This window comes from Oncorhynchus gorbuscha, linkage group LG25 (genome assembly GCF_021184085.1).
Source record: "Oncorhynchus gorbuscha isolate QuinsamMale2020 ecotype Even-year linkage group LG25, OgorEven_v1.0, whole genome shotgun sequence".
In the NCBI taxonomy this organism is placed as follows: Eukaryota; Metazoa; Chordata; class Actinopteri; order Salmoniformes; family Salmonidae; genus Oncorhynchus; species Oncorhynchus gorbuscha.
This window is the reverse complement of record NC_060197.1, coordinates 44,993,649-45,137,827: the sequence shown is the minus strand read 5'-3', so window position 1 is coordinate 45,137,827 and position 144,179 is coordinate 44,993,649. Positions and strand designations below refer to the sequence as shown.

At 44.0% G+C, this 144,179-nt stretch overlaps 1 protein-coding gene across 6 annotated transcripts; it reads right to left on the bottom strand.

The window, feature by feature from the left end:
- Window positions 1-36,592: 36,592 nt before the first annotated feature.
- On the bottom strand, window positions 36,593-118,675 carry elavl2 (ELAV like neuron-specific RNA binding protein 2). Of its 6 annotated transcripts, XM_046329179.1 has the most exons (9): window positions 118,483-118,675; window positions 103,757-103,914; window positions 70,577-70,667; window positions 60,180-60,423; window positions 53,592-53,695; window positions 48,188-48,341; window positions 47,000-47,225; window positions 45,188-45,226; window positions 36,593-39,305 (listed from the first exon to the last, which is right to left on the bottom strand). In XM_046329179.1, the coding sequence occupies exons 3-9, from the start codon at window positions 70,646-70,648 to the stop codon at window positions 38,975-38,977; spliced, it is 1,170 nt and encodes a 389-aa protein (XP_046185135.1). In that variant the 5' UTR covers window positions 70,649-70,667; window positions 103,757-103,914; window positions 118,483-118,675; the 3' UTR covers window positions 36,593-38,974. The 6 variants fall into 6 exon arrangements, with proteins under 6 accessions (XP_046185135.1, XP_046185136.1, XP_046185134.1 ...); XM_046329180.1 differs by lacking the exon at window positions 103,757-103,914 and having other exon boundaries at window positions 118,483-118,520; XM_046329178.1 differs by lacking the exons at window positions 103,757-103,914; window positions 118,483-118,675 and adding an exon at window positions 89,282-89,652.
- Between the last annotated feature and the right edge of the window lie 25,504 nt (window positions 118,676-144,179).

The following is a 144,179-nucleotide window of genomic DNA, read 5'->3' as shown; positions in this document are numbered from 1 at the left end:
GATGGCCCATGCACTGTATTAAGCAATTGAGCAGGTTAATACAGGGACAGCATGTTAATACAGGGACAGTATGTTAATACAGCAGGTTAATACAACATGTTAATACAGGGACAGCATGTTAATACAGCAGGTTAATACAACATGTTAATACAGGGACAGCATGTTAATACAGCAGGTTAATACAGGGACAGCATGTTAATACAGGGACAGCAGGTTAATACAGCAGGTTAATACAGGGACAGCATGTTAATACAGTAGGTTAATACAGGGACAGCATGTTAATACAGCAGGTTAATACAGGGACAGCATGTTAATACAGCAGGTTAATACAGGGGCAGCATGTTAATACAGCAGGTTAATACAGGGGCAGCATGTTAATACAGCAGGTTAATACAGCAGGTTAATACAGGGACAACATGTTAATACAGCAGGTTAATACAGCAGGTTAATACAGCAGGTTAATACAGGGACAGCATGTTAATACAGCAGGTTAATACAGGGGCAGCATGTTAATACAGCAGGTTAATACAGCAGGTTAATACAGGGACAACATGTTAATACAGCAGGTTAATACAGCAGGTTAATACAGCAGGATAATACAGGGACAGCATGTTAATACAGGGACAGCATGTTAATACAGGGACAGCATGTTAATACAGGGACAGCATGTTAATACAGCATGTTAATACAGGGACAGCATGTTAATACAGGGACAGCATGTTAATACAGCAGGTTAATACAGCAGGTGAATACAGTAGACCATCTGCTCCATGTCCTAGTCATGTTTTATCTTAACGAGAGGGCTGCTTCCACAGCTTAGTGCCTCTGCACAGAAACAGACACAGAGAGAAAGAAATAGAAAGAGAGAGCAGGAGCAGGAGAGAGAGAGGTAACACAGACAGAATGACATGGGGGAGGAGAGGTAATACAGACAGAATGACATGGGGGAGGAGAGGTAATACAGACAGAATGACATGGGGGAGGAGACGTAATACAGACAGAATGACATGGGGGAGGAGAGGTAATACAGACAGAATGACATTGGGGAGGAGAGGTAACACAGACAGAATGACATGGGGAGGAGAGGTAACACAGACAGAATGACATTGGGGAGGAGAGGTAACACAGACAGAATGACATGGGGAGGAGAGGTAACACAGACAGAATGACATGGGGGAGGAGAGGTAATACAGACAGAATGACATGGGGGAGGAGAGGTAACATAGACAGAATGACATTGGGGAGGAGAGGTAACACAGACAGAATGACATGGGGGAGGAGAGGTAATACAGACAGAATGACATGGGGGAGGAGAGGTAATACAGACAGAATGACATGGGGAGGAGAGGTAACACAGACAGAATGACATGGGGAGGAGAGGTAACACAGACAGAATGACATGGGGAGGAGAGGTAACATAGACAGAATGACATGGGGGAGGAGAGGTAACATAGACAGAATGACATGGGGGAGGAGACGTAATATAGACAGAATGACATGGGGGAGGAGACGTAACACAGACAGAATGACATGGGGGAGGAGAGGTAACATAGACAGAATGACATGGGGGAGGAGACGTAATATAGACAGAATGACATGGGGGAGGAGACGTAACACAGACAGAATGACATGGGGGAGAGAGAAAGAAGGTACGTTTAAGGAAGAAGAGAGTGTAATAATGTTGTATATTATACAATAGGGCTGTTTGTCACGTCAGGGGGGAATGAGGTCCAACACTTCCCCTGCTGGGTGGAAGAGTGTGTGAGGTGAGTGCGAGGGCCTTGCTGTGATAGGTCGGAGGGCCTTGCTGTGATAGGTCGGAGGGCCTAGCTGTGATAGCATACGGGCCCCAGGGTGGCAGGGACTCCCATAGATGACACATCCTGCCTGGGAGAGCTCTCTGCTCCAGACTGGGGCCAGCAGGCCTTTCTCTTGGATAACACTCTCAACTAGAGGGACTTCCTTGACCTAGATCTATAGTCTAGTACTAATATTATTGTCTGTACATCTGCCCATCCATCCATGAGGCTGTCTGCCCCTCCAAATCTATATGCTTACAATCCTCCACATAACTATCTGTTTTTGCACAATTTAAAGGTACAGTTTATCCACAGTTATGTGTAACTTTGTCCATGTGATGGTTGCATCTTACTAATAACCACAGCACCTGGACGACAGAGTTCACAACACCAGGCCGCTGTGCTCGTGGACCGAACAGATTCAAATTCTGACTGGAACACATCAATTCCAGCTTGTCCTTCCCTGGCTGAGGAGGGGAGGCTAGCCTTGCAGATGACAAATTCAGCCCTGGGGGGGGGGGGATCTCAGTGGCTCAATGTAAATAATGCTCGGGACACTGGCTAGAGCTCCGGGACAATCAGTTGAAGCCCTTCCCTCATCACTTCTCAGGCTGTCTCACCTGGTATAAATACATTAAGATGATAGATGAGAGGATGGTTCATCTTTCAGATAGATTAAAGAGATGAGGAGAGAGTGGAGGGAGGAGAGGAAGCATGAGAAGCACAGAAATACACAGTGGAGATGAAGCGAGAGAAAGGGAGGAGTGGAGAGAGAATAGGCATTAGGGCACTGATATGAAAAGAGAGAGAGAGAGACAGAGACACAGCAGTAGAATCCCAGGGAGAGAAAGAGAGAGAGCAGTAGAATCCCATGGAGAGAGAGCAGTAGAATTCCAGGGAGAGAGAGCAGCAGAATCCCAGGGAGGGAGGGAGAGCAGTAGAATCCCAGGGAGAGAGAGAGAGCAGCAGAATCCTATGGAGAGAGAGAGAGAGCAGCAGAATCCCAGGGAGAGAGGGAGAGCAGTAGAATCCCAGGGAGGGAGGGAGCAGCAGAATCCCAGGGAGAGAGAGAGAGAGAGAGCAGCAGAATCCTAGGGAGAGAGGGAGAGAGAGCAGCAGAATCCCAGGGAGGGAGGGAGCAGCAGAATCCCAGGGAGAGAGAGAGAGAGAGCAGTAGAATCCTAGGGAGAGAGGGAGAGAGCAGCAGAATCCCAGGGAGGGAGGGAGCAGCAGAATCCCAGGGAGAGAGAGGGAGCAGTAGAATCCCAGGGAGGGAGGGAGCAGCAGAATCCCAGGGAGGGAGGGAGCAGCAGAATCCCAGGGAGGGAGGGAGCAGCAGAATCCCAGGGAGGGAGGGAGCAGCAGAATCCCAGGGAGGGAGAGAGAGCAGTAGAATCCCAGGGAGAGAGAGCAGTATAATCTCAGGGAGAGAGAGAGAGAGCAGTAGAATCCCAGGGAGGGAGGGAGCAGCAGAATCCCAGGGAGGGAGGGAGCAGCAGAATCCCAGGGAGGGAGGGAGAGCAGTAGAATCACAGGGAGAGAGAGAGCAGTAGAATCCCAGGGAGAGAGAGAACAGCAGAATCCCGGGGAGGGAGAGAGAGAGAGAGAGAGAGCAGTAGAATCCCAGGGAGAGAGAGAGAGAGCAGCAGAATCCCAGGGAGGGAGAGAGAGCAGCAGAATTCCCAGGGAGGGAGAGAGAGCAGCAGAATCCCAGGGAGGGAGAGAGAGCAGTAGAATCCCAGGGAGAGAGAGAGCAGTAGAATCTCAGGGAGAGAGAGAGCAGTAGAATCTCAGGGAGAGAGAGAGAGAGAGAGAGAGCAGTAGAATCCCAGGGAGAGAGCAGTAGAATCTCAGGGAGAGAGAGAGAGAGAGCAGTAGAATCCCAGGGAGAGAGAGAGCAGTAGAATCTCAGGGAGAGAGAGAGAGAGCAGTAGAATCCCAGGGAGAGAGAGAGCAGTAGAATCCCAGGGAGAGAGAGAGAGAGAGAGCAGTAGAATCCCAGGGAGAGAGAGAGAGAGAGAGCAGTAGAATCCCAGGGAGAGAGAGAGAGAGAGAGAGAGAGAGCAGTAGAATCCCAGGGAGAGAGAGAGAGAGAGAGCAGTAGAATCCCAGGGAGAGAGAGAGAGAGAGAGAGAGAGAGCAGTAGAATCCCAGGGTGAGATGGCTACTGTATATTCAGCTTGGTCTCTGTCTCTCCACAGGAGCCTGTTTAATGACCGACGAGTTTGGAAGTAATTATTGGTTATCAGCCTGATAATAGTCATTGCTCCATTTTACATTGCAGTTTCCACATACTTATACAATTATGGCAAATTATTACCGGAGCAGTAGTTTGGGGCTCTCAATTGCACACTTTAAATTTCAAACGTGCCATACAACTGTGGCTGTCGTTATTAGAATATTATATAATGTATAATATTTAAGGGGAAATACAAAAATATTGGTATGCAGAAATATCAAAACCTCACGGAACTAAAAAATACCATCATAGCTTCAGAGATATTTGTATCGCTTAGAATCCTGAAAATTTCCTGATATGTAACGAACAAAACACCAACTGGGATTCAATCAGAGACACATTGTGAACAAGACTGACATGCTTTATTATAGTTTATAAGCAGGTGATGGGGACTACAACCTTGGTTGAATGTTTACTCTGGTCTGGCACGACTATTATCTCTAACAAATAAAGGACAAATAAACAAAGTGCTTCCTGCAGAGCTACCGTGAATCCTAAATGTGTGTATGTGTGCTGGAGAGCGAGAGAGGAGATGATGATAGCAAGAGAGAAACAGAGAGTGTGTGTGTGTGTGTGTGTGTGTGTGTGTGTGTGTGTGTGTGTGTGTGTGTGTGTGTGTGTGTGTGTGTGTGTGTGTGTGTGTGTGTGTGTGTGTGTGTGTGTGTGTGTGTGTGTGTGTGTGTGTGTGTGTGTGTGTGTGTGTGTGTGTGTGTGTGTGTGTGTGTGTGAGAACCACCCTCGGGCATGTGTGTTAGCTCCCTCTGAGGAGGCAAGTCATCCATTTTACAGGACTGGGCTGTGCAGAGGACTTCTTGGGCCTTCATTAGCAGGTGAGACTGTCCCAAAAGACCACCTATTCCCTGTAGTTCACTACTAAATAGAGAATATGATACCATTTGGTCTTAATCTGAGGAGACAGCCAGCCGGCCAGACTACAGCAGTCTGATAGAAAACCAATTGATAATGCCACAGTGGGAAAGCCTATCATTCAGCTTGATTGATACACACAAACACCAACGCATAAGCACATCTATACATAACGTACCGTATACACATACACACAGGTAACCTCACATTCACAACTGCAAATAACTAACCATCTCAAAAGCCTTGTACTATCCAGGACATATCCGTATGAACCCACTTCAGCTATCTCTACCCGGTGTGTTTAGATATGGTATCAAAAAGACCTTACAAACATGGACGTTGCCCTTCGAATGAACAAACATTCATCCCTGTGAATAGCCGGTGCTTTTCTCTTTTTTGAGGCGATACAGAGTCTTCAGAAAGTGTTCAGTCCCCTGGATATTTCCCCACATTTTGTTGTGTTACAGCCTGAATTTGAAATTGAATTCAATTAAGATGTTTGTCCTCACTGGCCTATCTACACACAATACCCCATAATGTCAAAGTGGAATTATGTTTGTTTTTTAAAACTTTTTATAAATTAATTAAAAATGAAAATCTGAAATGTCTTGAATCATTTAATGTTCATCCCCTTCGTTATGTCTAAATATGTTCAGAAGGAAAAATGTGTTTAACAAGTCATATAGTAAGTTGCATGGACTCCCTCTGTGTTTAACATGATTTTTGAATGACTACCTCATCTCTGTAACCCACACATATAATTATCTGTAAGGTTCCTCCGTCGAGCAGTGAATTTCAACCACCGATTCAACCACAAAGACCAGGGAGGTTTTCCAATGCCTCGCAAAGAACGGCACCTATTGGTAGATGGTTAAAAAAGAGCAGACATTGAATATCCCTTTAAGCATGGTTAAGTTATTAATTAAATTTTGGATGGTGTATCAAGACACCGTCACTACAAAGATACAGGCGTCTTTCCTAACTCAGTTGCCGGAGAGGAAGGAAACCATTTAGGGATTTCACCATGAAGCCAATGGTGTCTTTAAAACAGCTGCAGAGTTTAATTGCTGTGATAGGCGAAAACTGAGGATGGATCAACAACATTGTAGTTACTCCACAATATTAACCTAATTGACAGAGTGACAAGAAGGAAGCCTGTAAAGAATACAAATATTACAAAACATACTTCCTGTTTGCAAAAGGCAGTAAAGTAATTCTGCAAAAAATGTGGCAAAGCAATTCACTTTTTGTCCTGAATGCAAGGTTTGGGTCAAATCCAACACATTACTGAGTACCACTCTCCATATTTTCAAGCATAGTGGTGGCTGCATCATGTTATGGGTATGCTTGTAATCGTTAAGAAATTGGGAATTTTTCAGGATAAAAAAGAAACATAATAGAGCTAAGCACAGGCAGAATCCTAGAGGAAAACGTGGTTCAGTCTGCTATCCATGAATTCACCTTTCAGCAGGACAATAAACTAAAACATAAGGCCAAATCTACACTGGAGTTGCTTACCAAGAAGACAGTGGAATGTTCCTGAGTGGCAGAGTTAACCGTTTTTACTTAAATCTGCTTGAAACCACCACCCTCATCTGTCCATAGAACATTCTTCCAAGATTCTTGATGATAATTTTTGGCAAAGTTGAGACAACCATTTGGATTAGATGGGTCCCATTGTGTCTGGAGAAAACATAACACTGCATTCCACAGTAAGAACCTGGTGGTGGTACAGTAGCATGGTGGTGGTAGTGTGATGGTTTGAGGATGCTTTGCTGCCTCAGGACCTGGACGACTTGCCTTAATAGAAGGAACCATGAATTCTGCTCTGTATCAGAGAATTCTACAGGAGAATGTCAGGCCATCAGTCTGTGAGCTGATGCTGAAACACAGCTGAGTCATGCAGCAAGACATTGATCCTAAACACACAATCAGGTCTACATCAAAATGGCTAAAAATCAACACATTTGACATTTTGGCCTCATCAAGGTCCAGACCTAATCCCAATTGAGATGTTGTGGCAGGACTTGAAACCAGCAGTTCATGCTTGAAAACCCACAAATGTCGCTGAGTGAAAGCAGTTCTGCATGTAAGAATGGTCCAAAATTCCTCCATGCGATGTGAGAGACTGATAAAGCTACAGGAAGGGTTTGGTTGCAGTCATTGTAGCAAAAGGTGTCACAACCAGTTATTGAGTGTAAGGGGACAAATACTTTTTCACACAGGGGCATTGGGTGTTGAATAACTTTTTTTAAATTAAATAAATAATAAATAAATAAACTTTAATCAAATAAAGTATAATTTGGGGGTGGGGGGGTTATTTGTAAACTCAGGTTCACTTTATCTAATTGTAGGTTTTGGTTGAAGATCTGATAACATTCCGTATAAAAAATAGAGAAAATTAGAAAGAGAGCAAATTTCACAGCACTGTAGCTCTGACTGAAATATGTACAATTCACAAGACATTGAATTAAACGCTTACAAACCAATACAGCAACACAGATTGAAATTGTATTTTGTTTGCATTAAAAGCACAATTTATGCATATATTAGTACTGAAGTATGAGACGTTTGTTTCATGAATGCACCCATTGTGTCATAGATTGTGCTTTCCCAATCAATCCTAAATGGGGAGTAACAGAGGGAGCCACAGAGGGCTACACTGCTGCTAGTCTCTCTGCTAACATGAAACCATAAGGATTAACACAGGAAGAGGTTCAAAATAATTGCCTCCTCTCACAACTGTATTAAAGGCGGGGAGAGGGAGGGGGGGATTAAATATTGCGTTATTTCTAGATATTATTGTGGGGTGCTGTGGCATTGGTTAACGCTCAACGTTACAATCAAATCTCCCTACCGTCATATCTAAGCCAATTTGACATTGTTGATGAAAATTCGCAAATCAACTTGATTGGCGGTACGCAACACACTCCCCCGCCTCTCATCGTGAGCCGTACTGCCGTTACCGAGAACCACCCGCCGGATGTTTAACGTGGTTATTAGCATTAGCATTAAGCCTAGATAACAAAAGCATATATAAAAGTGACTGTTAGACTTGACACCGTTTTGACTGTTTTGATGACATTTATAATTTAAAATCGCTTCTCATGTCCTAATTTCTGTTCATTAAGAACCAATAATGTTCTACCTTTTTTTGTAGCCTCTCTGACAATGCTAACATATTTTCAGACAAAATCTCAAGAGAGTTTTAAAACCGGACCAAAGTACTTGGGTTGCACAGCAACAGCGCTAGTAGCTAGCTTATAACACCAGTCGAATGAGAGGCAAGCTACAAGCAAAGGAAGCTATATTATCCTATGGAAGGTTTTTACACGTCTGAAGTTATCTATGTAAACAGTTGGCCTTGACACTTGTGTGTAATAAGAGCATCAACTAATAAGCACACGTTAGCCAGTAAACATTAGCTAGCTAGCTACAAGCCAACACGGATGTAACATTAGATGTATGGACAGATCTCTATGTTGACAATATTTTCACAAAGCACAGTTAGCTAGCTAAGTAAAGTTCATGGACAACACCAAACGTTAGGAAACCGCCACGCTGCTCATCTATAATACATGTAGTGGGCATGACTCATCTAACGTTAACGTTAGCTAATGTTACTCCATATACTAGTCAACCTGGCTTGCTTAGCAATGTAGCTAGCTAATGTTACAGCCTTTACCTTATGCATTGATTCAGTACGCTCCCTCCTCTGTCAATAAATGTCCTTCTTGTCATTAGGGTTAGGAGGAATAATGGTCTGGGACTGTTTTTCATGGTTTGGGCCCCTTAGTTCCAGTGAAGGGAACACTACAGCATACAATGACATTCTAAACAATTCTGTGCTTTCAACTATGTGGCAACAGTTTGGGGAAGCCCCTTTTCTGCTTCAGCATGACAATGCCCCCGTGCACAAAGCGATGTCCATACAGAAATGGTTTGTCGAGATCAGTGTGGAAGAACTTAACTGGCCTGCACAGAGCCCGGACCTCACTAATGCTGTTGTGGCTCAATGGAGGCAAGTCCCCACAGCAATGCTCCAACATATAGTGGAAAGCCTTCCCAGTAGATTGGAGGCTGTTATAGCAGCAAAGGGGGGACAAAACGGAAAATGCTGAATTGTTTCAATGAGCACTTTGTATCATCTGGTAGGCTGTTTGATTCAGTGTCCTCTGTCTCTGTACTACAACCCTGTGTGGATGAACCAGTGAGAGCTGGTCAAACTTTTAGCTTTTTGCCATTCTCAGTGCAGAGGTGGTACATAAAGCCCTGAAATCCTTAGATCAGAGAAAGCCTGCAGGTCCTGATCATTCTCAGTGCAGGTGGTACATAAAGCCCTGAAATCCTTAGATCAGAGAAAGCCTGCAGGTCCTGATCATTCTCAGTGCAGGTGGTGGAAATCCTTAGATCAGAGAAAGCCTGCAGGTCCTGATCATTCTCAGTGCAGGTGGTACATAAAGCCCTGAAACATCAGAGAAAGCCTGCAGGTCCTGATCATTCTCAGTGCAGGTGGTACATAAAGCCCTGAAATCCTTAGATCAGAGAAAGCCTGCAGGTCCTGATCATTCTCAGATCAGGTGGTACATAAAGCCCTGAAATCCTTAGATCAGAGAAAGCCTGCCTGATCATTCTCAGTGCAGGTGGTACATAAAGCCCTGAAATCCTTAGATCAGAGAAAGCCTGCAGGTCCTGATCATTCTCAGTGCAGGTGGTACATAAAGCCCTGAAATCCTTAGATCAGAGAAATCCTTAGATCAGAGAAAGCCTGCAGGTCCTGATCATTCTCAGTGCAGGTGGTACATAAAGCCCTGAAATCCTTAGATCAGAGAAAAGGTCCTGATCATTCTCAGTGCAGGTGGTACATAAAGCCCTGAAATCCTTAGATCAGAGAAAGCCTGCAGGTCCTGATCATTCTCAGTGCAGGTGGTACATAAAGAAAGCCTGCAGGTCCTGATCATTCTCAGTGCAGGTGGTACATAAAGCCCTGAAATCCTTAGATCAGAGAAAACCTGCAGGTCCTGATCATTCTCAGTGCAGGTGGTACATAAAGCCCTGAAATCCTTAGATCAGAGAAAGCCTGCAGGTCCTGATCATTCTCAGTGCAGGTGGTACATAAAGCCCTGAAATCCTTAGATCAGAGAAAGCCTGCAGGTCCTGATCATTCTCAGTGCAGGTGGTACATAAAGCCCTGAAATCCTTAGATCAGAGAAAGACTGCAGGTCCTGATCTTTTGGATCCCTGCTTTTTAAATCTGGCAGCCGATTTCATAGCTGAACCACTTACATCTCTGTTCAATCTAACCCTGGAATGTAATGAAATTCCAAAGATCTGGAAATCAGCATTTGTCCTACAACTTTTAAAAGGGGGAGATCCAAAACTATTAAATAATTTTAGGCCAATCTCAAAGCTGTCACACCTGTCGAAGTACTTGAAACCGTTGTTAGTGAACAGCTAAAATATTTTTTATATACTAACTCTATTTTATCAATGTACCAATCGAGCTTCAGAAAGAAGCATAGAACAATTACAGCATCCATGAAGGTTTTAAATGATATCACTGAAGCCCTTGACAAAAAAAACAGCACTGTGTCTCACTTTTATTGATCTCTCTAAGGCTTTTGATACAGTTGATCACGCTATACTGATGCAGATATTGTCGAACGTGGGTCTTTAGGAGCATGCAGTTAAATGGTTTGCTAACTATCTGTCTGATCAAACTCAATTTGATGGGCTCATGTTTGTTAAATTGTCTGTACTGGTGTGCAAGTGTGAACCAGAGCAATAGTTGTGATCAGTAGTTCTTTGGTTGTGGTCAGTAGTTTGTTGGTTGTGGTCAGTAGTTATTTGCTTGTGGTCAGTAGTTGTGGTCAGTAGTTATTTGCTTGTGGTCAGTAGTTGTGGTCAGTAGTTCTTTAGTTGTGGTCAGTAGTTATTGGGTTGTGGTCAGTAGTTGTGATCAGTAGTTATTTGCTTGTGGTCAGTAGTTGTGGTCAGTAGTTCTTTAGTTGTGGTCAGTAGTTATTGGGTTGTGGTCAGTAGTTGTGATCAGTAGTTATTTGCTTGTGGTCAGTAGTTGTGGTCAGTAGTTCTTTAGCTGTGGTCAGTAGTTATTGGGTTGTGGTCAGTAGTTGTGGTCAGTAGATCTTTGCTTGTGGTTAGTATTTGTGGTCAGATGTTTTTAGGTTGTGGTCTGTAGTTGTGGTCAGTAGTTGTGTGGTTCATTAGTTGTGGTCAGTAGTTGTGTGGTTCAGTAGTTGTGGTCAGTAGTTTTTAGGTTGATGTCTATAGTTGTGGTCATTAGCTGTGTGATTGTGGTTGTGGTTGTGGTCATTAGCTGTGTGGTTGTGGTCAGAGGTTGTGTGGTCATTAGCTGTGTGGTTATGGTCATTAGCTGTGTGGTTGTGGTCAGTAGTTGTGGTCAGATTGATTGATTGATAAAAAGGATAGGATACTCTGAACATGTGAAATTTGGTTTGCTGTGTCTAGCTTGAACAGTTCAACAGTTACGGTTGGCAAGTCATTTATGCACGTGTATATAGGTATAGTTATTAAGTTGGGATGGCCTGATTTTTAAAAAAAATTATTCTTGTAGGTTAATTGGCCAAGAAGCAGGACCATTTTGGTCCTTCTGTAGCTCAGTTGGTAGAGCATGGTGCTTGTAACGCCAGGGTAGTGGGTTCGATCCCCGGGACCACCCATACGTAGAATGTATGCACACATGACTGTAAGTCGCTTTGGATAAAAGCGTCTGCTAAATGGCATATTTTTTTTTTTTTTTGAACAGCTAACACAGTATTCCTATGGTTCTCATTCAAACCCATGTTCGTTTATGATAATTGAAAAATGTATAGTTAAAAAAGTATACACAGCATCCTTTGACAAGCAATCGTAGTTCAAGTCTATGGCCCCTTTTTTTAAACCACTGAAATGCATCGAGAGCTCATTTAAATATTGTTATAGTTTAAAAGAAAAAAGTGTAAATACTAAAATCTAAAATATTTTCTTAAGCAATCTAAGTTGGGGAAGTCTGGACATTTGCGAAGTTAGTTTTGTGTTAATAGCTTCAATTGTTTAATCTCTAGTGGGTGGAATAAATAGAATAATAAACAATAACAGTATGTACTGTAAAAAATAAATAATAAATCTAGAGTTGTGCTTTGCCTTCAGCAAGCACACCTAATTATTGAGTGCATTCTAAAATATATTCTTAGGGACAGCCAGCTACAGCCTTTAAAAGGATTCGGCTTCTGTGCTAGCAGAATGCATATTTCTTTTACATTGGGAATCTTTATGGTGTATTTATAGCTATATATTTTTTGGTGTGTAGACAGATGAGCCAATTATTTTGTTCTGCTCATTTGGTCGGTTTGTAAACGATAAGCTCAATCCAAAACGTCCTCTTTTAACAAGAATGCTGAATAAGAAACGGTCTAGTATATCAGAGGACAGTTTGTAACCAATGTATTCTCTTTTGTCCAGTCCTTCCCTGGGTTTACAGCACTACTATGTGTTTACATTATAATACAAGTTCTCTCTTGAAAAGCAGTGTGCCTCTGCAGAATGTTATTTGCTCTTCGCTTCAGCACAGCAGAATGTGCAAACCTCAGTTGAAAAGTGAAATTTGACATCCCGGTCTCCAAAGGGATACATATTGTGGGAGAGGCAGGTACTCCTCATGGACTCTCCTATCTCCTCATGGAATCTCCTATCTCCTCATGGACTCTCCTATCTCCCCATGGACTCTCCTATCTCCCCATGGACTCTCCTATCTCCTCATGGACTCTCCTATCTCCCCATGGACTCTCCTATCTCCCCATGGACTCTCCTATCTCCCCATGGACTCTCCTATCTCCCCATGGACTCTCCTATCTCCCCATGGACTCTCCTATCTCCCCTCATGGACTCTCCTATCTCCTCATGGACTCTCCTATCTCCTCATGGACTCTCCTATCTCCTCATGGACTCTCCTATCTCCCCATGGAGTCTCCTATCTCCTCATGGACTCTCCTATCTCCTCATGGACTCTCCTATCTCCTCATGGACTCTCCTATCTCCCCATGGACTCTCCTATCTCCCCATGGACTCTCCTATCTCCCCATGGACTCTCCTATCTCCTCATGGACTCTCCTATCTCCTCATGGACTCTCCTATCTCTTCATGGACTCTCATGGACTCTCCTATCTCCTCATGGACCCTCATGGACTCTCCTATATCCCCATGGACTCTCCTATCTCCTCATGGACTCTGCTATCTCCTCATGGACTCTCCTATCTCCCCATGGACTCTCCTATCTCCCCATGGACTCTCCTATCTCCCCATGGACTCTCCTATCTCCCCATGGACTCTCCTATCTCCCCATGGACTCTCCTATCTCCCCATGGACTCTCCTATCTCCCCATGGACTCTCCTATCTCCCCATGGACTCTCCTATCTCCCCATGGACTCTCCTATCTCCCCATGGACTCTCCTATCTCCTCATGGACTCTCCTATCTCCTCATGGACTCTCCTATCTCCTCGTGGACTCTCCTATCTCCCCGTGGACTCTCCTATCTCCTCGTGGACTCTCCTATCTCCTCGTGGACTCTCCTATCTCCTCGTGGACTCTCCTATCTCCTCATGGACTCTCCTATCTCCTCATGGACCCTCATGGACTCTCCTATCTCCCCATGGACTCTCCTATCTCCTCATGGACTCTCCTATCTCCCCATGGACTCTCCTATCTCCCCATGGACTCTCCTATCTCCCCATGGACTCTCCTATCTCCCCATGGACTCTCCTATCTCCTCATGGACTCTCCTATCTCCTCATGGACTCTCCTATCTCCTCATGGACTCTCCTATCTCCTCATGGACTCTCCTATCTCCTCATGGACTCTCCTATCTCCTCATGGACTCTCCTATCTCCTCATGGACTCTCCTATCTCCCCATGGACTCTCCTATCTCCTCATGGACTCTCCTATCTCTTCATGGACTCTCATGGACTCTCCTATCTCCTCATGGACTCTCCTATCTCTTCATGGACTCTCATGGACTCTCCTATCTCCTCATGGACCCTCATGGACTCTCCTATCTCCCCATGGACTCTCCTATCTCCTCATGGACTCTCCTATCTCTTCATGGACTCTCATGGACTCTCCTATCTCCTCATGGACCCTCATGGACTCTCCTATCTCCTCGTGGACTCTCCTATCTCCCCGTGGACTCTCCTATCTCCTCATGGACTCTCCTATCTCTTCATGGACTCTCATGGACTCTCCTATCTCCTCATGGACCCTCATGGACTCTCCTATCTCCCCATGGACTCTCCTATCTCCTCATGGACTCTCCTATCTCCTCATGGACTCTCCTATCTCCTCATGGACCCTCATGGACTCTCCTATCTCCCCATGGACTCTCCTATCTCCTCATGGACTCTCCTATCTCTTCATGGACTCTCATGGACTCTCCTATCTCCTCATGGACTCTCCTATCTCTTCATGGACTCTCATGGACTCTCCTATCTCCTCATGGACCCTCATGGACTCTCCTATCTCCCCATGGACTCTCCTATCTCCTCATGGACTCTCCTATCTCTTCATGGACTCTCATGGACTCTCCTATCTCCTCATGGACCCTCATGGACTCTCCTATCTCCTCGTGGACTCTCCTATCTCCCCGTGGACTCTCCTATCTCCTCATGGACTCTCCTATCTCTTCATGGACTCTCATGGACTCTCCTATCTCCTCATGGACCCTCATGGACTCTCCTATCTCCCCATGGACTCTCCTATCTCCCCATGGACTCTCCTATCTCCCCGTGGACTCTCCTATCTCCCCGTGGACTCTCCTATCTCCCCGTGGACTCTCCTATCTCCCCGTGGACTCTCCTATCTCCCCGTGGACTCTCCTATCTCCCCGTGGACTCTCCTATCTCCTCGTGGACTCTCCTATCTCCTCGTGGACTCTCCTATCTCCTCGTGGACTCTCCTATCTCCTCATGGACTCTCCTATCTCCTCATGGACTCTCCTATCTCCTCATGGACTCTCCTATCTCCCCATGGACTCTCCTATCTCCCCATGGACTCTCCTATCTCCCCATGGACTCGCCTATCTCCCCATGGACTCTCCTATCTCCTCATGGACTCTCCTATCTCCTCATGGACTCTCCTATCTCCAGGCAAGATTTCTGTTGTTTGATGGAGCTCAACAGACTGAGGTAACGTGAAGGGGGAAACGACAATTATGCCCCCAGGGGTAAAACATCTGCAGTTTGCCAAATCTGTTATAGTAGAAGAAAATCAAAGTCGTTCAGCATCTATGCATTAATAAATATCACAACACAATATCACAAACATGGTGTGCTTAATAGCTTGTGAAGGATGGATTGATAGGATAGACTGAAGATGTGAAAGTTGGTTTGGTGTCTCAAGCTTGAACGGTTCAATAATTATTTTCTGCACATCTAAAATACAGAGGTAGCCATTACTCCGATCAGTCCTACTGAAAAACGAATTGTCCCGATGGATATATTATCGAATAGATATTAGAAAAACACCTTGAGGATTGATTATAAACAACATTTGCCATGTTTCTGTCGATATTATGGAGCTAATTTGGAATATTTTTCGGCGTTGTCGTGACCGCAATTTCCGGGCAATTTCTCACCGTTGATAAAGATTTTCAGGAATTTGGAGTTCCAATAGTCTGAACATGTGAAAGTTGGATTGGTGTCTCTAGCTTGAACAGTTCAAGCATTACTGTTATTGACTCTCTGAGGTCATTAAAGATCCCATGGCACGTAAGAGTAGGGGTGTTAACCCTGGTGTCCTGGCTAAATTCCCAATCTGGCCCTCAAACCATCACGGTCACCTAATAATCCCCAGTTTACAATTGGCTCATTCACCCCCCCCTCCTCTCCCCTGTAACTATTCCCCAGGTCGTTGCTGCAAATGAGAACGTGTTCTCAGTCAACTTACCTGGTAAAATAACGGATAAATAAATCAATAGATTGAGTTATTATATGCAAATGTCTGGCATCCTGATCTCTCAAATCTATTCGTGTAGCGAAATAGAGTTTAAGCTCACAGGATCAGGATGGTTCGTATGAGGCTAGTATTCCCACGGTTCACATTTGAACCCATGTTCATTTTAAATCGTAATAGTTCAGAAAGTATACCTAGTGCCAAAAATTATTTTTACAATCATTCTAAGTAGGAGTAGTCTGAACATCTCAACATTGGTTTTGAGTTGATCGCTGAAAAGATTAAAGAGGAAGATAGCATTTAACTATAACAATATATTGTAGACCTATCAAAAATATTTTCTCAAGCTATTTAAAAGTTGGGGCAGTCTGGACATTTGGAAGTTGGTTTCATTTTAATATCTTAAATCGTTTTAGCTAGATCGGGTGGAATAAATGTAATAATAATTAGAAGACTATGTAAGAAATCTAGAGTGGTGCTTTGCCTTAAGCAAGGACACATAATAAACACATTTTGATAACTAAAGCAACCAAAACAGTGGTGGATATAAAATCAAACCAATAACCTAACAACTCCAAACCGTCAACTCGGTTTTAAATCGATCGATACAATCCATTTTAGACCAAGTTCAAGACTCTCATAGATCTCGAGGATGAGTCATCACTGTGGTCTCTCTTTTTTCTGTCTGCCCTTTTTTCTGTCTGCCCTATAGTGTTTCCTAAACCCACAGGTTTCCCCCATCCCGCTGGCCTAGCTGTCCCTCAGTTTGCAGCCTTGCCTCCGGGCTGGGGATGTTGTATTAATTAACTTGCCTCACTGCACTCTCATCAAGCTGCTGGTAAATGGCTCTGGTCCAAGTTTCCCTCCTGAAGCGTGTCAAGATGGCAGGGTTGTAAAACAACTTCCAAAATGTATGGTACCACAGTCACAGCGTTCCATACACATTGAAATAAGCCTTCGCTTCTCTGTGTACGTTCAACATGTTTGTTTAAGTTTAGTGCTGCAGTGTTTTAATTTGTAAATGCATTTGCGCTACTGTAGCCTACACTCAAGACTTTAACTGTACAAAAATACATTTGTGATTTGCAATTACATTTCAGGGGAAACAAAAGACAATCCATTTGCTGTTCACTCCGGTATCAGGAATGCCTATTGCTTTCTGATTGTGAAGTCATAAACAATGTTACAATACCTTGTGGTATTGCCATTGTGATTAAAAAGTCAAGAGAGAAGTATTGTCTCAATATTAGCTTGAATTTGACAGGCTACGCTAATGCTAATGTCTAGCAGTCAGACAGAGGTACATACATATTATGAGGTAAATAGTACCACTGTGTTTCACCTTTTTAGGGTGTCAGAAGAATTTGAGCCGGGCTGCTGAGAGAGAAAACTCCCAGGAGGCCTCTGGACTCCAGTTTAACTTTGATTAGCTGCAATAAATTACAGTCAGATTGAAAATTGTAATAAAGTGTGTTGTCAGCAAAACCAAACTAATTAATACCCAGGAACAAATTACTGCTGTTTTTTTTCACTCCCATCTCTCTGTAAGCCCCTGCGAGAGCAGTTTACCCCAATAGAGGTAATCCTTTCTGATTGTTCAATGAAGCTTTGACAGCAGACACTAACTAGGCCCCACTTTTAATTTCCGGCAGTGGCAAAGACAGAAGAAGAAGAAAAAAAACGCAGCTGGGTTTTAGAGTTGAACATCTCTGTATGTTACAGTGAATAATTAGCAGATAATAGTGCTGGGGTTCATTATCCATAGTCCCTGTGTTTCTCTGGCACCAAATTTTTAAAAAAGGTACCGACTTCCAGATTATGGTATTTTCTTTTCAGAATGCATCCATATATTTGGCTACCGTTTGACTCATAGCAATAGATTGAGGACTCTAGTGCCCAGAACTCAGTTTTACCATGAGCAGCGCCACTGAGGACTTCCACCATTTTGAAGTAAGTCAACTGGGTGGGCCTTCCTATGGGTTAAGGATCATATGATTCCATCCGGGTCGTCGGGGGAAATCAGCCAATGAATGCTTGTGAGCAAACATTCCATAACTGCAGGTGGTACTAAAAATCGCCAACCTTGCCGAAAATGGAGACGGCCTCAATAGCGATACCCACGCTCTCACAGAAGCCACGATTGTACAGATACAATGATGCGATGTCTAATGTCTGACTTGAACTGCTGAGTTTATCAGAATAGGAAGTAAAAATTCAGCTCATGTGATGCTTATAGACTAGGTAGCTCAGAGCTTAACTCGCACTAACCTAATTACGATTCTACTGCATAGGCCCACAGCTCTCTCTCTCTCTGCAGTGTATTGGCCTAGTGGTGCACTGCATGGATCCATCCTTCAGCTGGTAACCACTAGTGGGATGTACTCTCCTGGTGTTTCTGTGCTACTGGTAACAAGGGGGGCAGTGAGAGTAAATAGCCCTTAGAGGCACACCTCGCTGTGAGTCAAATCAAACATCATTATTTCCTGACCAAATATTTGGAGAAGATGATATCTTGGTTCAACGCTGAGTAAAGGATGGTGATGTTTGGGCATCCTTAATTCAGCTCTTATTAGGAGATGAAAGCAGGAGCGACTAGCAGCCTCAATACTCGACACACAGGGCCGGCTCCAGGCATAAGTGACATTAGCAGCCGCTAGGGGGCCCCACTGACCCCCCCCCCCCAAGAAAACAAAACAATACATGCTTTGCCTTAAGCAAGGACACACAGTACCAGTCAAAGTTTTAGAACACCTACTGATTCAAGGGTTTTTCTTTATTTGTACTTTTTTCCACATTGTAGAATAATAGTGAAGACATCAAAACTATGAAATAACATATGGAATCATGTAGAGTAACCCAACAATGTTAAACAAATCAAAATATATTTTACATTTGAGATTCTTCAAAGTAGCCACCCTTTGCCTTGATGACAGCTTTGCACACTCTTGGCATTCTCTCAACCAGCTTCATGAGGTAGACACCTATAATAGCTCAGTTGGTAGAGCATGGCGCTTGTAACGCCAGGGTAGTGGGTTCGATCCCCGGGACCACCCATACGTAGAATGTATGCACACATGACTGTAAGTCGCTTTGGATAAAAGCGTCTGCTAAATGGCATATATTATTATTATTATTATTATAATGCATTTAAATTAACAGATGTTAATTTGTGGAATTTCTTTCCTTCTGCGTTTGAGCCAATCGGTCGTTGTCATGACAAGGTAGGGGTGGTATACAGAAGATAGATACAGAAGCCCTATTTGATAAAATAAGGAAAGACAAACGACAGTACTTCATTACTTTAAGACATGAAGGTCAGTCAATCCGGAACATGTCAAGAACTTTGAGTTTCTTCGAGTGCAGTCGCAAAAACCTTGAAGCATTATGATGAAACTGGCTCTCATGAGGACCGCCACAGGAAAAAGAAGACCCAGAGTTTCCTCTACTGCAGAGGATAAGTTCATTAGAGTTACAAGCCTCAGAAATGGCAGCCCAAATAAAGGCTTCACAGGGTTCAAGTAACAGGCACATCTTAACATCAACTGTTCAGAGACTACGTGAATCAGGCCTTCATGGTCGAATTGCTGCAAAGAAACCACTGCGAAAGGACACCAATAATAAGAAGAAACTTGTTGTGCCAAGAAACACAAGCAATGGACATTAGACCGGTGGAAATCTGTCCTTTGGTCTGATGAGTCCAAATTTGAGATTTATGGTTCCAACTGCCGTGTCGTTGTGAGACGCAGAGTAGGTGAACGGATGATCTCCGCATGTGTGGTTCCCACTGTGAAGCATGGAGGAGGAGGTGTGATAGTGTGGGGGTGGTTTGCTGGTGACACTGTCTGATTTATTTAGAATTCAATGCACACTTAACCAGCATGGCTACCACAGCATTCTACAGTAATATCCCATCCTATCTAAGTTTGTGCTTAGTGGGACTATCATTTGTTTTTATACGGGACAACGACCCAACACACCTCCAGCCCGTGTAAGGGCTATTTGACCAGAAGGAGAGTGATGGAGTGCTGCATAAGATGACCTGGCCTCCACAATCACCTGACCTCAACCTAATTGAGAAGGTTTGGGATGATTTGGACCGCAGAGTGAAGGAAAAGCAGCCAACAAGTGCTAAGCAATGTGGGAAATCCTTCAAGAATACAAGACTATTGGAAAATATTCCAGGTGAAGCTGGTTGAGAGAATGCCAAGACTGTGCAAAGCTGTCATCAAGACAAAGGGTGGCTACTTTGAAGAATCTAAAAAAAAATATATATATATATTTTTTTTGGTTGAAGTCTTCACTATTATTCTACAATGTAGAAAATATTAAAAGAAAAATCCTTGAATATATACATACATACATGCATGCATACATACACACACAGATGCAAAAAAGTATTTAGTCAGCCACCAATTGTGCAAGTTCTCCCACTTAAAAAGATGAGGCCTGTAATTTTCCCAAACCTTCTAGAATGAATGGAGCCATGTATCGTGAGATTTTGAGTGAAAACCTCCTTCCATCAGCAAGGGCATTGAAGATGAAACGTGGCTGGGTCTTTCAGCATGGCAATGATCCCAAACACACTGCCCGAGTGGCTTCGTAAGATGCATTTCAAGGTCCTGCAGTGGCCAAGCCAGTCTCCAGATCACAACCCCATAGAACATCTTTGGAGGGAGTTGAAAGTCCGTGTTTCCCAGCAACAGCCCCAAAACATCACTGCTCTAGAGGAGATCTGCATGGAGGAATGGGACAAAATACCAGCAGTGTGTGAAAACCTTGTGAAGACTTACAGAAAACGTTTGACCTCTGTCATTGCCAACAAAGGGTATATAACAAAGTATTGAGATACACTTTTGTTATTGACCAAATACAAATTTTCCACCATCATTTGCAAATAAATTCATTAAAAACCTACAATGTGATTTTCTGGATTTTTTTTCTCATTTTGTCTGTCATTGTTGATGTGTACCTATGATGAAAATGACAGGCCTCTCATATTTCTAAGTGGCAGAACTTGCACAATTGGTGGCTGACTAAATACTTTTTTGCCCCACAGTATATATACACACACACACTACATGACCAAAAGTATGTGAACACCTGCTCGTCGTACATCTCATTCCAAAATCATGGACATTAATGTAGAGTTGGTCCCCCCTTTGCTGCTACAACAGCCTCCACCCTTCTGGGAAGGCTTTCCACTAGATGTTGGAACATTGTGGCAGGGAAATTCTTCCATTTAGCCACAAGAGCTTTAGTTAGGTCGGGCACTGATGTTGGGCGATTAGGCCTGGCTCGCAGTCGATGTTCCAATTTATCCCGAAAGTGTTCGATAGGGTTGAGGTCAGGGCTCTGTGCAGGCCAGTCGAGTTCTTCCACACCATTCTTGACAAACCATTTCTTTATGGACCTTGCTTTGTGCACTGGGGCATTGTCATGCTGAAACAGGATATCCCTTGCTTGGAACTAAGGGGCCATGGAAAAACAGTCCCTGACTATTATACCCCATTCACGAAACTTTATAGTTGGCACTATGCATTGGGGCAGGTAGCGTTCTCCTAGACATCCGCCAAACCCAGATTCATCCCTAGGACTGAAAGATGGGAAAGCGTGATGCATCACTCCAGAGAACACGTTTCCACTGTTCCAGGGTCCAATGGCGGTGAGCTTTTACACCTCTCCAACCGACACTTGGGCTTGTGTGCAGCTGCTCGGACATGGAGACCCATTTCATGAAGCTCCCAACTAACAGTTCTTGTGCTGATGTTGCATCCAGATACAGTCTGGAACTCCGTAGTGATTGCTGCAACCAACCGAGCTTCAGCACTCGTTGGTCCCGTTCTGTGACCTTGTTGCTCCTAGACATTTCCACTTCGCAATAACAGCAATTACAGTTGATTACAGTAGCAGGGCAGAAATTTTACAAATTTGACTTGTTGGAAAGGTGGCATCCTATGACGGTACCACGTTGAATGTCACTGAGCTCTTCAGTAAGGTCCTTCTACTGCCAATGTTCGTCTATGGAGATTACACACCTGTCAGCAACAGGTGTGGCTGAAATAGCCAAATCCACTAATTTATCCACGTAGTTTTGTACATATAGTGTATCAACACACCGTGGGAGGGTTATGGCCCCAGCTAGTACAATCTATAAGAGTGTCCGGTCTGTCTGCCATGGAGGGATGAAAAAACTGTCAGCTTCGCCTCCCCAACTCTCTCTCTCTCTAGTCTCCTCGGGCCCTCAATTACCTTTTACAGGGGCCCGGCGAGTGGCTGTGTGTGCCGAGGAAATGGAATGGGCATCGGCGGCAGGTACTCACGGGGCTCCCGGTGTGTGACTCTTTCTCTGTCAGGGGCCAATGCACAGTGGGACAAAAACAAGGACTTTGGCTTCTTTTTTTTATTTTCTTATTTTTTTAAATCGGTGGCAGACAGGGACCCGCACTGCACAATGCCCCACGGATACGCCTACAGTACTTGTACAGTAGCTGTGAAACGGACATTCTATTATGCGTTTGTTATTATGCGATTGTTCCACTAGGCTGTATGAGAGAATGGCTGGTGTGTCAGCTGTTGTCGTGTGTGGTCACAGTGCGAGTCCTCGGAAGAAGTGGTGTATTGAATTAATATATAATAAACCTGACATGCTCGTACTGTAGAGGTCAGAGTGACGCTGCCTCGTACTGTACAGGTCAGAGTGACGCTGCCTCGTACTGTACAGGTCAGAGTGACGCTGCCTCGTACTGTAGAGGTCAGAGTGACGCTGCCTCGTACTGTAGAGGTCAGAGTGACGCTGCCTCGTACTGTAGAGGTCAGAGTGACGCTGCCTCGTACTGTAGAGGTCAGAGTGACGCTGCCTCGTACTGTAGAGGTCAGAGTGACGCTGCCTCGTACTGTAGAGGTCAGAGTGACGCTGCCTCGTACTGTAGAGGTCAGAGTGACGCTGCCTCGTACTGTAGAGGTCAGAGTGACGCTGCCTCGTACTGTAGAGGTCAGAGTGACGCTGCCTCGTACTGTAGAGGTCAGAGTGACGCTGCCTCGTACTGTAGAGGTCAGAGTGACGCTGCCTCGTACTGTAGAGGTCAGAGTGACGCTGCCTCGTACTGTAGAGGTCAGAGTGACGCTGCCTCGTACTGTAGAGGTCTGCCTCGTACTGTGAGGTCAGAGTGACGCTGCCTCGTACTGTAGAGGTCAGAGTGACGCTGCCTCGTACTGTAGAGGTCAGAGTGACGCTGCCTCGTACTGTAGAGGTCAGAGTGACGCTGCCTCGTACTGTAGAGGTCAGAGTGACGCTGCCTCGTACTGTAGAGGTCCGAGTGACGCTGCCTCGTACTGTAGAGGTCCGAGTGACGCTGCCTCGTACTGTAGAGGTCCGAGTGACGCTGCCTCGTACTGTAGAGGTCCGAGTGACGCTGCCTCGTACTGTAGAGGTCCGAGTGACGCTGCCTCGTACTGTAGAGGTCCGAGTGACGCTGCCTCGTACTGTAGAGGTCAGAGTGGCGCTGCCTCGTACTGTAGAGGTCAGAGTGACGCTGCCTCGTACTGTAGAGGTCAGAGTGACGCTGCCTCGTACTGTAGAGGTCAGAGTGACGCTGCCTCGTACTGTAGAGGTCAGAGTGACGCTGCCTCGTACTGTAGAGGTCCGAGTGACGCTGCCTCGTACTGTAGAGGTCAGAGTAATGCTGCCTCCATTGTCATTCAGGTCAGTGTTTGCATCCCGGAAGGAAATGAGCAGCGGCCTCCTCCACCATTCAGTAGATCTTGACATGTAGGTATGATGATTTCATAGACTTGATTACTGTAAGGCTGCTACTCTACTTCCTAAGTTAAACACACTAGTTACACCAAGTGTCATTATTCTATGCCATCTATGGAAGCATTGGAAGTTATAGGCCGTCTAATAGTACAATGAAAAATGGTTGCTTTTCTTGACATGCTTGCCGATCCCAAAAGCAGAAGAGTAATGAATAGGAGACCACAGAATCATCCCGGCCATCCCTTCACCACGAAGACTGTGAACGACAGTCGCCATGACCCCTGTTCTTCCTTGAGAACACCAGCTGAATGAACCCTTGAGGAAGACTTGTTGATAATGAGCATTGGAATAGCCCTCACAGTAGACCCCCCTTGCTTAAAACATCTGGGATGATTACTGATGGGCAGCAGTCAGAGGAATGTATTTCTTCTCCATTTCCTAACAACCGATATTGCGAGAGAGGAGGAGAGGAAAGGGCTGTTTTGTTGATGCTGTCCTTGCGCCAGCGGTCTTCCACCACAGAATGTTTCTTCTCTGGGCTTGTTTTTTTTGCGTGGGGGGAGGGGAGGATTTTTCAGTCACACTGCGAAATGGGAAATGACATGCTTTCCCCCCACACGCGCCGCCTCATCGGCCTGATATGGATTAGTTAAGGATGTTATTCTAATCTTCCCCTCTTTTCTTCATAGCCTCATTATGAAATGGAGGTGCCAAGACCTCAGAGAGTTACAGTACAGAGCACAGCTCGAGTGCTTTCTAAAAACACATGCTTCTTCCTCACTGAAGGTGATCGCTACATCCGAAGGCCGGTCGCTACATCAGAAGGCCGGGGCGCTACATTCCATGCCGGGCGCTACATCCGATGGCCGGTCGCTACACCCGATGGCCGGGGCGCTACATTCCATGCCGGGCGCTACATCCAATGGCCGGGGCTCTACAGCCGATGGCCGGGGCGCTACATCCGATGGCCGGGGCGCTACACCCGATGGCCGGGGCGCTACATTCCATGCCGGGCGCTACATCCAATGGCCGGGGCGCTACATCCGAAGGGCGGGGCGCTACATCCGAAGGGCGGGGCGCTACATTCCATGCCGGGCTCTACAGCCGATGGCCGGGGCGCTACATTCCATGCCGGGCTCTACAGCCGATGCCCGGGGCTCTACATCCGATGGCCGGGGCGCTACATCCGATGGCCGGGGCGCTACATCCGATGGCCGGGGCGCTACATCCGATGGCCGGGGCGCTACATCCGATGGCCGGGGCGCTACGTTCCGATGGCCGGGGCGCTACGTTCCGATGGCCGGGGCGCTACGTTCCGATGGCCGGGGCGCTACGTTCCGATGGCCGGGGCGCTACGTCCGATGGCCGGGGCTCTACGTCCGATGGCCGGGGCTCTACGTCCGATGGCCGGGGCTCTACGTCCGATGGCCGGGGCTCTACGTCCGATGGCCGGGGCGCTACATTCCGATGGCCGGGGCGCTACATTCCGATGGCCGGGGCTCTACATCCGATGGCCGGGGCTCTACATCCGATGGCCGGGGCTCTACATCCGATGGCCGGGGCTCTACATCCGATGGCCGGGGCTCTACATCCGATGGCCGGGCTCTTACATCCAATGGCCGGGGCTCTACATCCGATGGCCGGGCTCTACATCCGATGGCCGGGGCTCTACATCCGATGGCCGGGGCTCTACATCCGATGGCCGGGGCTCTACATCCGATGGCCGGGGCTCTACATCCGATGGCCGGGCTCTACATCCGATGGCCGGGCTCTACATCCGATGGCCGGGGCTCTACATCCGATGGCCGGGGCTCTACATCCGATGGCCGGGGCTCTACATCCGATGGCCGGGGCTCTACATCCGATGGCCGGGGCTCTACATCCGATGGCCGGGGCTCTACATCCGATGGCCGGGGCTCTACATCCGATGGCCGGGGCTCTACATCCGATGGCCGGGGCTCTACATCCAATGGCCGGGGCTCTACATCAGATGGCCGGGGCGCTACATCTCCGCACCATATTACTCCAACTGTTGGCCAGTCGGATTCTTGATCACTTTGACTACGGAGGGCTATAGGACGGAGACAGTGCCACTGACTGGCATGAATACAGTATGTGCCTTGTGAATGTGAATTCTGTAGTTCTGTATGGAACAAATTAATAATTTCAGTCACTAGAGCAAAAAGGTTGTTCCACAGAACTGTGACCATCCTATCCATCATTTTACTATGGCCTGCATGGTGTACACGTTTTACCTCTATGCTACGTTTTAAACGGTCACCTCTCATTTTGATTGGCCTAAAATTGACAACAGCCATAGAGTGTGAACCCAAAGTATTAGGCAATTATCCTTTTTAAACCTGCATGAAAATGTCTAAACCTCGGTCGTTAATTACTTCAAAAAGGATGTTTCAGAAGGTGCTTGTTGAAAAATCACTGCAGAGAGGGCCCTTGTGAATGTATCGTTGAAGTATCTGTGATACTTTGCCATTAGAAAGGACCACTCAATGTCATCCACTTAAGGTCTTTTCATTTAATACGTTCAAGTGTTAAACCGGCAGATGAAAGACATTCGTATTAGGCCACATTTTTTTAATGAACAGCCGTTTCGTGAGCGACCTTTTTTTGTTGTTGTAGAGCTCTGGTCAACAGTAGGGCACTACAGTATATAGTGAATAGTGTTCCATTTGTGACACGCCCATTGAGACCCTCTGGAAATAGGGTTTCATCCTCTGCTTTTTTAAAAATGTATTTATTTAACTAGGCAAGTCTGTTAAGAATTTTGTTCTTATTTACAATGATGGCCTACCGGGGAACAGTGGGTTAACTGCCTTTATTCAGGTGCATAATGACAGGGATTCGATCCAGCAACCTTTCGGTTACTGGCCCAAAGCTCTAACCACTAGGCTACCCGCCGCCCCTACGCTCTAACCACTAGGCTACCCGCCGCCCCTACGCTCTAACCACTAGGCTACCTGCCGCCCCTACGCTCTAACCACTAGGCTACCTGCCGCCCCTAAGCTCTAACCACTAGGCTACCTGCCGCCCCTACGCTCTAACCACTAGGCTACCTGCCGCCCCTACGCTCTAACCACTAGGCTACCTGCCGCCCTACGCTCTAACCACTAGGCTACCTGCCGCCCCTACGCTCTAACCACTAGGCTACCTGCCGCCCCTACGCTCTAACCACTAGGCTACCTGCCGCCCCTACGCTCTAACCACTAGGCTACCTGCCGCCCCTACGCTCTAACCTCTAGGCTACCTGCCGCCCCTACGCTCTAACCACTAGGCTACCTGCCGCCCCTAAGCTCTAACCACTAGGCTACCTGCCGCCCCTACGCTCTAACCACTAGGCTACCTGCCGCCCCTACGCTCTAACCACTAGGCTACCTGCCGCCCCTACGCTCTAACCACTAGGCTACCTGCCGCCCCTACGCTCTAACCACTAGGCTACCTGCCGCCCCTACGCTCTAACCACTAGGCTACCTGCCGCCCCTACGCTCTAACCACTAGGCTACCTGCCGCCCCTACGCTCTAACCACTAGGCTACCTGCCGCCCCTACGCTCTAACCACTAGGCTACCTGCCGCCCCTACGCTCTAACCACTAGGCTACCTGCCGCCCCTACGCTCTAACCACTAGGCTACCTGCCGCCCCTACGCTCTAACCACTAGGCTACCTGCCGCCCCTACGCTCTAACCTCTAGTCTACCTGCCGCCCCTACACTCCAACCACTAGTCTACCTGCCGCCCCTACACTCTGCCAATGCAGCCGATTATGTATTCAAGCATGAACCCTTTCAACGAAAGGAATTACGTTTTGTTTAGCTCCTGAAACTACCACTTATTTTTTATTTTTCATTATTGAATAACGGGCCCCTTGCTTTTGGGATTCCATGCCAAAATATCTCTTGTTCGCCGGACAAAATAAGATAGTCAAGCTTTGTGGTAGCTGTATCCATGGGGTACGATGTGACACCTTTAAAAATGTTACAAGTGTATTGATAACTTCAGGATGAACCTGAGGGAGGGAGAGCAATAAACCAGAGGGAGTCAAGGAAATAGATTGGCCCATTCTTTCCCCACTGTATGAGTTTATACAAATATAGTTTTGGACATGGTGGTGGCCGGTAATCATGCATATTTTTTGTTGTTATACTGGGCTGTGTAACAATGTTTACATTTGATCCTGTTTCCTATATCCAAATAGGATACATACATTTTATGGAATTTGAATTACTCATTAATGCATACACTCTCACCTAATCATTAGACCTTTTATTGTATTGTAGGAGGATGCTCTTTATGCACGAAATATAGCTTTTCCAAACCCCATTCAATTTGTTTTAATATGTGCCTTCAGACTGTATTCATACCCTTGACTAATTCCAGATTTTGTTGTGTTACAGCCTGAATTCAAAATTGATTACCGTTTTTAATTCTCACCCATCTACACACAGTAACCCATAATGACCAAGTGAAAAGATGTTTTTAGACATGTTTGTAATTTTATGAAAAATGAAATACAGAAATGTCTAATTTAAGCAAGTTCAAACCCCTGCGTCAATACTTTGCAGAAGTCTTTCGGGGTAAGTCTACACCTGGATTGTTCAACATTTGCCAATTATTTTTTTCAAAATTCTTCAAGCTCTGTCAATCGGTCGATGAACTTTATTCTTCTTTTCACTCTGTCATTTAGTTTAGTATTGTGGAGCAACTATAATGTTGTTGATCAATCCTCACTTTTCTCCTGTCACAGCCATTAAACTTTGTAACTGTTTTAAGGTCACCATTGAACTCATGGTGAAATCCCTGAGCGATTTCCTTACTCACCAGCAACTGAGATAGATACAGGCGTCCTTCCTTTGTAGTGACTGGGTGTATTGATACACCATCCAAAGTGTAATTAATAACTTCACCATGCTCAAAGGGATATTCAATGTCTGCTTTAAAAATAAAAACCATTTTTAAACCATCTACCAATAGGTGTCCTTTGCGAGGCATTGGAAGAACCTCACTGGTCTTTATGGTCGAATCTGTGTTTGAAATGTACTGTATGTGTTGGGCACAGAGACGAGGTAGTCATTAAAACTAATGTTAAACACTATTAATTATACGTACTGAGTTCATGCAACTTATGTGACTTGTTAAGCAGATTTTTACTCCTAAACTTATTGATTACCATAACAAATAGGAGTTGAATACAGCTCTTTTTCTTTCAGCTTTTCATTTTTAATTAATTAGTCGAAATTTCAGAAACAAATTCCACTTCGACATTACGGGGTATTGTGTGTAAAGCCAGTGAAAAAAAGGGGCCATGGGATGGGACTACTTTCTGAAGGCACTGTAGTAACACCCACCCGTAGAGAAAAGAGGAGACGAAAATGGCTTCATTGTCGTTCGTCTGCCGAGCAGTGTTGTTGACAGGAAGATAGGTGCTATAAATGAGTGTAATAGAAAATCCGGCGAACCATATATCACGTCGACAGACAGCCGCATGTAAATGTGTTTACGGCGTCTTGCTGACAGCGGCGCCAGACCGAATTTACTGACATGTCCCTTTCCACCCCCCGACTGTGATTTGAGCTAGGGGGGGGGGGGATGAGGGGTAAAAAAAAAGGATGGGAGAGGAGCTAGGGTAAAGTAAGAGATGGGAGGACAGCTAGGGGAGGGGGAGGAGGGTTAGTAAGGGATGGGAGGGGAGCTAGGAGGAGGGGTAGAAGGGAGGGAGCTAGAAGGAGGGGTAGAAGGGAGGGAGCTAGGAGGAGGGGTAGAAGGGAGGGGAGCTAGGAGGAGGGGGTAGAAGGGAGGGAGCTAGGAGGAGGGGTAGAAGGGATGGGAGCTAGAAGGAGGGGTAGAAGGGAGGGAGGGGAGCTAGGAGGAGGGGTAGAAGGGAGGGGAGCTAGAAGGAGGGGTAGAAGGGAGGGGAGCTAGGAGGAGGGGTAGAAGGGAGGGGAGCTAGGAGGAGGGGTAGAAGGGAGGGAGCTAGGAGGAGGGGTAGAAGGGAGGGGAGCTAGGAGGAGGGGTAGTAGGGAGGGGAGCTAGGAGGAGGGGTAGAAGGGAGGGGTAGAAGGGGGGAGCTAGGAGGAGGGGTAGAAGGGAGGGGTAGAAGGGATGGGAGGGGAGCTAGGAGGGGTAGAAGGGATGGGAGGGGTTGACAATGGATAAAACATCTGTGACCCTTATCGTCCTCCATTATCACTGAATCTTAAATATGGCTATGAGGAGAGACAGAGACACAGAGTGAACGAGAGAGAGAACCACATGCCTCACCCATATGGGTGCAGTGATCTAGAGACAAGCTTAATGTTAGTAGCCTAGCTGCATTTATAAACTTCAACGTGGGTAAACTATGTACTGTATTTCTAGTCCACTCTACATGACCCTGATGATTAATCAAAATGCTTCAGAACCACAGATACAGTAGATGCACATTCTAATAAAACATTTGTCCCATGAAGATAGTGCCTTCAGAATCTATTGATACCCCCTTCAGAAAGTATTGATACCCCCTTCATAAAGTATTGATACCCCCTTCAGAAAGTATTGATACCCCCTTCAGAAAGTATTGATACCCCCTTCAGAAAGTATTGATACCCCCTTCAGAAAGTATTGATACCCCCTTAACTAATTTAGCATTTTGTTGCGTTACAGCCTGAATACAACATTAAAAGATTATTTCATCACCCATCTACACACAGTACCTCATAATGAGAAAGTGAAAACATGTTTTTAGAAATGTTTGCAAATGTATTGAAAATTAAATACAGAATTATATAATTTACATAAGTATTCACACCCCTGTACATTAACCTGTATTTACCCCCCCCAAAAAAAATGAAATGCTAATTAGCTGCCAAAGTGGCTATCATAAAGAACTACAAATACCATGATGATCTGGACGAGACTGCCGAATCGAGGCAAAGGTAAGAATCTCTGGCTTAACTACAGCAGCTAACGTTACCTAAATGTAGTAATGAATACATCCTTAAAAAAATGGACAAGTCTGAACTGTCTTGCGCAAGTTTTAAATTTACACAATATCTGTTAGCAAAGGTCAGTCAGCAAGAGATGACATGTAGGAGGTTGCAGGGATTTGTAGATTTGCATGATGTCTACTTTGACAATTAGCAAATTTTATAATCTGAGAGGAAATAGAGCCAAATACATTGATAAAAGTCACCTTGTCCGAGAGATTTACACGGTTATCAAAACATCACTCCAGCGTAAAGCCGACACGAAACACAGCCCTTATTTTTAGTTTTTCTAAAATCCCCTATGGAAAAAAAATGAATGGTGGAAAAACTGTTTAGAACCATTTCCTTGTTTAACAACTAGGTATTTATGGGTATTATGACACGCCCACAGTGGGGCTCTATACTTTCTAGAGAAGCATCTTTTGACAGCGATTACAGCTGTGAGTCTTTCTGGTTAAGTCTAAGAGCTTTTCCACACCTAGATTGTGCAACATTTTCCCATTATTATTTTCAAAAATGTTCCAGCGCTGTCATAATTGGTTGATGATCATTGCTAGACAACCATTATGTCTTGCCGTAGAGTTAAGTCAAAACAGTAACTCGGCCACTCAGGAACGTTCACTGCCTTCTTGATACGCAACTCGTGTCGATTTGGCCTCATTGTACTGCTGAACGGTGAATTCATATCCCAGTGTCCGGTGGAAAGCAGACAACCAGGTTTTCCTCTAGGGTTTTGCCTGTTCTTAGAGCCATTCAGTTTCTTTCTTCATCCTGAAAAACTTCCCGGTCCTTAACGATTACAGGCATACCTGTAACATGACGCAGCCACCAATATGCTTAAAAATGGAGCGATACTCAGTAATGTGTTGTATTGGATTTTACTTCAGTGCCTTGTTGCGAACAGGATAAAAAAATATTTATATTCTGTTAAGGTTTCCTTTTCACGCTGTCAATTAGGTTAGTATTGTGGAGTAACTACAACATTGATTAACCCTCACTTTTCTCCCATCACAGCCATTAAACTCTGATTTAAAGTCACCATTGGCCTCATGGTGAAATCCCAGAGCGGTGTCCTTCCTCTCTGGCAACTGAGTTAGGATGGACGGCTGTATCTTTGTAGTGACTGCGTGTGTTGATACACCATCCGAAGTGTAAATAGTAACATCATCATGCTCAAAGGGATATTCAATATCACCTTTATTATTTTATTTTACCCATCTCCCCCATAGGTTCCCTTTTTTGTGACTCGACTGAGGGACCTTACAGCTAGATACTTGTGTGGGGTAGAGAGATGAGGTAGTCATTCAAAAATAAATGTTAAAAAATATTGCACAGAGTCCATGCAATTTGTGACTTAAGTACATTTTTACTCCTGAACTTATTTAAAGCCCTAACAAAAAGGGGTTGAATACTTAATGACAAGACATTTCAGCTTTTTATTTTAAATTAATTTACAAAAAATGTCTAAAAACATTTCAACTTTGACATTGGGTTTTGGGGTGTAATTACTATTATTTTTAATTATTCAGGCTGTGTCACAACAAAATGTGGGAAAAAGTCAAGGTGCACGAATTGTTTCTGGAAGGCACATGTAGTAGAAAATAAATAAGATGATGAATGCAGTTTAGCCCAATGGTCTTGGCTAGTTTTAAACCATGGCTTTCAATCCAAATGCAATGTCATATTTTGGCCCTTGCTGCGTGCGCTTAAAGAAGGGTCACAGAAAGTAAATTGGCGAGCTCTTACATTTTTAAAACCCATTCTAGCCCTTACACTTACTCATCATTCACTTGTGGCTAGCAACACCATCTGAATGTCTACTCCCTGAAAGAAAACTATATTTTTTTTTAAAGTCTTTAGAGTACAGGTAGAGAAATCACTCACAATATATTACCATACGTCAAAAGGATATCACCTTAAAACTAACCCTGTGAGCTGCTGTTTAGCCTCTGTAGTGGTATTCGCAAAATCCTGTCACCGTGTAAATCAAGACATAGCTATCCTGTAGTACCTCAATCACGTTGAATTCCGCCAGTAAGGAGAGTCTACAGCTGGGAACAACGGTCACAAGCGCGCATTGGAATAAGGGTACACACGGAGTCAGTCAAAGACCTCAGATATGATCACTTCTGTTGCCACAAGCAGACTTCAAATGGACCAGTGTGTTTGAGGATGCTTTAAAAAGGCCCTAAAAGCACACAGATTAGATCCCGTATCCTTTGCCAGCCATGCAGAAACACTAAGATGACTTCATGATTGAGCACAAGGTAAATATTGTCTTCATTAAACTAAAGTGGTTTGGCTCTTTTAAACCCTTTTGCTTAAGGGGCGATCTGGGTTTCAGAACACAAAAGAATTCACCCCAACTTGTTTTATTGAACAGCTGAAGGAGGTTCTATTCTTCAAAGAATCAATGACTATATTTAAACAAGTCGCCCCCCCCCCCAAAAAAAATGTTTAAATAAAAAGAACTGTTTACGACAGCTGTTGTATCCCTGCATCCGTCCAATGCCACTTAAATGACAGGCGGGCAGCGGGGAAGCGCACTTCAAAGCAGGTCATTTCATTGCAGAAGCGGTTGGCCCTCAAGTGGAGCGTGAGGTACAGAAAATCAATGCTCTATATCAAGCTTTCCTACAGCCCTTTTTTTTGTTGCCTGGCTCGGTGACAGCAGCAGTGCATTCTGGTGCCTGAACTATACTTCAATTAACCGTTGGGGGGCAGCTCGTAAAAACAGTTGGGAGTTTTCTAGGACTACGTTCCAAATGGAACCTCACTCCATGTATAGTCCACTACTTTTGACCATGACCCATAGGGTGCCGTCTCAGGATGGTAAGTTGGTGGTTGAAGATATCCCTCTAGTCGTGTGGGGGCTGTCCTTTGCACAGTGGGTGGGGTTATATCCTGCCCGTTTGGCCCTGTCCGGGGGTATCATCAGATGGGGCCACAGTGTCTCCTGACCCCTCCGGTCTCAGCCTCCAGTATTTATGCTGCAGTAGTTTGTGTCGGGGGGCTAGAGTCAGTCTGTTATATCTGGTGTACTTCTCCTGTCTTATCCGGTGTCCTGTGTGAATTTAAGTATGCTCTCTCTAATTCTCTTTCGGAGGACCTGAGCCCTAAGACCATGCCTCAGGACTACCTGGCATGATGACTCCTTGCTGTCTCCAGTCCACCTGGCCATGCAGCTGCTCCAGTTTCAACTGTCCTGCCACCGGACGTACTACCTGTCCCAGACCTGCTGTTTTCAACTCTCTAGAGACAGCAGGAGCGGTAGAGATACTCTTAATGATCGGCTATGAAAAGCCAACTGACATTTACTCCTGAGGTGCTGACTTGTTGCACCCTCCACAACTACTGTGATTATTATTATTTGACCATGCTGGGCATTTATGAACATTTGAACATCTTGGCCATGTTCTGTAATAATCTCGACTCGGCACAGACAGTAGAGGTTTCTTCCTAGGTTCCGGCCTTAGGAGGTTTTTCTTAGCCACCGTGCTTCTACACCTGCATTGCTTTCTGTTTTGGGGTTTTAGGCTGGGTTTCTGTACAGCACTTTGAGATATCAGCTGATGTAAAGAAGGGCTATAAAAATAAATTTGGGATGTTCACAGACATCCAAGTTGAAGTCAAAGCAGCCCTCCAATCAAAGCAGAGCAATGATTGGCATTCTCTAATGTCCACCAGTCACGCTGCTTCTTTGGATAAAATCTTTGCCAGACAAAATCAAGTGTTCACAAGATAAAACATTCCACTATGGGAGATTACATTTCTAAAAATTGTTGCAAATGTCCATCATGCACCTCCTCCAGTCAGAGTGGAACTTAGCGGTTTTAAGTGATTACCTCACCACAATGACCACCAGTGAAAAAGACCCGTCATAAGAGCGGAGCCTCGATAGGTGAATGACCGGAGAAACTTAAAGCTACAGTCTGCCATTTGAAAAGCAACAAAATAAAAACTGTGTTCCCCACTTGTTTTGGTATACAGCTGGGTATTAAGAGGGTAGTGGAAATGTGAACCCGCTCAAATTCAGACAGCGCTCTAGATGCGAGGATTGACAACTCATCACATCTGAGAGATCGTTTTAACCCTATTTTGAAACTATACCGTTTACATTTTTTTTTTTGGGGGGGGGGCGTTGTGTTCTGCTCATGATTCATGTATTCGGTTTTTTCATCAAGAATCAAACAATATCAAGGACAGACATGACCAACGGACAGCTTTCCAAACCTTTCCAAAAGACTGTCGCTCTAAACACAGCACATGGGAGTGATCACCATTAAGTTTTTTAAAGTGTCACAGGACCTACAGTTGTCCGGCGCTATAGGGGGGACCTACAGTAAACTGCTGATACGAGGGGGGGGCCTACAGTAACCTGCTGATACGGGGGGGCCTACAGTAACCTGCTGATAGGGGGGGCCTACAGTAACCTGCTACGGGGGGGGCCTACAGTAACCTGCTGATAGGGGGGCCTACAGTAACCCCCTGATACAGGGGGGAGGGACCTACAGTAACCTGCTAATACAGGGGGGAGGACCTACAGTGACATGGTAATTTCTCAAGTTGCCTGAACACACACTTCCATATGAGTTGTGGTCCGACACCTGCAACCTTGTGATATGGTTCACACTCAGGGCCAGGGACACTAAGAGTAGGAAGGACACGAAGACAGTCATCTTTAGAACTGTACCTACCAACAAAAAGTAGTGAAACAAAACATCTATATTATTAGCAACAACAAAAATACCTCAAACTAATGACCTCCAAGAAGGTTCAGTGCATTTAGCTGTGGCCAGGGATCGTTGAGTCGAACTATCAACCTTGTATCTACCACGGCGGTCTTCCTACCTGCTCTGCCATGTCTACTGTCTGGTGGCCAGGCACCAGCGGTTCCCTTTGGGGTAAAAAGCATTATAAAACAGAGTAATAAAGGGATGGAGATCAATCACAACCAACAATAAAGTCAAATCCACATGGACATGCTTTGCAACGCATGGATTGAGTCGAGATGGTATTTTCCACTCAATACACACTAAAGTAATTAGTAGTCGGCCATTTTAGCTACACCTGCTACTGATAGGGGTACAAAATTGAGCACACAACCATGCAATCTCCATAGACAAACATTGGTAGTAGAATGGCCTTACTGGGTAGAGCTCAGTGACATTCCAATGTGGCAACGTCATAGGAACGCCATCTTTCCAACAAGTCCCGTTTGTCAAATTCCTGCCCTGGTCAACAGTTAAGTACTGTTATTGCGGAAAATTGGCAACATCGGCGCAACGGCTCATCCGTGAAGAATTAGGCCACACGAGCTCACAGAACGGGGACAACCCGAAGTGCTGAAGCGTGTAATTTTTTTTGGGGGGTCCAACTCACTGTAGGAGTTCCGAACTGCCTTGAAGCAACAACATTACATTACATTTAAGTCATTTAGCAGACGCTCTTATCCAGAGCGACTTAACAACCCGAAACCAGAACTGTTCGTCGGGAGCTTCAATGAAATGAGTTTCCGTAGCCAAGCAGTAGTCAGCCATTTCAGCTACACCTGCTACCGATAGGGATTTCCACTCAATGACGAAGTGAGGTCCATACAGAAATGGTTTGTCGAGATCGGTGTGGAATAACTTTACTGCCCTGCACAGAGCCCTGACTTCAACCCCCTTTGAACACCTTCGTGGAGGAATTTGAATGCTGATTTTTAGCCAGTCGTAAATCGCCCCAACATCAATCCCCGACGTCACTAACGCTCTTGTTGCTGTCCACAACAGCAATGTTCAAGCACCTAGTGGAAAACCTTCCCAGAGGAGTAGAGGATGTTATAGCTGCCATGGGGGAGGGACCAACGCCATATTAATGCCCGTGGTTTTGGAAGGAGACCTTTTTTGACGAGCAGTTGTCAACACACTGTTGGTGGTGTAGTGTAATATGAGACGTGTGTGTGTGTGGGGGGGGGGTTGTGCTGAACACAGGGTCCTTCCACAGGGCTGCATTTCCCTTCAATGTATTTATTGATGTACTGAACATGAAAAAAAAATGTACAAAGTATTCCAAACAAAGAAAATAACATGTACATCCTCTTAAATACTCAAGATATATTCTATCCCCCCCCCAAAAAAACGCTGTGGAACCAAGTAATACTGTACAACTTCAAATAAATAGTAATTCTCACATTTAGAATTTAAATAAAGTGGGGGGGGGGGGCTCATTTTGCCATGCCTAGATCGCCAGAGAGCCCCCGCGGGTCTGTTAAGTTATCCTCAATCAAGACCCGTGAGAGGCCGGGCAAGAACAAAATGGGCGGGGGCCCCCCCTCCCCCACAGCAGCAATGTCACAGCTAATCTATAATCAAAACTGAACTTTTACAAGTAACCAAAAAATAAATAAAAAGAACCAAAAAGAAGTCTAAGAAAAGCAGTTGGTAAATATATAAATGTATATATATAAATAATGCACAGCACACTGCTCGATAAGGAGACGCATGACTAGTAATGAGCTCAAGACAAAGCAGGATGCAGGTGCAGTACTCAGTGCATCTAAGGGCTTGATCAGCCTCTGTTTCGAGAGAAGCAAGATGTTGTTCGGCAATCTGTTGCAACCCTTTCTGATTTGGTCACGGAACCGCTTCAAGTGAATAGAGCAATATATACACACACACACACCTTTTACGATTTTTAAAGACATGTTATTATGCATTACGTATATATGAATGAAAGAAAGTAAATCAGAAAGCTAAAAAAAACGGGTTTATATCCTTCTTTACCACATAAATATATATCTATAATGTTTATATATATATATATATATAAATAAAACAAACCAACTTAAATGTCTATAGTTTTCTTAATAACAGAAGCAAGACCATCTAAAGACCAAATCACCAACAAATCTGACACTAATGCTAGTCCATAGGACAACAAATCAAGTATTTTAACTGAATGTGAACTTTCAAAGTCGAACTGAAATCAAAGTAAGGCAATATCTCCCCTGGAAAAAAAAAGAAAAAAAATCAATAAATCACACTGTAGTTAATCAAATAAAAAAAGCACTTTGCCATAAAGTCCCCCCCAAAAAAGGAGCAAATATGCTAGCTAAATAGTCAACATAAAAAAGGACTTATTTACACTAAAGTCCAGGAGTAATCTTCCCCATCGTTCATTCAAACTAGTTTACTTAATCAGCTGCCTTCATCAGCATGTCCTCTCCCTCCTTTCATACAAAGTAAGGTAAAACCTTTGTTTAATATAAAGACAAGATGGAGTAAATTATATAGTAAGTACACCACAAACCACCATGAGCTCTGTCTGAAGGGAATTCTTTAGGAAGAACTGATTTTTTTTTATCCCTCACCCCCCTTTACCTTTGAAGATATTTCCAGTATAATTTTGCATGCACTTTTGCAAATAAACCTTCGTATATTTTTTCTGTCTGAATTTCCAAATCAAAAAGTGAAATGGGAGTTGCTCGTCATAATAGCCAGGATGATAGGACAACCCACAGATGATTATACAAATGAAACCATCACTGCCATTGATTCTAGAATCTAAAGATAATACAAAGATCTCAAAAAGGTATCTTTTTACATCAGAAATCTCTCCAGAAATGTCAACCACTGCAAACTTCCTGGTAAGGTGTCATATGAAGATATTTCTCAAAGTATCCAAGTCAAAATATTTTTTTTCCAGGTCCAGTAAAAAGTTTCTCCAAATTTGTCTTTTTATAAAAATAGATGCTTTTTAAACCCACATCAAAGAGGTTCTTAGCTCTTTGGCAAGGTACTGCTTTAAGACATTTTTTTGTGTGTTTTTCTCCATTAACTTTACAATAAGCAATATTATGCAGCCAACCAATAACTAACTAACTCATATTACAATAAACATATTAACTTTTTTTAATATATTTTTTTTAAACAGAATAATCAAAAATAAATACTTTGTTAACCACTTAAGACGCAAAAAGCACCAAGGCAAATAAAGACACAGAAAAAAAATACAAAAAATAAAAATATCACTACACAAAGCCTTTACAAAACTTCCTGTTTTTTTTTTTACAGCAAGATATGCAACAAAACAAAAACAAAAAAACAACCCTTTAGTAAACATTTTAAAAGGTCCAGCTTTAAAGACAGGCGTGAAAACCTGCAGTATTTTTTTCTGGTTTCTTACCACAAAGTATTTTAAGACGTTTTAAAGCCTAGCAATGAAGGAAAAGAAAGAAACACACTTTCGGACGCTAAGTATAGTTTCCCTTCGTAACACTGATTTACAAAGATGTTTTTACTAATGTAGAAAGTTTTACGGTCGGGTAGGTTTCCATTTTAGGTTTTTCCATTTTCTGTAGAGTTTTCTATAAACAATCCTATTTGGAGATTAGGCTTTGTGCGTTTTGTTGGTTTTGAACGAGACTTGCAGAACTCTGTCCCCGAGGCGGTATCCATTCAAGCTGGCGATGGCCATGGCTGCCTCGTCGTAGTTAGTCATGGTGACAAATCCGAACCCTTTGCACTTGTTTGTGTTGAAGTCCCGGATGACCTTGACGTTTGTGACGGCTCCAAACGGCCCAAACATCTGCCACAGAATGCTTTCGTCTGCATCCGGAGCCAGGTTATAGACGAAGATGCACCAGCCGGTGCCCGCGTGCCCTGGGATGTTGATGCCAGCCAGGCTGGTCACCCCATCGATGGCCATAGGGGAGAACCGGCTGTAAAAAAAAAAAACAAAAAACAAAGACAAGCACGGGTCAGTACAAAACCCAGACAAGCATCATTGAAGGTGGTGACAGTAATATTTGTCATGAAATACAGTACTGCATTTCAGTGACTTTTCATTGAACTCATTAAATAGCTTTCAGGTTTATATAACTGCACAAAAAACTAATATGTTCACTCGACACAAATCACTTTTAACCAAACCACATTTAAGGTTGAGCCAAAACATACCTCATTTAGGGATGACCATTTGTCAATTTCGCTGCCGACAAAACTGACCCTCATTAAAACCAGTCAACAGTAAAATGAAGTGACCAACAGAAAATACTAAATCAGAGACCTGTATATAAATGACACGATGCTTAATGTTTCCCGACCCAAGGAGGAAGGCAGGTGACAAGCTTAGGCCCCAAATAAGCCTATAGAAACGCAAATGAGCTTATTTCTGGACAGATTTAGGTGAGCATGAAAACCTCTCGCTTCGCCCTCTCTGATACTATGCGTGTAGACAAACATCTTAATAGAAACCAGCAACAATAGCAAGCCTATCGGTCTTAGTTAAAAGGCTATATTGCCTAGTATTAAGCATGTCAAAACGCAACGTAGAGGAAGACCACGTTCTAAAAACAACACAACACGAGTAATTTCACGTCGCATGAAAATCGCAGTTAGAAATATTAGAGGAATCTAATACCAACGACTACGATGGGTTGCTAAGACGACCAGGATTGTGCCTTTGGCTTCTGGACAATGAAAGAACGTTGATCTGAAAACCAATAGAACAGGAGAGAAATGCCGGTTAAAACGGCATAGTAAAATAATAATAATTGCCTCCACGTTTCTGTTGGATGGACTTTCACTAGGCTACTTATTTCAAGTAAAACGGTGAGGTTTCAAAACAATTACACTGCCTCAAGCTCCCAGTGCAAAGCGGTCAAGCAGTGGGTGATGCGCTGAGAGTCAACGGTAGGCAGGCTATGGTTGCAACCCTATTCAGTCGAATGGGAGGCGTGGTTTAATTACAAGTTGAGACTGAAAAATAATAACTCCTTTAAAAATATAAAAAAATCAAAGTTAACACTCGATTGCATCTAGAAATGGTTATTTGTTGTGCAATGACTGGGCTGACCAATGACTGGGCTGACCAATGACTGGGCTGACCAATGACTGGGCATACAAAAGCAGACTTCACTACAGTAGCCTACAGACCTTTTGAAGATCTACTCTGGTGCGGTCTGACAGTTGGTAGACTATTCCTCTACTGTAACTAGTCTCTGTATGCGGTCTGACAGTTGGTAGACTATTCCTCTACTATAACTAGTCTGTGACATTTGGTAGACTATTCCTCTACTATAACTAGTCTGTGACAGTTGGTAGACTATTCCTCTACTGTAACTAGTCTCTGTATGCGGTCTGACAGTTGGTAGACTATTCCTCTACTATAACTAGTCAGTGACATTTGGTAGACTATTCCTCTACTATAACTAGTCTGTGACAGTTGGTAGACTATTCCTCTACTATAACTAGTCTGACAGTTGGTAGACTATTCCTCTACTATAACTAGTCTGACAGTTGGTAGACTATTCCTCTACTATAACTAGTCTGACAGTTGGTAGACTATTCCTCTACTATAACTAGTCTGACAGTTGGTAGACTATTCCTCTACTATAACTAGTCTGACAGTTGGTAGACTATTCCTCTACTATAACTAGTCTGACAGTTGGTAGACTATTCCTCTACTATAACTAGTCTCTGTATGCGGTCTGACAGTTGGTAAACTATTCCTCTACTATAACTAGTCTGTCTGACAGTTGGTAGACTATTCCTCTACTATAACTAGTCTGTCTGACAGTTGGTAGACTATTCCTCTACTATAACTAGTGTGACAGTTGGTAGACTATTCCTCTACTGTAACTAGTCTGACAGTTGGTAGACTATTCCTCTACTATAACTAGTCTGTCTGACAGTTGGTAGACTATTCCTCTACTATAACTAGTCTCTGTCTGACAGTTGGTAGACTATTCCTCTCAACTCAAAGAAACATCCCCTTTTCAGGACCCTGTCTTTCAAAGATAATTAGTAAAAATCCAAATAACTTCACATAACTTCATTGTAAAGGGTTTAAACACTGTTTCCCATGCTTGTTCAATGAACCATAAACCATTAATGAACATGCACCTGTGGAACGGTCGTTAAGACACTAACAGTTTACAGAGGGTAGGCAATTAAGCTCACAGTTATGAACACTTAGGACACTAGAGGCCTTCCTACTGACTCTGAAAATCACCAACCAGAAAGGTTCCCTGCTCATCTGCGTGAACATGCCTTAGGCATGCTGCAAGAAGGCATGAGGACTGCAGATGTGGCCAGGGCAATAAATTGCCATGTCCGTACTGTGAGACACCCAAGATAGCACTACAGGGAGAGAGGACAGACAGCTGATCGTCCTCGCAGTGGCAGGCCACGTGTAACACCTGCACAGGATAGGTACATCACACCTGCGGGACAGATACAGGATGGCAACAACAACTGTCCAAGTTACACCAGGAACACACAATCCCTCCATCAGTGCTCAGCATGTCCGTGATAGGCTGAGAGAGGCTGTACTGAGGGCTTAGAGGCCGGTTGTAAGGTAGGTCTTCACCAGACTTCACCGGCAACGTCGTCTAGGGGCACAAAACCACAGTTGCTGGACCAGACAGGATTGGCAAAGGGTGCTCTTCTCTGACGAGTCGTGGTTTTGTTTCACCAGGGGTGATGGTCAGATTTGCGTTCATCGTCAAAGGAATGAGCGTTACACCGTGGCCTGTACTCTGAAGCAGGATCGATTTGGAAGTGGAGGGTCCGTCATGGTGTGTCACAGCATCATCGGACTGAGCTTGTCGTCATTGCAGGCAATCAACGCTGTGCGTTACAGGGAAGACATCCTCCTCCCTCATGTGGTACCCTTCCTGCAGGCTCATCCTGACATGACCCACCAGCATGACAATGCCACCAGCCATGCTGCTCGTTCTGTGTGTGATTTCCTGAAAGACAGGAATGTCAGTGTTCTGCCATGGCCAGCGAGGAGCCCGGATCTCAATCCCATTGAGCACATCTGGGACGTGTTGGATCGGAGGGTGAGGGCTAGGGCCATTCCCCCCAGAAATATCAGCAAACTTGCAGGTGCCTTGGTAGAAGAGTGTGGTAACATCTCACAGCAAGAACTGGCAAATCTGGTGCAGTCCATGAGGAGATGCACTGCAGTACTTAATGCAGCTGGTGGCCACACCAGATACGGACTGTTACTTTTGATTTTGACCCCCACATTGTTCAGGGACACGTTATTCCATTTCTGTTACTCACATGTCTGTGGAACTTTTTGAGTATCTTATGTTCATACAAATATTTACGTTAAGTTTGCTGAAAATTAACAGTTGACAGTGAGAGGATATTTATTTTTTTGCTGAGTTTATAACTAGGCTCTGACAGGTAATAATCCTCTCAAATTAGGCTCTGTATGCTGTGCGCGTGATAGATAAAAATGCATGACGATTAGCAAAAATACAGACGTCAATTTAACTTGCCTAAATGATGCATATTAACCCAAAAGCAAATGTATTTTCGGTGACTAACCGATTAAACCACCATAACCCTACTTTCTCATTGCCACTTGACCACCTTAAGGGGGGAGAAGAAAAAAAATGGGATACTTCCTAAAGAGCACAGTGGAAGAATTTCCTGAAAAACCAGGAAGGAAATCCCACCATAAGAAATTAGATTTCAGGTTACAAAGACAATAAATGAAGTCCCCTGAAATCTCAGCTCGTAGGTAATCGTGGTTTTGCAGTTTGAGAGGGAGAGAGAGAGAGAAAAAAAAAAAGCAAAGTGCACAGGAGAGCATGAATTATTTCCGCAGTTGTCAGATGAGATGAGCTGCTTCAGTTGTCCTCTCTGGGAACATGCATCATGACAGGTGTGCTCAGAGCATCACGGAACCAAGACACCAGCCCACGAGCAGTAAGAAATCACAAGTCTACCAGTGAAGGAAAGGAGAGCCTTCAGAAGGGTTGAACTTCAATCAGACTTCAGGAAGAAATGAAGCGGAAACAAAATGCCAGATTGGAGTCAAGTTCCTGAGAGGCGGCAGTCTCGGTTGTTTAAAAACGGGACACGATTGTCAATAATGGATCAAGGTAAGAGAGCGAGAGGTAGAGCGCGCGCACAAGAGAGAAAGGCGGAGTGAGAGCGAGAGAGAAAGGAGGAGTGGGAGAGGCAGAAAGAGTGCCCAGGCTTATAGGATCAGGTAGGCCACTCACTGTCTGACATGTGACCCCTTCACTGGCATCTCTCCTGCCAGCGTGAATCACCCTCAGAACCCAGCAGCGTGTTCGCCCCTGACCGGCTCTCCTTCACACACACACACACACACGCGCTGACCCGCAGTTCCCACGGTGATAGTGGGGCGAGTCGAATCCCGGGAAAAAAATAACTAATAACGAAAAACATCACGTTCTTGTGTAATTTCTATCTATAGGCTACATTGACGTTTTTGTTTTCATTAGTGAAGTCTATCTGGTATTAGTGAGTGAGTCTGAGCTTTAGAGAATAACTGTACATGGGGCCCAGTAACCTACACACCAAATACTTTTGGGAACGAGGAAGAAAAGGTTCATGTCCATCCACTGAGGTAAAACAAAAGGACAACGTTTAATTCAATAAGAGAAAGCCTGTGGAATGGAGAGTTGAAGAGAAGGGAGTGTCAGAACAGTAATGTTTGGGAAGGATTTTAAGGGGTAAAAGAGGATGATGGCAGTGCCTATTTTTATGTGTGATGATTGTGAGGCGCTATACGAATTTAACAATCAAGATGGGGGACTTCAAATAGGCCTACGGCACCTTAAGGGAACTGTAGCCTACTGTTCAGATGGGTTAAAATGGAAACTGATATCTGACTGTAGGTCTATAAACTCTCACAGCCTTAATATTAACTCCTGCAGAATTTAACATTTTACACCAAATGTTGACTCTGGAACAGGAGTGGGAGAAAAAGGTTTACTTTATTCAACATTTTGAATGTTTAGTTCCTAAACATCTGTGTTGACGTGCAACTTTTATCAGCATCATAAAATCTGATTGAAAAATACTAAAACACATAAAATATGTATCCAAGCCAAACTGAAACCTTATCAGAAACATGTTGGGTCATTTTCAAAGCTTTCCATGACCTTACAACCGGTCAAACTGATGTCATTTTGGGCATTTTGCAACATTTATTCTTTATTTTTTTGCATTTTCTCCCCGGTCCCTAAACGTCTTTGTTCCGCAAAAGAAGCAGAGATCACAGAACTTTAGATGTGAACTAGATAGAATGGATGCTTCAATCATTCTGGTGAGCAAGGGTTTATTTAGTCTTGCAGGGCAACATAATGACAAAAGAGAAGCTGCATGTATATCTAAATTATAGACAAGTTGACTAAATGGCTTTCCCCCAGAAAATACTGGAAGTTATACGCAGAAACATATGTAAAATCAGGCCAACAAAATCCTGCATCCCCCTGTCAAAATCCGACTATAGCCTACAGAACATGTTCTATATTAGAGGGTTAGGGGTCGGGTGCAGTCCTCGGATTGTCACATCTAGTCGGGTGGTTGAGGAACAAACAGCTGATCCACACTCCACTAACAACCCCCCCCAAAGCCCTCACACGGGGTTTACACAAAATGCCAGAATATTTGACCAACAACCTCAAAATTCTAGTCAGTATGGGGTTCAGGGAACAGCTGAAAACAGGTCATGGAAAATGATCTAGGCCTCACTTCAAATGGAAAACACCCAATGTGTCCCAAAGAATTTCCTAATGCAAAACTGCAACTGTAGTAATAGATTAATTACCTCTTGACTCCATATGCCATGTTTAGCAGATTGTCCAACCTGAAATGAAAGGTGAGTTCAGTTGTAGCAAATACTACACAGTCCGCAGAACATTGATGAAGAGCAACACATTCATAAAACAGATACCCAATGAGCATATATTGTTTTCAGAGATCGTCTCTCATAATTGACTGGCTAACGCGAGCTAAGCAATTTAACTCGCTGGGAATCCCCAGGGAAATTACATCCAAATTGCCTTGTTTACATTGTGTGGTATAGATGCACTAATGTTGATGTAAAAATGGACAAGCTCATGCCATTATATGGTTTAACAAGAATAATGAAAATACAAAACCATTGTGCACTACAAAAGTGCAACACATGAAATTTAAAAAATATACAATTTAAAAAGAAAAAGAAAAAAATGAGTCACTAGGGAAGATAAGTATTGTTAAAAAGTCCCAGTGCAGTCAAATGTGATTTTCCTGTGTTTTATATACACAATTCCACACTATGAAGGACAAAATAATACTGTGGAAATTATCACAATGCCATTTTTGTGTTTGAAAAGACCGCCTGGATTCTCTGCCCGTTTTGGTGGGACGGAGTTCTGGCTTTGCATAGTGACCACCAATCACCATGCAGTAAATGAGCTAAATGACCAATAAGAGAGAGAGTTCCAAAACTCGACCAATAACAAATATTCTCTCTTGTCATGCCCACCCAGTCCTGGCTAAAGGCTTTTTATTTTTTTAAACATTTTTTATATCACTTTAATTGAAAACAAAAATGACAGTAAGGTACTTAAATAATTCCCCAGAAGTGGTTTGATATTGAGATTATTTTATTTTTATTTATTTATTTTTTAAGGCTGCATTGTCCCTTTAAATAAATATTCAGCTTTCATGATAGTTAGAATACACTACATTTCTTATACCAAGACTGACACAAATGTGCATTTGGACAGCTCAATAAGAAGTCATTTAGCAGCAATAGGAAGGGTGGCAATACAAAACATAAGCCAATTAGGTTTTTTCCTTGAGGTGGGGGGTTCAAATAGTTAAGTGTTTTAATGACCAGAATACTAAAATCCCTCAGACCCACATTCAACAAGATTAGATATTTGCAACAGGAGGAGTGGAGTACAAAGTAAAAATGTGAATAGCGTAATTATTTTTGATTAACTCTGGGATGTTTTGAAAGTAAGTAAAAACAGAACGTTATAGCATCATGCAGTCTAGAGTATTTCAATGTAAAATGAGACAATTCAAATTAGGTTTTTAAAATGTTTTCCCCCAGAGGAATAAATGGATTTCATGTCATTGTAGGTAGGCTATGACTTGGCTCTAATCATAAACGCAGTAGGAGGGTTTGTTTTTGTTATACTCCTTTACCTGACGCGCTGTGCCTGCGGTGGTAGGTGGGTTTGTTTTTGGTATTCCCCTTTACCTGACGCGCTGTGCCTGCGGTGGTAGGTGGGTTTGTTTTTGGTATTCCCCTTTACCTGACGCGCTGTGCCTGCGGTGGTAGGAGGGTTTGTTTTTGTTATACTCCTTTACCTGACGCGCTGTGCCTGCGGTGGTAGGTGGGTTTGTTTTTGTTATACTCCTTTACCTGACGCGCTGTGCCTGCGGTGGTAGGTGGGTTTGTTTTTGGTATTCCCCTTTACCTGACGCGCTGTGCCTGCGGTGGTAGGTGGGTCTTTTTGGTATTCCCCTTTACCTGACGCGCTGTGCCTGCAGTGGTAGGTGGGTTTGTTTTTGGTATTCCCCTTTACCTGACGCGCTGTGCCTGCGGTGGTAGGTGGGTCTGTTTTTGGTATACCCCTTTTACCTGAAGCGCTGTGCCTGCTGTGCGAGGGGTCCGGGGTACCTTCGATTGGGTGACTGGTACAGCTGGGAGAGCAGAGCCTGGCTCGTCTTCTGGCTGGGGTTGTTGGCGAACTTCACGGTGATGGGCTCTGTGGCGCCCGGTGGCTTCTGGCCATTCAGGCCCTTGATGGCTTCTTCTGCTTCGATTCGCCGGTCAAACCGGATAAAACCCACCCCTCTGGAGACACCTGGGAAACACAATCATCATGTTTAGACAGGTGGCAATATTGTGGCGCTCTTGACTTGGTTAGCTACACGTCATATTAGTAAGTGAGACTAGTCTGAGCCAGAACTGTGGAGAAAGTGAGACATCCTGACGTACAAGTACACCACCTGGACAGGACACGAGTGAAGACGCTAGTTGCCAGGACCGTGAATAAGAAACACTGCTAGTTTATTGCAAGGGCAATGTCAATATACTTGGGGGGGGGGGGGGGGGAAAAAAAAGCTGTATAACAGACATTTGTGGTCGACCTGGGTCATCAAAACATCAAGCCTACAACTGCTATTAGAAAACGTCGTTATTTTTCAAAAATCAGCACAACAAATCCCATAAGGCAACGATATCATTTAGTCAATAAGCTAACTGATTGACCCATCCGCAGACGAAGAAGCATGAATAAGATTCCTTCTCCAAAACCTGCTGTTGGCACACATCCTTACAACAAAAAAATATAAATTGTATTGGCAACAAATTACATTTGGAAGCCTTGTCCCTAACCCTTGACTGAATATTATACATTTCTACAGCAGAGAGGTTCTGTTTATTAGTATTTCATAAGGAGCGTACAGATTCCATTTCCACATGGCAGTTTGGAAACGGAGACGATTATAATATTTATATGATTTCAAGCCATGAAACGGGCAGAGAGCGAGGGGAGGGGCAGAGAGCGAGGGGAGGGGCAGAAGGAAGTTGTAGAGATAGAGGGAAGACGTACATACTATTAAATTACTACACTTCAATCTTTCTACTCTACAATCAATTTCGTATTTTATCCAGCTATGTACATTCATGAAAGGCTGCAGCAGTACCATGGGATGTTGGGACCCAGTGGTTCCTCAGATTCATTCCTGAGGCCTGGCTGGGGAGGGGGGGGGGGGTACTGGGACAAAAACACAAACAGAGAGCGAGTGGTGGCTTCCTACTCACCAGTCACTTGGTCCACCAGAATGCGTGAGGTAATGATTCGTCCGTACTGAGAGAAGAGCTGCTCTAGTTCTTTCTGAGTCATGGTTTTTGGTAAGCCACTGACGTACAAATTTGCATCTCTAATGGAGGCCGAGCTTGGACGAGCGTAGGACACCTAGAGCGGGAGCAATTACAAGAGACTGGCTAAGTGTTCTCTTCAATACACCAACCACAGACTGATGTACTGAAGAGGACACTAACCAATGACAGTTCACAGTGAAGAATACCACTAGTGCCCTTACAGAAAACAGTGACGACAGCCTTGAGAAACTAGCTGCAGTGGAGAAACACGAGAACCCCGTCCCCATGTCTAACGAGTGCAGGGCCAATCAAAAGCATTGAATTCAATGCTAAAGAACTATTTATTCAGAACACTGAATGTTTATTTGAACAGAAGAAAAAAAATCTAAATCTGACACAACTATGGGGAAATTCATATTCACGAGTCTCAATCTCCATGACGGTTTCTGGAATGTTCCAAACCCAAGGGAACAGAACCAGGATGGGAGTGACATCAAGTGTTTTCTGCACTGATGAAAAATTTCCGGTTCCAGGCCTTTTTGATATAAAAAGTATTGTAGGAGAATATTAATGTTAAGTGGGCTTTTTCGTGAGGTTGTTTGTATTAGGGATGGGCACGATTATTCAAATGTCCAAAAAGGGATGTTAGTATTTGATCACTTGATTGAGTTTATTTGTTAGACTCATTTAACAAAAACAAAAACAAAAAAATATATTAAATTGTATTATCCTTGTGACATCGTCTGTCACACACATATTACACCACAATAGTGTATTGAAAGCAGGTGGTTCCCGAGTTCATTAAGCAATTAACATCCCATAATGCTTAGAGTCACTTATTCAAATGCTCTGTGGGGACATTATTTTGACTAATATGGGTATGCCCCCATAGTGACAAAGCACCCCATCCACAGGGCACGAGTAGTCTCTGAATGGTTTCCATGAGCATGAAAACCACGTAAACCACATGACCATCTCAGTCACCAGATCTTAAACCAATTGAACATGTATGGGAGTTCCTGGAGCGACGCCTGAGACAGCGTTTTCCAACTTGGTTGTGTATGTTAGGGGTGAAGCCTCACACAGGGACCCTCTGGTCCAGAATCTGAAGGGGCGTAGGACCTAGGGGGGCAGGGAAGGGGCGTAGGACCTAGGGGGGCCAGGGAAGGGGCGTAGGACCTAGGGGGCCAGGGAAGGGGCGTAGGACCTAGGGGGCCAGGGAAGGGGCGTAGGACCTAGGGGGGCAGGGAAGGGCGTAGGACCTAGGGGGCCAGGGAAGGGGCGTAGGACTAGGGGGCCAGGGAAGGGGGGCCAGGGGGGCCAGGGAAGGGGCGTAGGACCTAGGGGGCCAGGGAAGGGGCGTAGGACCTAGGGGGCCAGGGAAGGGGCTAGGGGGGCCAGGAACCTAGGACCTAGGGGGCCAGGGAAGGGGCGTAGGACCTAGGGGGGGGGCCAGGGAAGGGGCGTAGGACCTAGGGGGCCAGGGAAAGGACCTAGGGGGCCAGGGAAGGGGCGTAGGACCTAGGGGGCCAGGGAAGGGGCGTAGGACCTAGGGGGCCAGGGAAGGGGCGTAGGACCTAGGGGGGCCAGGGAAGGGGCGTAGGACCTAGGGGGGCCAGGGAAGGGGCGTAGGACCTAGGGGGCCAGGGAAGGGGGGCCTAGGGGGAGGGGGCGTAGGACCTAGGGGGCCAGGGAAGGGGCGTAGGACCTAGGGGGCCAGGGAAGGGGCGTAGGACCTAGGGGGCCAGGGAAGGGGCGTAGGACCTAGGGGGCCAGGGAAGGGGCGTAGGACCTAGGGGGCCAGGGAAGGGGCGTAGGACCTAGGGGGCCAGGGAGAATCTGAAGGGGCGTAGGACCTAGGGGGCCAGGGAGAATCTGAAGGGGCGTAGGACCTAGGGGGCCAGGGAGAATCTGAAGGGGGGCGTAGGACCTAGGGGGGCCAGGGAGAATCTGAAGGCGCGTAGGACCTAGGGGGGCCAGGGAGAATCTGAAGGGGCGTAGGACCTAGGGGGGCCAGGGAGAAGCTGAAGGGGCGCCTGAAGAATAGAGTTCCTGACAGTTGCAGAATATGTCAACTTGCATTTCGGCTGTTCTGGTGGCACAAACGCCCAATTTTAAAAAAAAAGACAGCATGTTGGGTGTTTCCTTATTTATGGCGGTTACCCGGTTACCTGGGGGGGCAGCGATGCACTAACTTCAAAATAGCAATTATAGGCTCGCACTCCATCCACGTTCTTCTGTACACAACCTGTAGGTGTGTTTCGCCTGAACACTGGGACCAAAACTAACTGCTCCGGGTTAGCCAGAAGAATGTGTGTGTGTGTGTGTGTGTTAGATTGTGTTTTTGAAAAACACATCCATGTAATAGAAAACACAAGGATACCAGATGGTCCACTAGACATGAAGATCAATAGAAAACACAAGGATACCAGATGGTCCACTAGACATGAAGTCCACTAGAAAACACAAGGGTCCCAGATAGTCCACTAGACATGAAGATCAATAGAAAACACAAGGATACCAGATGGTCCACTAGACATGAAGATCAATAGAAAACAAGGATACCAGATGGTCCACTAGACATGAAGATCAATAGAAAACACAAGGGTCCCAGATAGTCCACTAGAAAACACAAGGATACCAGATGGTCCACTAGACATGAAGATCAATAGAAAACACAAGGATACCAGATGGTCCACTAGACATCAATAGAATACACACCTCAAGTCACCTCATTATCTGAGGATACCAATCCCCTTCTACGCAGGGCACATACACACACAGAGTGAGAGTTTAAGCGTGGGGACAGTGTTGAGCAGTGTGGGTTGCTACCTCGTGGCTGCCCACAGGTCTGTGTGATCTGGACAGTTTACCACGGCCCTACTTCATTAGGTGTCAAACCTGCTAAACGGTCCTCTGCCAAAACCAGCTTCACAATCTGGCCCAATGGATTTGATCAATAAAAGTCACTCACTCCAATTAAACTCCAAATAGGAATCCCCCCCATCCTCACCTTCACACTGCATTTGATGCCAATACAAAGTACCTTCTACTGGCTCATGTTTTTTGCACTTCTGAAAGAGCAGCTGGAGAATTGTGAGATACACCAAAAGTGAGAGAGAGAGCGATATAGAGATGTATGTGGACAACCCTTCCAAATAGTAGATTCTGCTGTTTTCAGCCACACCCCGTTACTGACCGATGTATAGAATCAAGCACAGCCACGCAATCTCCATAGACAAACACTGGCAGTAGAATGGGCCTTACTGAAAAGGACTTGTTGGAAAGGATGCCACCTTTCCAACAAGTCAGTTCGTCAAATTTCTGCCCTGCTAGAGCTGCTGTTATTGTGAAGTAAAAACTACCTCTGGAAGCAACATCAGCACAAGAATGTGCAATGCCAAGCATCGGCTGGAGTGGTGTAAAACTCGCCGCCATTGAACTTTGGATCAGTGGAAACACATTCTCTGGAATGATAATCACGCCTCACCATCTGGCAGTCCGACAGACGAATCTGGGTTTGGCAGAGGCCAGGAGAACGCAACGTGCCCCAATGCATAGTAATAATATAATAATAATAATACCAACTGTAAAGTTAGGTGGAGGAGGAATTATGGTCTGGGGCTGTTTTTCATGGTTCGGGGCCTCTTTATTTACAGTGAAGGGAAATCTTAACGCTACAGCATACAATGACATTCTAGACGATTCTGTGCTTTGTGGCAACAGTTTGGGGAAGGCCCTTTCCTGTTTCAGCATGACAATGCCCCAGTGCACAAAGAGGAAGACCATATAGAAATGGTTTGTCAAGACCTGTGTAGAAGAACTTGACTGGCCTGCAGAGAGCCCTGACCTCAACCCCTTCGAACACCTTTGGGATGAATTGGAACGCCGACTGCGAGCCAGGACTAATCACCACCAACATCAGTGCTCTACCTCACTAATGCTCGTTGCTGAATAGAAGCAAGTCCCCGCAGCAAATGATCCCAACATCTATTGGAAAGCCTTCCCAGCAGAGTAGAGGCTGTTATTGCAGCAAAGGGGGGCAACTCCATATTAATGCCAGTGTGCTAATTTCAGAGTAGGGACAAGTATTCAAAATAATTTCACTATTCAAACAATAAAAATATGAATATCGAGATAGCATCAACTTACAAAAAAGACTTTCTGCGCAGCCTGGGCAACTCGGGAGAGAAGGTGCAGAGGGAGATGAGCAGGGACTGGCATGTGACATGGGGCATAGGAGAGATACAGTAGCCAGAGCCAGGCTAGATCAATACTTGTAGCTGCCATAGGTGGTCTATGAATGGACCTGTAAGAGGCAGTCTTTAGCGCTACGTTAGCTAGCCAGCTAAGCTAACTGGAGGAAGGTTTTGCTTTGCTACACTCCTCATCTACAACAAAAACGCCATTCAGATTAAAACATGCTACCCTGTTGGTTACTTGTTGTAGCCTACTCCCAATTTAGCTAACTTAACTCCGCTCATTTATTTAATTCTATTTTTGCATCTGCGATCTCCCACTTCACGTTGCTACACATGGAACCTCTGACTAACGCGCGCAACTAGCCTAGTGGTTAGAGCATTGGACGAGTAACCGGAAGGTTGCAAGATCGAATCCCAGAGCCGACAAGGTAAAAACAAAATCTGTTGTTCAGAGGGCTGTCATTGAAAATAAGAATCTGTTAACTTACTTACTTAACGTCCCTTTGTACATTTGAATAAATGTGCCCGTTCCTATTTAAGAGGTGTGGGGGGGTTTAGAGACGCAGAACACGTTTTCACAAGCAGCCATTTTCTCCCTCTCTTGGATCAGTGTATGTACCGTGGAAAATCACATACAATAAAAATCAGCCCCAGCATTCACAGGTCCTGACGCACTGCATGAAGCAAATGAGTTTCTCCAGCACGTCAATACCGGCTCTGCCACACGAATACCAATAAGCGAGCCACCTCCCTGTACCGGCATCATACACAGGCGCTCGGGCACACTAAAGCAGCACATGCAACCATAGAAACAGCTCTGCTCTACATATTACAGGCTCACTCTCCTTGCTTCACAATGACTACTTAATACCAAACAGGAAGTTAGAACATTTGGACAGCACACAATTACCGTGCAATGGTCCTTTTTATGCAACTGGATACTAAGCATATGGAAATGGCTTAGAATAACAGAATAGAGTAACATAATAGAACATTAGAATATAACAGATTAACATAATAGAACATTAGGATAACAGAATAGAACAATAAGAATAAAGTTACCAGGTTAAAATTCCATCATAGCGGACAATTGGATGAAGAATCCCATGTGATACTTGAGGGATCGGTGGGTGTTTGCTTACCTTAATGGTTTTGGTCTGTAGTCTCAGGCCATTTAATGTGTTAATGGCTTTCTCTGCATCTTTCGGGTCCACGTAATTCACAAATCCATAACCTAGGCTCTGCCCTGCAATCAGAAAACAAAACCAATTAGAATTACTAAAGTTAAAACTGTGGGCAGATCAGGCATGTTTTTTATTTAACTAGGCAAGTCAGTTAAGAACAAAATTGTTATTTACAATGACGGCCTCCCAGGGAAAAGTGGGTTAACTGCCTTGTTCAGAATGACAGATTTTGACCTTGTCAGCTAGGGGATTAGATCCAGCAACCTTTCGGTTACTGTGCCAACGCTCTAACCACCAGGCTACCTGCCAACGCTCTAACCACGAGGCTACCTGCCACCCCACCCACACCAATGCATAAAGACTGGAACTGTTGTACATCTATCTACTTTAAAGAGCCTATGATGAACTTGAAGCCTCAAAATGGTTGAGATTAAAGTCACAAAAAAAAAACTCCAGATTCCAGACTTTGAATACCACAGATTTAGGTGTTTGGAAGTGGAAAATGTCACAGTCTGTTGAACAGAGGGAAAAAAAGTCCTGGAGGCCTCCCATTCTCATAACTTTACATACTGCACATCTTTGGCCTCATTTCTCTTCATGTTCTGTTTGAACTGTCTGGTGATTTAGAGTCTCCCATGGCCCAGTGTATTTAGCTTAAGCCGTATGCTGCTCGTGCTAGCTACCTCAGATGTTGGGTAAAATCACGAGACGTCCCTCCCCCTTCTAACTTACAGCCCTGTACGTCCCTCCCCCTTCTAGCGTACGTCCCTCCCCCTTCTAGCGTACGTCCCTCCCCCTTCTAGCGTACGTCCCTCCCCCTTCTAGCGTACGTCCCTCCCCCTTCTAGCGTACGTCCCTCCCCTTCTAGCTACGTCCCTCCCCTTCTAGCGTACGTCCCTCCCCCCTTCTAGCGTACGTCCCTCCCCCTTCTAGCGTACGTCCCTCCCTTCTAGCGTACGTCCCTCCCCTTCTAGCGTACGTCCCTCCCCTTCTAGCTTACAACCCTGTACCCTGGATATCTACAATAGAGGACATCCCATGTCTTTCAATAACAATGGATTCAACCACAGGATATTCTAAAAAAATAAAAAATAAATCAATCCACATGCCAACTGGCAACATTTGAAACCGCTATTAAGGGCTAGGCTCAGAATCTTGGCCCATCTTGACAAAAGGTCGTGAAGTCACCAATTGCCGGAAGATTCCTCTGCTTCGAAGTGAGTCATCTGACACAGACGAGCGCCGAGGTTCAACGTGTTCCCCTCTATCATATATTTCCAAAATCTACAATAGATTTGACACCCACTCCTTATGGGCACACTGTCAATTCAATTTCCTCCACCCACTCCATTTAGTCTGCAATTCTACCGGTGGTCAAGTTCACTAGCAACTTCAAAATATATGAATAAATATAGATATGAATAAATTAAGATATGTAAACCTAATATGAGATTAGATTTAAATATGGGGGGGGGTTCATAATCCCATGGTAGCACCCACAAATGACCCTTTAAACTAAATGCACAAAACGTACACATGTATTGCTTCAATGTGGGATGCAGATTCAACAAAAGGGTGATTTGGTCCTTCTGTAGCTCAGTTGGTAGAATATATAATATAATATTATAATTATAATATATTCAATCCCATTCATTATTAACAATAATATATGCCATTTAGCAGACGCTTTTATCCAAAGCGACTTACAGTCATGTGTGCATACATTCTACGTATGGGTGGTCCCGGGGATTGAACCCACTACCCTGGCGTTACAAGCGCCATGCTCTACCAACTGAGCTACAGAAGAGCATAGAGCATGGCGCTTGTAACGCCAGGGTAGTGGGTTCGATTCCCGGGACCACCCATACGTAGAATGTATGCGCACATGACTGTAAGTCGCTTTGGATAAAAGAGTCTGCTAAATGGCATATATTATTATTATATATATTATTATTATATATTATTTTCTACAGGCCTCTCCTCAGTCTGTCATTTTACATGCTATAAAAAAAAAAAATTCACTCCCATTCTGGCTCAATGTGGACCATCACCGTGAGTCAGTGCTTGCACGGGTTCCTCAACTGCTATAAAGAACAGTTGATAAACTTAAATTCACCTTGCATAAAAATCGGGGAACACTATAGCCAGGAGAAACACAGTGAGCCTTTGAAATGAGCTGGTGAGATGACACTTCCATTTGAGCCTGGAGGGCAAACAAATCCTGACTGGATTCTGCTATGTTGAGAAAAACTATAGTTTCTTATGGATAGTCCCTTTGTTCTGATTAGGCAGATGTTTGAGGAGCCCATACTCTAATTGGTTCCCCAGACATTGCAGGCAATCCAGTCAAAACAGGGAGATTTCACTAGAGGACATATACAGGTTAATCTCTCAGGATGTCTGGTGATTACTCAACATCTTGGAGGTAGCTAGCACGAGACACTTCCTGTTGTTCACACTCGTCTGAAGATTTTTTAAAATAATAATAATTTAAATCCATACCAAACTTGCCAACAGCTAAAAGCTTACCAACACAGGCAATCACACCTAGTCCAAACCATCATAACAGTCAGATTAACAATTCAGACGTATTCCAGACATAATAATCTTGTCTGTCAAAAGTAACGCACCACTCAGGATCGATCCGTTTGTTTAGAAGACGACCAAGAGAATAAAAGAAAAGGGCTTCAATGTAAATATCGTAACTCAAGATCCATCCTCGTCCATTATTAGAGCCGGGACAATGCCAGTATTGCAATTTGTTTCATGGCAACAAAAAAAAATGCTGCTGTATGTATAAATAGTGTGATTATAGCTTGGATAACAATGTTTCCAACATTAGGGGGCCGAATTAGGGGGCCGAAAACACTTTGTGTTTTATTTCCTTGCCACAACAAGAATGAGTATTGCGTCGCTAGTATCGTCCCGACCCCCCTTTCCATTATGCATTCATACGGCTTCCATACACATCTCTCATGGGAGAAAAGGCCTTAATCCAGACATCATCCAGCATGCCAGTCTAAATAGTATAGCCAGTTTACATGCAAATGCATCACTTTTTCTAAATGGAACGAGCCGAATATGGCACAAAGCACAGTGATTTCACAGGTTGTTATCCTCGCTGCGTATTGTGTATAATTATGGAGTGGCTCCCCCCCAGAGAGAAATAGGTATCCCTCATTAGAGACAGAGCACAGTGTAGTACCAGGGCATGCAGGGACATGGATGCATTTAGCTCAAAACACAGAGCATTATATTTTTAGACTTGGAACACACCATTACGAGGTGGAGTTACGGAGAAGCACAGGAGACCAACCAGGAGACCTGTGCTTTCTTTTGAAAGCTTCTCAGCTATATGTAAGCATGGTAAAATATTCAACACCATTCATATTTTAGAAGGGAGAGGGTTGTTCGTGTACAGGTAAGGCCTATTTAATGAAGACGGGCTACACCGGGAATAGATCCAACGTCATTGACAATCACCTACGGCTCTATTTCAATGGGACTAGTATTACTAGAGATGTTGGTTGTGTAACTCTTAACCGAGCAGGTGCCTTATTCCTAAGGACGATTGACATGGGATTCCTTTTTACAAACTACACCATGTAAAAAACAATATATACTTTTTATTTTATTTGTTTTACTTCTCTCATTCAATTGATTCATGAGCTGGAGACTTTATTCTAGGGTATGAATATCGTCAACAACCTGTCTAGACAATATAAGGCTACACTAATAACTCGTGCTACGCTTCCAAATGTATAGGTGTCCCCATAATATTTTGAGGCAGTGTGATCATTACTTTAGTGAGCCACAGTAGACGACCCCCCTCCGTGAGGTGCTGAACAGCTTGAGATGGCGTTATTAGGAAGTGAACTTGCCATTTCCAAAAAGTTTACCTCAGTGGGGAAACCTGGGATTTTTAATTTAATTCATTTAATTTAATTCAAACTGATTTGGAGATGTTTATTTTCTGTTCATTGGTATAAAACATGCCTATAAAAACACAAGTACTCAACTGTGAAACTTGATAAAATAATGTAGGTAATTCATATGAACTATATACACAGCACTTGATCAAAATCAGTTGTTTTCTTGCTCAAACTGCAGCAGCATCTGGCAAAGGAACGTCTGGTAAAACACAGGCTTGTTGCACGGGGCTAGTATTAAGCAGAGGACCTTGGGAGTTTGCCAAAATAAATAAATAAATAAAAACTACTCGCCCGCCATATTAAAAAAATAACCGACAAGGCAGGTATACACACGGGACTAAAATTCACAACCTTATGAATGTTTGCTCAAATATATGTTGCACGGAGCAAATTTGTTGAGCTGAACGAGAACTTGAATGTTGTAAAAAAAATCTGCAATTTCCAGCGCTCATTTACTGTGAACACGGAGGCTGTACCAGTTACGTTAGTAGCCTGTTTGGCCACTGTTAAAACTATGGCTATATTAATAATGTAGGCCTACCATCAAAAACAATGGAGAAAAAGCATTTTACCAGCTGTTCTGACAGTTGGCTATGTACAGTCCCAAAACAAAAAAACATGCACCCGTTTATCCACTTGTCCTTCAGTGAATTCATGTTTTTTGTGTGTGTAAATTTGACCCCTTTTCCTCCCTAATTTCATGGTATCCAATTGTTAGTAATTACTATCTTTTTAATAGCTACTATCTTGTCTCATCGCTACAACTCCCATACAGGCTGGGGAGAGACGAAGGTTGAAAGTCATGCGTCCTCCGATACACAACCCAACCAAGCCGCACTGCTTCTTAACACAGCGCCATCCAACCCGGAAGCCAGCTGCACCAATGTGTCAAGAGGAAACACCGTGCACCTGGCAACCTTTGTTAGCGTGCACTGCGCTCGGGCCCGCCACAGGAGTCCCTGGTGCGCGATGAGACAAGGATATCCCTACCGGCCAAACCCTCCAACCCGGACGACGCTAGGCCAATTGTGCGTCGCCCCACGGACCTCCCGGTCATGGCCGGCTGCGACAGAGCCTGGGCTCGAACCCAGAGTCTCTGGTGGCACAGCTAGCGCTGCGATGCAGTGCCCTAGACCACCACGACACGTGTGACTGAATGTTTGATGCAAGAAACAACTTTACCAAATAAAGACGCATAATTCCCATAATATTATTACAGAAGACAAATTACACTACCCTCTTCCTATTGGCTAATTCAAGCCCATTAAACTACAACACCCCTTATATGTATAGAAATGCACACATTTTGTGCTCTTGTAGGAAACAATCGCACCCCAATTGCTGACTATAAAATATCTATAACTGGGGAAAATAACTCACTAACTAGCACAGAATATGAACAAAAATGTGCTCACATGGCTACAGTACATGAGGGGGGGGGTCTTATGGCCCTCAGAGTCTACCAACGGTATAAGGCAACGCACTACACTGAGGCACAGTGAATGTTTCAGGTTCAAAACGCAAATGAAAAACAGATACAATTCTCACTATAGCTACAGACTCACTACCAAGTCCCCGTGTGAGAGTTATAACCAGCAGAGGTGTCTAGGTAACCTTAATACACTGAGCAGTCACGATCCAGCAACGTCGGCCTCATCTGGGGTCTCAAACTCTTTCCATGGAAGGTCTAGTGTCTAGATGTTTTTTTTTTTTTTTACCTTCAATTGAGACCTAGATAACCAGGTGAGGGGAGTTCCTAACTCATCATTGACCTTAATTCAATCAATCAAGTACAAGGGAGGATGAAAAACAGGCAGACACTCTTCCCTCAGTGGAATGAGTTGGACACGTGATCTACAGTCATGTCAATGTGTGGTTATGCCTTTGAGCTCTGCAGCGTTTCCCCTTCCTTCACACAGCCACGGATATAAAAATTGTGATATTTTAGATTTCCACCTAGAAAAGACATTCAAACAAATACAGGTGTATTGCAGTGAGAAATGTCACCTCAGGTAAAAAATTCTGGACAAAAATCCTGTGAAATGTTAAGCCTAGGAAGTCGTCGTTTTCCATTAAAAAGGCAAACTAATGTATCATGTCCTGATAGCCAAAGGGTTGCTCCCCTTTGGCATTGCTTGTGGCATAATGGATGACAGGAGCAAGCCATCTTAAAAGAACAAGTTAAACCAGTGATATTTAACAATTTTAAAAAATCTGTCCTCTCTCTCTCTCGTAAGTCAATCTGGTTTGCTGCTGGGTAAGTTTCATAATGGCTTTCACTTAGAGATGCCATCTAATTATAACATTTTGCTCAGAGACTTATCGCCTCACTAAATATAATCTTTAAAAGGCAAGATCCATGCTTTAATTGGGGATAAAAAGCACAACGTTCCATAATTCATGACACTGGAGAATAAAATGGCATCGCGTTAGCAAGGGGGGGGTGTATGCAATAGAGACAAATGCCCATGACATCATCCACCCATAAACCACCACATGGTTATTGTCTCAACTGATATCCCCCCCCCAATTTTTTTTTAAAAACATTTACAAATTTAAAAGAAAACAATTGAGCACCTGTTAACAATTCAATGGCATCATCTGCATACCTTACCTGTTATTTTGTCTCGAACTAATTTACAGGACTCAATTTCCCCGATGCTCCCAAACAAACTCTTGAGCTCTTCTTGGGTCATGTTCTGAGGCAGGTAGTTTACTATCAAGTTAGTTTTACTGTCCTCCATGCTCCCCGACTCTACCGGAGAGGAGCAGTTGTTTGAGATTGTTGAGGGACCGTTGCTCGTGTTGTTGCAAGTGGGCCCATTGGACAGCTGTGTTTCCATGGCTGCAATTACCTGCTAAAAGAGACAGAAAAATACAAACACTACTTCAATATACATTCAAGGTTTTCATATATTTTATTTGAAAATACACTTTTTTATATTAAACTAATTTGTAAAAAACTTGGAAAGCATTTTAAATTCTAAAATGCATTTACCTCTAGGGTAGGGGGCAGCATTTGGAATTTTGGATGAAAAGCATGCCCAAATTAAACAGCCTGCTACTCAGGCCCAGAAGATATGATATGCATATAACTGGTAGATTTGGATAGAAAACACTAAAAGTTTCCAAAACTGTTAAAATAGTGTCTGAGGACAACAGAACCGATTTAGCAGGCGAAAACCTGAGAACAATCCATTCAGGAAGTTTGTTTGTTTTGGTTTTGTAGTTCTCTATTCAATGCCATGACAGTATCCATTGACATAAGAGTCAATTTGCAGTTCCTAAGCCTTCCACTAGACCACTTCTTATAAATGAGGGAGTAAGACCAGTCTGAGCGAGTGGACCTTAACGTGTCGCATAGTTTTTTCAGGTGCATGTGCATTTCTTGTTTACCTTTTATATTGACAACGTTATTGTCCGGTTGAAATATTATGGATCATTTAGGCAAAAAAACAACAACCTGAGGATTGAATATAAACATCGTTTGACATGTTTCTATGAACTTTACGGATACATTTAGGATTTTTTGTCTGATTGTTTTGACTGAGTTTGAGCCTGTGGATTACTGAAGAAAACACGCTAACAAAACGGAGGTTTTTGGATATAAAGATACTTCATCGAACAAAAGGAAGATTTATTGAGTAAATGAATGTCTTCTGAGTGCAAAGGATTAATTCTCTCTATTTCTGAGTTTAGTTACCGTTTGTAATAATTTGTACATATATAATAACCTGGGCTATGCTTTCACCAAAAAGCATTTTATAAATATGACACGTTGGTTTAACAAGAAGTTCATCTTTAAACCTGTTTTGTTTTCTGAATTTTTATAAATGAGCATTTCTGTAATTTAATTTGGCACTCTGCAACCTCACTGGATATTGGCCAGATGGGACGCTAGCATCCCACATACCCTAGAGGTTAACCCCAGTATTTGAAAACTGTAAAAATACAATTTTGGTAAACTTTCACAAATAACCCTTAAAACACTCAAAATAAAAACACTTGTATATTTAAATGCGCAGAGAAACAAAATAAAAAAAGGTATATTAAATACCAGATACTCAAATACACATGTATTTGAAGCCAGCTAAGGTTAATAAATCCAATAGCAAGCTGACAAATTGGATAGTTAAAGGATGCCCTTCACATAGAGGATTGCATTCAAACTGAAGCCATAGCTTATAAGCTTCACTTTTGGGAAGAGTAAAGTTGGACCTGAACTGTAAGAAAATCAACAGAATAGAATTACATAAACACAAATTTATAAAAAGGCTATTGAACACTATGCTAGTTATCACAGAGTACTCAATGTTATTACTATTAGGCCTACATAACTTAAAAACACATCACTCCCAGATCCGTGTGTTACAGGCATAGGCTATTGTATCCCCATTATATAATTTGGTGGCTGCGGTTCCAGAATATGTGGAACTAAAGACAGATTTCTGTGCAAGATATACAAAAAAAAAAGTAGGGGAGTGGATCAGAAATTTGATCACCATTTGCAACACATTTTCATAGAGTTGATCTGGCTATTGATCATGGCCTGTGGAATACTGTCCAACTATTCAATGGCTGTGCGAAGTTGCTGGATATCGGCGGAAACCGGAACACGCTGTCGTACACGTCGATCCAGAGCATCCCAAACATGCTCAATGGGTTACATTTAGCTCACTGAAGAACAGGGACATTGTCAGCTTCCAGGAAGTGTGTACATATCCTTGCGACATGGCGGCCGTGCATCATGCTGAAACATGAGGTGATGGTGGCAGATGAAGGTCATGACAATGTGCCTCAAGATCTCGTCACGGTACCTTTTTGTGCAAAAGATGAGAAATACGTTTTGTGCATCTGGAAAGTTTCTGGGCTCTTATTTCAGCTCATGAAACCAACACTTTTACATGTTGCATTTATATTTGTTCTCACACCACACACAAAGGTTTGGCGTCACTTAGAAATGTCTTTGTTTCTGAAAGAAAAGCCCTTATGGTCCATTAAAATACCATCAAATTGATCAGAAATACAGTGTAGATATTGTTCATGTTGTAAATGACTATTGTAGATGGAAACGGCTGATTTTTAAAAATGGAATATCTACATAGGAGTACAGAGGCCCATTATCAGCAACCATCACTCCTGTGTTCCAATGGCACATTGTGTTAGCTAATCCAAGTTTATCACTTTTGCAATTACGCTAGCACAGCTGAAAACTGTTGTGCTAATTAAAGAAGCAATAACACTGGCCTTCTTCAGACTAGTTTAGTATCTGGAGCATCAGCATTTGTGGGTTCAATTGCAGGCTCTAAATGGCCAGAAACAAAGAACTTTCTTCTGAAACTCAGTCTATTCTTGTTCTGAGAAATGAAAGCTATTTCATGTGAGAAATTGCCAAGAAACTAAAGATCTCATACAACGCTGTGTACGACTCCCTTCACAAAATAGTGCAAACTGGCGCTAACATGAGTGGGAGGTCCCGGTGCACAACTGAGCAAGAGGACACGTGCATTAGAGCGTCTAGTTTGAGAAACAGGCGCCTCACAAGTCCTCAACTGGCAGCTTCATTAAATAGTACCCACAAAAAAAAAAAACAAGTCTCAACGTCAAAAGTGAAGAGGCAGCTCCGGGATGCTGGCCTCAGTTATGCACCGGGGCCTCCCACTCCTCTTTCTACTCAGGTTGGAGCCCGTTTGCTCTGTTCCGTGGAGGGAGTAGTACACAGCGTTGTACGAGATCTTTAGTTTCTTGGCAATTTCTCGCATGGAATTGCCATCATTTGTCAGAACAAGAGTAGACTGACGAGTTTCAGAAGAAATAACTTTGTTTCTGGACATTTTGAGCCTGTAATCGAACCCACAAATGCTGATGCTCCAGATACTCAACTAGTCTATTGCTTCTTTAATCAGAACAACAGTTTTCTGCTGTGCTAACATAAACGAGGACATTGCTAAGTGACATACTAACGGTAGTAAGTTTTTGTATTTATTTCTGAACAGCTGAAAAAAAACTGGTGGTGATTTGAATGAACAATCTATATATATATATATATATATATATATATATATATATATATATATATATATATATATATATATATATGATTGTTGAGGTGTGGGGTACAGTGTTAATCTGTAAAATTGTAATTATTCGCCTACTTCATGCCTTTTGCACACAATGTATATAGACTCTTTTTCTACTGTGTTATTGACTTGTTAATTGTTTACTCCATGTGTAACTTGTCTGTTCACACTACTATGCTTTATCTTGGCCAGGTCGCAATTGTAAATGAGAACTTGTTCTCAACTAGCCTACCTGGTTAAATAAAAGGTGAAATAATTTATATTTTTTATTTTAAATAGGGTACATCATGTCGATCATATGGGTTGAGGGTTCAGAAGGAGGGCGAGAACAAAGCATAGTGAAAAACTTGAATGTGTAAAATAGCATGCGCAAAAAAGTTATTTGGATCCTTAATTCTGAGAAGTAAACTTCCAGGAGGGCAAAAACTATTTGTACCCTCTGCCTCGGGCCTATATAAATTTCACTTCTAAGACTATAGCAGAGGTTATAGTCTTAGCAGCAATGTGTAATTTCCCTTCGTGTAACACGGATGGGACCTTAAAAAGGACCATGAAAAGTGGAATGTGTTACTGTAATCAAGCTATCAACTTCCTGGTTCCATAATTACAGTTAAGTTGGCCCTGGTCAAGACTTAAAATCAGAAATAAATAAATCCTTCAATTTTAACTAACCCATCGTTCAAATGGCATCTCAAATATGAGACAGTCCACTGCCTTTGAGACGTGTTAAGAGACGTGTTAAGGGAAACAAATGGTTACAGCAGGCTGCGCATTCCTCTTAGAGGCCAATATGAGAAAATCTTCATTTGTAATGTCAAGCGGATATCAAGCTGGCAGAAAAACTGTGGTAGGTGCACTGTGGTAGGTGCACTGTGGTAGGTTGTTTGCAACTAAATGTTGACCAAATATCGCTGTTGAGACTTCCAAAACAAACTTGGGTGAACTGTTAGAATCATAGCAATGAAACAAGTATATGATTGGAATAGTGTTTCCCAGGGGATCCTAGTGACATTTGAACACTGAAAATTCTCTCCCCATTCCTGTCCGATTCAGAACATGCGGCAGCACAAATATGCAGATCTAGGTATACCACCACTGTATTAGAGCTAAAGTTTCCTAACCAGAATTGCATATGTGCAGCTTCTAAGACTAACTATCATTTTGCAGATAGCAATTTGGAAACTAACAGTAATCTGCTGGAGAACTGGCACATGTGCCTGCCTGATTGAGTGACAGGGAAAAGGGGATACCTTAGTCAATTGTACAACTGAATGTCTTCAACTGAAAATTGTCGTCCGCATTTTGCCCAACCTCTGAATCAAAGAGGTGCCGATTGGCAGTAGAATGGCCTTACTGATGAAGAGCTCAGTGACTTAATGTCGCACAGTCATTGGATTCCACCTTCCCAGCAAGTCAGTGTCAGGTTTCTGCCCTGCTAGAGCTGCCACGGTCTACCGTAAGTGTTGTTATTGTGAAGTGGAAACATCTAGGACAGGGCTGCCCAACCCTCTTCCTGGAGATCTACAGTCCTGAGGGTTTTCAGTCAACCATAATTTAGCATATCTGATTCGGCTAGTTAAGGTCTTGTTGAGCAGCTAAATTAGTAGAATCAAGGTGTGTTAAATTAGGGTTGGACTGAAAACCCACAGGACAGTAGATTTCCAGGAAGGTGGTTGGGGAGCCCTGATCTAGGAGCAAAAAACGGTTTGGCCGGGAAGTGGTAAGCCACACAAGTTCTCAGAATGGGACCGCAAAGTGCTGAAGCATGTAAAAACAGTCTGTCCTTGGTTGCAACACCCACTACAGAGTCCCAAACTTCCTCTGGAAGCAACATTAACACAAGGACTGTTCGTCGGGAGCTTAATGAAATGGGTTTCCATGGCCGAGCAGCTGCACTGCACACAAGCCTAAGATCACCATGCTAAGCATTGGCTGGAGTGGTGTAAAGCTTGCCGCCATTTAACTCGAGCAGTGGAAATGAGTTCTCTGGAGTGATGAATCACACTGTACCATCTGACACTGACAGACAACTCTGGGTTTGGCGGATGCCAGAAGAACTCTACCTGCCCCAATACATAGTGCCAAATGTAAAGTTTGGTGGAGGAGGAATAATGGTCTGGGCTTGTTTTTCCATGTTTCGGGCTACGCCCCTTAGTTCCAGTGAAGGGAAATCCTAACGACAGCATAAAAATACATGTTAGATGATTCTGTGCTTCGTACTTTGAGGTAACAGTTAGGGAAGGCATTTTCCTGTTTCAGCATGACAACCAGGTCCAACCAGAAATGTAAATTAACTAAAATGATTTGACCTTTAACTAGGCAAGTCAGTTAAAAGAACAAATTCTTATCGACAATGACGGCCTACCGGGGAACAGTGGGTTAACTGCCTTGTTCAGGGGCAGAACGACAGATTTTAATCTCGTCAGCTCGGGGATTCATTAACTGGCCCAACACTAACCACTACGCTACTTGCCACCCCAAAAGTGACATACTAGATGGTTTGTCGGTGTGGAAGAACTTAACTGGCCTGCAGAGCCCTGACCTCAACCCCATGGAACACCACAGGGATGAATTGGAAAGCAGACTGCGAGCCATGCCTAATCTCCCAACATCAGTGCCCGACCTCACTAATGCTTGTGGGTAAATGGAAGCAAGTCCCCGCAGCAGTATTCCAACATCTAGTGGAAAGCCTACTCAGAAGAGTGGAGGCTGTTACAGCAGCAACGTGGGGGGACTAACTCCATATTAATGCTCATGATTTTGGAATGAGATGTTCAACAAACAGGTGTCCACATACTTTTGGTCATGTAGAGATGGATATATAGATACACGCACACCAAGAATAAACGCAACATGTAAAGTCCGATGTTGTATTAGCTGAAAGATGCTATAAAATGTTCCATACACAAAAATCTTATTTCTCTCAAATGTTGTGTATAAATGTGTGTTTGCATCCTTGTTAGTGAGCATTTCTCTTTTGCGAAGATAAACAAACCATCCACCTGATAGGTGTGGCATATCAAGAAGCTGATTAAACAGCATGATCAATACACTGGTACACCCTGTGCTGGAGACAAAAAGGTCACTAAAAAGGTGCAGTGGTCTCACAACACAATTTCACAGATGTCTCAAGTTGAGAGAGCAATTGGTACAACTGCCATGCGGACTGCAGGAATGGCCACCAGAGCAGTTGGATGATCATTTCATGTTCATGTCTCAACCTCCAACATAGTTTGTGGATTTGGCAGTACGTACAACTAAAAACGCACAACCACGTTTAACCAAGCCAAGCCCAGGTTTCTGGCTTCACCTGTGGGATCATCTGATTGGCTGGGCCTGGTGTCCCAGTGGCTGCACCCATGCACAGTTGTGAAATCCATAGATTAGGGCTTAATGAAATTTAAAATTCACAATTTATGTATATAAACTACAGCTTGAAATTGTTTCATTTATATTTTTTGTTCAGTATGTATGCATACAAACCCTGCATACGGAAAGTATTCAGACCCCTCGAGTTTTTCAACATCGTTAGGTTCCAGCCTTATTTTAAAAACAGATTAAAGAGTTTTCCCCTCAATCTACACAAACAACGACACACCAAACACAGGCCAAGAATTTTTTGCACAGTTCTATACATTTCTTATTTTATTTTTTTTAAATGAAATACTCAGTACTTTGTTGAAGCACCTTTGGCAGCCTCGAGTCTTATTAGGTATGACGCTACAAGCTTGGTATAACTGTATTTGGAGAGTTTCTCCCATTCTTCTCTGCAGATCCTTTCAAACTCTGCCAGGTTGGATGAGGAGCATCGCTGCACAGCTATTTTTCCAGGTCTCAAGAGACGTTCGGTCGGGTTCAAATCCGGCCTCTGGCTGGGCCACTCAGGGACACCCACTCCTGTGTTGTCTTGGCTGGGTGCTTAGGGTCGTTGTGAACCGTCTCCCCGTCGGTGGTCCAGAGCACCCGGGAGCCGGTTTGCAAAGAACTCTGTACTTTGCACCGTTCATCTTTCCCTCTATCCTGACAAGTCTCCCAGTCCCTGCACGCTTCACTGTAGGGATGGTTTTGGCCAGGTGATGTGCGGTGCCTGGTTTCTTCCAGATGTTACACTTGGCATTCAGGCCAATTAGTTCCAACTTGGTTTCATCAGACCACATAATCTGGTTTCTCATGGTCCGACAGTCCTTTAGGGCTCCCGAGTGGCGCAGCGGTCTGAGGCACTGCATCTCAGGGCTAGAGACATCACTACAGACATCCTGGATTTGAAATAGGGTATCACAACCGGCTGTGATTGGGAGTCCCATAGGGTGGCGCACAATTGGCCCAGCATCGTCCAGGTAAGGCAGGATGAGGCCGTCATTGTAAGTAAGAATTTGTTCTTAACTGACTTGCCCAGTATATATATTAAAGTGTTTTATTTAAGGTGCCTTTTGGCAAACTTCAAGCGGGCTGTCATGTGCTGTTTACTGAGGAGTGGCTTCCATTTGGTCATTACCATAAAAGGCCTGATTAGTAGAGTGTTGCAGAGATGGTTTTCCTTCTGGAAGGTTCTCCCATCTCCACAGAAGAACTGTCAGAGAGACTATAGTTTTTTAGGTCAATTCCCTGACCAAGGCCCTACTTCCCTGATTGCGCAGTTTGGCCGGCCAGCTCTAGGAAGAGTCTCGGTGGTTCCAAAATTCCATTTAAGAATGGAGGCCACTATGTTCTTGAGAACCTTCAAATGCTGCAGACATTTTTGGTACCCTTCCCCAGATCTGTACTGCGACACAATCCTGTCTGAGCTCTACGGACAATTCCTTTTACCTCATTGCTTGGTTTTTGCGCTGACGTGCACTGTCAACTGTGGGACCTTCCAAATCATGTCCAAAACAATTGAATTTACCACAGGTGGACTCCCAAGTTGTAGAAACATCAAGGATGATCAATGAAAACAGGATGCACCAGAGCTCAATTTCAAGTCTCATAGCAAAGGGTCTTAATACTTATGTAAATAAAAAGTTATTTATTTTTCATAAATATGTGCAAAAACTTTAAAAACCAGTTTTCGCTTTGTCATTATGGGCTAGTGTGTAGATGGAAGGGAAAAAATTATTTCATCCATTTTAGAATAAGGTTTTAACGTAAGAATGCACTGTGTGTTATACATCCAGTTGAAGTCGGAAGTTTACATAAACACGTTTTTTTTAAAGTGTTTCAACCACTCCACAAATTTCTGGTTAACAAACTATAAGTTTCGGCAAGTTGGTTAGGACATTACTTTGTGCGTGACATAATTTATCCCAGAATTGTTAAAACATATTATTTCACTGTATCACAATTCCAGTGGGTCAGAAGCTCATTCATTAAGTTGACTGTCCCTTTAAACCGCTTGGGAAAATTCCAGAAAATGTCATGGCTTTAGAAGCTTTTGATAGGCTAATTGACATCATTTGAGTCAATTGGAGGTGTCCCTGGATGTATTTCAAGGCCTACCTTTAAACGTAGTGCCTCTTTGCTTGACATCATGGGAAAAATACAAAAATATCAGCCAAGACCTCAGAAAAATAATTGTAGACCTCCACAAGACTGGTTCATCCTTTGGAGCAATTTCCAAACTCCTGGAGGAACCACGTTCATCTGTACAAACAATAGTACACAAATATAAACACCATGGGACCACGCAGCTCTCATACCGCTCAGGAAAGAGACGCGTTCTGTCTCCCAGAATAACAGCAAAGGACAGTGTGAAGATGTAGGCCTTGAAATACATCCACAGGTTTACCTTCAACTGACACAAATGTCAATTAGCCTATCAGAAGCCATGAAATTTTCTGGAATTTTCCAAGCTGTTTAAAAAGGCAGTCAACTCACTATATGTAAACTTCTGACCCACTGGAATTGTGATAATGAATTAAAATCGGTCTGTAAACAATCGTTGGAAAAATGTCCTAACCAACTTGCCAAAATTATAGTTTGTTAACCAGAAATGTGTGGAGTGGTTGAAAAACGATTTTTAATGACTAACCTAAATTGTATGTGAACTTCCGTTTTCTGATAGAAATGGGGCATTATTTGACAAAACATTGCAAGGGTGACAATATTTTTGGCCACGACTGTATATATAGTAATGATTCATTATAATTTTAAAAAGGGAGGCATACCACAATATTATTTTGGCCGAAATATCGCTACTTTGACCCCAAGGATTGATTCATTTTTTGCTAGGTTGCGTTAGCCAGCGCTAGTTGGCAGTAACTTCGCCAAAACTCAGGTATTTTTCATCCTGTAGTCCATCGTTGTAAATAGTGAGCCATCATTTTCTCATCATTTTTTCACATTTATTTCCAATATTTTACTGATCAAAATCACACGTCTCTGCAGCAGACCTAGTGAGCAATATGTTTGGAACATCAAATCGCAATATTGAATCACAATACATAAAGAAATCGCTAAATATATCCTATCGCCACCTAAGTATCGTGACGTCCCTGGCAATTCCCAGCCCTAACGGACCGTGAAAATCAGTAGGTCATCTCCATCATTCAAGTCAGTGTTGTGAATACAAATACAGTTGCTTGACTACAACCGTGAAAATACTGGGACTACAAAAACAAACAAAAAAAGTGCGAGGGGATATGATGTCATACTTCTACATCTCCCTACAAGTATTTCAAATGCTATACTACTTTAAGTGCATACATTCACAGTCATTATCAAAGTGACCGTATTAGACCATACCAAATGGACAGACTACCACAAGTTTCTCGTAACCAAAGTGGAAAAGCAACCGTAAATTAGCCTAATATTAAACACACAAGACATTTCTGGAAAAATTGGTGCGAGCTAGTCAGTCCTTGGTATGGCCTGACACGATGAGCATTAAAAAAAAAATATTTATATATATTTTTTTAAATTGGCCCAAATGAATTGAAGATGAAGTGCAACCAACCCCAGTCCAAGGCTCTGTCGCCCACGAACCACTTCTAAGCAGAGAAGCCACGTCGCACAGTCTGACTGCCATGTTAGTTTGGAGTTGCCGTCTGCAAATATGGGGACACAAGAAGCACTGCATGTTAGATTCAACGGAACAAAAGCAAGTCAGCAAGGGAGGGGGGAGAAATCACTTCATTGTTGGGAGGGGGGAGGTCATAATAAGCAAGTCATCTTTAGGAAGGAGCAGAAATTAAAATGGGAGGAAATATAAGTAGGGAGTTAGAATCAAGAAAGAAAATTTTAGGCCACGCAAAACAGGAACAACAAGCATGAGTAATGATAATTAGTTGAATGGATGGGATGCGTCAGAGTAAAAAACCCATAGAGTTGCACAGTACAGCTTACATCTGAAGCTTGCCCGATATAGAGCCACTGCTTTTTATTATGCTGACATACACTAACCAATGATCAATTAGCTCACAAAGCACTTAAAAGCCCCCCCCCCAATCTCATGTCATTCAAAATTACAATTTGCTTGATCACATGAGACACATTGGGCTACAGTCAGGTCTTTATAACCCTAAGCCAGGTTATAACCACAACAAGTCAGGTAAATCACTAATAATCAAAGTGGATACGTTTCGCCACAGTCTTAAGTCTGAGGAAGGTCCAGTTCACCCACAACAAAGCATGACAGATCTCCCTCTGGAGACTATGGTATTAAATATATATATATATATATTTTTTTTAAGCTGTAGTCAAAACGGAAACATCACGTAGTAAAAAAAAAGAAACCGAATCTTTAACTGCCATAAATGTAACCAGAAAACAAAGCTAAGCATGACTTGGAAAAAGGAAGCCTCTCAAAGGCAGTGGAAGTGTTAAATCACTGACACCCCCCCCAAAAAGAGGCCACCATTTCAAAGGCTGTTACAGTTCATAGAATAAAAAAATTAAAACATTTAAAACTTATTTTTTCAATTGGTCAATTAAAATATATCTATTCCCATGACTGGGAATAAAGATATTTTATCTTTATTTAACTAGGCATGTCAGTTAAGAACAAATTCTTATTTATATTATTATTATTATTCAATGACGGCCTGGGAACAGTGGGTTAACTGGCCTAGGAACAGTGGGTTAACTGGTCTAGGAACAGTGGGTTAACTGGCCTGGGAACAGTGGGTTAACTGGCCTGGGAACAGTGGGTTAACTGGCCTGGGAACAGTGGGTTAACTGGCCTGGGAACAGTGGGTTAACTGGCCTGGGAACAGTGGGTTAACTGGCCTGGGAACAGTGGGTTAACTGGCCTGGGAACAGTGGGTTAACTGGCCTGGGAACAGTGGGTTAACTGGTCTAGGAACAGTGGGTTAACTGGCCTGGGAACAGTGGGTTAACTGGCCTGGGAACAGTGGGTTAACTGGCCTAGGTACAGTGGGTTAACTGGCCTAGGTACAGTGGGTTAACTGGTCTAGGTACAGTGGGTTAACTGGCCTAGGTACAGTGGGTTAACTGGCCTAGGTACAGTGGGTTAACTGGCCTAGGTACAGTGGGTTAACTGGCCTAGGTACAGTGGGTTAACTGGCCTAGGTACAGTGGGTTAACTGGCCTAGGTACAGTGGGTTAACTGGCCTAGGAACAGTGGGTTAAATGGTCTAGGAACAGTGGGTTAAATGGTCTAGGAACAGTGGGTTAACTGGCCTAGGAACAGTGGGTTAACTAGCCTAGGAACAGTGGGTTAACTAGCCTAGGAACAGTGGGTTAACTGGTCTAGGAACAGTGGGTTAACTGGTCTAGGAACAGTGGGTTAACTGGTCTAGGAACAGTGGGTTAACTGGTCTAGGAACAGTGGGTTAACTGGTCTAGGAACAGTGGGTTAACTGGTCTAGGAACAGTGGGTTAACTGGTCTAGGAACAGTGGGTTAACTGGTCTAGGAACAGTGGGTTAACTGGTCTAGGAACAGTGGGTTAACTGGTCTAGGAACAGTGGGTTAACTGGTCTAGGAACAGTAGGTTAACTGGTCTAGGAACAGTGGGTTAACTGGTCTAGGAACAGTGGGTTAACTGGTCTAGGAACAGTGGGTTAAGTGCCTGTTCAGGGGCAGAACGACAGATTTGTACCTTGTCAGCTCGGGAGTTTGAACTTTCAACCTTCAGGTTACTAGTCCAACGCTCTTACCACTAAGCTACCCTGCTGCCCATATGCATTGGTTGGTCAGATACCTTAAAAAAGGAAGGGGTCAGGTGGATCAGAAAACCAGCCAGTATCTAGTGTGACCATATCTCATGCAGCGTCACACTTCCGTTGCATAGAGTTGATCAGGGTGTTTATTGTGTCCTGTGGAATGTTGTCCCCCTCCTCAATGGCGGTGCGAATTTTGCTGGATATTGGAGGGAACTGCAAAACGCCGTCATGGGCTTTGATCCAGAACATCAAAAACATGCTCAATGGGTGTATGAGTATGCAAGCCATGGAAGAACTGACATTTTCAGCCTCCCGGAATGTTGTACAGAGCAGTGCGACCTTGGCCCCGTGATTCACCATGCTGAAACATGAGGTGATGGCGGCAGATTCAGGATCTCAAGGTATCTTTGTGCATTCAAATTGCCATCGATAAAATGCAATTGTGTTCTTTGTCTAGCTTATGTATGCCCCATACCGTAACCCCACCATGGGGCATTTTCCCCCACAATGTAGACATCAGCAAACTGCTCGTCCACACGATGCCATACACGTGGTATGCGATTGTGAGGCCGGTTGAAGGTACTGCCAAATTCTCTAAAACGACATTGGAGGCGGCTTATGGTAGAGAAATGAACATTCAACGGTGGACATTCTTGTAGTCAGCATGCCAATTGCACGCGCCCTCAAAACTTGAGACATCTGTGGCATTGCGTTGTAACAAAACTGCACTTTTAGTGCCCTTTTATTGTCCCAAGGACAAGGTCCCCCCCTGTGTATTGATGATGCCGTTTAAGCAGATTCTTGATATAACACAGCTGTCAGGTGGATGAATTATCTTGGCAGCGATAAACAAATGTCACATTTTTTTTAGGGGAGAAATGAGCTTCTCGTTTGTCTGGAACATTTCTGGGATCTTTAATTTCAGCTCATGAAACCAAACCCATTACATGTTGCGTTTATATCTTTGCTCAATGTACATGTATCAAGTGCTACTCAGTTTAGTGCAAACATGCGATCAGCACACATGGGCTCTTATCATGAAGTCACTACCTTTGCGACTAATGAAACCAACGCAGAAACACCGTCAAAATCCTAATACGTTACAGTTATGTCTGAGCCCTGATGACCAACACGGTCTAATTTACAATTACAATATGATGTTTGGGATAATGACAAGTCAATTAATGTATGCAATTCTGTAAATATGTACACAAGACTGAGCCCCTGTGTTGCATTTTAGAAATCAATATTTTATTGGTAGGAATAGGACTATTTGAGCTCTTGATGTCACAACTGCAAAATGGATCGATACTCAGGGCAGTTTAACAGACACGAGAATCAGCAGCCCACTCAAATACATGCACAAAAGTGCAATCCAGAAGCAATGTTGCCACTGGCAACAGACAAGACATTGAACTATGAAAAGACAACCCAACTTGCTTTGAATTGTTTGAAACAAATACACTTTCAAATCAATGGTTTAATCGTCTCCATGAATTCCAATAGTCACTTATGTTTACTTAGCCGGACAAAGATGAAGAGTAAAACACCTTCAGTTTTACCCATGACTCTTAGCGCTGTACATCATAACCCACATGATGTACCTTAACACATCTCAATTGAAACTAACCTTCCTGTATTTACCCATTGTGTTCGAGGAAGATTTACAAATGATTGAATTTTGATGAGACAAAACCAAGCTAGCGTGTTCTCTTGTTAGATAACTATAGTTGAACAGGTTCAAGTTGTTAGACGGCAGCATTTCTAATGAATATTTAGAGTATTATCACAATGCATGTTTCCCCTAGATTTCTGTTTCAGGCAGTCAAAAAAGCCAAAGCCAGCAACCAGAACAGTCAACCTAAAAAACCAACAGAGTATGCCAAACTTCTACAGTGAGGCAACATCAACAGGCTTGTAGGTAGTAATGTCCCCTCTACCAAGGTCAATGCTGTACCTAAACTAGGGCTCAACAGCTGACCACACAGATCTTTACAACAGTAGTGGCAAGTCACAAGGACACCATAATGAGATCAGTTAGGCGGAACGAGAATTATTTCCAACATGGTGTGTACTCTGGCTTTTCTGCTCTTAGTCATGCTTGAACAGCCCTTCATCTGACTGGTGTGGCTTTTATCATTAAATGACAGCCCTTCAGATGATCAAAACAATGGATTCATTTCATTTTCATCTCCAGACCAAATATCAATGTAGGGCCTACACTTCACCTCAAGGTTAATAATCCATTGAGTCATTAGAATATATATATTTTTTTTGTTTAAAAAGGTTGACTGTCAGAACTGGCTTGTTTACTGAAAACACTTTTGGCCATGTAGTGTGTGTGTGTATGTGGAACATCCCAGCGAACGGCTCATTACAAAATCACGAGTATAAATATGGAGTTGGTCCCCCCTTTGCTGCTATAACAGCCCCTGAAGAGTGGAGAAGGCTTTGCACTAGATTCTGGAACATTGCTGCAGGGACTTGCTTCCATTCATGAGGTCGGGCACTGATGTTGGGCGATTAGGCCTAGCCTGAGGTTGGCGGTCCAATTCTTCCAAAAGGTGTTCGTTGAGGTTTCGGTCAGGGCTCTGTGCAGGCCAGTCAAATTCTTCCACACCAAATCGACAAACCATTTGTGTACGGACCACACTTTGCGCACGGGGGGCATTGTCATGCTGAAACAGGAAAGGGACTTACCAAAAACTGTTGCCACAAAGTTGGAAGCACAGAATTGTCTATAATGTCATTGTATGCATGCTGTTGCGTAAAGGTTTCCCAGTCACTGGAACTTATGGGCTCGGTTCAAACCATTATTCATCTGCCACCAAACTTTACAGTTGCCACTATGCATTGGGGCAGGTAGTGTTCTTCTTGCATCAGCCAAACCCAGATTCCACTGTCCCAAAGTCCAATGGCAGCGAGCGTCACACCACTCCAGTCGACGCTTGTGCTTGGTCTTCCATGCTCAGCCATGGAAACCCAATGCATGAAGCTTCCAACAAACATGTATTGTGCTGACGTTGTGTCCAGACGCAGTTTGGAACTCGGTAGTGAGTGTTCCAACCGAGGACAGAATTTTTACGCGCCAAACACTTCAGCGGTCCCATTCCGTGAGCTTGTGTGGCCTACCACTTTGTGGCTGAGCCGTTGTTGCTCCTACACATTTCTACTTCACAATAACAGCACTTATGGTCGACCAAGGACGCTCTAGCAAAAGGGGGGGGGGGGACATTTGGCAAACTGCCTTTTTGGTAAGGTGGCATCCTATGACGGTGCAACATTGAAAAAAGTCTGAGCTCTTCACTAAGGCCATTCTACTGCCAATGTTTCTCTTCGGAGAGGGCATGGCTGTGTGCTTGATTTTATACACCTGTCAGCAACGGGTGCGGCCGAAATAGACAAATCCACTCATTTGAAACTTCACAAGAGCTCCATCTCATCTCCTAGGTTGACAGAAAACTGCCTTCACTCTTGCTATAGCCTCTGCAGAGTGCAACAACAAACTCCTCCTCCACATTTACTGGATTGGCTGAACAGTGCAGAAGAGAACCTCCCCCTTCCCTCCCCAATGTAATGGCTGGAGCGGAATCAAATACATTGTGCTTGATACCATTCCATTATTATAAGCCGTTCTCTCTGCAGCCTCCACTGAAACCTGGCTGATTTGTTAAGAAATAAATCCCACCAATACATTTTTAAAAAATACATTAAGCTGAGAATACCAGGAAAATCAGGTTGTAAAGTTAGGCACCGCTACCCCCCCGGTCCTCAACATCTTAACAGGCACCGTATTCACAGCAATCTAGGATCAGATTAGCCTTTTAGATCATAAGAACCTGATCCTAGTTCAGCACTTCTGTGAAACCACTGAATACAGGACCCTGATGTGTAAAATAATGCAACAGGTGAAAGGTAAAACCCCATAATGCTTTCATACCGGTCAACCTTTTTACAAGTCAGTGCGGACGAGAACAAGGGAATGAAGTCCATTTACATATCAACTCACTCTCCCCTAATAGAATGTTAACATTACTTCCCAACAAATCCAACAACAAACAAACAAACGAGCCTAGTCTCTCCAAATTGGGCCAAAACAGACAACGGTGCCACCAAACACCCACATGTTGAGGGAAGACTTGCTTTGTCACCTCCCATTCTTAGAGTCACCTTTAATTAGAAGTACAAAGTATAAACATTGGCCATTGTCCCACTGGAGACAATGCTACAAGGCACGAATATTTCATTTAGATAAACACTTAGAAAATGGAACTTGGCAAGGCTCTGCCTCAAAATCTGTCCCAGTACAGGCTTTGTGCATGTGCAGCCAACCAGCAGCCTCATCCTGGCATTTGAGCATGGTGCATCTTGTCCCCCTGGAGGCCTTGCTGAGCAGTTCTTTAAAAAAAAGAAAAAATAACCATTTATTTTTTATTTTTTTAACCAGTGTGCTAGCCTAAACCCATCCACCTCCGTTTTACCTCACTGAGCAGGCTCCCTTTAAAAAGACTAATTAGAATGCAGCATCCTTAGTTACTGGTTCTCTTGAATCCCACAACCCTTTTCACACAGGGGGTGGGGGGTGGGGGGGGGGGCTATGCACGTCATGAAAAGCAACAACACCTGGCAAAGACTGTAGAGAAAGCTTAATTTAAAAAGGAGTTAAATGTGTCCGTTTAAATGTGGTGAAGGTGAAAAGATGTCTACTTCTGACACTCTTACTAGTCAATATTTCATGACCAGCTGCCTTTAGAACCTAAACATACTGGCTCGGTCATATTTTCATACAAAGTTAGTGTGGCACTATTGTAATCTGGCCCCGGGTTACATGTTGTTTCAGTTTGTCGGATTACGTACCTCTACTCAGGCCCCGGGGGGGAGGGGAGGGGGGGGGGTGCAGGTTGTCTCATTGATTAGTGTCCAGGCTAATTAATAGGGTTCAGAAGACACTTTGCAGGGGTGTTTGTAAGTGGGAAAGACATTCTACTGAATGAATCATGCCAGTTAAATCAATAGAGACAGTGGGACAATGGCGTCCTGTGGATGCTGCAATCCCTCTGAACTCTCAATTAGCTCCAGATGGACTGCTTTCACGACAGCAAAAAAGTTATCCATCGCCATTTCTACCCCTTACTAAAATACACCGAACAAAAACTATAAAAATATGACAATTTAAAAAGACGTCACTGAGTTACAGTACATAGATGGAAATCAGTCAATTGAAATAAATTCCTTAGATTCTGCAGGTTCTTGCGACATGGGGCCGAGCATTATCATGCTGAAACATGAGGTGATGGCGGTGGCTGAATGGCACGACAATGGGCCTCAGGATATGGTCAGGGTCTCTGTACATTCAAATTGCCATTGATAAAATGCAAAATGTGTACCATTACCCCAGCATTGGGCAATCTATTCACAACATTTACATCAGCAAACAGCTCTCCCACACGACACCATACAAGTGGTCTGCCAAAATTCTCTAAAACAAATGTTGGAGGCGGCTTATTTTAGATAAATGTCTATTCAATTCTCTGGAAACGTTCCTGCAGTCAACATGACACGTGTACGCTCCCTCAAAACATGACATCTGTGGCATTGTGTGGTGTGACAAAACTGCACATTTTAGAGAGTGGCCTTTTGTCCCCAGCCCAAGGTGCACTTATGCAATGACTGTATAAAATCAGCTTATTGATATGCCACACCTGTCAGGTGGATGCATTATCTTGTCAAAGGAGAAAAATGCTCACTAACAGGAATATGCACAACATTTGAGAGAAATTATAAATTGTGCGTATGGAACATTTTCTGTGATCTTTAAATTTCAGCTCATGAAACATGGGATCGACACATTACATGTCGAGCTTATATTTTTGTTTAGTACACACACACACGTGTAAGTGGTGACTAATAACAGATATGCAGCTTTAATTTTTCCCTTAAGAATAGACTCATTGTGCACATGATGCTTTTTTTTATGACAGAATTCTACCAATGCTGAATTACCAACTACAAAGAACTGCTATTAACATAAGAATAAATAAAAAAAGTTTAAAGGTGGCAAGATTTATTACAGCCTGTGATTCAATGCAATAAAAGCATTTACAGAAATAACATTAGTTCCAACAAATACTTACAGGTTAAAGTTAATTAATAAAACTTTAAACTAGAGCTGCAACCCAGTGTTTTCCATTAGCGCCGGCCTTCACGTGGTCAGACTATATATTTTTTTTCCCGACTTCATATTAACTTAGCTACTTTTCATTTAAAATGTTTAAAATTAGATAGTCCGTCGAGCGCTCTCAAGCTAGAATGAGCGATATGAATCTTCTCGCGATCTGTTGATAGGATAGGAGCCTGTCGAAGCAAGCGATGACAGGGAAACGCAGTCTGTCCTGCCTCCCGGGACAATTTGTGGGTGGTGTGGATGGTTGCAGTACAATTTCTTTACACGGAGGAGGGGGGAAAAGCATGACGCTATGCAATGCAAGTGGTACCGATGAATCTAAACCCACTTTGCCTAAATTGTTGACACATTTTATTTTGCACGTTTCATACAGCCAGCCACAGAGTTGTGGCGCAGTCTATTGTTGTCCTGAGCTTTGATTGACAAGTGAACAGCAAGTGTTCACTCGTTTTTTTTGTTTTTTTTTAAGGTGTCCGATTGGATAGTCTCTCTCCTACGCCCCTTTTGCCATTCAAATCCTGCAATGTGGATGGATATATAATATTATAAACTGGGTGGTTCGAGCCTCGAATGTTGTTTGGCTGACAGTCTTAAGCTCCTTAAATTTGCATATGCTACTGGTAGGCCTAGACTTGTTGGTGATTACCTGCTTAAAAAAAACAATATGAAAACATTTGAAGATGGCAAATCATCACTGCAGGAACAATAGGTTGTGGAAAGCCTCATTCCAAATATAACCATTACGGCCCTCACGGAATCCAGGCACTGAAACAGGATTCAAAAGTATTTCTCTTAGTAGGGAAGCAACTAAATGGATTGAAAATTAACTAAATTTGCCCAAGTGTATCATAAAACATGAACAGAAAGCATCCATGATTCATACTTCCTGCAACTTTCTCAAGAGCCAATGAGAAACGTCGCCGTCTGCGATGCTCTCGTCTCCCTCTGTGTAGCCGTTAGCGATGACGCTAGTGAAAACGGGCTAACCTTCTCAAAATGTTAACGACAAAGTAGCCTACGCTTACCTGCCAGAATGACGATGATTATTTTAAATCAATCTAGTGGGTACTTGCTTTGTAAACTCGACCATTAAATGTGCGCTACAAAAAACATCGCTATACAACAACCGCCTCTCGCTAAGTGTGAATTAAAAATGTTAACTATTTTTTTTATTTTAATTTTACCTTTATTTAACCAGGCAAGTCAGTTAAGAACACATTCTTATTTTCAATGATGGCCTGGGAACAGTGGGTTAACTGCCTGTTCAGGGGCAGAATGACAGATTTGTACCTTGTCAGCTCGGGGGTTTGAACTCGCAACCTTCTGGTTACTAGTCCAACGCTCTAACCACTAGGCTACGCTACACCCATAAATCTACATTCATCATATTTATACCCAGACCTTCAACATCGTCTCCTGGTTTGAACATTGTGGACAAAAAATATATTTATGTATTTGGTAAAAACCCAAAATGGAATCATGCAATAACTGATTTTAATAGAGCCCTACCTAATGATAATTTATTAAATTTAGGCTACATAAAACCATAAATTTATTAAATTTAGGCTACATAAAACCATAAATATATAATAAGACCAGGCCTCTAAATAAATGAAAAAACGTGGCACTGATACTCCCAACAAAGTAAGATTCATTTTTATTGATTGAGAACTACAATTCATATTGATCGAGAACTACAATTCATAATCGGCCCAATAAAGGACACTTGTGAAGCACGTGGTGGGCTAGAAACGAATATGTAACCCTGTAAATACATTTGTTTATTATAAAGAGCCATAATATTCATACGAATACCCATCGTTGAGATTCCATTTGTGGAATATAAGGTTGCTACATTGTGTAAAAGCACCATTTCCTGTTGAGATGCCATTACATAGAAAATTGTACACTGTCTCTTTAAGAACATCAAGTTCTCGCTGTGCCCCCAAATGTATGGATATACTGTTAAGGTTACCAGGTTTAGCTAGTTAGCCAACGAGCTAACACGACTGAACAAAGAGGAAACAAATGGTTAACGACATCGACGCATGAGTAGTTTTAGAACAGCCCACTATGTAAAAAGCAGTCCCAGTGAGCCGCTATAGGAAGTTTAAAAAATGTTGCGCTCTGTAATACAGGTCAGACCTTTTGACCTGGTTGAACTAGAAGGAAGCCATCTTCACTATAGTAATGGAGCGACCAAGACGCTAACGACTCTGCATTTGCTCGTCTCTAGGGCACTCAACACTACAGCGAATCCACATTACAACAATCATCTGGGAAACTCTTTTTCCCATAGTCGCACAGCCCAAATTTAAAAAAACTCCTGGTCACAAAGCAAAATATCTAGTTGCATATGCAACCAAATTTGTGGCACTTTAGACCACTGCTTAGGACTGAAAACCCTTTCAATTTAAACATTAATTTAATTTTTCAAGATAAAGGCGGGCCATTTACGCAATTTGTTTTAAAACCTCTTGAAGCTAGGGGGCACTATTTTCATGTTTGGAAAAATATCGTTCCCAAAGTAAACGGCCTATTTCTCAGGACCAGATGCTCGAATATGCATATAATTGACAGATTAGGATAGAAAACTCTAAAGTTGAGTATAACAGAACTGATATTGCAGGCAAAACCCTGAGGAAAATCCAATCAGGAATTGCCTCTTATTTTGAAACCGTTGTGTTCCTATGCATCCCTATTGGCCATTGAAAGGGGCATCAACCAAATTCCTTTTTCTACGTATTCCCTAAGGTGTCTACAGCCTTTAGACATATTTTCACGCCTTTATGTTGAAGGATGAGCGTAAACGACTACATTGCGTAAGTAGCCAGCTGAGGGCTCTCAGAGTGATTCTTGCGTAAAAGACAGAGGTAGTCATTTTTCCTCTCGCTCCTACTGAAAAGCCATATAATGCATATAATTGATAGATTAGGATAGAAAACTCTAAAGTTTCCAAAAGTGTCAAAATTTTGTCTGAGTTAAACAGAACTGATATTGCAGGCTAAAAACCTGAGGAAAATCCAATCAGGAAGTGCCCCTGTTGCCCATTTAAAGGGATATCAACCAGATTCCTTTTTCTATGGCTTCCCTGAGGTGTCAGCCTTTAGACATAGTTTCAGGCTTTTATTTTGAAGAATGAGTGTGAACGACCACATTGCGTAAGTGGATAGGTAGGGGCTCTCAGAATGAGTTGTGCGCAATAGAGAAAGGCGGCCATTGTTACTCACGGTCCTAGTGAAAAGCCAACTGTCCCGGTTGATATATTATCGAATAGATATTTGAAAAACACCCTGAGGATTGATTATAAATAACGCTTGACATGTTTGTGGACATTATGGATTTTTTTTAAATTTAAGGAATATTTTCTAGTAATATTTTCTATTCAGCATTGCTGATGACAATTATCCCGGATCCGGGATGGGTGGTTCAGAGAGGTTTTAATAGATAACATGAACAGTGACAATTCATATCTTGCAGTAAAAACTGTAAAAAGGAATAATCAAGAAGACAGGTTTAATGTTGTCTTAGAAAACCCTGGTAGCGTATGGGCCAGATAATTCCACTACACGAGGCAGTTCAGAGTAAAGAGCGGAGCATGCTGTGGGAAAAAGGAACCTCACCTTCCACACAAGCCACATCAAATTAAGGATTTTTTTTTTAATAAAAGAAATATGAGCAGGTACAGCAAATGCAGATTAAGGCAATTTTCTGTGAACAGAAAAAGAAAAAAAACTTTAATGGATTAAATATTTTCTGTTTTTCAGATTGTGAAAAACAGAGGAGCCTAATCACGTTTCTCTGGTGAGTGCTTTGCAATGACCACTGACTGACATCAGTGAGTGCATCTAGTTAGTGTACAAATGCATTGTACAGAGTTTCAGATATTAGCAGTAGGTTTTGCACTATTAGTTTACACTGTTAAAGTAAATCTACTTGGGTATGTGAGTTAAAGGGATAGTTCAGGATTTTGGCAGCAAGACCTTTTTGTTTGTTTACTTTCTCAGTCAGATGAACTCATGGGTAACATTTCTCATTTGTCTGTGTGCAGTTTGAAGGAAGCTGCTAACTAGCGTTAGCGCAATTGCTAACTAGCGAAACCACCTAATGTCCTTCATACTGGACGCAGACACAAAACCGTCATGCACGAGATCAGACTCTGGGGGAAATAGATTAAAGGGCCTAATTTGCCTGGACTAAGCAAGTTCAACGACGTTCCATGTTCTAAGTATACAATATTTCTGAAAGAACGTTTCTGAATTAATGCTTCTGCGAAACAAACATCTGCTAACTAGATAGTCAGTCAGCCACCCACCTCAAAGTGACGGCAAAACCAGCCCCTCAGTGTTTCTCAGCTAAAATGACACTATTGATCTCTTAGGACTGCAGTTAGCACTTCATGGAAGGAAGCAAGCAGATGCACAGGCCGTACTAGACTACGGGAGAATCATAGTTGTGTGTTGTTAAGGTCAGGGTGTTCCAAAGGGCCCTTTTCAGTGTGGGTGTGTGTGGGTGTCCTTGAACATTAATGCATAGCACTTCATCACATACAATGAGCCCTGACATTTATTTTGTTCACGTCACAGGAGTAGCTACTCTACCACCACAAATTGGCTAAGACAACCAAGCCCCACACACACACACACACACACACACGACTCTTGCTATTACAGCACTGCAATAGTTACAGAAATGGCACCTTTTGAGAGACAGGACTAAGAAAATATGACACACACACAAAGTGTTGGTCCCATGTTTCATGAGCTGAAATAAAATTCTAGAAATGCTACATACGAACAAAAAAAAAAGCATATTTCTCTCAAAATGCACAAATGTGTTTCCATCCCTGTTCAAGAGCATTGCTCCTTTGCCGAGATAATCCATCCACCTGACAGGTGTGGCATATCAAGAAGCTGACTAAACATTATCATTACACAGGTGCACCTTGTGCCGGGGGACAATAAAATGTTATATTTCAAGTGACAGATTTTCTTATATGAACTGTAACTCAGTAAGGGGACAATAAAAGGCCACTAAAATGGGTAGTTGTCACAACGCCATAGATGTATTAAGTTGAGGGGGCATACAATTAGCATGCTGACAGCAGGAATGTCCACCAGAGCTGTTGCCAGAGTTTAGAATGTTAATTTCTGTACCATAAGCCGCGACCAATGTTTTATTAATATTTAGGTTTTTTTTGTTCATCTTTCCTAACATAAAACTCATATTTGCCAAGAGAACAACTTGACGTTGATAAATGGAGAGTAAAAACATTGAGGATAATTCAATTGCAATGTGGGTTAGAGGCAGGGCTGGGGTCTGGAAGGTGTAGGTCCTCTACAATTACATTCAAGTGGAGAATCAGACTTGGGGGGGGCAGAACTTCTACTTAATAAGCTAAATAATTTTACAAGCAAGTAAAACATTTTATATATATATATATATAAAAATATAATTATAAGTAAGCCCTAGGAGTTCTACTTGAGTGTGTGATGTAAACATTGATGGGGAAAAAAATAAGGCTATTGCTACCTGCTTTGACCACTGCATTAGAAGGCAGAGAAGTTTAGTCATGGCTAATGATGGCTACCATGACGCAGATACAAGTCCAAGGACACTGCGGCTACTGGCCTTGGGTAATGACCTGCACACACTGGAGAGGGACACCTTGTGGCCAACATATAGCACGAGGGCGTGAGCCCCACACACCATAGGACTCAACCTTCCTTCACTGCAGAGAGAAAGAGCTGGGACCTTTATTTTTGTACCTTTTTTTGGTTTTGACCAGTGGTGATTGTAACACACGTCCTTTAAAAAAAAAACACATTTTGAAATTGTTCACATAAAAATGGGCAATTTCTGAACAGGAAATTGTTTAGAATTTTCAGGAGTAACATTTTTCAGCTGGAACCACCCACTGTAAACGAACCCATTTCTCTTGACAGGGCTGCACACTGACATGGCCTTTGGAAGTTCACTCACTCTCATGCGCTTTAAGCGTTCTGTCAGCAGTCTTTTATTTAGAAAAGGCTAAAATGTCTGGGTTCAAAAAGAAAACAGCAAGACAACCACTCGTATCCCCTCTTATGTCCCTCACAGTATCTGTTGAGATCATGGAAGGAACATGAGATATATGAGGAAGGGAATTGCCCAAACAGCATCTTAGGCCAATTCTTGGAAACTGTTAGAGACTTGCAGGAAAGATTAAAAAAGAAACTAGCTCAATTTATGTTCCCCGAACATCAACTTAAAAATAGCAAGCAAATTCTAGTTTCTATTTACCAACTACCACCTTGCCAATGAATTATTTTAAACCTAGTTTTTTTTTTACCTTGTCCTAAGCCAGCATTTCCACAAACTCAGTTTTCAGGATCCCAAGGGGGTGCACATTTTGTATTTTGCCCTAAAAACTACACAGCCGATTCAAATTATCAAAGCTTGATGATTAGTTGATTACAGGAATCAGCTGTGTAGTGCTAGGACAAAAAAACACAAAAAAAAGTGCAACCCTTGGAATCTGAAGACCGAGTTTGGGAATCCCTGGCTTAGTGTCGCAATATTGTTCAGGGAGAAGAGATGAGACTTGAGCTAGCTACAAGAGGGAAGCACTGAACCACGCCCTCCCACCACCCCTCCCTACAAGACCAGAGAGGACACATGAGTCAGCAGCCTCCTAGTAAATATTCACTGGCCACGTTTCCAGTTGCTGCCTTGATGATTCGTAATCTATTCATGACCTTCTGATTACTCACTGCAGACTGCCTACTCACTGGAAAACAAAAACGCCTGAGACAATGCTGAAGCATCTCGACAGACACTGCTTGTTCAGTACCCAAGGTCAGATAAAAACCGTGAGCACTAGGGATGCCAACTGAGTGTTTCGCTGGTCGAACTATAAGAAGACCAATAAGTAACAGAATCTAACAGAAAATTATAAACCACTAGATGAAAAGTTGTTTCCCCATGTGTCCGTACACCACTTTCATGAGAGGTGTGGACAAATGGTATAACAAGATGAGTGAACTAATGTATAAATACAGTAATAACACATTTTAGATTTTAAGAAAGTTTAGACATTGAACCCAGTTAGTTTCATGTGCTACTTCTATTCAAGCATATTCTGATTGGAGGCCATTTCAGATTAATTATAAACTGGGTGGTTCAAGCCCTGAATGCTGATTGGCTGACAGCCGTGGTATAACAAAACCGTATACCACGGGTATGACAAAATGTGTTTTTAACGCTCCGAATTACATTGGTAACCAGTTTATAATAACGGTAAGGAAGTTGCGTCATGCCATGGTATATTGGCCATATACCACACACCCTCGTGCCTTGTTGTATTAAAGCATCCATGTGAGGCGTCAACCTGGAACACAGGCCTTACAATAACATGAGGGTGGGATGCACAATGTTATATTTTAATACCATAGCTAGCTATAAAAGATTGGAAGTTAGAACCAACCAGAACCAGCAATTACCTCAATAGCTGGAATATACCTCAATAGGTGCGCGCTTCGCGGAGAAGAATGCCACACTGCATGCAGGGAGACGAGAGCTGCCATTACAATTAGTTCATCTTTGCCACCTGCGTTAATTGCTCGAGTAACAAAACGTGCTGACCTCGCGCTGCATTACCAATCAATTGTCTCCTACACCGTGTGCTATGGGTGAATATGCACCCGTGATTTGTTATCTCGAGTCTGTGCATATAAACTAGATACAAGTACTAATATTACATGTATTGACTGTGTGACAAGCCAACTCGTGGGTACACATCTTGACATGAACCGCATGACAATCTGCATGCCGGTATAACGTTACTGCATAGCCAGCAATTGACCCGTGGCTAATTAAAAACACGCTGCCTGTTTCAAATGGCCTTCAACGAAGCAGTAGACCATTTCAACCCAGGTTCCTCAGCCGACCGGTCACTAACTAACATTAAAAGTACTGCGTTGCCTGTCAAATAAGTTAACCAACTAAACCCGTGGTCGACTAGACTAACAGTAAGCGGGTTAACTAGTGTGGCCACGTCGTTAATATATTGTCTACGTGACCTATTTAGTTTGCTGGCATACATTGGTTCACTTTCTAAATGTTAGGTCGGCTACAATGGACTTAGCTACCTGGACCAGTACAAAACATTGACTAACAACAACAACAACAAAAAAAGGGCAAAAACATAATGCATGTGCAAAATTGTAGCCGGCTGACGTTAGAAAGTGAACCAATACATACTGTGGAAAGCCACGCTGAGATGTCCCTGCAAAAGGTTGGCTCACGACCACTAAACTAGCTAGCAAGCTTTAGCATTTTAAAGAGCATGCCGTTTTATTTAGTTTTTTACGGTTTGGCTTTTTCGTTGGGATACAGTAAAATATTATTTACAGTTCTTACCTTGGGTAATAAACAGAGTTTTTACAACAATTTGTATAATTGACGAAAGTCCATGCAACTAATGACCGCTCCTTCTCCAAAGTTTGCAAGGTCGAGAATGGTTGGACAGTGGCGGGAACGTAACCATCCTAAATAAAGCGACAAGATAGGCAGCCAATAGCAGAGGTATCTTACTTGGATTTGTAGGATTTGGAATATTCCACTTGTCAATCAGCCCAAATAGAAGGGAGGCACATTTTAATTTGCATCAGGTGCATATAGACCATGGGTCATCCAGGTCAAGGTTCCAGACAGTAAAAGAAAAAACTAGCAAAACCATGTTTGTTTTTTATATTCATGAATCAAAATGAAGACCCTGTAGCCTAGTGCAATGCATTGTTAATTTTTTTGCCCTCGTGTTTTTTTGTGTTTTTGTGTTTTTTTTTTACAATTTGAAGTTCCTTCTGTTTGACTAATTGAAGGGCCAATCTGCAGTAGCAAACAACAAAGCCCATTCCCGCCACTGTTTTGGTTAACAGCTGAGGAATTCTTAGACAGATTTCAATGGATAAAAACACTGACCCTCCATGAAATTCAAATTATAGTTTAAACCATGTTGAGGTTATAGTGTTTGTTTACAAACAATAGTAAACAAACGTATTCTGGGTTCTGATGGGGTACCACAGTTGATCTAAGGGGAATGTATCAATATTAAATCATCTATGGCTATATAATTAATTTAAAATTGATGTATCAATCTCAGATTGCCCACTTAAAGCAGGGTGCAGGTGAAAGGATTGGGGTACTTTTAATTATGCTTTTAAATGGATAGAGCCCTTAAACTCCCACCACTGCATCTCTGATTTACAGCCTTTTTTAAGACATCACAGGAAGATGGTGGCACCTTTAATTGTGGAGGACCACTTCGTTGTAATGGCTGGAGTAGAATGACATGAAATACATCAAAACACATGGTTTCCATGGTTTCCATGTGTTTTGATGCCATTCCATTCTCTCCGTTCCAACCATTATGAGTGAACCTCCCCTCAGCAGCCTCCTTTGGTAGACATCCACCTGAATGTGGGTCTTCGTGGTGCATAGGCTAGTCTCAGGTAGTCTGGGTTTAAATGCAAATCGCACGTGAATTCGCAAGCAAAATGTTTCACACCTTAGATCTACATCATCGATTCTTCAATTAATTCCAGGGCCTGTTTAAAATAGCCAATCCAAATTGTATTGTCAAACGAGTGAGTGCATAAATTACATGCGTTTAGTTGTATTTATCAATTAGTGTATTTAGAGAGTAATGCACCAAGTTTTAAATCGATGAATCAGGCAAGGCTACCACCAATCCATAGTTACCCCCCCCTCCAAAAAAACTATGGCACTTTTTTGTCGTGCAGTTTAGACCATAACCTATCCTAGTTACGTAGGATAGGGTCTGGGATTGCGACCCTAATCATGTAAACTGGTAATAAGCTAAATAACCATCCATGTGCAGAGACCGGCTTACTTATCAGTAAATGTGTCACTCCCATTGTACAGAAAAGAAGACTACAGAATATATAACCAGTTTAACCAATACTATTGAAGACAACGCGCTGCCTATAGCCTATCAAATGCATATTGTAGTATTCACACTCGTGGCTTGGTTACCAATAAGACATGCGAAACCCAAAGATTCGCGTTCACTTGACACACATAATGTAACTTGACATGGGTAGCAAATAATCTAGGCGCAGATGGATTGATCTAATCGAGATATTCATATTTATGCATCGCAATTCTACACAATTAATCTCTGGAAAAAAATAGACCACAACAAAAATGTAACTGGAACATTTTGCTATGGTTCTCATGCGATGAGAGTGCAGGCTACGATATCAAACAACAGCCTACAATCATATTGTTATAAAACTTGGAAGTCACAAAATATCGATTTCACATAGGCTAATAATGAATAAATGTCTTACCGTTTCTACAAATGAAAGTTACGGACGTCCTTAGCCAAACAATCTCTTTAAAAATAGAGAATGAAGAAGACACTTGCAAATAGGCTATAAAAAGATGAATTCGGCCTTTCTCTTAGTTCAAACTTGGAAACAGAAATCAACACATAAACAAGATAAAATGATTAAATTAAATATTTATTTAACCAAAATACAGAAATGAGTCCCTTTCAGCCAATGGATTAAATAAAATCAAAATAACTGAAGAAATAAAATGAATCAAATAATTAAAAAAGCTGGCTTCTGCCTGTCTTGCTCTTTACAGGTTCACCACACAAATACGCGACATCACTAAGTGAAAACCAATGTAAGGAGGAGGTTGTCTTTAAAAGGAAGATAGTCCTGTCAGCAAATATATAGGGCCGTATCACAGCAACGCTATACCTCTCCGCTCTCGTTGTTTCATCCATTCAACCTACACACACGAGCACGCATGCACGCGGAAGTATACCCGGAGTAGCTCCGTTCACCGTGATGCATTCGAGGTGCCTGAATGTAATTGGCTATAACGCGTCCTCGTCGGGCTTCTCATTGGTTCTATTTGATGCCATTCAAAAATATCACGTTTTTTTCCCCTTAATATGGAATTTGATGTCTAACAATACTGACTTGCCACATAATATCTGGCACGCAGGAATGACAAAATGTCTTGCTTGATAATTAAATTTGTCGTGGATTGAACGGAAAAATACGCTTTAGAATCTTGCCGTTTTATAGGTTACAGTAAGATCCTTTACCTATTGAAAAGAGTCGATCATGTAAGGACACATTTCCAACACGTGGGAACGTATTTTCAATTGAATGAAGTAGGCTATAATCTAAAGCCCCTCTCAACTTTTCGTTATTCGTTGAGGCATCTAAACTGCCAACTTGAAAAGCTGTGAAGTAAAGTCAATATAGCCTTGTCTACTCCGTGTGCCATATGTCTACGATATTAAAATGCTATCTCCTACAGATCTGTACTGCACATTATAAAAGCCAATATGTTGCACCAACGCAAAATAGTGTGTAGAATAAGAGGCATCGCTGTCGTATTTCCATGCACACCGCACGAAGAAAACCTGAAATCGGCATTCAGCCCCCCACAGCTTTCAGCACCAAGGACAGCGAACCACGGTTCTGACAGAGAACACGAGGTTTTCCTATGCGCCTTGTACTTCCTAAACGGGTGTAGACATTTCGCCTACTGCTTTCCCCACAGCGTTTTAGCTATGTTATTCATAACAAGGTGTACGTAAGCATTACCCCAGTACAAGTAGAAGTCACGTTTTCAAAAGATCTAGATGTTGAATAGTGGATAGACCTACATTGTGCATCATCAAAAATGGTATGGATAACTATACTGTGTGTGGAAACCTACATAACCTATAATAGGTTATTGCCCCCAAACAACAGGTCCAAGACCTGTTTTGTTGTTTATCTGTGCAATGGTTAAAGGCAGGGATAAGGGCGTGAAACATGATCCTAGCGGCACCGACAGCACAAGTGACACATTTTAAAGTGATAAATCTGGAGTATCAGCATCACCCTGTGCATTTGTCATGTTCTCAAGATGGTCGTCAAGCAGGCCTACATAATATAAGCCTCGTCTGCATTTACATCACAATTCATTTGAGCACTCAGTGTTTTATTTAGGTAATGCAACCTGATGGTAATTCGTCAAAGTGCTGCACGTTGCTTTGTTGTACTGAATGACAATTTCAAATTGCAGCAGAAAGTTCCACTGGCACAGCCATAACAGTGAATTATGTTATACAATGGCCTCGTTCCAGCTTTCCTTAAAGAAATTCTTGATGTGACATGGCTGGATCGGTTGTGTTTACACCTATCAATTTGTGCTCAATCTGGGATTAGTTCATGGAAGGGAGAAAATAGTGTTTTAAAGCAGTGTTTCCCCAACCCTGGTCCTCCAGCACCCCAAACAGTACATATATTTTTATTTGAACCCTGGACAAGCACACACACACACACACACACACACACGATTAATCTTGTCAACTAATCATCAAGCCCTTGTGTCCAGGGCTACATCTATCATTTGTACTGTTGGGGGTACTGGAGGACTAGGGTTGGGAAACACTTTTAAAAGTATTGAAATTGGACTATATTCTCAAATAGTTTAAAAGGACATTTAAAAAAGTGCTGATAGGAAGATGAAGGAAAATCTGACCGCAACAATTGTTTTTCAAAATGCTTCCCTCCTTCCTTGAAATAATCACAAGTTAGTTATATTTCAGAAAGTGATAGAGTGGTAACCTATCAATTCAAGCTATCCATCAGCTGCTCATCATTGGAGGAGTCAAATCAAGGTATCCACCCAACTGCTCATCATTGGAGGAGTCAAATCAAGGTATCCACCCAACTGCTCACCATTGGAGGAGTCAAATCAAGCTATCCACCCAACTGCTCATCATTGGAGGAGTCAAATCAAGGTATCAACCCAACTGTTTTTACCCATGACCCTCTCTGATTACACTCAAAAAGGTTAACCCCACAAGTATATAAATATGGATGTTAGGTAGAATAGCATTTAAGAGCATTGGTCACTGGTTCGAATCCCCAAGCCGACTTGGTGAAGAAAAAAAAACATGTTGATGTGTCCTTGAGCAAGGCACTTCACCCTTTAATAGCTCCTTTAAGTCGCGCTGGATAAGAGCGTCCGCTAAATGACTCAAATGTGCAGTGCATTCGGAAAGTATTCAGACCCCTGGACTTTTTCCACATTTTGTTGCCTTAGTCTTATTCTAAAATGGATGAAAAATAAAATAAAAAATTCTCAGCAATCTACACACAATACCCCATTAAAACAAAGCGAAAAACAGTTTTAGAAATGTTTGCAAATGTATTAAAAAATAAATAAATAGCAATATCTTATTTACATAAGTATTCAGACACTTTGAAATGAGACTAGAAATTTAGTTCAGGGCCATCCTGTTTCCTGTTTCCATTCATCCTGTTTCCGTTTCCATAATCTTTGAGATGTTTCTACAACTTGGAGTCCACCTGTGTTAAATTCCATTGATTGAACATGATTTGGAAAGGCACACACCTGTTTATATAAAGGTCCCACAGTTGACAGTGCATGTCACAGCAAAAACCAAGCCATGAGGTAAAATGAATTGTCCCTAGAGCTCTGAGACAGGATTGTGTCGAGGCACAGATCTGGGGAAGGGTACCAAAAATGTCCCCAAGAACTCAGTGGCCTCCATCATTCTGAAGTGGAAGATGTTTGGAACCACCAAGAATCTTCCTAGAGCTGGCCGCCCGGCCAAACTGAGCAATCGGGGAAAAGGGCCTTGGTCAGGGAGGTGACCAAGAATCTGATGGTCACTGACAGATTTCCTCTGTGGAGATGGGAGAATCTTCCAGAAGGACAAACATCTCTGCAGCACTCCACCAATCAGACCTTTATGGTAAAGTGGCCAGACAGAAGCCACCACAAGATTCTCTGGTCTGATGAAACCAAGTTTGAGTTCTTTGGCCTGAATGCCAAGCGTCACGTCTGGGAGACTACTCAAGATCGAGGGAAAGAGGAATAGAGCAAAGTACAGAGAGATCCTTGACGAAAACCTGCTCCAGAGTGCTCAGGACCTCAGACAGGGCCGAAGGTTCAGCTTACAACAGGACAACCACCCTAAGCGCACAGCCAAGACAACGCAGAAGATGCTTCGGGACAAGTCTCTGAATGTCCTTGAGTGGCCCAGCCAGTGCCCGGACTTGAACCCAATCTAACATCTCTTGAGAGACCTGAAAATAACTGTGCAGCCACGCTCCCCATCCAACCTGTCACTGTACATAGATTTTTCTACTGTGTTATTGACTGTAGGTTTGGTTTATTCCATGTGTAACTCTGTGTTGTTGTTTTTGTCGCACTGCTTTGCTTTACAAATGAAGATAAAATCAATAAAAATCTTGGCCAGGTCGCAGTTGTAAACGAGAACTTGTTCTCAACTGTCCTACCTGGTTAAATAAAAGGTGAAATATATATATATATATATATATTTTTTTTTTCATGTATAAAAAACACCTGACAGAGCTTGAGGATTTGCAGATAAGAATGGGAGACTCTCCCCAAATACAGGTGTGCCAAGTTTGTAGCGTCATATCCAAGACTTAAGGTTGTAATCGCTGCCTAAGGGGCTTCAACAAAAGTACTGAGTAGAGGGACTGAATACTTACGTAAATGCGATAGTCTATTTATTTTATTTGTAAAAATGTCTAAAAACCTGGTTTCTGCTGTGTCATTATGGGGTATTGTGATGTCATTATGGGGTATTGTGATGTCATTATGGGGTATTGTGTGTAGATTGATGAGGGGGAAAAAACCATTTTAAATCAATTTATAAGTCTGTAATTGAACAAAATGTGAAAAAGAGGCCTGAATACTTTCTGAATGCACTAAGTAGGTACAGTTATGATAACTAACATCCCATCTGAATAACAGTGGAGTAGTGTTTGAGTTAGCTGTACCTGTTAAGCAGCAAGTGTCCCACATTGGAAGATATCCATAGACTGTAGACGGTTATCATTAAATTTGGCAACCCTTACGTCACAGAGCAGTTCTCCAATTGGATGCTTACACCCCCTCTTCAGATCAGTCACATGCTCCATTATACTTCCTGTCTCTGTCAGCATGGCGCCCATACTGTGAGGCTGATTAGCTCGGACAAATAGGGCAAAATGAACTTTTATTGGTCACATACTGTACACATATTTAGTGGGTGTAGCGAAATGCTTGTGTGCAATGCAAAGCGAAAACACAACATGGAAGTCTGTTAGATTTTTATTTGGGGGGGGGGGGGTTAGCATCTAAAAATTGGATTAAACTGCTCAGGGTCACACAGAGTGTTTCTGGGTAGTCTTAAGCAAATTTAAGTTGAAACAGAAGTATACTACACACCTCACACGCATGGTTATGGACTTAAAAAAGACGACACCTGTACCGTGTCATATATAGAGTTGAAATGTATTCAATTTACATCCCAATTTGACACTTTATATACATCACAGAAGACTGAAAAATAACGAAACTGTTTGACATAGAAACACCGTATGTGTTATTAAAAAAGAAAAACATTATTAATTGAGAAATTGTGAAACAATATGAATAAACATTCCACCCAGGAGGCAAAAGAGGGTGTTGTTGGTCATTGCCTGCAGAAAAGGTCTATGTCGCATGGATTGCTAGCGATATGCTCAGACCTCGTTCATCGAAGTCTACGATATGAGATATCAAAAAGTTTCTGATCTCAGTATTTTTAATACCACTGTTTAAAAAAAATGGAGGAAAAAAAAAACCGAAAGAGTTAAATGGACATATCCAGTCCTCTCACCACAAGTCAATGGCTCCATCCTGATTCTCTACCCTTCTCCCGAAATTCATACCTGCACACTTTGTGTCATTAAATGGTGGGTCGTTCCACCTTAAAAAGCAGAATAAAGAGGATTTCCACATCCACCACCTCAGATTGTTCTGAAATCGTTTCTGTTGTTGGAATCAAAATGAGCATTTTCGGAAACATTCTTTGTTGACAAATAACAAGATCTCAGAAATTAAGCTAATTGATTGCACCCAAATGGGCCATTTTCAGTTATAGGATTCATATAATATTCAATCATTTTAGTACCCAACATTCGATTTGGACCAAACATTTTTCGAACAATGAGTAAGACATGAGGAATACAAATAAGTAGTCAAAAGCCATCCACACACCCCCACACTGCACTCTAATCCCACCTCAACAACGAGTATACAGTATCAGTATTCTCTATGTTTTACAAGTAGTATGGAGCTGCGAGAGTAATTAGTAATTGGGTTTAGCCAGCCGCCAGAGGAAAAGGAAGAGATTCCATGATGCGACCTCAAGAGGAGACGGCTCAGGACTCTAGCTTCGGTAACAGTGTTTAATGTCCCATCCTACGTTCTGATATTACTAGGTTCTGACCACTAGATGGTGCTGTTCCTGCTATTAGGTGTTTTTTTTTTTAAGAATCCCCCCCAACCCCCATTGTTAAATGGGACCATGCCTCAGGACTACCTGGCATGATGACTCCTTGCTGTCCCCAGTCCACCTGGCCATGCTGCTGCTCCAGTTTCAACTGTTCTGCCTGCGGCTATGTTCAACGGACGTGCTACCTGTCCCAGACCTGCTGTTTTAAACTCTCTAGAGACAGCAGGAGCAGTAGAGACACTCTTAAATGATCGGCTATGAAAAGACAACTGACATTTACTCCTGAGGTGCTGACTTGCTGCACCTCGCCAACTACTGTCATTATTATTTGACCATGCTGGTCATTTATGAGCATTTTAACATCTTGGCAGTGTTCTGTTATAATCTCCACCCGGCACAGCCAGAAGAGGACTGGCCACCCCTCATAGCCTGGTTCCTCTCTAGGTTTCTTCCTAGGTTTTGGCCTTTCTAGGGAGTTTTTCCTAGCCACCATGCTTCTACACCTGCATTGCTTGCTGTTTGGGGTTTTAGGCTGGGTTTCTATACAGCACTTTGAGATATCAGCTGATGTAAAAAGGGCTATATAAATGCATTTGATTTGATTTAAAGGGACAGTTAACCCAAATAAAATTACAGCGATAAGAGTCATGGGTACACCCGTGCTTCTACACCTGCATTGCTTGCTGTTTGGGGTTTTAGGCTGGGTTTCTGTACAGCACTTTGAGATATCAGCTGATGTAGGGACAGCTGATAAAGGGACAGTTAACCCAAATAAAATTACATATTGGTTTTCTTACCCTGTAAGCCGTTTATGGACCAGGTATGAAAACAACCCATGCTTTGGTTTTGTTTACCAGTACACTGTTTCAAATGCTAACCTTTCAGCATTTGTGTCACAAATCCAATGCAGGTCAAATGGTACCTATATTAGCATTTTCATCCTTCATGCATCCTTTCCGTTCACCCCGTCTCCAATAGATTCGCGCAGAGGAGGTACAATATCAATCGCGGTTCTTTTGAGACATTAGCATGCTCTGTATCCGAGACCCTTCAGTGCCAATGGCTCCCGTGTTGCATTCAGGTGATTACAATGTACCCCACTGAGACCAGAGTGAAACATGTCAGTGTGTCCTTCCCTGAGAAGGCTGAAGGAGATAATGAGCATAATTATTGTTAAAGACTGCTTTTAAAAAGAGCCTGTTACTTGGCTACCTTATAGGCAATAATCACGATGGGTGTTATACACAGGGAGAGACAGACCAAAGGGAAATTGAAATGAGATATCGTACATTTCCGTCAAATTGAGATTTGAAAAGGTAAGCTGTGAGAAGGTTTCCCACTGTAATAGATTTTGATGGGTGACCTCTGAGAATATTTGATTAACTTAACGAACAGTAAATCAAAATCAAATGACAATAGTAAACATATTGCCTCCCATGATTATTATTATTATTATTATTATTAATGAAACAGCGTATCCCCTCTCCCACTTGGGCCAATTGAGATATTGTTACTGACACATTTCTGTTAATTACCATAGCTCTTGCATTGGGCCATTCACCCAAGTTTCGTGAAATTTGTCCCCGTCCTGTCTGAGATATTGCATGTGACCAGGGGTGCCGTATGGGGGGGGGTGTTAGGGGTGCCGTATGGGAGGGGTGGGGGGCTATAACCTTAGGGTTATCGCCTTTAGGACGATTCTATCAAATGATTACAACATTAGGTACATTTTTATGTACCTAATGGGGGTTAGGGGTGTCTAATAAAACTAACGGTTTCTTTTTATGTTCTTGTTTTTGGCAAAACAGTTAACATCCAGAGAGTCTTTGCATTGCCCAACTCCCCTCTATTTACATGAAAAGGTTTGGTCCTGCCCCCCAAACCAGACGCGAGTGGTACTCGCTAGCAGTGAATTGCAAGTGAGGAGTGCCGGTGGGTCATCATGTCTCAGCTTCCTAAAAGAAGAATCTGGCTTCCAAAAAAACAAAAAGGAAAGACCGGAGAGAGAAAAGAAACGATGACAGCGTGTCACCCAATGTTTCACAAAGGAAGGTCCGTGAGTGGTGGATGTTAACCTGATAGGTGATTGGTCCGTAGTGAAGTAGGCTACTTTTGCTCCCCTGACAATCAGTTACTTAATATCTTCACAGAAAATTCTGAGTGTTTACATTTCGCTCCTATTTTAGTCGACATTTAATAAAACGCAGGAAAACTTTTAGCAAGCTATTCATAATAAATCAGTTCTCCCTGTCCCTGCCTGGTGCCAGGCCCAACAGATACAGCTTCAGGCTCAGCAGCCCAGTCTCCCCATCCCCATACCCCTGAACCAGCCCAGTCTCCCCATCCCCATACCCCCGAACCAGCCCAGTCTCCCCATCCCCATACCCCTGAACCAGCCCAGTCTCCCCATCCCCTTGAACCAGCCCAGTCTCCCCATCCCCATACCCCCGAACCAGCCCAGTCTCCCCATCCCCATACCCCTGAACCAGCCCAGTCTCCCCATCCCCATCCCCATACCCCTGAACCAGCCCAGTCTCCCCATCCCCATCCCCATCCCCCTGAACCAGCCCCGTCTCCCCATCCCCATCCCCCTGAACCAGCCCCGTCTCCCCATCCCCCTGAACCAGCCCCATCTCCCATCCCCATCCCCCTGAACCAGCCCAGTCTCCCCATCCCCCCCCTGAACCAGCCCAGTCTCCCCATCCCCATCCCCTGAAACAGCCCTGTCTCCCCATCCCCATGCCCCTGAAACAGCCCCGTCTCCCCATCCCCATGCCCCTGAAACAGCCCCTGTCTCCCCATCCCCATGCCCCTGAAACAGCCCTGTCTCCCCATCCCCATGCCCCTGAAACAGCCCTGTCTCCCCATCCCCATGCCCCTGAAACAGCCCTGTCTCCCCATCCCCATAACCCTGAACCAGCCCTACTTCCACCTGAAGGAGGTGAGCAGCATTGTGTTGAATGACACATCAGTTGGCATAATTGCAGGTACTGCAATGCATTGAGGACAAGAATGTGATTATCCAGTCAGGAAAAATCTCACTTGACACAGAGGCAGCCAATATCAGAGCCTTAAAAGGAAGAGAGATGCAGGCTCTTAGAGATGGATGAGAGTCTCTCCTGTCTGAGGCAACACTGATTGCCACGCAAATGGATGTTGCACCTCAATTTATCAAGGAACACAGTCGCCAGAGGAAAGGGAAGAGATTCCATGATGAGACCTCTCAAGAGGAGACGGCTCAGGACAGTGCAGCAACAGTGTTTTGGAACACAGTGTTCTTTACTGCTATGGACGACATCATAACTGACTTGAACACTAGGTTCCACACCACTGCAAAAAATAAATAAATTGTAGAATAATTTCCTGCCGTTCCGAAAGTTGGGCAGATTAGTGAGGATAAAGTCCCTTCTGTGTGCCAACCAACCTGTATATGCTGCCACTTCCCCCTCCTAACCTGTCCCCTCTTAGTCTCCTGGACACTGTATATGCTGCTACTCTCCCCTCCTCACTTGTCCCCTCTTGGTCTCCTGGACACTGTATATGCTGCTACTCTCCCCTCCTCACTTGTCCCCTCTTGGTCTCCTGGACACTGTATATGCTGCTACTCTCCCCTCCTCACTTGTCCCCTCTTGGTCTCCTGGACACTGTATATGCTGCTACTCTCCCCTCCTCACTTGTCCCCTCTTGGTCTCCTGGACACTGTATATGCTGCTACTCTCCCCTCCTCACTTGTCCCCTCTTGGTCTCCTGGACACTGTATATGCTGCTACTCTCCCCTCCTCACTTGTCCCCTCTTGGTCTCCTGGACACTGTATGCTGCTACTCTCCCCTCCTCACTTGTCCCCTCTTGGTCTCCTGGACACTGTATATGCTGCTCTCCCCTCCTCACTTGTCCCCTCTTGGTCTCCTGGACACTGTATATGCTGCTACTCTCCCCTCCTCACTTGTCCCCTCTGGTCTCCTGGACACTGTATATGCTGCTACTCTCCCCTCCTCACTTGTCCCCTCTTGGTCTCCTGGACACTGTATATGCTGCTACTCTCCCTCCTCACTTGTCCCCTCTTGGTCTCCTGGACACTGTATATGCTGTACTCTCCCTCCTCACTTGTCCCCTCTTGGTCTCCTGGACACTGTATATGCTGCTACTCTCCCTCCTCACTTGTCCCCTCTTGGTCTCCTGGACACTGTATATGCTGCTACTCTCCCTCCTCACTTGTCCCCTCTTGGTCTCCTGGACACTGTATATGCTGCTACTCTCCCCTCCTCACTTGTCCCCTCTTGGTCTCCTGGACACTGTATATGCTGCTACTCTCCCCTCCTCACTTGTCCCCTCTTGGTCTCCTGGACACTGTATATGCTGCTACTCTCCCCTCCTCACTTGTCCCCTCTTGGTCTCCTGGACACTGTATATGCTGCTACTCTCCCCTCCTCACTTGTCCCCTCTTGGTCTCCTGGACACTGTATATGCTGCTACTCTCCCCTCCTCACTTGTCCCCTCTTGGTCTCCTGGACACTGTATATGCTGCTACTCTCCCTCCTCACTTGTCCCCTCTTGGTCTCCTGGACACTGTATATGCTGCTACTCTCCCCTCCTCACTTGTCCCCTCTTGGTCTCCTGGACACTGTATATGCTGCTACTCTCCCCTCCTCACTTGTCCCCTCTTGGTCTCCTGGACACTGTATATGCTGCTACTCTCCCCTCCTCACTTGTCCCCTCTTGGTCTCCTGGACACTGTATATGCTGCTACTCTCCCTCCTCACTTGTCCCCTCTTGGTCTCCTGGACACTGTATATGCTGCTACTCTCCCTCCTCACTTGTCCCCTCTTGGTCTCCTGGACACTGTATATGCTGCTACTCTCCCCTCCTAACTTGTCCCCTCTTGGTCTCCTGGACACTGTATATGCTGCTACTCCCCCCTCCTAACCTGTCCCCTCTTGGTCTCCTGGACACTGTATATACTGCCACCCTCCTAACCTGTCCCCTCTTGGTCTCCTGGACACTGTATATACTGCCACTTCCCCCTCCTATCTTGTCCCCTCTTGGTCTCCCGAATGCAATTTGTAAGATGCAGCTGCAAAGCATTTTGGGAGAAGTGTGCATTGCTTTACGTATATTTTGCACACTGCCTGTGACTGTTGCTTGTGGCGAGGGAGCTTTCAGTAAGATAAAACTGATAAACAACTATTTGAGGTCCACTATGTCCCTGGACAGGCTTTGCAGTCTTGCCATGCTGTCCATTGAAAGTCAGTTAGCTAGAAAGCTGGACTTCAAAGACTTGATCAGTGACTTTGCTAGTAAGAAGGCTCGGCGCTGGGCTCTGGGTGAGTAAGGCTGAGCGAGGGCCAGTGATAACTGTTTAATGGCATGGCTATGGATATTGGATCACTACACACATAATGCCCACAGGCTGAGAACAAGACTGAGAACAAGATAATGGCTGGATTGCCATAAAAATTTGCTGTGCACAATCAAGACCGCCGCAAGGGGAAGAAACCTGTTGATTTGGTGACCTCTTGACCTTTCCTCTAGCGCCACCATCAGGCCTTTTCATTTCCACTTTTACAGCTGATTATTGTCTCGTTGGTATGTATACTTCGTTCCAAAAAATCTGCTGCTGATTTTATTATTTTGTTTGTTATATCGTTCTATAGATGATATTGTTATTATTGTTATTGAAGAGGAGTTAAGGTATATTTAAAGTTATATTTATTTTAAGTTATTCATTAATGTTAAGAGAATTTCCCATTCAATAATTTTACCATTAAAATGACATTTACAATATAAAAGATGGCCTAAGGCACATTTCTTATAGAGGGTATCAGTCTTGCATCAGATAGTGAAATTCCACTGTATGCAGACTGTTGCATGCATTTCTGCACAGGGTTATACTTTCACAGCTCACTGTCAGTAAATATCGTACATTAAATATTGACCTACAAGATGAGCTGCAAGCCTGCAAAAGGTAGGAGTTATTTAAAGCTTCGAATGGGTCGATTTGGTTCTGAAGGTGTGTGGTTCCAGCAATTTCGCAAGGTTGGTGTGGCCTGTGGTGGTGGGGCCCAACGTGATATCTTTTCATAGTGACCACAATCCCCGGCGGCGCCCCCTGAGTGTGACTAACGGTACAAATGAACGGACCGAGACAGATCCACAGTCCCGTTTCATTGTGAAGGACAAAATACAAGTACATTCAAATGGTTATTTTTTTAATTCAGTTTAGATTTAGAAAATGTGCTTGTGATGAAGGGACCCGATGCCAGATGTATTTCAACTTCAACCTGATGTTCATCACCATCTTCACGGAAGCCCCAGCACTCAAGGAAGCCCCAGCACTCATGGAAGCCCCAGCACTCAAGGAAGCCCCAGCACTCATGGAAGCCCCAGCACTCATGGAAGCCCCAGCACTCAAGGAAGCCCCAGCACTCAAGGAAGCCCCAGCACTCAAGGAAGCCCCAGCACTCAAGGAAGCCCCAGCACTCAAGGAAGCCCCAGCACTCAAGGAAGCCCCAGCACTCATGGAAGCCCCAGCACTCAAAGAAGCCCCAGCACTCATGGAAACATGACTTGCGGCCTGTTTGAAATGCATCCTTCCTTGAAGTGATCACAGATCACATTTGATTTTGGATTGATTAATGTAAAGGGAGAATGACCTTACTTTCAGGTGTCCAATCACAGTGCCTTCAGAAAGTATTTCGACCCCTTGACCTTTTCCCACATTTTGTTATGTTACAGCCTCATTCTAAAATGGATGAATTTTTTTTCTCCCCCTCATCAATCTACATACAATAACCCATAATGTCAAAGCAAAAACAGGGTTTTAGAAATGTTAGCAAATGTGAAATATCACATTTATGTAAGTATTCAGACCCTTTACTCAGTACTTTGTTGAAGCACCTTTGGCAGCGACTACAGCCTCGAGTATTCTTGAGTACGACGCTACAAGCTTGACACACCTGTATTTGGGGAGTTTCTCCCATTTGCTTCTCTGCAGATCGTCTCAAGCTCTGTCAGGTTGGATGAGGGCGCGTCGCTGCACAGTTATTTTCAGGTCTCTCCAGAGATGTTAGATCGGGGGTCATGTCGGGGCTCTGGCTAGGCCACTCAAGTACATTCAGACACTTGTCCCGAAGCCATGCCTTGTCTGTGTGCTTAGGGTCATTGTCCTTTTGGAAGTTGCATCTTTGCCTCAGTCTGAGATCCTGAGCACTCTGGAGCATGTTTTCATCAAGGATCTCCCTGTACTTTACTCTGTTCATCTTTCCCTCGATCCCGACTAGTCTCCCAGTCCCTGCAGCTGAAAAACATCCCCACATCAAGAGGCTGCCACCACCATGCTTCACCAAAGGGATGGTGCCAGGTTTCATCCAGACGTGACACTTGGCATTCAGGCCAATGATTCAATTTTGGTATCATCAGACCAGAGAATCTTGTTTCTCATGTTCTGAGAGTCCTTTAGGTGCCTTTTGGCAAACTCCAAGCAGGCTGTCATGTGGCTTTTACTGAAGAGTGGCTTCAGTCTAGCCACTATCATAAAAGGCCTGATTGGTGGAGTGCTGTAGAGATGGTTATCCATCTGGAAGATTCTCCCATCTCCACAGAGGAACTCTGTCAGAGTGACCATCAGATTCTTGGTCACCTCCCTGACCAAGGCCCTTCTCCCCCGATTGCGCAGTTTGGCCAGACGGCCAGCTCTAGAAAGAGTATTGGTGGTTCCAAACTTCTTCCATTTAAGAATGATTGAGGCCACTGTGTTCTTGGGGACCTTCAATGATGCAGACATTTTTTGGTACCCTTTCCCAGATCTATGCCTCGACACAATCCTGTCTCTGAGCTTTTTGGAGAATTCCTTCGACCTCATGGCTTGTTTTTTTTTCTCTGACATACACTGTCAGGTAGGCAGGTGTGTACCTTTCCAAATCATGTCCAATCAATTGCATTTACCACAGGTGGACTCCAATCAAGTTGTAGAAACATCTCAAGGATAAATCAATGGAAACAGTCTGCACCTTAGATCAATTTCCAGTCTCATAGTAAAAGGTCGGAATATTTATGTAAATAAGGTATTATCTTTATTTTCGTTAATGCATTTGCAATTTGTACATTTTCATTGTGGGGTGTGTAGATTGAGAAGGAAAAATGTATGAATTAATTTAATCAATTTTAGAATAATGCAATGTAACAAAAATGAGGAAAAAGGGAAGTGGTCTGAATACGTTCCTGTATATACACTGAATACGTTCCTGTATATACACTGAATACGTTCCTGTATATACACTGAATACGTTCCTGTATATACACTAAATACGTTCCTGTATATACACTGAATACGTTCCTGTATATACACTGAATACGTTCCTGTATATACACTGAATATGCATTGTGTGCTCACATCAAGGAAACAAGGACGGACACATTAGAACAGGGCTTTGATTTATATAGTCACCTTTGACCCTGGGCCCCTGTTTCATGTCGTTATTATTCCCTTACCCTGAATGGCTCAGAGAGTTGAGGTGGAACTGAGATCATTTCCTTCTATGGCACTCCCTAGGAGGTCTGGTCGATGCTGGACGCTGTCATTGATTGTAGCACATGCAATGTGGCTCCTGCTGGGATGTAAGAGTTCCCACTGTGGCCATTATGGACAGCTTGAGTGATGTCACACCAGGGACGAGAGAGAGAGAGAGAGCGAGAAGGCATGTCTGGTCACAAATATACTGTAAGTACAGTAGATATGGGCATAGCGGAAAAAACACAAAGGGGTTTTAAAAAGCATCTGAACATTATTTTTGAAAAATATAATCCTATCGGCATGGAGAAAAACGGTATAATGGAAACATAATCTGTTGATGTATACAGCAACATGTATATAAATATTTGTTTTTATAGAGCAAGGTTATCTTTGGTAATTTATCCATCTGATAGGTTGTACTGTATTTGTCCTGCTTACATAGGAAGGACTCGGTATCACAGAGAAGAACATATTCATCCTGGGCCTGTAAGACATCCTGGACTTTGACTACAGCATGTAAAGGATTTTCCCAAATAATGCACAGCATGGGGTAAACCGATAGTTTAAGGGACTATCGTATGGTCAAAACAGCATACAGGGACTATCACAATGTCAAAACAGCATACAGGGACTATCACAATGTCAAAACAGCATACAGGGACTATCATAATGCCAAAACAGCATACAGGGACAATCATAATGTCAAAACAACATACAGGGACTATCATAATGCCAAAACAGCATACAGGGACTGTCGTAATGCCAAAACAGCATACAGGGACTATCATAATGTCAAAACAACATACAGGGACTATCATAATGCCAAAACAGCATACAGGGACTATCATAATGTCAAAACAACATACAGGGACTATCATAATGCCAAAACAGCATACAGGGACATAATGTCAAAACAACATACAGGGACTATCATAATGTCAAAACAAAACAGCATAATGCCAAAACAGCATACAGGGACTATCATAATGTCAAAACAGCATACAGGGACTGTCATAATGTCAAAACAGCATACAATATATACCTCGCTGTATTCACTTGTTGAGACGAGTACTTGTTGACACAGTTTAAAAAATTGTAGCCTTGGGCTTTCAAATGCTTTAGTTACCTCATCAAAGAGCTTGGGAGCAATAAAAGATGTTTGTGACCATCTTGACAAATCCATGCATGCAGACTAATAAATTGTGATGGGAGCTTGGTGTTATTTCCATGTCCTGTGAGCCTTGATCAATAGTTGATTGGGACTAATTTATTCAGCAACTTTCAGATAAACAAAATAAAAACACAGGCACTTTGTATACTAAATAAAAGAGGCACATCTCATTGAAAAGCTGTTCTGCTCTGATAAAAAAAAAGAAGTCCTTAAAGAAACAACCAAATAATCCCTGAAAAACAGTTTCTTTCATCTTGATCCTGTGGGGAATTCCCCTGCTTGTGGTGTAAAGAGCGAGTTTTTGGATCGTGGGGTAAATAGGGCATGAAATCTCAAGGAAACATCCTGAAGATCCTGATCATTTTCAACACTTGCCCTTCCCCTCTCTCTCTTGTGAGACATTGAGGAGATCCTGTCCAGCCTGAAGCTCCATTCCCTCTCTGAAATAGCCTGGTAGAGTTTTTAAACAACTAAATTGATCAAGGTCGTTTGAATTATTAGAATTGATTTATTTACTTTTTTGGGGGCTCAATGCACACATTGTGCAGTTTCTCTAGAGGTAAATCAGATCAAGCCCCAACTGTGCAATATAGTAGTTAGAGTTGTAGTTTCCAAAAGGCCAATATTTCTACATAGTTCAGCGCAGAAAATGTGGTCATTAATGAACTACAACGACCATAATCCATATTGCACGCCTACTTGTCCGGTCTGTGTGTTTCTTTAACGCCTGCTATGTTAGGTTAGTGTGGGGCAGACGGAGGTAGGTCGGGGCCTGTTATGTTAGGTTAGTGTGGGGCAGACGGAGGTAGGTCGGGGCCTGTTATGTTAGGTTAGTGTGGGGCAGACGGAGGTAGGTCGGGCAGAGACGGATGAATGCATTTTTTGAGAGGGATAGAGAGCAGTTGCTTCGCCAGGTATCTCTACCTGAAAATACATGATCTCAGTGATTGATAGTTGGTATTCAGCAGTCATAGCAGTATGTCTTATTTACTTTGAAGAACTACTAAAATAGTGATTTTGTCAGACAACAGACAGGTCTATCGAGATGAGATGGCTTGGACTAAAATAAAGTAATCATACAAAACAACTGAAATATTTATTAAAGTAAATTAATGTGAATTAATGAGGGTTAATAAGTGATAAGCAGTAATGTACAGTCACTACCATCATGGGGACTTTTATTACAGTTACTACCATCATGGGGACTTTTATTACAGTCACTACCAACAATCATGGGGACTTTTATTACAGTCACTACCAACAATCATGGGGACTTTTATTACAGTCACTACCAACAATCATGGGGACTTTTATTAGTCACTACCATCATGGGGACTTTTATTACAGTCACTACCATCAATCATGGGGACTTTTATTACAGTCACTACCATCAATCATGGGGACTTTTATTAGTCACTACCATCATGGGACTTTTATTACAGTCACTACCATCAATCATGGGGACTTTTATTACAGTCACTACCATCAATCATGGGGACTTTTATTACAGTCACTACCATCATGGGGACTTTTATTACAGTCACTACCATCATGGGGACTTTTATTACAGTCACTACCATCATGGGGACTTTTATTACAGTCACTACCATCATGGGGACTTTTATTACAGTCACTACCATCATGGGGACTTTTATTACAGTCACTACCATCATGGGGACTTTTATTACAGTCACTACCATCATGGGGACTTTTATTACAGTCACTACCATCATGGGGACTTTTATTACAGTCACTACCATCATGGGGACTTTTATTACAGTCACTACCATCATGGGGACTTTTATTACAGTCACTACCATCATGGGGACTTTTATTACAGTCACTACCATCATGGGGACTTTTATTACAGTCACTACCATCATGGGGACTTTTATTACAGTCACTACCATCATGGGGACTTTTATTACAGTCACTACCATCATGGGGACTTTTATTACAGTCACTACCATCATGGGGACTTTTATTCATTGTTTTATTCTGTGTTGTTACAGCATTCAACCCACATAATGCATAGCGCATTTAATGTATTGTACTTGTATTGTAAAAAAAACATTGAAAAACTGAAATCGAACTGACCTCAAAAGCACTAATTCGCTCAGCATGTGCAGGGGCTTCCAGGGGCTGAAGCCGTAGGGGGCCCAGAAGGCAAAAAAATATAAAAATGAAAGAGTGTAGTACATATATATATGCAGTTTATCTTTTCCGCAACCGCCAACCACAGGAGGACTCAGGAGCTCTCAATGAGTATAGACAGCCTGCTGCTGCTGGTTGGGGGTAACTTAGGAGCCCCATCTTGGTTGGGTAACTGATTCAGGTCCCGTCCTAGCCTTAAATAAAACCCAAACAAAGCCCCAGGGAGCGCAGGGGAGAGGAGCAGGTGCAGGGGGAGATACTGATCGATTTGGTTGTCCACCGATAAAATAAGAAATCAGGGCTTTACTCGGCGCTGACTTGGCAAGCCTTCAGAGGGCTGAGGAGATTAGAAAAGAGAATTTCCAGACAACAAACAAAGGGCATGGTTAAAGAGCCCAGTCCTGCCACTTTGTCTCTTTCTAAGTGTGATTAGATCGGAGTCTTTCCATCCTGTCTGGGAGGAGGGGGGTTGGGGGATCTGAACACTGGCTCTATAAATGTCAATATACTCTTGTTTTAGATGACTTGATTCTTCTGAGATGAGACACAGAGAAGATTCAACATTACAAAAAACAAAAGAAAAGTGACGTTCATCAGTCATGTGTTCTGAAGTAAATCTCTCTCTCTCATTTTTTAAAATTCATTATGTACACTGAGTGTAGAAAACTTTAAGAACACGTTACTAATATTGAGTTGCACCCGCCGCAGTCCCCCATCCTTTTTGCCCCCAGAACAGCGTCAGTACATCAGGACATATGGACTCTACAAGGTGTTGAAAGCGTTCAAACAGGGATGCTGGCCCATGTTGACTCCAATGATTCCCACAGTTGTGTCAAGTTGGCTGGATGTCCTTTGGATGGTGGACAATTCTTGAGACACACAGGAAACTGTTAAGTGTGAACAACCCAGCAGCGTTGCAGTTGTTGACACAAACGGGAGCGCCTGGCACCTACTACCATATTCCTTTCAAGGGCACTTAAAATCTTTTGTCTTGACCTTTCACCCTCTGAATGGCACAATCAATGTCTCAACGCATAAAAATACCTATTTAACCTGTCCTCTCCCCTGATTTAATAAGTGACATCAATAATGGATCATAGATTTCACCTGGACTCACCTGGTCAGTCTATGTCTTTTGGGATCCCGAGTGGCGCAGCGGCCTAATGTACTACATCACAGCGCTAAAGGCGTCACTACAGACCTGGGTTCGGTCCCGGGCTGTATCAAAACCGCCCGTGATCAGGAGTCCCATATAGCGGTGCATAATTGGCCCAGCGTCGTCCGGGTTAGGGAAGGGTTTGGCCCAGCGTCGTCCGGGTTAGGGAAGGGTTTGGCCGGGGTAGGTCGTCATTATAAATAAGAATTTGTTCTTTACTGATGTAGGTTCAGTGGTGTGAAGTACTTAAGTAAAAATACTTAAAAAATAACTACTTAAGTACTTTACATTTTTGACTACTTTTACTTTATTCCTGTTGTTAATAATGTATTTCTTACTCCATACATTTTCCCTGACACCCAAAAGTATTCATGACCTTTTGAATGCTTAACAGGACAGGAACATTTTCAAATTCACACACTTTTATCAAGAGAACATTCCTGGTCATCAAACGCCGTGCTATAAATTCTCAGACAACCCAAAGATTCCTCGATGCCCTTCCAGACTCCCTCCACCTACCCAAGGACGTCAGAGTACAAAAATCAGTTAACCACCTAACTGAGGAACTAAATGTAACCTTGCGTAATACCCTAGATGCAGTCGCACCCCTAAAAACAATAAACATTTGTCATAAGAAACTAGCTCCCTGGTATACAGAAAATACCCGAGCTCTGAAGCAAGCTTCCAGAGAATGGGAACAGAAATGGTGCTAAACCAAACTGGAAGTCTACCGATTAGCTTGGAAAGACAGTATCGAAGAGCCCTTACTGCTGCTCGATCATCCTATTCTTACAACTTAATTGAGGAAAATGAGAACAATCCTTGAATATCTTTTTGATACTGTCGCAAAGCTAACTAAAAAAGCAGCATTCCCCAAGAGAGGATGGCTTTCACTTCAGCAGTAATAAATTCATGAAATACTTTGACGAAAAGATCATGATCATTAAAAAGAAAATTACGGACTCCTCTTTAAATCTGCGTATTTCTCCAAAGCTCAGTTGTCCTGAGTCTGTACAACACATCAGGACCTAGGATCAAGGGAGACACTCAAGCTTTTTAATACTATATCTCTTGACACATTGATGAAAATAGTCTTGGCCTCTAAATCTTCAAACTGCATACTGGACCCTATTCCAACTAAACTACTGAAAGAGCTGCTTCCTGTGCTTGGCCCTCCTATGTTGAATATAATAAACGGCTTCCTATCCACCGAATGTGTACCAAATTCACTAAAAGAGGCAGTAATAAAGTCTCTCTTGAAAAAGCCAAACCTTGACCGAGAACATGTAAAAAACTATCGGCCTATATCGAATCTCCCATTCCTCTCAAACATTTTTGAAAAAGCTGTTGCACAGCTTTACGAAATGCTTCAGTCTGGTTTCAGACCAGTCATAGCACTGAGACTGAACTCGTAAAGGTAGTAAATAACCTTTAAATGGTGTCAGACCAAGGCTATGCATCTGTCCTCGTGCTCCTAGACCTTAGTGCTGCTTTTGATACCATCGATCACCACATTCTTTTGGAGAGATTGGAAACCCAAATTGGTCACACGGACAAATTCTGGCCTGGTTTAGATCTTATCTGTCGGAAACATATCAGTTTGTCTCTGTGGATGGTTTGTCCTCTGACAAATCAACTGTAAATGTCGGTGTTTCTCAAGGTTCCGTTTTAGGACCACTATTGTTTTCACTATATATTTGACCTCTTGGTGATGTCATTCAGGAAGCATAAGGTTAACTTTCACTGCTATGTGGACGATACGCAGCTGTACATTTCAATTAAACATTGTGAAGCCCCAAAATTGCCCTCCCCGGATGCCCGTGTTTCTAACATAAGGAAGTGGATGGCGGAGAGATGCTAGTTTTAGGTCCCAAGAAACAAAGAGATTTTCTGTAGGAACTGACAATTAATCTTGATGGTTGTACAGTCATCTCAAATAAAACTGTGAAGGACCTCGGCGTTACTCTGGATCCTGATCTCTCTTTTGACGAACATAATCAAGAATATTTCAAGGACAGCTTTTTTTCCATCTTCATAACATTGCAAAAATCTGAAATTTTCTGTCCAAAAATGATGCAGAAATATTATCCATGCTTTTGTCACTTCTAGATTACTGCAATGCTCTATTTCCGCTACCCGGATAAAACACTAAATAAACTTCAGTTAGTGCTAAACACAGCTGGTAGAATCTTGAAAATAACCCAAATATTTGATCATATTACTCCAGTGCTAGCCTCTCTACACTGGCTTCCTGTTAAGGCAAGGGCTGATTTCAAAGTTTTACTGCTAACCTACAACGCATTACATGGGATTGCTACTACCGATCTTTCCGATTTGGTCTGCCGTACATACCTACACGTATGCTATTCTGTCCCTAGAGTTTCTAAGCAAAAGCTGGAGGCAGGGCTTTCTCCTATAGAGCTCCAGTTTTATGGCATGGTCTGCATATCCATTGGAGAGACGCAGACTCGGTTGGGACCTTTAAGTCTTTCTTAAAAGGTCTCATCTCTTCAGTAAGATTGATTGTAGTCTGGCCCAGAGGTGTGAAGGTGAACGGAAAGGCATTGGACCGACGAACCGCTCTTGGCGTCTCTGCCTGGCCGGTTCCCCTCTCTCCACTGGGATTCTCTGCCTCTAACCCTATTACAGGGGCTGAGTCACTGGCTTACTGGTGCTCTTCCATGCTGTCCCTAGGAGGGATGCATCACTTGAGTGGGTTGAGTCATTGACGTGATCTTCCTGTCTGGGTTGGCACCCCCCTCGGGTTCGGGAAGGTCTTTGTGGGCTATACTCTGCCTTGTCTCAGGGTAGTAGGTTGGTGGTTGAAGATATCCCTCCTTTGGTGTGGGGTCTGTGCCTTGGAAAAGTGGGTGGGGTTATATCCTGCCTATATCCTGCCTGTTCGGCCCTGTCCGGGGGTATTGTCGGACTGGGCCACAGTGTCTCCCCTCCTGTCAAAGCCTCCAATATTTATGCTGCAATAGTTTGTGTCAGTGGGCTAGGGTCAGTCTGTTATATCTGGAGCATTTCTCATATCTTATCCGGTGTCCTGTGTGAATGTCAGTATGCTCCCTCTAATTCTCTCTCTCTCCTCTCGGAGGACCTGAGCTCTAGGACCATGCCTCAGGACTACCTGGCATGATAACTCCTTGCTGTCCCCAGTCCACCTGGTCGTGCTGCTGCTCCAGTTTCAACTGTTCTGCCCGCGGCTATGGAACCCTGACCTGTTCACCGGACGTGCTTCCTTGTCCCAGACCTGCTCTTTTGTACTCTCTCTCTCTACTGCATCTGCTGTCTCTAACTCTGATCAGCTATGAAAAGCCAACTGACATTTACTCCTCAGGTGCTGACCTGTTGCACCCTCTACAACCACTGTGATTATTATTATCTGACCCTGCTGGTCATCTATGAACATTTGAACATCTTGGCCATGTTCTGTTATAATCTCCACCCGGCACAGCCAGAAGAGGACTGGCCACCACTCAGAGCCTGGTTTCTCTCTCGGTTTCTTCCTAGGTTCTGGCCTTTCTAGGGAGTTTTTCCTAGCCTCAGTCGTTCTACATCTGCATTGCTTGTAGTTTGGGGTTTTAGTCTGGGTTTCTGTACAGCACTTTGTGACATCGGCTGATGTAAAAAAGGGCTTTATAAATACATTTGATTGATTGATTCCTACTGCCTCTGATCTGGTGGAATCACTAAACACAAATTATTAATTTGTAAGTGATGTCTGAGTGTCCCTTGACTCTCTGTAAGTATAAAAAAATAATTGTGCTGTTTGGATTGCCTAATAAGTAATTTGAAATGATTTATACTTTTTTTGCAATTACATTTTGATACCTAAGTATATTTAAAACAAAATACCTTTACTTTAATTCAAGTACTATTTTACTGGGTGACTTTCACTTTTACTTGAATAATTTTCTAATAAAAAAAAAGGGTATCTTTACTTTCACTCAAGTATGACAATTGGGTACTTTTTCCACCATCGTGTAGGTTACAGGCGTCACCGTGTAGGTTACAGGCGTCACCATGGCAACTGTGTGTGTGTGTATTGCCACTTGCTCAAAGTCGATTCCGTCACGTCAGAGTACAGGAGCTCAAGTGAGGTTTACAGTAGAGACGAGGGTTTTTTTCCGTGGGGAGTTGTTTGAATACTTGGGCTGACATATTGTGTTAGAGCGCCGTCGGAGAGACAACCCTTTTACAGTAGGTGGTTTCCTCCCTCAGGTGCCATGAGTGTCACAGGAAATTATACGTTGGCAACGTGTGTGACACATGACATAGAAATGACCCCACAGTGTCAGGGCAGGGGGTTACGTTTCACAGCACCAAGACCAACCAACCCGTTTCAGACTCACCAAGAGTCAGTGTGCGGCACTGGAATTCACTACAGAAAGAACATTATGGGGCCTATGTAGCATTCAGGTGCAAGGGCTATTTAAAACAGTGTGGTGCCGTCTTTGAGCCAAAATGTCCGCCGCGCTTCACCCAGGTACATGTCCCAAGGTGTCCCCGACCTTGTATTAAAAAAGCCATAAAAAAATACAATGTATTATGCATTAGCCCTAATGAAATTCACTTAGGATGTTGCAGGCCTAAACACAGAATCATCAGAGCAGTAATATTTTTCAAATTAAAAAAAGGGACGATTTCATTAGAAGACAAAAACAAAAGTGGATAACTGTTATACATTGCTGGTCAAACAAACGAGTGATGGAATGTTTTATTCAGTCGTGGCAATTTGCTGAGGTAATGGATTCTTTGGCCAATAAAGAAATTTAACAAAAGGGAAAACATTTCAAACAATTACGCCCCACCATTTCAGTTATAAATTGTTAGCGATGTCACATCAATGCAAATTGTTTGTTCAATCTATGCAATTAGACCAGTGGTCACCAACCGGTCGATTAAAAAACCCAACAAAGCTTTTCACATTTCTATTTTCATTTATTTATCTGGCGCTGTTGAAGGTAGGTAGATTCAGCTGCACTGCATGCTGGGTAGGTGAACTATTACAATTTCATGTGTCTGACGGTAAAAATTCTGCCTTTCCCGGTGGGCCTGGAGAGCAAATCAAGTGCACTATAGGCCTATCACTGACCAATCGGATGGCTCAGTTTATAATGTCTGCAGTAACGTATCAGGCCTGAAAAAAGTGAAAGCAAAGACTGTGTCCCTTGAATGCAACATTTACCATGGCAGAGGTGAAAGGGCAATAGGTAAGGCTGGGTTAATTTCACCTGGGAAAGATGAGGTGTGCTATGTTACGTTGGCCCATCTTTGTGATGAGGCACTGGATAAGGTATTGGTGTTGTACAACAGAGCGTGGGAGGAGGGGAAACTACCAGGCAGCTGGAAGGAGGCAGTAGTGGTACCAATCCACTACCAGACAGATGGAAGGAGACAGTAGTGGTACCAATCCACTACCAGACAACAGGAAGGAGGCAGTAGTGGTACCAATCCACTACCAGACAGATAAAAGGAGGCAGTAGTGGTACCAATCCACTACCAGACAGATAGAAGGAGGCAGTAGTGGTACCAATCCACTACCAGACAACAGGAAGGAGACAGTAGTGGTACCAATCCGGAAGCCAGGGAAGGACTCAACGAGGCCAACAAGCTATCGGCCAATAGCCTTAACATTACATGTATGTAAAATTATGGAACGTATGATTACGGAGAGGCTAACTTACTTCCTGGAGAGCAGGGGGTTAGTATCGCTACACATCAGAGTGGATTCAGGAAGGGAAGGGGAACTATGGACCCAGTGCTCTGCTTAGAAGCAGAGGTCAGGAAGGCTCAGGTGAACAAGGAGACTGTTGTAGCTGTGTTTTTGTGATGTGGAGAAGGTGTATGATGTGGAAGGAGGGGTTGTTAATCAAGCTTGATATTACGGGGGTAGGAGGAAGAAGAACTGGATAAAGGACTTCCTGTTTGGAAGGTCTATCCAGATGAGGGTGGTGAAGTCTCTCTCAGGCAGCTACCTGGTGGTTAACGATGCAGCACGGGGGGGGCATGATTAATCCTTGGTTGTTCTCGATCATGATCAATGATGTTTACTCTCAGATATGTCCGTATATTAGGTCGTTATTTGCAGATTTTTTAAATTTATTTTACCTTTATTTAATCAGGCAGGTCAGTTTTAAGAACAAATTCTTATTTTCAATGATGGCCTAGGAACAGTGGGTTAACTGCCTGTTCAGGGGCAGAACGACAGATTTGTACCTTGTCAGCTCGGGGGTTTTGAACTCGCAACCTTCCGGTTACTAGTTCCAACGCGCTAACCACTAGGCTACGCTAACCACTAGGCTACGCTAACCACTAGGCTACGCTAACCACTAGGCTACGCTAACCACTAGGCTACGCTAACCACTAGGCTACGCTAACCACTAGGCTACGCTAACCACTAGGCTACGCTAACCACTAGGCTACCCTGCCGCCCCACGATGGTGCCTTATGGAAGAGGGGGGGGGGGGGTGCCATACATAGTCAGGAAGCAATTGATGAGGTAGAGCGGTGGGTATTTAATGTGGGGATTCAGGTTCTCTGTAGAGAAAACTCAGACAGTGTTCTTTACCCAGAGGAAGGTGGGATATGAGGTATGCTTCAGGTTATATGGGAGAAAGTTGGAGAGGGTGGGGGACTTCAGGTTCCTTGGGATTTACTTTGACACTAGACTGACCTGGGCAGAACACATTGAGAGAGTGGATTGGAAAGTGTAAGAAGGTGCTAAATGTGATGTGCTGTCTGACGGGGACGGAGCGGGGGAGCTGGGCGTTCCTCATTGATGACCATGTATGTTGCATTGATCTGGTCTGACAGGAAAGGAGTAGGGAGCTGGGCGTTCCTCATTGATGACCATGTATGTTGCATTGATCTGGTCTGACAGGAAAGGAGTAGGGAGCTGGGCGTTCCTCATTGATGACCATGTATGTTGCATTGATCTGGTCTGACAGGAAAGGAGTAGGGAGCTGGGCGTTCCTCATTGATGACCATGTATGTTGCATTGATCTGGTCTGACAGGAAAGGAGTAGGGAGCTGGGCGTTCCTCATTGATGACCATGTATGTTGCATTGATCTGGTCTGACAGGAAAGGAGTAGGGAGCTGGGCGTTCCTCATTGATGACCATGTATGTTGCATTGATCTGGTCTGACAGGAAAGGAGTAGGGAGCTGGGCGTTCCTCATTGATGACCATGTATGTTGCATTGATCTGGTCTGACAGGAAAGGAGTAGGGAGCTGGGCGTTCCTCATTGATGACCATATATGTTGCATTGATCCGATCTGTAATGGACTATCGCAGTATAGCGTATGGTTCGGCAGCCCGGACATCGTTAGAAAGGCTTGATGTCAAACAGGAACAAGGACTCTGCATATGTAGTGGGGCGTTTCGGACGTTCCCAGTGGAGATGGGGGAAATTCCATTGCAGGAGGGGAGAACGGCAGTAAGGCACAGAAGAGAGGAGGCTATACAGGGACAAGATTAAGGGTGGGACCCAGACAGTAGATTAAGGGTGGGACCCAGCTAGTAGATTAAGGGTGGGACCCAGCTAGTAGATTAAGGGTGGGACACAGCTAGTAGATTAAGGGTGGGACACAGCTAGTAGATTAAGGGTGGGACACAGCTAGTAGATTAAGGGTGGGACCCAGACAGTAGATTAAGGGTGGGACCCAGCTAGTAGATTAAGGGTGGGACACAGCTAGTAAATTAAGGGTGGGACACAGCCAGTAGATTAAGGGTGGGACCCAGACAGTAGATTAATGGTGGGACACAGCCAGTAGATTAAGGGTGGGACACAGCCAGTAGATTAAGGGTGGGACACAGCTAGTAGATTAAGGGTGGGACACAGCCAGTAGATTAAGGGTGGGACACAGCTAGTAGAATAAGGGTTGGACACAGCCAGTAGATTAAGGGTAGGACACAGCCAGTAGATTAAGGGTGGGACCCAGACAGTAGATTAAGGGTGGGACACAGCCAGTAGATCAAGGGTGGGACCCAGACAGTAGATTAAGGGTGGGACACAGCTAGTAGATTAAGGGTGGGACACAGCTAGTAGATTAAGGGTGGGACCCAGACAGTAGATTAAGGGTGGGACCCAGCTAGTAGATTAAGGGAGGGACACAGACGGTTGAATAAGACCTTACATGTGATAGGAAAGCATCCAACAGGGTGATTATTGCCAGGAAACAGAGACCATGGAGCCTGTACTGCTACAGTGTGGGCAGTATCAGAGGGAAACAGAGACCGTGGAGCCTGTACTGCTACAGTGTGGGCAGTATCAGAGGGAAACAGAGACCATGGAGCCTGTACTGCTACAGTGTGGGCAGTATCAGAGGGAAACAGAGACCGTGGAGCCTGTACTGATACAGTGTGGGCAGTATCAGAGGGAAACAGAGACCGTGGAGCCTGTACTGCTACAGTGTGGGCAGTATCAGAGGGAAACAGAGACCGTGGAGCCTGTACTGCTACAGTGTGGGCAGTATCAGAGGGAAACAGAGACCGTGGAGCCTGTACTGCTACAGTGTGGGCAGTATCAGAGGGAAACAGAGACCGTGGAGCCTGTACTGCTACAGTGTGGGCAGTATCAGAGGGAAACAGAGACCGTGGAGCCTGTACTGCTACAGTGTGGGCAGTATCAGAGGGAAACAGAGACCGTGGAGCCTGTACTGATACAGTGTGGGCAGTATCAGAGGGAAACAGAGACCGTGGAGCCTGTACTGCTACAGTGTGGGCAGTATCAGAGGGAAACAGAGACCGTGGAGCCTGTACTGCTACAGTGTGGGCAGTATCAGAGGGAAACAGAGACCGTGGAGCCTGTACTGCTACAGTGTGGGCAGTATCAGAGGGAAACAGAGACCGTGGAGCCTGTACTGCTACAGTGTGGGCAGTATCAGAGGGAAACAGAGACCGTGGAGCCTGTACTGCTACAGTGTGGGCAGTATCAGAGGGAAACAGAGACCGTGGAGCCTGTACTGCTACAGTGTGGGCAGTATCAGAGGGAAACAGAGACCGTGGAGCCTGTACTGCTACAGTGTGGGCAGTATCAGAGGGAAACAGAGACCGTGGAGCCTGTACTGCTACAGTGTGGGCAGTATCAGAGGGAAACAGAGACCGTGGAGCCTGTACTGCTACAGTGTGGGCAGTATCAGAGGGAAACAGAGACCGTGGAGCCTGTACTGCTACAGTGTGGGCAGTATCAGAGGGAAACAGAGACCATGGAGCCTGTACTGCTACAGTGTGGGCAGTATCAGAGGGAAACAGAGACCGTGGAGCCTGTACTGCTACAGTGTGGGCAGTATCAGAGGGAAACAGAGACCGTGGAGCCTGTACTGCTACAGTGTGGGCAGTATCAGAGGGAAACAGAGACCGTGGAGCCTGTACTGCTACAGTGTGGGCAGTATCAGAGGGAAACAGAGACCGTGGAGCCTGTACTGATACAGTGTGGGCAGTATCAGAGGGAAACAGAGACCGTGGAGCCTGTACTGCTACAGTGTGGGCAGTATCAGAGGGAAACAGAGACCGTGGAGCCTGTACTGCTACAGTGTGGGCAGTATCAGAGGGAAACAGAGACCGTGGAGCCTGTACTGCTACAGTGTGGGCAGTATCAGAGGGAAACAGAGACCATGGAGCCTGTACTGCTACAGTGTGGGCAGTATCAGAGGGAAACAGAGATGCTAAGATCTAGTATGAGAGAGAAGGGGATACAGGAAATTAGTTTAAGGAGTATAATTGAGTAGTACGTCATTAGATATACTAATATAGTCTCAAATATTTTGTTATCTTTTTTTAAGAGCAACGGGGGATGGCAGGTAGGATTTAGATCCTCCTTGTCTCTAGCCCACACTCCAGTACATTAGGTGGTGGTAATGCACCATAATGTTGGATGCAAACTGCTGATAAACCCCCACAGATGAAGAAGACTGTCCTTTTTGGTCAGTGTCAGCGGAGGAACGTTGACAGGCAGACTTCAAGTCTACTAAACTCTCCCACCGCTGAGACTGACGGTCAGATGCAGGCACAATCAGCCCAGTAAAATACAAAATAAAAAAGCAAATAATTTCAAAATGTACACGCACCCAGCTATGTCTCACAAGTAATACAACAGAGGACCCATGACCTGTATGATCATATAGCCTCAAATAAAACTAATAATACCACAAACAAATGGTCTCAACAACAGTGCATTGGCAGGGCAATTCAAGAAAATAAAGAAAGATCTTACCAGTGCAGTTGATCGGTTCAGAAAAATGATCGGAAGGAAATCCACAAAGGCCCCACCCCTCAAAACATTGATAGGTCTGTGGAAATAGCCTTTCAAAAACTTGTCAGACAATCCACAGAAAGGAAGAAAAAAAAGTTTGCTTAATTCTCCAATACATGTATGTGACAAGTCTCACCTGTCCAGCATCACAAGAAAACTAGGTTCTTCCAACTAACAGAAGTTTCCCAGGCAACAAAATCTTTATTCTCCCACCTTTCTCCTGTCAAAATCCATCCTGGACTTGACACATCCACTTCCTATAGCCACTCAAAGCAGGAAGTGACAATGGGTGTGTCTAGGCCTAGGGAGTGATCAGGGTGGAGCCTACAGCCCCAACACATCAAGAAACTATAGAACCTTGTAGGTTACACAATGCTGTTCCACTGGATGTCATAAGGTGAATGCACCAATTTGTAAGTCGCTCTGGATAAGAGCGTCTGCTAAATTACTTAAATGTAAATGTAAATGTAAATGATAATGTATTGGGCCTATAGCCTACTGCACAAACCTCATTGCTATAGTACTGTTTTAATTGTTGCATAGGCTTGGGCTACGTTTTTAAGTCATGGTAAAAACAAAACAATTCTGAATGATAGATTACATTTTTTACTCAAAAAGGGATATTGACTCAGATAATGTTGGTGACCACTGAATTAGACAGTCCATCCCAACCCAATGAATGGCCAATGTATTTAATTTATTAAGGGCCTAAGGCGCATCGTTTCTCCAGTTGTTGTGGTCTTGTGTAGGGGGCGCTATGGACCCCTACAATCTAAGTGGGCACAAAGTAGGTGAGGATGGCTAGGGTGTGGTCTGGAGGCTGTCTGGGCCACCCGACTGTAAATTGGAGAATTCTATTTTAATCGTATTTATTATAATTTTTTGCACTGACTCTCTTGCACAGGCTCGATGTATACTCACTGGACTTTAACCACACACACACACACACACACACACACACACACACACACACACACACACACACACACACACACACACACACACACACACACACACACACACACACACACACACACACACACACACACACACACACACACACACACACACACGGGAAAGTATTCAAACGCCCTGACCTTTTCCACATTCAGTTTCAGGCTTATTCTAAAATGTATAAAATAGATTTTATCCTCATCAATCAATACACAATACCCCATAATGACAAAACAAAAACAGGTTTTAGACATTTTATCAAAGTTATTAAAAATAAAAAGCTGAAATATGACATATGAAATATGAAACTTGTCCCGAAGCCACTCCTGGGTTGTCTAGGCTGTGTGCTTGGTGTCGTTGTCCTGTTGAGGTGTTGAGCACTATGGACTAGGTTTTTTCAAGGATCTCTCTGTTCATTTTTCCCTTTGATCCTGTCTAGTCTCCAAGTCCCTGCAGCTGAAAAACATCCTCACAGCATTATGCTGCCACCACCATGCTTCACAGTAGGGATGGTGCCAGATTCCCTCCAGATGTGACGCTTGGCATTCAGGCCAAAGCGTTCAATCTTGGTTTCATCAGACCAGAGAATCTTGTTTCTCATGTTCTGAGAGTCTTTAGGTGCCTTTTCGCAAACTCCAAGCAGGCTGTCATATGCCTTACTGAGGAATGGCTTCAACTGGCCACTAGTGCTATAGTGCTGCAGAGATGGTTGTCCTTCTGGAAGATTCTCACATCTCCACAGAGGAACTCTGGAGCTCTGTCACAGTGACCATTGGCTTCTTGGTTACCTCCCTTACCAAGACAATTCCGTCAACCTCATGGCTTGGTTTTAACTGACACTCACTGTCAACTATGGGACCTTATATAGACAGGTGTGTCACTTTCCAAATCATGTCTAATCAATTTAATTTACCACAGGTGGACTACAATCAAGTTGTAGAAACATCTCAAGGTTGATCCATGGAGACAGGATGTACCTGAGCTCAATTTCGAGTCTGATATCAGAGGGTCTGAATACTTATGTAAATAAGGTATTTCTGTGTTTTATTTTTAATACATCTGCAAACATTTTTAAAAAGCTGTTTTTATTTTGTCATTGTGTGTAACGGCATCCCTCCTCCTATTCTGAGGAGGAGTAGCGAGAAGGATCGGAGGACCAATGCGCAGTGTGGTAAGTGTCCATAACGTTTATTTTAAGATATGAACTGAACACTATGAAACAATACAAAACAATAAACATGAACATGAACGAAACCGAAACAGTACCGTGCGGCAACAAACACTCACACGGAAACAAACACCCACAACTCAAAAGTGAAACCCAGCCAGCTCCACATAACCAGGAAGGGTGTTGAGAATGGAGGTTGGTGAGAATGACCAGGAAGGGAGGGTGTTGACAATGGAGGTTGGTGAGAATGACCAGGAAGGGAGGGTGTTGACAATGGAGGGTGATGAGAATGACCAGGAAGGGAGGGTGTTGACAATGGAGGTTGGTAACGATGACCAGGAAGGGAGGGTGTTGACATGGAGGTTGGTGAGAATGACCAGGAAGGGAGGGTGTTGACAATGGAGGTTGGTGAGAATGACCAGGAAGGGAGGGTGTTGACAATGGAGGTTGGTGAGAATGACCAGGAAGGGAGGGTGTTGACAATGGAGGTTGGTGAGTATGACCAGGAAGGGAGGGTGTTGACAATGGAGGTTGATGAGAATGACCAGGAAGGGAGGGTGTTGACAATGGAGGTTGGTAACGATGACCAGGAAGGGAGGGTGTTGACAATGGAGGTTGGTGAGAATGACCAGGAAGGGAGGGTGTTGACAATGGAGGTTGGTGAGAATGACCAGGAAGGGAGGGTGTTGACAATGGAGGTTGGTGAGAATGACCAGGAAGGGAGGGTGTTGACAATGGAGGTTGGTGAGAATGACCAGGAAGGGAGGGTGTTGACAATGGAGGTTGGTGAGAATGACCAGGAAGGAAGGGTGTTGACAATGGAGGTTGGTGAGAATGACCAGGAAGGGAGGGTATTGACAATGGAGGTTGGTGAGAATGACCAGGAAGGGAGGGTGTTGACAATGGAGGTTGGTGAGAATGACCAGGAAGGGAGGGTGTTGACAAATGGAGGTTGGTGAGAATGACCAGGAAGGGAGGGTGTTGACAATGGAGGTTAGTGAGAATGACCAGGAAGGGAGGGTGTTGACAATGGACGTTGGTGAGAATGACCAGGAAGGGAGGGTGTTGACAATGGAGGTTGGTAAGAATGACCATGAAGGGAGGGTGTTGACAATGGAGGTTGGTGAGAATGACCAGGAAGGGAGGGTGTTGAGAATGGAGGGTGCTGTGAATAGAGGGTGGTAGGAATTGAGAACTACAGGTGTCAATCATTACAGGTGTCAATCTCACATGGAAAAACCAATGTCCATTCACTAAAGATTTAAAGTGGATACATGAAACAGTCACAAGGATACACATCCCTCTTGAAGGTTCACACACTGATGATGTTGGCTCGATGTGATCTCAATGGCCACAGTGCCAGAGGCATTTGCAATCAGAGGTACAAACATTCTCTTCACATAGCTTGCGTGACCCACAACCAATAGCACATCTTAGTTTGGACATGAGCCAGAGCTAAATAGATTTGTTTGTGTTATAGTGTAAGCCAGTTCTGAGGTAAGCCAGTTCTGAGGTAAGCCAGTTCTGAGGTAAGCCAGTTCTGAGGTAAGCCAGTTCTGAGGTAAGCCAGTTTTGAGGTAAGCCAGTTCTGAGGTAAGCCAGTTCTGAGGTAAGCCAGTTCTGAGGTAAGCCAGTTCTGAGGTAAGCCAGTTCTGAGGTAAGCCAGTTCTGAGGTAAGCCAGTTCAGAGGTGTAACTTTTGTTTTGAGCAAAATCTAGAGAGAATTGAAAAGTAAGCCTGAGACATTTGAGTCGTTTCACATGTGGAGCTACCATAAATCTTCAATTAAATGCGGACTCTTAAATAGCCACTTGCCCATTGTAATGGCCAGGCAACTCCGGCCAATCCAGCAAATAATCGCCTGTTTCAAATAATTGCCGGGTCTAAATGCATTGTTTAGGATGTTACCATGAATTGTTTACACGGTTTAATGTTTTGTGTGTAACAGTAAATAATTCAGTAATGACTTCATTTTTTAAATGGAAATCATCTGTTTTTATCGCCAGTAAGAAACTGCTAGCCATTGGCTGCTAACATCTGAGAACTGCTAGCCATTGGCTGCTAACATCTGAGAACTGCTAGCCATTGGCTGCTAACATCTGAGAACTGCTAGCCATTGGCTGCTAACATCTGAAAACTGCTAGCCATTGGCTGCTAACATCTGAGAACTGCTAGCCATTGGCTGCTAACATCTGACAACTGCTAGCTAACTGGCAAGCACAAAAACATTCAACAGCTCCGGGGGTACAGACCCCCCAGAAATCAGCAGTAAGAACTGCCAAAAATGCACAATCAAAGAGGAGAATAATTATTCTGTCAAGGAAAAGTGTTTTTCTTCTCTCTCACGAAATAGAGGCATACTAAGACAAAAGGAAATGTGGCACAGTGTGTAAATGATAACACATTAGTGCAGGAAATTAAGAAATGTATTAAAATGCTTGAAAGAAACAATTAACTATGGCAAATTAGCAAAAGCTGTGTGTATTAATACATAGAAGTGAATTTATCCCAATACCGGAGTAAGGAGCCAAAACAAAACGAAAAACGAGTCACTGTCTCAATGCTTTTGAAGCTCACTGTAGTGCCTTTTCCCCCGACACTAACTTCATCAGAGCAAAACCTGAAAAAATTCGCTTCCATGAGATTCCCTGAGAATACCGCTAATACTGGCCAGTTTAGGCAGCTCACAATAGGCCTAATACTGGCCAGTTTAGGCAGCTCACAATAGGCCTAATACTGGCCAGTTTAGGCAGCTCACAATAGGCCTAATACTGGCCAGTTTAGGCAGCTCACAATAGGCCTAATACTGGCCAGTTTAGGCAGCTCACAATAGGCCTAATACTGGCCAGTTTAGGCAGCTCACAATAGGCCTAATACTGGCCAGTTTAGGCAGCTCACAATAGGCCTAATACTGGCCAGTTTAGGCAGCTCACAATAGGCCTAATACTGGCCAGTTTAGGCAACTCACAATAGGCCTAATACTGGCCAGTTTAGGCAGCTCACAATAGGCCTAATACTGGCCAGTTTAGGCAGCTCACAATAGGCCTAATACTGGCCAGTTTAGGCAGCTCACAATAGGCCTAATACTGGCCAGTTTAGGCAGCTCACAATAGGCCTAATACTGTGTCTGGAACCATATTTCCTGTTGGAATTGTCATTAATACCCTACAGCATCTCACAGAGAAATCGGTCTTGTCAGTCTTGTCTATTGTTTGAATGTTCACTGTGACAGTTACAATGTGTAGCACTCCACTGTCCTATTTAATGTTACCACATTTTAATATAATGCTGTGAAATAACACAGAGCGAAGGATCCCAAAATGGTGAAAAGATGGCGCCTCATTTGGTACAAGAATGATGATGATGAGTCTTCAAGAAGTGTTTTTTTTTCACATCGCAGAGAGAGAGAGAGTAGAACTCCTGCCACCTACTACTAGACAATAGGGACTAGGACTGAAAGAAAATGATTAAAAACACAAAATGGCCTGCGTTACATGATTAAGTGTCGTCGATGACTGGCCTAAAAATAGAAGACGATTTGGGTAATACAGCGATTGCTCTTCTGTTGCCATTGGTAACCAATTTGTGCACCTCAACCTTTTGTTGCTCAATTAATTACATGTTTATTATAGGCAGCCTTACTATAACTCTCACAAAACAAAATGTATAATTCCTGGTAGTAAAAAAAGCCTTTGAGTAAACCACTACTGTAACTGGGAGAACTAAGGCCTCCTGGGTAGAGGAGAAGACAGGCTTTTTTGAGAACATTAAAATCAATAATAATCTAGTAAAGGGGAAAATCTCACAGCATTAATCTTTGCCATTCACCAATGAGGCATAGAGTAATTAATCAATGCTGAAAACGAGGGGAAATTGCCAATTAATCTTTAATTCTCTAAAGAGACAGAGGGAGTGAGGCTATAGTGAGACTAAGTTCAGTTAAAAGCTTGTGGTTCTTTTCAATACCAACATGCATGGAAGATGGAAAAGCGATGTTATTTATTTCAGCTGATTCGGCTCATCCGGTCGGTGTAGTTTGCACTTTTGGCACCATTCCATTGGTCCTAAAGTGTGAAAAGCACACAGCTGGCATGCCATGTTAAATGAAACACACAGGACAGGTAGCCTGGAGGATATAGAGGCGGAGTCAGCAGGCGGAAGGGTCGGACAATAAAAAATAAAAAAAGGGAAATGAACTGGCAACTGGAGGACAGATCATCTCTCTTATCCCAGGATGAACCACTGCTGTTGAGCCCATGAGCAAGGCACTTAACCCTTACATTGCTCTCCATCCAGGTTAGATAGCCTACAACACAGCTGAACCTATGTCCTTTGGTGTGTGTGTGTTTCGAGGTGTTTGGTTAAAGGCAGAAGACACATTTCTATTCCAACCTCACAACTTTGCTGTATGTGGCTTGAAAACAGGAACTGAGGCTGGTACAAGTACACAGTACATACAGTACCAGTCAAAAGTTTGGACACGCCTACATTCAAGGGTTTTTCTTAATGTTTTACTATTTTCTACATTGTAGAATAATAGTGAAGACATCAACACTATGAAATAACACATATGGAATCATGTAATAACCCAAAAATGTTAAACAAATAAAAATATATTTTATATTTGAGATTCTTCAAAGTAGCCACACTTTGCCTTGATACCAGCTTTGCACACTCTTGGCATTCTCTCAACCAGCTTCACCTGGAATGCATTCTTGAAGGAGTTCCCACATATGCTGAGCACTTGTTGACTGCTTTCCCTTCACTCTGCATTCCAACTCATCCCAAACCATCTCAATTGGGTTGAGATTGGGTGATTGTTGAAGCCAGGTCATCTGATGCAGCACTCCATCACTCTCCTTCTTGGTCAAATAGCCCTTACACAGCCTAGAGGTGTGTTGGGTCATTGTCCCATTGAAAAACAAATGATAGTCCCACTAAGCACAAACCAGAAGGGATGTCGTATCGCTGCAGAATGCTGTCACAAAGACACGGTGGTTGGAACCAAACATCTCAAATTTGGACTCATCAGACCAAAGGACAGATTTCCACTGGTCCAAGCATGTCTCTTCTTCTTATTGGTGTCCTTTAGTAGTGGGTTCTTTGCAGCAATTCGACCATGAAGACATGATTCAGTCTCCTCTGAACAGTTGATATTGAGATGTGTTGTTACATGATCTCAGTGAAGAATTTATTTGTGCTGCAATCTGAGAATGGTAACTCTAATGAACTTATCTTCTGCAGCAGAGGTAACTTGGGGTCTTCCTTTCCTGTGGCTTTACCCATAAGAGCCAGCTTCATCATAACGCCTGATGGTTTTTGAAATGCATTCCAAGTGACTACCTCATGAAGCTGGTTGAGAGAATACAGAGAGTGTGCAAAGCTGTCATCATTGAATAATCTCAAATCTCAAATATTTTTTTTATTTGTTGAACACTTTTATGGTTACTGCATGATTCCATATGTGTTATTTAATCGTGTTGATGTCTTCACTATTATTGAACAATGTAGAAAATAGTACAAATAAATAAAAACCCTTGAATGAGTCGGTTTGTCCAAACCTTGGTACTAAAACCTTTTCCATTTTTGTCCAGAACAAAAAGACTCCATAGAGTTAAATCAGTAAGGTCCACTTGTGCTGATCCACTTGACAGGTATGTGCAGAGTACTGAGTGCTCCAGATGCCCCCCTCTCTCTCTCTCTCTCTCTCTCTCTCTCAGCTTCTTGACAATCTCAGAGAAATAGTGCCATACTAAAGAAAAGCACAGCTGAAGGCGCATGAAATGAATGCACTCAACATCTTCAAGCAGGAAAAATGGGAGGGATGAAGGGAATGAGAGAGAAAAAACGAGACAGTCGCAATGATGTCCTCCATCCTGCCTGTTCCACTTTTCAAACTGATTCTTTAATTAATTACCTGTTCTTGTATGTATTTATTCACTTACTTAAACCATACCAACCGAAACAGCCTTCGAGGACGCTGCCTGACTCTACCTCTCACCGAAACAGCCTTCGAGGACGCTGCCTGACTCTACCTCTCACCGAAACAGCCTTCGAAGACGCTGCCTGACTCTACCTCTCACTGAAACAGCCTTCGAGGACGCTGCCTGACTCTACCTCTCACTGTAACAGCCTTCGAGGACGCTGCCTGACTCTACCTCTCACTGTAACAGCCTTCGAGGACGCTGCCTGACTCTACCTCTCACTGTAACAGCCTTCGAGGACGCTGCCTGACTCTACCTCTCACTGTAACAGCCTTCGAGGACGCTAACAGCCTTCGAGGACTACCTCTCTGTAACAGCCTCTCACGCTGCCTGACTCTACCTCTCACTGTAACACCCTTCGAGGACGCTGCCTGACTCTACCTCTCACTGTAACAGCCTTCGAAGACGCTGCCTGACTCACTACCTGCCTCACTGTAACAGCCTTCGAGGACGCTGCCTGACTCTACCTCTCACTGTAACAGCCTTCGAGGACGCTGCCTGACTCTACCTCTCACTGTAACAGCCTTCGAGGACGCTGCCTGACTCTACCTCTCACTGTAACAGCCTTCGAAGACGCTGCCTGACTCTACCTCTCACTGTAACAGCCTTCGAGGACGCTGCCTGACTCTACCTCTCACTGTAACAGCCTTCGAGGACGCTGCCTGACTCTACCTCTCACTGTAACAGCCTTCGAAGACGCTGCCTGACTCTACCTCTCACCGAAACAGCCTTCGAAGACGCTGCCTGACTCTACCTCTCACTGTAACAGCCTTCGAAGACGCTGCCTGACTCTACCTCTCACTGTAACAGCCTTCGAAGACGCTGCCTGACTCTACATCTCACTGTAACAGCCTTCGAAGACGCTGCCTGACTCTACATCTCACTGTAACAGCCTTCGAAGACGCTGCCTGACTCTACATCTCACTGTAACAGCCTTCTGACTCTAAGACGCTGCCTGACTCTACATCTCACTGTAACAGCCTTCGAAGACGCTGCCTGACTCTACATCTCACTGTAACAGCCTTCGAAGACGCTGCCTGACTCTACCTCTCACTGTAACAGCCTTCGAAGACGCTGCCTGACTCTACCTCTCACTGTAACAGCCTTCGAAGACGCTGCCTGACTCTACCTCTCACTGTAACAGCCTTCGAGGACGCTGCCTGACTCTACCTCTCACTGTAACAGCCTTCGAAGACGCTGCCTGACTCTACCTCTCACTGTAACAGCCTTCGAAGACGCTGCCTGACTCTACCTCTCACTGTAACAGCCTTCGAAGACGCTGCCTGACTCTACCTCTCACTGTAACAGCCTTCGAAGACGCTGCCTGACTCTACCTCTCACTGTAACAGCCTTCGAAGACGCTGCCTGACTCTACCTCTCACTGTAACAGCCTTCGAGGACGCTGCCTGACTCTACCTCTCACTGTAACAGCCTCTCGAGGACGCTGCCTGACTCTACCTCTCACTGTAACAGCCTTCGAGGACGCTGCCTGACTCTACCTCTCACTGTAACAGCCTTCGAAGACGCTGCCTGACTCTACCTCTCACTGTAACAGCCTTCGAGGACGCTGCCTGACTCTACCTCTCACTGTAACAGCCTTCGAGGACGCTGCCTGACTCTACCTCTCACTGTAACAGCCTTCGAGGACGCTGCCTGACTCTACCTCTCACTGTAACAGCCTTCGAAGACGCTGCCTGACTCTACCTCTCACTGTAACAGCCTTCGAAGACGCTGCCTGACTCTACCTCTCACTGTAACAGCCTTCGAGGACGCTGCCTGACTCTGACCTCTCTACGCTGCCTGACTCACTCTCACTGTAACAGCCTTCGAGGACGCTGCCTGACTCTACCTCTCACTGTAACAGCCTTGAGGACGCTGCCTGACTCTACCTCTCACTGTAACAGCCTTCGAGGACGCTGCCTGACTCTACCTCTCACTGTAACAGCCTTCTGAGGAACCTCTCACTGAGCCTTCGAGGACGCTGCCTGACTCTACCTCTCACTGTAACAGCCTTCGAAGACGCTGCCTGACTCTACCTCTCACTGTAACAGCCTTCGAGGACGCTGCCTGACTCTACCTCTCACTGTAACAGCCTTCGAGTACGCTGCCTGACTCTACCTCTCACTGTAACAGCCTTCGAGGACGCTGCCTGACTCTAACTCTCACTGTAACAGCATTCGAGGACGCTGCCTGACTCTACTGTAACAGCCTCAGACGCTGCCTGACTCTACCTCTCACTGTAACAGCCTTCAAAGACGCTGCCTGACTCTACCTCTCACTGTAACAGCCTTCGAAGACGCTGCCTGACTCTACCTCTCACTGTAACAGCCTTCAAAGACGCTGCCTGACTCTACCTCTCACTGTAACAGCCTTCGAAGACGCTGCCTGACTCTACCTCTCACTGTAACAGCATTCGAAGACGCTGCCTGACTCTACCTCTCACTGTAACAGCCTTCGAAGACGCTGCCTGACTCTACCTCTCACTGTAACAGCCTTCGAGGACGCTGCCTGACTCTACCTCTCACTGTAACAGCCTTCGAAGACGCTGCCTGACTCTACCTCTCACTGTAACAGCCTTCGAGGACGCTGCCTGACTCTACCTCTCACTGTAACAGCCTTCGAAGACGCTGCCTGACTCTACCTCTCACTGTAACACCCTTCGAGGACGCTGCCTGACTCTACCTCTCACTGTAACAGCCTTCGAAGACGCTGCCTGACTCTACCTCTCACTGTAACACCCTTCGAGGACGCTGCCTGACTCTACCTCTCACTGTAACAGCCTTCGAAGACGCTGCCTGACTCTACCTCTCACTGTAACAGCCTTCGAAGACGCTGCCTGACTCTACCTCTCACTGTAACAGCATTCGAGTACGCTGCCTGACTCTACCTCTCACTGTAACACCCTTCGAGGACGCTGCCTGACTCTACCTCTCACTGTAACAGCCTTCGAAGACGCTGCCTGACTCTACCTCTCACTGTAACAGCATTCGAGGACGCTGCCTGACTCTACCTCTCACTGTAACAGCCTTCGAAGACGCTGCCTGACTCTACCTCTCACTGTAACAGCATTCGAAGACGCTGCCTGACTCTACCTCTTACTGTAACACCATTCGAAGACGCTGCCTGACTCTACCTCTCACTGTAACACCATTCGAAGACGCTGTCTGACTCTACATCTCACTGTAACAGCCTTCGAAGACGCTGCCTGACTCTACATCTCACTGTAACAGCATTCGAAGAGGCTGCCTGACTCTACCTCTCACTGTAACAGCCTTCGAGGACGCTGCCTGACTCTACCTCTCACTGTAACAGCATTCGAGGACGCTGCCTGACTCTACCTCTCACTGTAACAGCATTCGAGGACGCTGCCTGACTACATGAGGGAGTGGTTTAGAATGAAACTGCCAGGAACTGACAGCTTCGGAGCCCAGAGAGAGAAGCACAGACATAACAGGAAGCACTGTCAAACTCCGGGGCCTGCCGTTCAGCTCCCTGCCTCTCATTAGAAGCGAAGGATGACACAGACACAGGCACTGGAGGAAGAGAGAGGAAGAAAACGTGAAGATAGTGAGAAAGAGGGGAAGGAGAGAGGACATGGAGAGAGAGAGAGAGAGAGAGAGAGAGAGAGAGAGAGAGAGAGAGAGAGGGCTCTTCTCCCACTGATAAGCATTCTCGAGCTCAGTTCCACCCAGTGATACCACTAAAACAAAGCTTTGAGCGAGGAGCATGATTTATAATGTAGCTTAGTATGTATAGTGTGGCCGGTAGTTCTCAGCTACAGCATTCACAGTGTGCACACTGCATGTGGATTTGTGTTCATTCTGTGTTTATTATGTTGTCTGTATATCCTGTTTATTGTCTGTCTATATATCCTGTTTATCATCTGTCTGTATATCCTGTTTATCATCTGTACATCCTGTTTATCATCTGTCTGTATATCCTGTTTATCATCTGTCTGTATATCCTGTTTATCATCTGTCTGTATATCCTGTTTATCATCTGTCTGTATATCCTGTTTATCATCTGTCTGTATATCCTGTTTATCATCTGTCTGTATATCCTGTTCATCATCTGTGCATCCTGTTTATCATCTGTCTGTATATCCTGTTTATCATCTGTCTGTATATCCTGTTTATCATCTGTCTGTATATCATGTTTATCATCTGTCTGTACATCCTTTTTATCATCTGTCTGTATATCCTGTTTATCATCTGTCTGTATATCCTGTTTATCATCTGTCTGTATATCCTGTTTATCATCTGTCTGTATATCCTGTTTATCATCTGTCTGTATATCCTGTTTATCATCTGTCTGTACATCCTGTTTATCATCTGTCTGTATATCCTGTTTATCATCTGTCTGTATATCCTGTTTATCATCTGTCTGTACATCCTGTTTATCATCTGTCTGTATATCCTGTTTATCATCTGTCTGTATATCCTGTTTATCATCTGTCTGTATATCCTGTTTATCATCTGTCTGTATATCCTGTTTATCATCTGTACGTCTTGTTTATCATCTGTCTGTATATCCTGTTTATCATCTGTCTGTATATCCTGTTTATCATCTGTCTGTATATCCTGTTTATCATCTGTATATCCTACATCTGTCTGTATATCCTGTTTATCATCTGTCTGTATATCCTGTTTATCATCTGTCTGTATATCCTGCATCTGTCTGTATATCCTGTTTATCATCTGTCTGTATATCCTGTTTATCATCTGTACATCCTGTTTATCATCTGTACATCCTGTTTATCATCTGTCTGTATATCCTGTTTATCATCTGTCTGTATATCCTGTTTATCATCTGTACATCCTGTTTATCATCTGTCTGTATATCCTGTTTATCATCTGTCTGTACATCCTGTTTATCATCTGTCTGTACATCCTGTTTATCATCTGTCTGTATATCCTGTTTATCATCTGTCTGTACATCCTGTTTATCATCTGTCTGTACATCCTGTTTATCATCTGTCTGTACATCCTGTTTATCGTGGCTGAACCATTTCAGTGAGTCAAATTTGTGTACATGCAAATGTATTTGGGGTTTCTGATTCTGAGAAGAGGAAAAAAAAACACGTAATTCAAAATTGTACTATGATAGGCCAACGTGGTTCCCACTGAGTAACAGCCCATCCCACAGAAACCAGTAGCAGCAGCATCTGGTGAATGTATCTCCAGTGTGTGTGTCTGAGCTTGGAGATGCAGCCCCCCAGCATGCGGAAGTCTAGAAAGCAAGTAGAGTTGTGAAAAACGGAGAATGAAAGAAGACAGTCGGCTCGACCCTATTATCAGTTCTAGTGTATCTACGTCTCTGCGTTTCCAAAAGAGTTCTAAACACAGAGATACATAACGAGTACTTAAGAGTACGTTTGTGTATTTAATGAAAGGCTTGTTGTGATAGTCTGTGTGTTGTTGGACTTTTGCTCTTGTTGCATCTAACGGGCACTCAAGGCAGTCGAAATCTGACAGTTTTCCTGTTGGGATCCATGGAAGCACAGAGTGAGGAATCTGTATGCATGGTGATAAAACCAGCCCATCGGTGGTGCCAATGCCGCTGTCATAAACTGTGAAGACGGTGCCAGATGCTGTCAAACGGCAGGTACTGAGTCGCGCTGTCTGTAACCATGACATTTTATGCTCTGCTGAACATGCAAGGACCACCTTTGTCACAGCTCTGACAAAAAGGACCACCTGTGTCACAGCTCTGAGAGAAAGTTTGGAGAATACATACAAGCGTTTGGCAGACACCAACCGCGACAAAATGGCCTCCTGTTTGAATGGGTCAGGAGAGAGAGAGTCAAGGCAGAAGTTATTCTTTCTCTTTTGACTTTATATAGAAATATATAGGTTTTGAGAAACTGCAGAACATATTTTATAACGTTATTGCATTGTGAATACTTCATTTAACCTGGACTGGAACTCATTGACCAATGGTAGCTACTGTGTCTCTGTCTCAGAATCTGTATGCTCACAGGGCCAATCACCAGAGCATGAGCGCTGAGGGCGCAACAGTTTTTCACCTACCAAAAATGTATAACACTACGAAAGAAAATCATTGTCTGACTGAACACAAAGATAACCAAGAGTTATGTCACGACACAACATTGTATTACTCAATGTTGACTGATGCTCTCACTAATAGCATTTACTTGCATCTTGCTAGCCTATTCGGTAGAATTCATCTTTCAGTTTCATACTGTTATTTGCACAGGTCAAGAAATAATGACATTTTCTTCATAGGGCATCCTCTTCATAGTGTTTCCTCTTCATAGGGTATCCTCTTCATAGGACATCCTGTTCATAGGGCATCCTCTTCATAGGGTATTATCTTCATAGGGCATCCTCCTCATAGTGTTTCCTCTTCATAGGGCATCCTCTTCATAGTGTTTCCTCTTCATAGGGCATCCTCTTCATAGGACATCCTGTTCATAGGGCATCCTCTTCAAAGGGTATTATCTTCATAGGGCATCCTCTTCATAGGATATCCTCTTCATAGTGTTTCCTCTTCATAGGGCATCCTCTTCATAGGACATCCTGTTCATAGGGCATCCTCTTCATAGGACATCCTCTTCATAGGGCATCCTCTTCATAGGACATCCTCTTCATAGGGAATCCTCTTCATAGGGTATTATCTTCATAGGGCATCCTCTTCATAGGGTATTATCTTCATAGGGCATCCTCTTCATAGGGTATTATCTTCATAGGGTATTATCTTCATAGGGCATCCTCTTCATAGGGTATCCTCTTCATAGGGTATTATCTTCATAGGGCATCCTCCTCATAGGATATCCTCTTCATAGGGTATTATCTTCATAGGGCATCCTCCTCATAGGATATCCTCTTCATAGGGTATTATCTTCATAGGGCATCCTCCTCATAGGATATCCTCTTCATAGGGTATTATCTTCATAGGGGATCCTCTTCATAGGGTATTATCTTCATAGGGCATCCTCTTCATAGGGTATTATCTTCATAGGGCATCCTCTTCATAGGATATCCTCTTCATAGGGTATTATCTTCATAGGGCATCCTCCTCATAGGATATCCTCTTCATAGGGTATTATCTTCATAGGGGATCCTCTTCATAGGGTATTATCTTCATAGGGCATCCTCTTCATAGGATATCCTCTTCATAGGGTATTATCTTCATAGGGCATCCTCCTCATAGGATATCCTCTTCATAGGGTATTATCTTCATAGGGCATCCTCCTCATAGGATATCCTCTTCATAGGGTATTATCTTCATAGGGCATCCTCCTCATAGGATATCCTCTTCATAGGGTATTATCTTCATAGGGCATTCTCTTCATAGGGCATCCTCTTCATAGGGCATCCTCTTCCAAAAGATAGAATTTGTAGATAATTGGCCCTCTTTCTGGAACTCACCCACAAACAGGACTAAGCCTGGCCTGTTGAGGAGTGAAGGACATCATCCTAGCTGGAGGGGGGCTCTCATCTTATCTACCAACATAGACAGGGCTCTAACTCCTCTAGCTCCATTAAATAGGGTGCAGGCCAGGCAGCAGGCTAGCCAGCCTGCCAGCTTAGTGGAGTCTGCCACTAGCACTGTCAGTGTAGTCAGCTCAGCTATCCCCATTGAGACTGTGTCTGTGCCTCGACCTAGGGTGGGCAAAACTAAACATGGCGGTGTTCGCCTTAGCAATCTCACTAGGATAAAGACCTCCTCCATTCCTGCCATTATTGAAAGAGATCGTGATATCTCACATCTCAAAATGGGGCTACTTAATGTTATATCCCTCACTTCAAAGGCAGTTATAGTCAATGAACTAATCACTGATCATAATCTTGATGTGATTGGCCTGACTGAAACATGGCGTAAGCATGATGAATTTACTGTGTTAAATGAGGCCTCACCTCCTGGCTACACTAGTGACCATATCCCCCTTGCATCCCGCAAAGGCGGAGGTGTTGCTAACATTTTTTGAAAGGAAATTTCAATTTACAAAACCTCCCCGATGTTTTCTTCTTGTAGTCATGAAATCAATCACCTTTTATAGCTACTGTTTACAGGCCTCCTGGGCCATATGCAGTGTTCCTCACTGAGTTCCCTGAATTCCTATCGGAACTTGTAGTCATAGCAGATAATATTCAAATTTTTGGTGATTTTAATATTCACATGGATAAGTCCACAGACCCACTCCAAAAGGCTTTCGGAGGCTTTCGACTCAGTTGGTTTTGTCCAACATGTCTCTGGACCTACTCACTGTCACAGTCATACTATGGACCTAGTTTTGTCCCATGGAATAAATGTTGTGGATCTTAATGTTTTTCCTCATAATCCTGGACTATCGGTCACCATTTTATTACTTTGCAATCGCAACAAATAATCTGCTCAGACCCCAACCAAGGAGCGTCAAAAGTCGTGCTATAAATTCTCAGACAACCCAAAGATTCCTTGATGCCCTTCCAGACTCCCTCTGCCTACCCAAGGACATCTCTGTCGACCGAACGAGAGACAACACTACCCCTGCACACAGTTAGGCCAGATAAAGGACCTGAGCCCTAGAACCATGCCCCAGGACTACCTGACATGATGACTCCTTGCTGTCCCCAGTCCACCTGGCCATGCTGCTGCTCCAGTTTCAACTGGCCTGGGCCCTAGGACCATGTCCCAGGACTACCTGACATGAGGACTCCTTGCTGTCCCCAGTCCACCTGGCCATGCTCCTGCTCCAGTTTCAACTGTTCTGCCTTACTATTATTCAACCATGCTGGTCATTTATGAACATTTGAACATCTTGGCCACGTTCTGTTATAATCTCCACCTGGCACAGCCAGAAGAGGACTGGCCACCCCACATATGCTCTCTCTAATTCTCTCTTTCTTTCTCTCTCTCGGAGGACCTGAGCCCTAGGACCGTGCCCCAGGACTACCTGACATGATGGCTCCTTGCTGTCCCCAGTCCATCTGACTGTGCTGCTGCTCCAGTTTCAACTGTTCTGCCTTATTATTATTTGACCATGCTGGTCATTTATGAACATTTGAACATCTTGGTCATGTTCTGTTATAATCTCTACCCGGCACAGCCAGAAGAGGACTGGCCACCCCACATAGCCCGGTTCCTCTCTAGGTTTCTTCCTAGGTTTTGGCCTTTCTAGGGAGTTTTTCCTAGCCACCGTGCTTTTACACCTGCATTGTTTGCTGTTTGGGGTTTTAGGCTGGGTTTCTGTACAGCACTTTGAGATATCAGCTGATGTACGAAGGGCTATATAAATAAATTTGATTTGATTTGATTTGATCAGAGGACAAAAATCAGTTACCCACCTAACTGAGGAACTCAATTTAACCTTGCGCAATACCCTAGATGCAGTTGCACCTCTAAAAACTAAAAACATTTGTCATAAGAAACTAGCTCTCTGGTATACAGAAAATACCTGAGCTCTGAAGCAAGCTTCCAGAAAATTGGAACGGAAATGGCGCCACACCAAACTGGAAGTCTTCCGACGAGCTTGGAAAGACAGTACCGTGCAGTATCGAAGAGCCCTCACTGCTGCTTGATCATCCTATTCTTACAACTTAATTGAGGAAAATAAGAACAATCCTACATTTCTTTTTGATATTGTCGCAAAGCTAACTAAAAAGCAGCATTCCCCAAGAGAGGATGACTTTCACTTCAGCAGTAATAAATTCATGAACTTCTTTGAGGAAAAGTTCCTGATCATTAGGAAGCAAATTACGGACTCCTCTTTAAATCTGCGTATTCCTCCAATGCTGAGTTGCCCTGAGTCTGCACAACTCTGCCAGGACCTAAGATCAAGAGAGACACTCAAGTGTTTTAGTACCACTGCCTTCCTGAAGACAAACAATGTATACGAAATGCTTCTGTCTGGTTTTAGACCCCATCATAGCACTGAGACTGCACTTGTGAAGGTGGTAAATGACCTTTTAATGGCGTCAGACCGAGGCTCTGCATCTGTCGTCGTGCTCCTAGACCTTAGTGCTGCTTTTGATACTGTCATGTTTTGTCTTATATTGTCTTGTCATTATGCTTTCCCTTCTGTTCGTTTCCCCCTGCTGGTCTTATTAGGTTCGTTCCCTTTTTCTATCCCTCTCTCTCCCCCTCCCTCTCTCTCCTCTCTCTATCGTTCCGTTCCTGCTCCCAGCTGTTCCTATTCTCCTACTCACTCATTTAGTCTTTCCACACCTGTTCCCTATCTTGCCCTCTGATTAGAGTCCCTATTTCTCCCCTTGTTTTCCGTTTCTGTCCTGTCGGATCCTTGTATATTGTTCGCCGTGCTGTGTCTTGTTTCCCTCAGATGCTGCGTGTGAGCAGGTGTCTGAGTCTGCTACGGTCGGTGCCTTCCCGAGGCAACCTACAGTTTATGGTCGAGTCTCCAGTCTGTCCTCGTCACTACGAGTGGAATTAGTTTTTTATGTTTTATTTACCGCTCCGATTTGTCTAGGAGTATTGCTATTTCCTTAAACTGGATTAAAGACTCTGTTTTCGCCAAGTCGCTTTTGGGTCCTCATTCACCTGCATAACAGAAGGATCCGACCAAGAATGGACCCAGCGACTATGGATTCTCTCTACTCTACTCTCGAGTTCCAGGGAGCGATGCTCGGCAGACACGAGCAGGAATTGTCTGCTGCTCGGCATGCCGTTGAGACCCTGGCCGCTCAGGTCTCCGACCTCTCAGGACAGTATCAGAGTCTTCGTCTCGTGCCACCAGCTACTTCCTGGTCTTCCGAGCCTCCGGAACCTAGGGTTAATAACCCACCTTGTTACTCCGGGCAGCCCACGGAGTGCCGCTCCTTTCTCACCCAGTGTGATATTGTGTTCTCTCTCCAACCCAACACATACTCTAGAGAGAGAGCTCGGGTTGCTTACGTCATATCACTCCTTACTGGCCGGGCTCGAGAGTGGGGCACAGCTATCTGGGAGGCAAGCGCTGAGTGCACTAACGATTATCTGAACTTTAAAGAGGAGATGATAAGGGTTTTTGATCGTTCAGTTTTTGGGAAAGAAGCTTCCTGGTCCCTGTCTTCCCTATGTCAAGGTGATCGATCCATAACGGATTACTCTATAGAGTTTCGCACTCTTGCTGCCTCCAGTAACTGGAACGAGCAGGCGTTGCTCGCTCGTTTTCTGGAGGTTCTCCACGCTAAGGTTAAGGATGAGATTCTCTCTCGGGAGGTTCCATCCAGCGTGGATTCTTTGATTGAACTCGCTATTCGCATTGAACGACGGGTAGACCTTCGTCACCGAGCTCATAGAAGAGAGCTCGCGTTAACTGTGTCTCCCCTCTCTCCGACACTACCATCTTTCCCCACTGACTCTGGTGTTGAGCCCATGCAGCTGGGGGGTATTCGCATTTCGACTAAGGAGAGGGAACGGAGAATCACCAACCGCCTCTGTCTCTATTGCGGTTCCGCTGGTCATTTTGTCATTTCATGTCCAGTTAAAGGCCAGAGCTCATCAGTAAGTGGAGGGCGACTGATAAGCGCTACTAGACGGTCCTCTCCGTCAAGTACCTGTACTACCTTACCGGTCCATCTACGCTGGACCGGATCGGCAGCTTCTTGCAGTGCATTAATAGACTCTGGGGCGGAGGGCTGTTTTATGGACGAAGCCTGGGCTCGGGAACATGACATTCCTCTCAGACAGTTAGGGGAGCCCACGGTCATGTTCGCCTTGGATGGTAGTCCTCTCCCCAGTATATTATGTGAAACACTACCTTTAACCCTCACTGTATCTGGTAACCATAGTGAGACCATTTCTTTTTTGATTTTTTGTTCACCTTTTACACCTGTTGTTTTGGGTCATCCCTGGCTAGTGTGTCATAATCCTTCTTTTGATTGGTCTAGTAATTCTATCCTTTCCTGGAACGTTTCTTGTCATGTGAAGTGTTTAATGTCTGATATCCCTCCTGTTTCTTCTGTCCCCTCTTCTCAGGAGGAACCTGGTGATTTGACAGGAGTGCCGGAGGAATATCATGGTCGGCGCACAGTCTTCAGTCGGTCCAGAACCAACTCCCTTCCTCCTCACCGGTCGTATGATTGTTGTTCTGATCTCCTCAAGAAGCGTTTTGCATCCGCTCCTATCCTTGTTGCACCTGACGTCACTAAACAGTTTATTGTCGAGGTTGACGCGTCGGGGGCGTGGGAGCCATTCTGTTCCAGCGCTCCGATACTGACGATGGGGTCCACCCTTGCGCGTATTTTTCTCATCGCCTGTCACCGTCGGAACGTAACTATGATGTGGCTAACCGTGAACTGCTCGCCATCCGTTTAGCCCTAGGCAAATGGCGACAGTGGTTGGAGGGGGCGACCGTTCCTTTTGTCGTTTGGACTGACCAAAAGAACCTTGAGTACATCCGTTCTGCCAAACGACTGAATGCGCGTCATGCTCGTTGGGCGTTGTTTTTCGCTCGTTTCGAGTTCGTTATTTCTTATTGCCCGGGTACTAAGAACACCAAGCCTCATGCTTTATCCCGTCTCTTTAGTTCTTCTGTGGCTTCTACCGATCCCGAGGGGATCCTTCCTGTTGGGCGTGTTGTCGGGTTGACTGTCTGGGGAATTGAGAGACAGGTTAAGCAAGCACTCACGCACACTGCGTCGCCGCGCGCTTGTCCTAGTAACCTTCTTTTCGTTCCTGTTTCTACTCGTCTGGCTGTTCTTCAGTGGGCTCACTCTGCCAAGTTAGCCTGCCATCCCGGCGTTCGGGGTACGCTTGCTTCTATTCGCCAGCGGTTTTGGTGGCCTACTCAGGAGCGTGACACACGCCGTTTCGTGGCTGCGTGTTCGGACTGCGCGCAGAATAAGTCTGGTAATTTTTTTTCTGCTTCTGCTCCTGGTCTTACTGGGTCTCAGTCTGTTCCCTGCCATCGCATCTCTCCTGTTCTTGTTCCTGCCCTTGCTGTGTCTCAGTCTGTCCCTAGTTGTTACTCTCCTGGCCTGTTTGGTCCTGTTTGCTCTAAAGCTTTCAGTTCTCTACCCGTGTCTCATTTTTTTTGAGTAGTACCCTAGTTTCCCTTTTTATTGTTTTTCGTTACGGTCCTGAGGAGAGGAGTTGGGTTCTTTCTCGGGACGTGCTGGACCGTTGTGATCTATGATTTCCTCCGTTGCCGCCAGTGTTCCTCCTCGAGAGCGCCAGGAGGCGCTCGGTGAGTGGGGGTACTGTCATGTTTTGTCTTATATTGTCTTGTCATTATGCTTTCCCTTCTGTTCGTTTCCCCCTGCTGGTCTTATTAGGTTCGTTCCTTTTTCTATCCCTCTCTCTCCCCCTCCCTCTCTCTCCTCTCTCTATCGTTCCGTTCCTGCTCCCAGCTGTTCCTATTCTCCTACTCACTCATTTAGTCTTTCCACACCTGTTCCCTATCTTGTCCTCTGATTAGAGTCCCTATTTCTCCCCTTGTTTTCCGTTTCTGTCCTGTCGGATCCTTGTATATTGTTCGCCGTGCTGTGTCTTGTTTCCCTCAGATGCTGCGTGTGAGCAGGTGTCTGAGTCTGCTACGGTCGGTGCCTTCCCGAGGCAACCTACAGTTTATGGTCGAGTCTCCAGTCTGTCCTCGTCACTACGAGTGGAATTAGTTTTTTATGTTTTGTTTTCTGCTCTGATTTGTCTAGGAGTATTGCCTATTTCCTTAACTGGAATAAAGACTCTGTTTTCGCCAAGTCGCTTTTGGGTCCTCATTCACCTGCATAACAGATACCATCGATCACCACATTCTTTTGGAGAGATTGGAAACCCAAATTGGTCTACACAGACAAGTTCTGGCCTGGTTTATATCTTATCTTTCGGAAAGATATTAGTTTGTCTCTGTGGCCTCTGACAAATCAACTGTAAATTCCGGTGTTCCTCAAGGTTCCTTTTTAGGACCACTATTGTTTTCACTATATATTTTACCTCTTGGGGATGTCATTCGAAAACATAATGTTAACTTTCACTGCTATGCGGATGACACACAGCTGTACATTTCAATGAAACATGGTGAAGCCCCAAAATTGCCCTCACTAGAAGCCTGTGTTTCAGACATAAGGAAGTGGATGGCTGCAAACGTTCTACTTTTAAACTCGGACAAAACAGAGATGCTTGTTCTAGGTCCCAAGGAACAAAGAGATCTTCTGTTGAATCTGACAATTAATCTTGATGGTTGTACAGTCGTCTCAAATAAAATTGTGAAGGACCTCGGCGTTACTCTGGACCCTGATCTCTCTTTTGACGAACATATCACGACTGCTTCAAGGACAGCTTTTTTCCATCTACGTAACATTGCAAAAATCAGAAACTTTCTGTCCATAAATGATGCAGAAAAATTAATCCATGCTTTTGTCACTTCTAGGTTAGACGACTGCAATGCTCTACTTTCCGGCTACCCGGATAAAGTACTAAATAAACTTCAGTTAGTGCTAAATACAGCTGCTAGAATCGTGACAAGAAGCAAAATATTTGATCATATCAGTCCAGTGCTAGCCTCCCTACACTGGCTTCCTGTCAAGGCAAGGGCTGATTTCAAGGTTTTACTACTAACCCACAAAGCATTACATGGACTTGCTCCTACCTATCTTTCCGATTTGGTCCTGCCGTACATACCTATACGTACGCTACAGTCACAAGACGCAGGCCTCCTAATTGTGTCATGTTTTGTCTTATATTGTCTTGTCATTTTGCTTTTCCTTCTGTTCGTTTTCCCCCTGCTGGTCTTTTTAGGTTCGTTCCCTTTTTTCTCTCTCCCTCTCTCTCTCTCTTCTCTCTATCGTTCCGTTCCTGCTCCCAGCTGCTCCTATTCCCCTAATCAATCATTTAGTCTTCCCACACCTGTTCCCTATCTTTTCCTCTGATTAGAGTCCCTATTTCTCCCCTTGTTTTCCGTTTCTGTCCTGTCGGATCCTTGTATACTGTTCACCGTGCTGTGTCTTTGTATCGCCCTGTCGTGTCGTGTTTCCCTCAGATGCTGCGTGGTGAGCAGGTGTCTGAGTCTGCTACGGTCAAGTGCCTTCCCGAGGCAACCTGCAGTTCATTATCGAGTCTCCAGTCAGTTCTCGTGATTACGAGTGAAATTGTTTCTTATGCTTTATTTACCGCTCCGATTTGTCTAGGAGTATTGCTATTTCCTTAAACTGGATTAAAGACTCTGTTTTCACCAAGTCGCTTTTGGGTCCTCATTCACCTGCATAACAGAAGGATCCGACCAAAGAATGGACCCAGCGACTACAGACGCTCGTAACACTGCCGTCGAGATCCAAGGAGCCATGCTCGGCAGACACGAGCAGGAATTGTCTGCTGCTCGTCATGCCATGGAGAACCTGGCCGCTCAGGTTTCCGACCTCTCTGGACAGTTCCAGAGTCTTCGTCTCGTGCCACCTGTTACTTCCTGGTCTGCCGAGCCTCCGGAACCTAGGGTTAATAACCCACCTTGCTACTCCGGGCAGCCCAAGGAGTGCCGCTCCTTTCTCACCCAGTGTGATATTGTGTTCTCTCTCCAACCCAACACATACTCTAGAGAGAGAGCTCGGGTTGCTTACGTCATTTCACTCCTTACTGGCCGGGCTCGAGAGTGGGGCACAGCTATCTGGGAGGCAAGGGCTGATTGTTCAAACAATTACCAGAACTTTAAAGAGGAGATGATTCGGGTTTTTGACCGTTCAGTTTTTGGTAGGGAGGCTTCTAGGGCCCTGGCTTCCCTATGCCAAGGTGATCGATCCATAACGGATTACTCTATAGAGTTTCGCACTCTTGCTGCCTCTAGTGACTGGAACGAGCCGGCGCTGCTCGCTCGTTTTCTGGAGGGACTCCACGCAGTGGTTAAAGATGAGATTCTCTCCCGGGAGGTTCCTTCCAGTGTGGACTCTTTGATTGCTCTCGCCATCCGCATAAAACGACGGGTAGATCTTCGTCACCAAGCTCGTGGAAGAGAGCTCGCGTCAACGGTGTTTCCCTGCTCCGCATCGCAACCATCTCCCTCCTCTGGCTCAGAGACTGAGCCCATGCAGCTGGGAGGTATTCGCATCTCGACTAAGGAGAGGGAACGGAGGATCACCAAACGCCTGTGCCTCTATTGCGGATTTGATGGACATTTTGTCAATTCATGTCCAGTAAAAGCCAGAGCTCATCAGTAAGCGGAGGGCTACTGGTGAGCGCTACTACTCAGGTCTCTCCATCTAGATCCTGTACTACTATGTCGGTCCATCTACGCTGGACCGGTTCGGGTGCTACATGCAGTGCCTTGATAGACTCTGGGGCTGAGGGTTGTTTCATGGACGAAGCATGGGCTCGGAAACATGACATTCCTTTCAGACAGTTAGACAAGCCTACGCCCATGTTCGCCTTAGATGGTAGTCATCTTCCCAGTATCAGATTTGAGACACTACCTTTAACCCTCACAGTATCTGGTAACCACAGTGAGACTATTTCTTTTTTGATTTTTCGTTCACCTTTTACACCTGTTGTTTTGGGTCATCCCTGGCTAGTATGTCATAATCCTTCTATTAATTGGTCTAGTAATTTTATCCTATCCTGGAACGTTTCTTGTCATGTGAAGTGTTTAATGTCTGCCATCCCTCCCATTTCTTCTGTCCCCACTTCTCAGGAGGAACCTGGCGATTTGACAGGAGTGCCGGAGGAATATCATGATCTGCGCACGGTCTTCAGTCGGTCCCGAGCCAACTCCCTTCCTCCTCACCGGTCGTATGATTGTAGTATTGATCTCCTTCCGGGGACCACTCCTCCTCGGGGTAGACTATACTCTCTGTCGGCTCCCGAACGTAAGGCTCTCGAGGATTATTTGTCTGTGTCTCTTGACGCCGGTACCATAGTGCCTTCTTCCTCTCCGGCCGGGGCGGGGTTTTTTGTTAAGAAAAAGGACGGTACTCTACGCCCCTGCGTGGATTATCGAGGGCTGAATGACATAACGGTTAAGAATCGTTATCCGCTTCCCCTTATGTCATCAGCCTTCGAGATTCTGCAGGGAGCCAGGTGCTTTACTAAGTTGGACCTTCGTAACGCTTACCATCTCGTGCGCATCAGAGAGGGGGACGAGTGGAAAACGGCGTTTAACACTCCGTTAGGGCATTTTGAGTACCGGGTTCTGCCGTTTGGTCTCGCCAATGCGCCAGCTGTTTTTCAGGCATTAGTTAATGATGTTCTGAGAGACATGCTGAACATCTTTGTTTTTGTCTACCTTGACGATATCCTGATTTTTTCACCGTCACTCGAGATTCATGTTCAGCACGTTCGACGTGTTCTCCAGCGCCTTTTAGAGAATTGTCTCTACGTGAAGGCTGAGAAGTGCTCTTTTCATGTCTCCTCCGTTACTTTTCTCGGTTCCGTTATTTCCGCTGAAGGCATTCAGATGGATTCCGCTAAGGTCCAAGCTGTCAGTGAGTGGCCCGTTCCAAGGTCACGTGTCGAGTTGCAGCGCTTTCTAGGTTTCGCTAATTTCTATCGGCGTTTCATTCGTAATTTCGGTCAAGTTGCTGCCCCTCTCACAGCTCTTACTTCTGTCAAGACGTGTTTTAAGTGGTCCGGTTCCGCCCAGGGAGCTTTTGATCTTCTAAAAGAACGTTTTACGTCCGCTCCTATCCTCG

Excerpts from the sequence above, each read along its gene's own strand:
- elavl2 (XM_046329179.1), bottom strand. The coding sequence starts at position 70,648 with ATGGCAGTCAGACTGTGCGACGTGGCTTCTCTGCTTAGAAGTGGTTCG. Across the intron at positions 60,424-70,576 it reads CGACAGAGCCTTGGACTGGG|CAGGTAATTGCAGCCATGGA; the intron begins GTTGGTTGCACT and ends TGTCTCTTTTAG. Across the intron at positions 47,226-48,187 it reads TCTGGTGGACCAAGTGACTG|GTGTCTCCAGAGGGGTGGGT; the intron begins GTGAGTAGGAAG and ends TGTGTTTCCCAG.